This window comes from Ictidomys tridecemlineatus, chromosome 6 (genome assembly GCF_052094955.1).
Source record: "Ictidomys tridecemlineatus isolate mIctTri1 chromosome 6, mIctTri1.hap1, whole genome shotgun sequence".
Classification (NCBI taxonomy): domain Eukaryota; kingdom Metazoa; phylum Chordata; class Mammalia; order Rodentia; family Sciuridae; genus Ictidomys; species Ictidomys tridecemlineatus.
Genome location: NC_135482.1, coordinates 62,453,698 through 62,581,716, shown reverse-complemented (window position 1 = coordinate 62,581,716; position 128,019 = coordinate 62,453,698). Strand labels below are relative to the sequence as shown.

The following is a 128,019-nucleotide window of genomic DNA, read 5'->3' as shown; positions in this document are numbered from 1 at the left end:
TTGCTGTAAAGTTAAACTTCATCAAGGCTTAGTGCTGCAGAAAGGCATATGTGTCCAAAAAATGGACAGGGGGCCCAATGCTCCGGAGCCCCATACCACAAATATACGTAGCACTGGAGGAACCCAGCAACCCTATCAGGGTGGTGCCCAGGACACATTGTCCATCAGAGCCCTCATTAGACAAACCAGAGGGAGCGCAGGGTTGGACATCTGCGCCTCTGCCAGAGCAGTACTGACTCCAGAGATGGGAGTTCAAATCATTCCCACAGGGGTAAAAGGACCTCTTCCCCAAGGAACAGTAGGCTTATTATTGGGACGCAGCTCTTCTACTCTAAAAGGACTTATGATAAGTCCTTGGGTAATTAATTGATCCCGATTATGAAGGTGAAATAAAAATTATAGCCAGTTCTCCAAAGGGTATATCAGTAATTTCACCAGGAGATAGAATAGCATTGTTACTAATAATACCCAGCCTACATGATAAATTTTCCAGTGGAAAGAGGTTCCAAGGGATTAGGCTCCACAGGTGTAGATTGGGCTATGCTTTCTTTAAGTTTAGATTCTCGCCCCATGCTAAAACTAAATATTCAAGGACATGAATTTAATGGGCTACTGGGATACAGGTGCAGACCTTAGCATCATCTCTCGTCAAGAATGGCCAAAACATTGGCCATTACAACAAGCCACTCAAACGCTTTGAGGCCTAGGAGAGGCTACTAATTCCCATAGAAGTGCAATGGTATTAGATTGGAAGGATCCTGAAGGATGTGAGGGAACTATACAACCATATGTATTGGATCATCTTCCCGTAAATTTATGGGGACGAGATGTCCTAGATCAATTAGGATTAACATTAACAAATAACATCAATCAAAATGCACACACTATTATAGCTAGACAAGGTTTTAGGAAAGGAAAAAGATTAGAAAAACAAGAACAAGGTATAGCAACACCAATACAAATAGATCAAGGAACAGACAGACATGGGTTGGATTTTCAGAAAGGGCCACTGAGACAATAAAAATTACTTGGAAATCAGAAAGACCAGTATGGGTTCCTCAGTGGCCCCTGACTAAAGAAAAGATACAAGCAGCCCATGACCTGGTCAAACAACAATTAGCGGAAGGACATATATAACCTTCTGTATCTCCCCATAATACTCCCATTTTTGTCATCAAAAAGAAATCTGGTAAATGGAGATTATTGCAAGATTTAAGAGCCATTAATAATGAGATGGTTATTATGGGACCTGCTCAATCGGGGATTCCTCAATTGTCTGCTTTGCCAAAAACCTGATATGTTTTAGTTATAGATATTAAAGATTTTTTTTTCAATTCCAATTTATCCTGAGGATAGTCCACATTTTGCATTTACTATCCCTGCACTGAATCATGAAGGTCCTGATCAGAGATATGAATGGAAGTACTCCCTCAAGAGATGGCTAACAGCCCAACTATGTGTCAAATTTATGTTAACAAAGTAATCCAGTAATCCAGCTACTTAGAAATCAAAATCCTGAACTACAAATATTTCACTATATGGATGATGTATTATTAGCACACAAAGATAAAAACACATTGCTAGAATATTATGCCACACTTACAAACTTATTAAAAATTATAATCTAGAGATAGCAATAGATAAAGTACAATTAGGTTTTCCAATTAATTATTTAGGAGTTCTATTATCCTCAACCATGGTTCGTCCACCAAAATTCAAATACGAGTAGATCAACTCAAATCATTTAAAGACTTTCAAAAGTTATTAGGAGACATAAATTGGATAAGGCCTTATCTAGGTATACCAACAGGAGAGTTGGGACCTTTATTTGATATCCTAAAAGGTCCATCAGATCCAAATTCACCCCGAATGTTAATGCCTGAAGCAAGAAAGGCATTAAAAATCATTGAAACATATATGGAAAATATGCATTTGGATAGAATTGATATAAGTTTGCCTTTATTATTTATTGTACTACCAACAAAAAATATTCCTACAGGACTATTTTGGCAAGAAGGTCCATTATTATGGATACATTTATCTTATTCTCCTAACACTATACTTACTAGGTATCCTGAGGCTGTAGGACAATTAATACTCAAAGGAATAAAAGCAGCAAAGGGAGTGTTTGGAATTTCTCCCATAAAATTATTACTCCATATACTATGAATCAAATTGATGAGTTAGCTAATGAGTTAAATACTTGGGCAATAATCATGTGTAAATCTAATGTTTCATTTGATAACCACTTACCATCTAATCTTTATTGTCTTTTTGGTCATTGCATCCTGTAATTTTTCCAAAAATGTCAAGAAAAACATCTATCATGAATGCTACAAATATATTCACTGATGGGTCAAATAATGGTACAGCAGCAATAGTTACACCTGATCAAACTTTTACATTTTTAGTACCCAAACAATCAGCTCAAAAGGTAGAGCTTAATGCAGTATTACAAGCTTTTGTGATGTTTAAAGATTCTGTATTTAATTCATTTTCTGATAGTCAGTATATAGTTAATGCTGTAGTATCCCTTGAAGATGCTGGTAGGATTTCCCCTTCCTCTACTGTTTTCTCTTTGCTTTCCACTAGACAAAGTCTAATCTGGGACAGAAAATATCCATTTTTTTTTAAAGAGAGAGTGATAGGGGGACAGAGAGAGAGAGAGATAATTTTAATATTTATTTTTTAGTTATCGGCGGACACAATATCGTTGTTTGTATGTGGTGTTGAGTATTGAACCCGGGCCACATGCATGCCAGACGAGCGCACTACCGCCTGAGCCACATCCCCAGCCCAAAAAGATCCATTCTTTATAGGACATATCAGGGCACATACAGGATTGCCTAGAGCCCTTAGTTTGGGCAATGATTTAGCAGATAAAACTACACATGACATACATATTTTCTCTACACTAGAAGAAGCTATAAATTTTCATAAAAGGTTCCATGTCAATGCTAATACTTTACAAAAGCGTTTTAAAATAACTAAGGAACAAGCTAGACAAATAATAAAACAATGTCAAAATTGTGTGACCTTTTTACCACAAGTTAATCTTGGAGTCAATCCTAGAGGATTGATACCTAACCATATTTGGCAGATGGACATCACACACTTGCCAGAATTTGGAAAATTAAAATATTTGCATGTTACAGTTGATACTTCTTCTGTATTTTTGATGGGATCCCTTCATGCCGGAGAAAAAACTAAAGATGTTATAGCTCATTGCTTACAAAATTTTGCCACTGTGGGCATTCCAAAACAGTTAAAAACAGATAATGGTCCTGGTTATACTTCTACCTCTTTTAAACAATTTTGCTCAACATTTGGCATTACTCATATAACAGGAATCCCATACAATCCACAGGGACAAGGCATAGTTGAAAGACCTCATCAAACTATTAAAATGTACTTATTAAAGCAAAAAGAAGAATTGGGAAGGGGTATATGTTCCCCAAAGATAAACTTAAAATAACCCTTCTTACTCTAAATTTGGATTCATCAGGGCTTAGTGCTGCAGAAAGGCATATGTGTCCAAAAAATGTACATAAGCCCAAGGTACTTTGGAAGGATATTCTAACAGGACAATGGAAAGGTCCTGACCCAGTAATTGTCTGGAGTCGGGAGTCTGTTTGTGGGTTTCCACAGGGAGAACAGAAGCCAATTTGGATTCCAGAGAGATTAACTATGGTCCTGACCCAGTGATTGTCTGGAGTCGGGAGTCTGTTTATGTGTTTCCACAGGGAAACAGCAGCCGATTTGGATTCCAGAAAGATTAACTAAAGCGATTTCTACAGACCAAAGAGAAGATGATTTGGCTCAAATCCATAACAACTGATATCCAAAACTCCAGTTTGGCTATCCTTACATCTGGCTGAACCAGGATACTTTTTTCAATATCTATTTTATTATTGCCCTTTGCCATATTATGAAGTTCTATTTTGCTTTTTGAGCTCATACAGACCTAGGTTAATGTTTTGCTGATCAGTTCTATTTTTTTGACTATAGAGTTTTTAAATATTGCAATGGAGATTTCACCTGTTAAAAGTTATAAGGCCTTTACTATTATGTTATGTGTTGTATGTATTATATTATGTGTGCACACTTGTGTTTTGTGTTATATGTTTGAATGTACGTATGTCCATATATCATATTTGATGAGTGCTCATGAAAAAATGGATCCAAATATTTTTTTCACGTGATTTAAATGGTTTAATTTAAATTGGGTAAACAGCTGTTCAGGATTGTTTTAATATATGAACAAAAAAGGAGGTTAACAGATCTGATTGTTTACTTTCACCTTTCCTTTTCATTATATTTAATAATTCTCTTCAAGACAATGTAAATTGTTAAGAAAATTGTTTTCTTTTAGTGCCTTCTGGAATGTTACATAATTTTTTCTTTAGCCATTACTGCCAGAATTCCTATCTTCATCCCAGTGCTGGTGAAGACAAAGATAAAACCAATCTACAGCTTCTGCAATAGCCATCACTGAACTGCTTACAGAACTTGCCTGGACTATCTATCACTTGTATGCATTGTGAACTCACCTGTATGCATTGTGAACTATCTGATTGATGGTGCATTGACTTGTGGTAGTGTTGGGGTATTTTTGCTGATGATGTCATTGGTGGTATAATTTTTCCAAAAGGAGCCATCAATTGGCTTGGTGTATCTTTCTCACTTCTGCTTGTCATGATCATTCAGCTAAAATTTGGGGGCCAACAGAGGTGAGGCAAAAAACCTCACCCCCCCCCCCCCCCCGCTGGTACAAAGACCTATCCACAGGTGTGGCTGTATACTGGACCGGTAGTCAGTGACGGGTAAGATTTATTGCAATGGTACCAACATAAGACAGGAGGCTGACGCAACAAGGTCAGCTCATCTGATAATGGGTAAGGACCATATGTAGTATTGGACAACCTAAGGCAGGCACAGTCCCTAAGCCACATGCTTGTTGTTTAAACAGAGAGGGGGAGATGTTGAGAGCCACAGCCGAAGGGACCCAGCAAACTTCCAGCTGTCAGCAAACTTCCAGCTGATGATTGGCTCACAGCAGCCCCAGCAACTTCTAGCTGCCAACTGATTGGCTCCTCTGTGGTGATGCTCATTGGGCTGTTTACCTGCCCTTTCAGACCACGGACTGATGCTCATTGGGGGACTTTTTTGGCTCCGTCCACACGACCCAGCCGATGGGCTTCAAGAGCAGGAGGATTGTGGGAGGTGGTGAGGCTTGTGGTTGAGGGAGAGGCTTGTGGGAAGCCAGTGGTGGCAGTTGGGCTCTGAGGGTTTTTCCTGAGGAGCTGTTTTGTTTGGCGTGTGTGGTTCTAAAAATAAAGTTCCTTTCTTTTGACAAGTAGCTCCTGAATTCTGCCCAGCCAGACTTCGGCATCTACCTCCTCTCCGCACTGTACTCTTGGGAAGTCATTCATTACAGCCCACTCTTGGGAAGTGGGGAGGAAAAGTTCTATTCCTCCTCACAGAAGGAGGAATGCTTACATGAACTATTTGCAATTCCTCTGTATGAGAGCGGTATACCTTCTCTCATTGACCTATTCCATCATTTACTAATATCAACATAGGCTCACGAGCATTTGTTTATGTTGTACTTTGGATCACATTCCTATTGATTATTTAATGGCTTAAATTGTTCCAATTTAGCCATTGGGAACTCTGTCAGTTGTGTTTTTGTTTCTTTTTTATTTCCTTTCTTTCTAGCATGGCAAGCTCTCAGATTGTCTTGTTTATTTCCTGTCCTAGTCTTAAAATCAGTAATTTCTCCTAGGGATCCTTGCTCTAAGTAGTATTCCTTAGAGATCTTCAGAGAAACAGGACATAAACATATGGAGATTTACTTTAAGGAATTGGCTCACATGACTATAGAGGTGGGAAAATCCAAAATACAGAGCTAATGTGCCCATTTGCACCTGAAGGCCAGGCACTGCTACAGAGCCCAGAAGACCTAATGCCCCATTTCAAAGACCCATGAGCAGAAGCCTTCTCTCTTACTCAAAGGATAATCAGCCTTTTGTTCTACTCAGGCTTTCTACCATCAAATGAGGCCCACTTCCACTAGGGAGGGCAATCTGCTTTACTTGGTCTACTGATTCAAATGTTAATCTCATACAAATATATCCTCACAAAACACACAGATAAATATTTGACCCAATATCTGGGCACTCTGTTGCCCAATGAAGTTGACATAAAATTAACCATCACACTAACATCGGGTAATAGTATTAGAAGCCAAGATCTAACCACTAGATTTGTTCATTGGTATTGGGGCATCATTGCTTCTAGGCCCTGTTAGGTGACAGAGCAAGAAATATATGTATATGTGTGCACACACTATATACAGACTGTATACAGACTATATACAGAGTGATTCCCAGAATCTGCCATCCATTTACCCAATTGTTCTATTTCACAATATGTGTCGTGATGGTTAATTTTATGTGTCAACTTGAAAGGGCCACAGGTTGCCTGGATATTTGGTGAAACATTATTCTGGGTGTGTCTGTGAATATGTTTCTGTGTGAGATTAACATTTGAAATGGTAAAGCAACTTGCCCTCCCTCACTAGTGTGAGCAGGACTCATCAAATTAGTTGAAGGTCTGAATAGAATAAAATGCCTGAGTCAGAGGGCATTCCCCTTGCTGACTACCTCTGAGCTGGGACATTGTTTTGTCCAGCCTTTGAACTCAACCTAAAACATTGACCATCCACCTTGCTGACTGTAGATCTTGGGACCATTGACCTCCAAAATCACATCACTGAAATTTTTTTAAATAGTAAACCTGTCTCTGTCTCTCTCTTAGTTACATATGTAAATAGATAGACAGACAGATTTAATTTGTTTCTCTGGAAAACACTGACTAGGCCACTTGTACTGTATGTTCAGAATTCTCAGACCATATCCTCATGGGATCAATGTTACCAACTAGAGTACAATGCTTCTGTGGAGTTCCTTTTGCCCACAGGCTTACAGACATCACTCATTTCCAGAGTTCCTTAGGTCAGCCTTTTCTCTCCCATCCCTCTTCGGTGAGGTTATTTTGTGCATTCATAACGAAGTTAAACTCTTTTTGTCTCATTGGGCATTCTCTTGTGAAATGTCTCAACATTATAAACTTTTAAAAATTCTACACGTTTAGGTTGACTCTATGCTCTGCAATTCTATGGGTTTTGAGAGAAACATGGTATCATGATTTTACCACTACAGTATCCTGGGTTAGCATTCATCACTCTGAAACGCCCTACCCCCTGTTCACCTCACAAAGCTCTTTTGCCTGTCCATATAAACTTTCATTTGTTAGGACTTACAAAACAGCTTACTGAGATTTAAATTGAGATTGTGTTCAATTTATATAGCAAGTCAGAAAGAAACTGACAGCTTAATAATATCAAGTCTTCCAAACTGTAAGTATGGAATATCTCTTCATTTATTTATATATGTGATTTCTTTCATTGGTATTTCCTCAGTATTTCAGCTGCAGATTCTCCACATAGTTTGTCAGATTATGTCTAAGTACTTAACCTTTTGGTGATGTGAATAATATTTATTTTTCACTTCTTCGTTGTTGGTATATAAGCAAGTTATTTTATATAATAATTGCGTATCTTGACACTTTGCTATTTTTACTCACTAGCTCTAGGAAATTTTTGATATATTCTTTGGATTTTCTACATAGATTATAATACAAAATTTATATGTATTAGAAATAAATAAAATTATAATAAAATAATTTTAAAATTTGTTTCTTTTTCTCATAGCATTATTTTAGATGGATTTTTAGTATAATTCAAACAACTGAAGGGAGAGAAAATACTGTCTTATCAATTTTAGGGAATAAAGGTTCAGTTTCTCACCCTTAAGAATCCTATTAATTCAAGAGCTTTTTAGACATTTTTTACCAAGTTAAGTTACCCTCTACTTCTTGTTTGCTGAGAGATTTATTTATTTATTTATTTACTTTAATCTGAATGTGTGCTAGATTATGTCACATATACTTTTTCTGCTTTAACTGATATGATTATATGACTTCTCTTTTAGTACTTCCCAGTAACAAATTATACTGATTTCTTTTCGACGTTAAACTAGCCTTGAATATTTAGATTAAATCCTGCTTCATCCTGGTACATAATTCTTTATGTACTTTAAGGTTTTAATTTGGTTCCATTTTGGTGAGAATTTTATTTTATGTAACATGTATTGGTATGTACTGTTCTTTTCTTAAAATGTCTTTATATGGTTTTGGTGTCAGAATGTTGCTTTCCTGTGTAGAACGAGTCAAAAAAATTTTCTCTCTGTTTCTAATTTCTGGGAGAATTTGTAAAGAATTGATGTCATTTCCATTTTAAATGTTAATCAGTGAAAATATTGGACTTGGTGTTTTCATTTTAGAAGGTCACATTATTGATTTAATTTACTTAATAGGTATATGGATATCCTGATCATTTCTCCCTATAGAAATCTTTGCAGTAATTTTTAACTTTCAAGGATTTAGTGTATTAAATCAAAGTTATCACATCTACTGATATAGAGTCATTTATAATTTTTTTATTATATTTTAAATGTCCATGTACCTTAAGATTTTAACTTGGCTTAAAATATGCACGCACACACACACACATATACATATACACTCTCTTTTATTGTATCTTTTTTTGTACATAGCCATATCCTAGATAATTCTCCTTGTCATTTATTTTCCTTTCCACTATGCCTCATGGATACATAGTAGTATGTGTAGTCTTCACTTCAGAAAGTGAAGATGTGTCAATGTGAGAAGCTGCCCATGTTGCTGGGGGGACGATTAGAAAGGAACACAGAAGGATACTGATAGAGCAGGATCCAGAAATACATTCTATAAATTAATCAACCCAAAAAAATGTCTCTAGAGCTCTGAGATCCAGAATGTTAGGGAGACAATTACCACTTTGTGGTGGAAACAGGGACTGACACAGCCCTAGGAAAGCATAAGCTGACTGATCAACCCATTATATACTGAGTATTCCGTTACTTGGTCAGGTATGTCAAACCAAGCTAGTTCACTCCTGAGAAAGGAATGAGACCCTCTCTTCTAAGCACCAAGGATGTGGTTTCTTTAAGTCTCTGAAAAGCTTAGGGTGTGATAAGAAAGAAATTTCCATTTTTGTTCCACCTTTGCATTTCAAGAAAGAAACATCAGAGTTTGTGTATATTCTTCAAACTGTTAATTTGACCGGTTGTAATGTCTCCAGTTTTCTCCATTTGTGAAGATATTTGTGCTGTATATTTATGTACATTCACGTTTCTACATTTGCACTATTTCCTCAGGATACATAATTGTATCTCAGTACAATTTCATCTCAGAAGTATGCTCACTTTAATTACTCATGATAATTAAAGTGTTGTCAGACAAGTTTTTTGGTCAATTCTAAGTACAAATATCTATTCAAGAAATATCTATTTTCTTCTCAAATGACTTTAGCTATAATTGGCCAGAAGTGTTTCTCCAATTGAGCATTCAGACTAGACATCAGAATAGAAGGAGGAATGATCTCAGAGGCCAAGGCACTTCCTGATTTTGACAGTTACAACAGAGCACCCCTGAGCATGGTGGTGTATACCTGTAATCTAGCTACTCCAGGGGCTGAGCTGAAGGATTAAAATTCAACACCAGCCTGGGCAATTTAGTGAGACATTGTTCCAAAATAACATAAAAATTCCCAGGTGCAGTGGTGCACACCTGTAATCTCAGTAGCTTGGGAGGCTGAGGCAGGAGGATCTTAAGTTCAAAGCCATCCTCAGCATTTTGGTGAGGCCTTAAGCAAATTAGTAAGACACAGTCTCAATATGAAAAATGAAAAGGGCTGGGATGTGGCTCAGTGATAGAGCACTCCTGGGTTTTATTTAACACACAGTACCATTTTACATATATATATATATATGGGTTGGAGATGTAGCTCAGTGGTAGGGCACTCTGCAGATTTTCGCCCCTGTGAAGCTCCTGTAGGAACTAATGCCCTATGGATACTGAGAGACTACTGACAGAGCAGGCACCTCCCACTCTACTGTCAAAAATCTTGGTTTGTGCAGAAACCCTGAACCCCAGGGTGCCATGGTGCAGGATGTTTGTTGACCTCTTCTAAAGAGGGGAATGAAGGACTTAAGGACTGGGATTTTTCCCTTAAAGATGAGGACACATTTGTCAGTTGAAAGGCTAAAGAAATATTAGTGACATGCATTATTTTAAAAATCTGCTTTATTTAGCATTTAAAAGAGAGAAAACATCACAGTGATACAGATTCTGCACATCTCAGGACTCATCACAAGGCCTCCATGTATGTGAAGTGGGTGCTCAACATTTGTAAGATATTCTTGGGTCAAGGGAAATTAAAGGGAATCTGCATTATTGTTGCCAAGGACCTTGGCAGGAATTTCTGGAATGAGAGGGGCAGAGATAATTTTCTTATAATGTTCAGCTTCAGAGATAAACTAAGAAGGTAAGAACTAGATAACTAGGTAACAAAGTGAGGCACCAGATGTGACTGAACCATGATGTGAGATCAGAGGATGACATTCTGAGGGGAGCCACTGGATCTCTGAGGAGCAGGTAGACAGGAGGCAGGAGGGCAGGGGCCTGCCACAGCCCCAGCTAGAGAGCAGAGGTGGAGGCAGAGGAGGAAAAGATCCTGAGCAGAGGGCTCTGCACCAGAGGGCTGAGCAGGGTGGGGACAAGGGCCAGCATAGGACTTCAGTGCTTGTAGCTCCTGCTGGAGGTGGTGGAGGAGTATTTGATGGTGGAGCTGCTGCCACCAGAGGAGCTGAGGCCACCCCCGATGCCTCTGCCACTGCCAGAACTGAAGCCACCTCCAAGGCCATGACCACTGCTGTAGGAGTAGCTGCTGCCTCCGCCCAGTCCGAAGCCACTGCCGGCACCACCAGCGCTGCCATAGCCGCTGGACACGGTGGACTGCACCACAGCTGTAGGGAGGACAACAGGACACAGACACCGTGAGCTCACTCTGTCACCAGAGCCAGCTCACTAGGTCAACAACTGGGAGGCAGACAAGCCAAGTACTTACAGATGTTGACAGGACCAACGCCCTCGCCACTCAGCCTAGGAGGAGAGGAACACAGAGGATGAGCCCTCCACAGCCCATACCTGATCCCAGGAGAAGCCTCCACCCAAGGCTCATGGAGACCACCCACCCCTGTTCCAGAGAGTCTCCTAACAGCACCCATCACTGCTGGCCACAATCCCCTGCTCAGGGCCAGACCCCTCCCACAGGTGCTCAGAAGGGTGTGTCACCCACCTGCACTCCTCGCCTTCCAGCAGCTTCCTGTAGGTGGCGATCTCCACGTCCAGGGCCAGCTTGACATTCATGAGCTCCTGGTACTCCTTCAGCAGCCTGGCCATGTCCTGCTTGGCCTTCTGCAGGGCGTCCTCCAGCCCCTCCAGCTTGCTCTTGGCATCCTTGAGGGCCATCTCCCCACGCTGCTCCGCATCAGCAATGGCGGCCTGCAGGCTGGCGCACTGCAAGGGGAAGCAAGAAAATGGGCTTGGAGCCTGGGCCTTCCAGGAGGCTCGTCCCTGCTCTTCCTGCCCAGTGAAGAAGAGCCTGGGAGGCTAGACTGCATGGACAAGCAGCCCCGACCCTGTCTCTGCCCTGTACCTGCTTCTTGACATGGTCGATCTCCGATCTGAGCCTCTGGATCATGCGGTTGATCTCAGCAATCTCCTGCTTGGTGTTGCGCAGGTCATCCCCATGTCTGCCTGCTGTGACCTGCAGCTCCTCATACTGTCGTGCAGGGGGAGAGGGAGACAGAGAATGAGTGGGGTTTTACATGTGCACAATGCTGTCTCCCTTCAGAATCAGACAGGGAGTAATCTCCACCTATTGGCTTCTCCTCAATGAATTTTAGAAAAGTTGATGTTAAGTGGCTGGACATGGTGGAACCAAGCCACAGAACATTCTGGTGGGAACCAGAGACAGTTATCTCTCAGGGACTGACAATGTTGTGCTCTGTGTTTCTGAGAGCCATCAGTGAGAGTGAAGCTTAAGCAAAGATGACTTGGTCCTTTATGGAAGGTTCCTCATCCCTGGGGGTTCTGCTTCTTCTTTCTAGACACGGACATCATATCTGAGAGCTGTCCCAAGCATGTGCTGTACACTTTCTATGAGAGGACTTTAGCCTCCTTTCAGTAATTCCCCCATGAAGTCAGGAGGCTTCTCGAGCTCAGGGTGGGGCTGGGGCCTCCTTAGTGGCTGCCAAGTCACTGCTCACCTTGGTCTGGTACCAGGACTCAGCCTCAGCCCGGCTCCTCTGAGCGATCTCCTCATATTGGGCTTTGACTTCGGCGATGATGCTGTCCAGGTCCAGGTTGCGGTTGTTGTCCATGGACAGCACCACAGAAGTGTCTGAGATGTGGGTTTGCATCTGAGACAGTTCCTGCAGAACACAAGGTCCTAAGGTCATCTTGTCCTGGGATGCTTACCAAGGTGCCCAACTGGGACATAGGCCTCCCCACCCTGCAGAACCCATCTGAGTGAAGGAAAGGGAGTAGAGATACTCACTGCCTCATAGATGGCTCTGAGGAAGTTGATCTCATCTGTGAGACCATCGGCCTTGGCTTGCAATTCCACCTTATTCATGTAGGCTGCATCCACATCCTGGGGAAAGAGCAGACAGTTTGGAGTCAGCTGAGCCTTCCTGCCCAGCCCCCATTTTATCACCATGGCAATGGTCTTGTGAGATGGGAGGGGGATACAGTCATGTCTCTCCTTGAGCAAGAAACTAGAATCTTGATTAATCAGCTCACCTTCTTCAGGGTCACAAACTCATTCTCTGCTGCTGTGCGTTTGTTGATTTCATCTTCATATCTAGGAAAAGAGGGTTGACACACATCTGAGCTAGTGGGTGGTTGAAGCTGAAAAGCAGTCTGGGATCTAACACTTTCCATAGATGGAGAATATCCAACTGTATGCCACAGAGATCCTGAAGGTGCCTTTATTTTTCAGATCTTTGGCCTCCTTTGTTTATTGATACCCTACTTTTGTTTTATTTTATTTGCTACTAGCCTTGAATTTTGATATTTACCTCAATGAACATATAGTGCTCAGTTGTCATGCCCACATCTAGCCCTGGCCACTCATTAGTGTCTAGGTGTGAGCCTTGGGAACCTGAGCCCATTCCTCTTTAACCTACTTTTTCTTATTGTCCTCTACCAGGTCCTGCATGCTCCTCAGTTCTGAGTCCAGGCGGCCTCTCTCCCCAAGGATCCCATCCAGCTGCCTCCTGAGATTGTTGATGTACTGCTCAAACAAAGGCTCTAGGCTCTGCCTCACAGTCTTGGTGCCCTGCTCCTGGAGCAGGGTCCACTTGGTGTCCAGAACCTTGTTCTGCTGCTCCAGGAAGCGCACCTGGAGGGGAGCAGAGTGTGAAGAAAGAAAAGCTTGCATTTCTTGTTTCCATGTTCTCCTCACTCTTGTATGTCACCTGCGTCCCCTAAACTTTTCCATGTGCCCTTCCCTCCTGGGTCTCAGAAGTGAGGTTCAGATTGAAGTACCCAACCTCCTTCCTCTAGGGAAGATGGGCCCATCCTGCTGTGCCCAGGCAAAATTGGAAGAGCTGGCTGGAGCTGTGGGTGGCCTGGTGCCTAGGGCCATGAAGGCTCTCGGGCTGCCACCAGGTGAACACATCTGCCTTCCTGTGCCTCAGCCGTGTTAAGGTGGGGCAGAGAACTTGTTTCTCTCTCCAATAGTAATCATGGAGTCCTTCATGGATCACCTCTGAATGAGAATCAGGTTCTGCCTGCCAGTACAACAAAGAAAGGGGCCCTCAAATGCAGGACTCAGGAGCAAATTGGAACCCTTACAAAACATCAAGGTATTTGCACAAACCTTGAAATATCTTCCGTCTTCTTTGGGCATTTATTACTAGACTCATAGTGGATTTTTAGGTAGAAATCCTATCTCACCTTGTCGATGAAGGAGGCGAACTTGTTGTTGAGGGTCTTGATCTGCTCACGCTCCTCAGTCCTCACCCGCTGGATGGTGGGGTCGATTTCCAGGTTCAGAGGAGTCAGGAGATTCTGGTTGATGGTGACCTCTTGGATGCCTCCAGGTGGGCACACGGGAAAGCCTGAGCTCCCATAGCCACCACCAAAGCCAGCTGCACCACTGAGCCCAAAGCCACTACCAGCTCCACCTCCAAAACCAAGTCCACTGCTGAAGCCGAAGCTACCTCCAACTCTGCTGCCATATCCGCCGCCTATGGTGCAGCTGCCCCCTCCAATGGAGATCCTCTTGGAGACTCCTGTGCCATAGAGGCTCCTGCTGCCAAAGCCTGTGCCTCTGCATGATGCCCCCATGCCGCCACTGCCCCTGGTTCGAGACACGGACATGCTGCTGAAGCCAGAGCGGCAGAGCCCTGGGGCTCTGGCTGAGCTGGCACTGAAGCCTCTGCGGCTGCTGCTACTGCTCTGGATCCTCGTGGTGGACTTGCTGGTCATGGTGCCTGGAGATGAGAAGGCTGGCAAGGCGAGAGAGACCGAAGGGCAGAGCAGAGAGGAGCAGATGAAAGAGATGGGCTGAGGCAGAGCTTATATATGGTGTGAGTGGGCTGGGCTCAGGGCTGGAAGGTGAGCTTGCAGATTGGGAAGGGCTGGGCTTTACAAACAGTGAGATCACACCTGGATTATTAGAAAAGTTATGAAATAACCAGATTGCATTTTTGGCTTCCTTTAGTCAAGGAAAATGCTTCTGCCTACAGCTGTGACTTGATATCAGAACAATAAGACTATTCTCAATTCACTGTAGCTGGGAGTTAGTCATTTTCCTAGCAAAGGTTGTCCCATGTCTCAGAGCATCCTGAGTGTCCTCTCCCCAATCTTTCTTCTCTCCTAACTGAGAAATTAGGGATCCAAAGAAACCTACTGCATAAGGCTTAATAGAAAGATTACCTTTTCCCCCAATGATTACAAATGGTAATTATAAATTGTTTTTTCTTTATATAACGTATGAACCAAGTAGAGATTAGAAGAAACATAAATGTTGCCTCTATATGGGTCACATAGCTTTAACAATTTTTATGTCATGGACACCCTTATTTCTTCCATAATCTGCCGTATTCCAACTCCAGACTATTTGAAAACAAATCATAGACTGTATTATTTTTCAGTAAATAATTCAATGTCAGCATCAAAATGGTACACCCTTTGAACATAGTCATAAACCATATTTAGATCTTAAAAATGTATGCATTCCTTAAAGTCAACAAATGTCTATTGGATCTCCCAATATCCCTCTTAATATTATTAATTTTATATTTTTTTCCAAATCAAGACTCCCGATAAGTACCATGTATGTATTATTTGAGTGACATATATTTTAAATGTCTTTCAAATAATTAAAAATTTAAAATATCCCCTCATTTTCCCTTGATTTATTTGTTAAGATAACTAGGTGAATTGTCATATATAGTCTTTCAGTCTGTGGGTATTTCTGATTGCGTGTTCCTGGGGTTCATCTGACATGCTACTTTGTCCTTTCTATTTTCTACCAACTGATAGTAAACATTAGAAATGCATTAAGATTTCTCTCTATATATAAACATTCCTTGTGTACATATAGTAGATTGCCTATTTAAGTATCAGACATTGTTTTCTACACATTCATTCATATATTTACAAATTAAATTCATAATTCTTTTTTAAAAATTTTGTTAATTGTTTTGTAGTACATGTTGAAGGAATAAAATATATGTCCAAGGCCATCCTCAATCACCCAGTTCCTATATATGGAGGCAATTAATGTTATCACTTCCTTTTGTATCTTTCTCACAATTTTAGTTGGACGGTTTCTGTGCTGTTACAAGGGCATGTATGAGAAAGAGCCCACTAGAGAGGTAAGGGTTTATATGTGTAGAAAGCGCCAATGTAGAAAGGTATTTAAATAAAAAAATAAATGTTAACCTTATTTTTCTATTGCTTTCATCTTGGGAGTGTGGATCCTGTCATGGTTCTCTTCTGGCACGTTCTCCTCTTTGGATGAGGTGAATGCCTTCTAGAATTGCCATTTGCAAAAAAGTATTCTGAGATGAGGGACCAAGGCCATTTCTGTGGTAACAAGAATTCTCACACAGGTCTATGTGAATAATTCCTTTATTCTTTAACTCAACCAACCCTACAAAGATCACTGCTCATGGTTTGCCATTTCTCTGTTTTCTTTGCTTTGCCACCTAAATGCTACCCCGAGGTCTTTTCTCTGATGCCTTATTTAGCTGTGCCTTCCCAGTTTTAAGAAACTTCTTGATGAATGGGGTCCTGACTGTGGCTCGCACACCCAGTTCTCTTGGCTTCAAACAGGGATTCTTGGATTTCCACCTGAGGACATGCCCTCTATGTTGATGTAGGTGAGTTTCATGAGTCAACAGCGACTGGCTTGTAGCAAGACCTCAGTGTTAGGCTTTGTTTGGTTTTCCATTGTGGTTGCCATGTTGTCTGATTTTGATTTGTTTGTTTTGAGAGTGTCCTTCACTGGAGTTTTTTGTTTTTTGAAAGCCGCAGCTGTGGGCATCTTTTCTCTGAGCTTTCTGAACAATTTCATTTTGATTTTGGTTTCTGTGAGAACATTCTTTTATTTTTTGGTTTAGGGATTTTTAAATCTTTTATTTTGTTTTATGAGGGTGGAATCTGCCTTTATGTTTCTTGTCCTCTATGTTGTTTTTAGGTAATTTCTAAGAAGGGGGAAATGCCTCTCTTTCCCCCACTACGTGAAATTCAGAAATTACCCATTCATCTATTTGTATTTAAGTTACCACATTTAAAATATTAACCTAAAGTAATTAAATTTTTTTCCAATATAACTTCATGAAAACAATTTTATTTAATTAATTGTCATTGCTCTCATAGCTTTGATCTTCCTTAGAGTCATTTTTGAATCACCTGAAGGTTTCCTAATAGGACATCATTTTTTTTCCTGTCACTAGAAATTGCAAAACATATTTGTGTTATTCTTAATGCAACAAGCTATTTTATTGCTTACACAAACTTTGCATTATTGAAATCTGCAAGCAGATTCAATGAAAGTGATGAATATAGAAACCTACATTTACCAGTATTTTCTCATCATTGTTTCATGTATCTACTACTTTTTGGTTGAAATATCTTACAGAAAATCTAGAAATCAAGTGGCCTGTAAATGTCTGTTTGTATGTCTAAAAATAAATTTATAATTTAATTGCATGACATTATTGTGTTTTTCATAACTGACAGTGATCCCTTAATGAAATCTAATGCCACCTCATATTGTGACCTTCTGATTATCTCAAAGATGCATTATTATGGCTGCTTTTCTTGAAACAATGTCCTAACTAGGTTCTCCTATCACATTGGGCTGCATCTCTTAAGAACCTTGATCCGATAGCAGAACTTGTCCTTTTCTTTGATATGCTGTTGATCTGTGGAGAAAATTTTTAGTTTCTTTCTATAAAGTGTCCTTCTGCTGGATTTGGCTCATTATTTCTTACTGGTATCACTCAATTCTTCTAGCCTCAGTTTTTCCTAGGTACGACTGAGAATCATAGTAGAAACTTGATTAGATTAGTTCCATTGTCATAGGCAAGATTGTGTGGTAGCTGCTGAGGTGTTCTCCCTCTGTTGTGTCACTTTGCAAAGAACCTAATGTTGGTTGTCTAATTTTTAGTCATGTTAAGACTGATGAGGGGATTTCAGTGGTTTTAGCTTGCTCCTTCCATTACAAAATACACGAAGTTTTCAACTAAGATTTTATTTATTTATTTATTTTGGGAAAAAAGCACACTTAGAATTATTAGTTGAACTCAGATTAGATGATTCCAAACTCTTCAGCAAGGCCCAAAGCATCATCATCAGGAGCCAGTAGAACATATGCTTTCTTCTCTTCATCAGCCTGACCAGAGCACTGACCTTGAACACATCCGTGTTGTGGAGCTTCTTCACAGCCTGTTGGATCTGGTGCTTGTTGACCTTGACATCTGCAATGAGCATGAGAGTGTTGTCTTCCCTCTTCATGCTGACTCAGTGGTAGGGGACCTTGGTGATGGTGCAGAGGTCAAGCTTGTTTCTCTGGGCTGGCTCTTCCAAGGTGTTTTTTTCTCCTTCTGGAGTGACGGAGGTGGGTGATGTGGACACCTTTCTGTGCTCCTCTTGGCCTTCAAAATCTTTGGTTTGGATTTGGCTTTGGGAGGGGCAGGAGCTTCCTTCCTAGGATTCAGTGCCATCTTGGATAAAGGCTCATGTAAGATTTTAATGTTTATGATCAATTCTCAGATTTACTACTTCAATTCTCTGATTTCATGACTTCACTATTTCATTATAAATTTGTCTTTTTTTCTGATTTTTATCATGCCTTCATTAACTAGATGGGATTCATCTTCAAAGAAGGACTCTTCATTTACTTTTTTAGGTAACCTAATATTCAATTCTTACTGGAAGGTCAAAATAAATGCCTGATTCTTTCCCTTTATTTGCCACTCTTGAGAGTAAGGAATTTAGCAATTTCTAAATACAATCAAAAAAGTTTTCTGTTAGGCCATTTCCTTTTTTAGATATACATGACAGTAGAGTGTATTTTGACATATTGCATGTACATGGAGTGTAATTTATTCTAATTAGGATCCCATTCTTGTGGTTGGACATGATGTGGAGTTTCACTGGTGGTGGATTCATGTATGAACACAGGAAATTTATGTGGATTTCATTCTAGTTTCTTTCCTATTCTGATCCCTTCTCCCTTCCCTCCATTCCCCTTTGTTTAATCCACTGAACTTCCTTCCCCTATTGTGGTTAGCATCTGCTTGTCAGAGAGAACGTTCAGGCCATTTTTATTTGTTTATTTTGGGCATAATTATGGATTCACATTAAAAATATATATTTGGTGCGTTTCAGTCTATTGCCGTCATTAGTCCCTTCTGTGTTTAAATTGTCCTGCATGATGCCAATGGGAGTTTTCCAGATTGCCTCTCCTATCCTTTTTAAAAATATTTTTATTTGTTGTTGATGAAATTTTTTATTTTATTTATTTATTTGTATGTTGTGCTGAGAAATGAACCCAGGGCCTCATGCATTCTAGGCAAGCCCTCTACCACTGAGCCCAACCCCAGTCCCCTTCGTTATTCTTTTGACAGGATCCCATTCTGCTTTGATGGTTTCCTTGTTTTCTGGCATCAGATGGCTCGGGCTTACCTTGTACTCACCTTGCAGCAGACGTGGAATCAGTCATTTCTCCAATTAGATCTGATTCTTTTTATAGGGAGATAATATACATAAATTTAGTGGCTGGGGTGCTCATTATCATCACGTTGTCATTGCTGAAAATCCCTTTTCAATGGACAGAGCTAAGAAAAATGTAAAAATGTATAAATAGCAACAAATCAGAGCATTATACTGATATTTTCAACTCAAATAAGAGATTACAGGATGATTTTTATACCTGTATATACATTTTCTCACATTGGAAAGTTTGGATCTGATTGACATTAACACATCATTTATGTGCTTTATCTTGTAACATACCTACAGTATTCTCAAAATAACAATACCAAGGTTACTATTATAAATAAGTCTTCTCAACGTAGTTTATGATTCATTTGTGGAACTCTTTGTTCTAGAATATATCATAGTGTAGATGCAGATCTAAATTTTATATTTTGAACTCACTAGACATAAACTTTTTCCCTGTGTGTTTCATTTGTTTTTCATTTTTGAAGGTATCTTTCTTGCTCCTTTTAATATTTAAAAACAATGTGTAAAGCATTTACATAATCCAATTAAAATACAAACAAGTTACATTCACACAGAAGTCTTACTGCCATTCTTTTCTCTTTTCTCTACCCTGCTCCCTTCCTTCCCCACCATGGGTAATCCTTCTTCTTCTTCTTCTTCTTCTTCTTCTTCTTCTTCTTCTTCTTCTTCTTCTTCTTCTTCTTCTTCTTCTTCTTCTTCTTCTTCTTCTTCTTCTTCTTCTTCTTCTTCTTCTTCTTCTTCTTCTTCTTCTTCTTCTTCTTCTTCTTCTTCTTCTTCTTCTTCTTCTTCTTCTTCTCCTTCTTCTCCTTCTTCTCCTTCTTCTCCTTCTTCTCCTTCTTCTCCTTCTTCTCCTCCTTCTCCTCCTTCTCCTCCTTCTCCTCCTTCTCCTCCTTCTCCTCCTTCTCCTCCTTCTCCTCCTTCTCCTCCTTCTCCTCCTTCTCCTCCTTCTCCTCCTTCTCCTCCTTCTCCTCCTTCTCCTCCTTCTCCTCCTTCTCCTCCTTCTCCTCCTTCTCCTCCTTCTCCTCCTTCTCCTCCTTCTCCTCCTTCTCCTCCTTCTCCTCCTTCTCCTCCTTCTCCTCCTTCTCCTTCTTCTTCTTCCAGGGATTGAACCCAGGGATGCTAAAACACTAGGCCACATCCCAAGCCCAGGGCCTTGCTAAATTGCTGAGCTGGCTTTGAACTTGCGATTCTCCTGCCTCAGCTGTATGAACTGCTGAGATTACAGGCATGTGCCACTGCACATGGCTCTTCTTCAGTTTTGGTCTTTCCTGTGTCCCTTGTATTTTAATAACAGTTCTATATGTCTATATTCTTCCTTTTGACTTAAAATTAAAGCATCCTATATATGCTGTTCTGGAACTTGTTTATGTCTGTACATATCTGGAAGACCCTGCTTTTCTGAGTTCCCCTGGGAGAAGTAGATGATCAACTGACTTAGAAAGAGAGAGTGAAGGAAAACTTTCCTGAGCATCCAGATGTACTCTAGGATAGTTAGCAGTTTTCAAAACAGAAGCAAAAATAACATCCTTTCTGAAGTGACAGGGCCAGGGGGCTGATATCAGATGACAGTGACCTTAAAGAAAGAGCTTTTGAGGAGGGCAGGAGGCTGAAGACCATGAGACACTGGGGAAGATGTGGTGTCTACAGGAGCACACCTCAGGGAATCACAAGAGGGTGATTTTTCCTTCTTATCTCTGCTTTCTAACACTGCAAGAAGGAGCCTCATGGGCAGATAGAGCCAAGTTCCTGGATCATAGACTCTCAACCTCTTTCAGTGAAAGATGAGCTTGAACCTCCATCAGACTTCAGGGTGTGCTTGGTTTGGAGCAGTGCAGAGTGGGAAACGGGGAGCTCCTGCTTCCTGGTCACCAGGTGGGATCCCTCCTATGGCACTTGATGTCCTAGAAGCACACAGAAGGCTTTCTGATTAAGACTAATGCTTGCTATAAAACTATTGGAAGGTCAAAGGAACAAGTGAAGGCTGAGAGGTGTCCAAGGACTTGAGCAGAAATCTATTTCCAAAGAGAGTTTCAGAGATGAAGAGATGAGGATGCTGGGGGTCTGGCAAGTGATGGCACCATGGAGAAGGTGAAGGGACCGCTGAGCAGGAGCCGGGAGAAAGGGATACAGTTACTGCCAGAGACAACACCACAACCCCTTTTTCCTGCCATCCTTTGATCTACTGCCAGCTTTTCTTAAGGCCAATGACAACTAACAGTCAGCCAACAAGGAAGTCTGCAGGGCCGGCTCCTGGGGCATGGAGCAGCCTGTCTTAGCAATCTTTGGAGCATTCTCTGCTCTGAATGGGCTGCACCCTCCCCCACCTGGGACTGATTCCATGCCTGGGTGGCTGCAGTTCACTCTGGACCATTCACAGGTAATCGGCTGCATCACAGAAAACTCAGGTAGATGGACTTTAGACATGCCCTCTAACAAGCAGAAGTTCTTAGATTTGAGGGCCTTATTTGTAATTAAAAATATGTATTTGCTATCTTTTTCAGACCCATGACTGTGTACAAAAAACCAAAAATATTCGCTAGCATCCTTTGAAATCAAATTAAATATCTGACCAGTCTTTGTATTAAGGCATCCTTCCTTTCCTCAAAAGCCACCTATGCTGTTGTAACAATAATTAATTTGTTCTTATTCAGTCCCCAGAGGCTGGAGGATTGCAGTCCAAATGTTTCCTTCCCATTGGCCTTAAATTTATGTTTAAAAAAAAATTTTTTTTTACATAAGCTCTTACTATGTTGCCCAGACTGGCCTCAAATTCATGATTCTCCAGCCTCCGCCTCTTAGTAACTGGATTAGGTTTGTGCCACCACACCCGGCTTGATGGGCCATAAATCCAGAGACTGAAATTTAGAATGCTTTCTCTTTGGTAAAAGAGTAACCATGTTTCATCTCAGCCATTCCTAAAATTAAATCATTGTCAGGGAAATTATTTTTTCCTCTCTTTTTACAATTCTTTCTAGTGATGTTTCTAATAACTTTTGAATACATGCTCAATATTTTCACATTCAGAAAGTACACAAATTCTGAAAGTCTCAAAGACTTGGTGACCTGAGATAACTGCTATAATTATTTTATCATATATTCTTATATTCTATGATTTGTTTTCTTCTCTCTCTTTCCTTCCCTTCTTCCTTCCTCCACTAGTAATTTTGTACAAAATTAATGTTAGTTAAAAACACAGAAGGCATTTTAAGCCCACACCTTAGGAAGTTTTTTAATGAACTTTTTTATTGGGGATGGATTTAGATAGAAATATTGTGATGATGGTACAGAGAGGTCCTTTGTACACCACTAGCTTGCCCTATTATTGCTTCACATTTGTAAGGTACATTAGTTACAATGAAAGCCCCAACATAACATATTATTAACTAGTCCATACTTCATTCATATTTTTCTTAGTTTTTACCCAATGACCTTTTTCTGTTCCAGAATCAAGCTGTCACATATAACACATGTCATATGCCTCCTTTGCCTCTCTTGACTGAGAGTTTGTCAGGTTTTCCTTGTTTTGATGACCTTGAAAGTTTTGGAGAATGCTGACCAAGTATTTTGTAGACTCTTGATTGGGCTTTGTCTGGTGTTATTTTTGTGAATGGGGTTCTGGGGTTCCAGGGGAAGGATCACAGAGGTAGAGTTCCATTCTCATCACCCTACAACCAGGGTTCATGACTTGTCACTACTGATGTGAACCTCGATCACCCCGCTAATGTAGTTTGTCAGACTTCTTTAGTGTAAAGTTAACCTTCTACCTCCTCTCCGCACTGTATTCTTGGGAAGTCATTCATCACAGCCCACACTTGGGAAGTGGGGAGGAAGAGTTCTATTCTGCTTCACAGAAGGAGAATTGCTTACATGAACTATTTGCAATTCTTCTGTATGAGAGCTGTCTATCGTCTCTCATTGACCTATCCCATCATTTACTAATATCTACATAGGCTCACGAGCATTTGTTTATTTTGTACTTTGGATCACATTCCTATTGATTTATTTAATGACTTAAATTGTTCCAGTTTAGTCATTGGGAACTCTGTCAGTTGTGTTTCTGTTTCTTTTTTATTTCCTTTCTTTCTGGCATGGCAAGCTCTCAGATTGTCTTGTTTATTTCCTATCCTAGTCTTAAAATCAGTAATTTCTCCAAGGAACCCTTGCTCTGAGTAGTATTCCTTAGAGCTCTTCAGAGAAACAGGACATAAACTTACAGAGATTTACTTTAAAGAATTGGCTCACATGACTATAGAGGTGGGAAAATCCAAAATGCAGAGCTGATGTGCCCATTTGCACCTGAAGGCCAGGCACTGCTACAGAGCCCCAAAGACCTAATGCCCCATTTCAAAGACCCATGAGCAGAAGCCTTCTCTCTTACTCAGAGGATAATCAGCCTTTTGTTCTACTCAGGCTTTCTACCATCAAATGAGGCCCACTTTCACTAGGGAGGGCAATCTGCTTTACTTGGTCTACTGATTCACATGTTAATCTCATGCAAATATCCTCACAAAAACATACAGATAAATATTTGACCCAATATCTGGGCACTCTGTTGCCCAATGAAGTTGACATAAAATTAACCATCACACTAACATTGGGTAATAGTATGAGAAGCCAAGATCTAGGCACTAGATTTGTTCATTGGTATGGGGGCATCATTACTTCTAGGCCCTGTTAGGTGACAGAGCAAGAAATGTATGTATATGTGTGCACACACTATATACAGACTATATACAGAGTGATTCCAAGAATCTGCCATCCATTTACCCAATTGTTCTATTTCACAATATGTGTCGTGATGGTTAATTTTACATGACAACTTAAAAGGGCCACAGGTTGCCTGGATATTTGGTGAAACATTATTCTGGGTGTGTCTGTGAATATGTTTCTGTGTGAGATTAACATTTGAAATGGTAAAGCAACTTGCCCTCCCTCACTAGTGTGAGCAGGACTCATCAAATTAGTTGAAGGTCTGAATAGAATAAAAAGCCTGAGTCAGAGGGCATTCCCCTTGCTGACTACCTCTGAGCTGGGGCATTGTTTTGTCCAGCCTTTGAACTCAACCTAAAACATTGACCATCCACCTTGCTGACTGTAGATCTTGGGACCATTGACCTCCAAAAGCACATCACTCAAATTTTTTTTTTAAATAGAAAATCTGTCTCTGTCTCTCTCTTAGTTACATATGTGAATAGATAGACAGATTTAATTTGCTTCTCTGGAAAACACTGACTAGGCCACTTGTACTGTATGTTCAGAATTCTCAGACCATACCCACTTGAGATCAGTGTTACCAACTAGAGTACAATGCTTCTGTGGAGTTCCTTTGCCCATAGGCTTACAGAAGTCACTCATTTCCAGAGTTTCTTAGGTCAGCATTTTCTGTCCCATCCCTCTTTGGTGAGGTAATTTTGTGCATTCATAACGAAGTTAAACTCTTTTTGACACATTGTGCATTCTCTTGTGAAATGTCTTAACATTATAAACTTTTAAAAATTCTACACATTTATGTTGACTCTATGCTCTGAAATTCTATGGGTTCTGAGAGAAACATGGTATCATGATTTTACCACTACAGTATCCTGGGTTAGCATTCATCACTCTGAAATGCCCTGCGGCCTGTTCACCTCACAAAGCTCTTTTGCCCGTCCATATAAACTTTCATTTGTTAGGACTTACAAAACAGCTTACTGAGATTTAAATTGAGATTGTGTTCAATCTATATAGCAAGTCAGAAAGAAACTGACAGCTTAATAATATCAAGTCTTCCAAACTGTAAGTATGGAATATCTCTTCATTTATTTATATATGTGATTTCTTTCATTGGTATTTCCTCAGTATTTCAGCTGCAGATTCTCCACATAGTTTGTCAGTTTATGTCTAAGTACTTAACCTTTTTGTGATGTGAATAATATTTATTTTTCACTTCTTCGTTGTTGGTATATGAGCAAGTTATTTTATATAATAATTGTGTATCTTGACACTTTGCTATTTTTACTCACTAGCTCTAGGAAATTTTTGATATATTCTTTGGATTTTCTACATAGATTATTATACAAATGAGAATAAAATATTTTTATTTATTTCTAATACATATAAATTTTGTTGCTTTTTCTCATAGCATTGTTTTAGATGGCTTTTCAGTATAATTCAAATAACTGAATGGAGAGAAAATTCTGTCTTATCAATTTTAGGGAATAAAGGTTTAGTTTTTCACCCTTAAGAATCCTATTAATTCAAGAACTTTTTCAGACATTCTTTACCAAGTTAAGTTACCCTCTACTTCTTGTTTACTGAGAGATTTATTTATTTATTTATTTATTTTAATCTGAATGTGTGCTGGATTATGTCACATATACTTTTTCTGCTTTAACTGATATGATTATATGACTTCTCTTTTAGTACTTCCCAGTAGCAAATTGTACTGATTTCTTTTCGACGTTAAACTAGCCTTGAATATTTAGATTAAATCCTGCTTCATCCTGGTACATAATTCTTTATGTACTTTAAGGTTTTAATTTGGTTCCATTTTGGTGAGAATTTTATTTTATGTAACATGTATTGGTATGTACTGTTCTTTTCTTAAAATGTCTTTATATGGTTTTGGTGTCAGAATGTTGCTTTCCTGTGTAGAACGAGTCAAAAAAATTTTCTCTCTGTTTCTAATTTCTGGGAGAATTTGTAAAGAATTGATGTCATTTCCATTTTAAATGTTAATCAGTGAAAATATTGGACTTGGTGTTTTCATTTTAGAAGGTCACATTATTGATTTAATTTACTTAATAGGTATATGGATATCCTGATCATTTCTCCCTATAGAAATCTTTGCAGTAATTTTTAACTTTCAAGGATTTAGTGTATTAAATCAAAGTTATCACATCTACTGATATAGAGTCATTTATAATTTTTTTATTATATTTTAAATGTCCATGTACCTTAAGATTTTAACTTGGCTTAAAATATGCACGCACACACACACACATATACATATATACTCTCTTTTATTGTATCTTTTTTTGTACATAGTCATATCCTAGATAATTCTCCTTGTCATTTATTTTCCTTTCCACTATGCCTCATGGATACATAGTAGTATGTGTAGTCTGAGCAGAAAGTGAAGATGTGTCAATGTGAGAAGCTGCCCATGTTGCTGGGGGGACGATTAGAAAGGAACACAGAAGGATACTGATAGAGCAGGATCCAGAAATATATACTATAAATTAATCAACCCAAGAAAATGTCTTGAGAGCTCCGAGATCCAGAATGTTAGGGAGACAATTACCACTTTGTGGTGGAAACAGGGACTGACACAGCCCTAGGAAAGCACAAGCTGACTGATCAACCCATTATATACTGAGTATTCTGTTACTTGGTCAGGTATGTCAAATCAAGCTAGTTCACTCCTGAGAAAGGAATGAGACCCTCTCTTCTAAGCACCAAGGACATGGTTTCTTTAAGTCTCTGAAAAGCTTAGGGTGTGATAAGAAAGAAATTTCCATTTTTGTTCCACCTTTGCATTTCAAGAAAGAAACATCAGAGTTTGTGTCTATTCTTCAAACTATTAATTTGAATGGTTGTAATGTCTCCAGTTTCCTCCATTTGTGAAGATAGTTGTGCTGTATATTTATGTACATTCACTTTTCTACATTTGCACTATTTCCTCAGGATACATAATTGTATCTCAGTACAATTTCATCTCAGAAGTATGCTCACTTTAATTACTCATGATAATTACACTGTTGTCGGACAAGTTTTTTGGTCAATTCTAAGTACAAATATCTATTCAAGAAATATCTATTTTCTTCTCAAATGACTTTAGCTATAATTGGCCAGAAGTGTTTCTCCAATTGAGCATTCAGACTAGACACCAGAATAGAAGGAGGAATGATCTCAGAGGCCAAGGCACTTCCTGATTTGGACAGTAACAACAGAGCACCCCTGAGCATGGTGGTGTATACCTGTAATCTAGCTACTCCAGGGGCTGAGCTGAAGGATTAAAATTCAACACCAGCCTGGGCAATTTAGTGAGACATTGTTCCAAAATAACATAAAAATTCCCAGGTGCAGTGGTGCACACCTGTAATCTCAGTAGCTTGGGAGGCTGAGGCAGGAGGATCTTAAGTTCAAAGCCATCCTCAGCATTTTGGTGAGGCCTTAAGCAAATTAGTAAGACACAGTCTCAATATGAAAAATGAAAAGGGCTGGGATGTGGCTCAGTGATAGAGCACTCCTGGGTTTTATTTAACACACAGTACCATTTTACATATATATATATATATGGGTTGGAGATGTAGCTCAGTGGTAGGGCACTCTTGTGTTGCAAAACCACAAACAAAAGCAAAAAACAGAGCAGTTGAGTATGCTATATCTGTTCTACATCTCGGGATTTCACATCTGTAGTGTAAATCAACAATGCATGGAAAACATCTGTAAAAAATTGCATTTCTACTGAATATATAGAGATATTTTCTTGTCATGGTTTTCTTAAACACACTGCTGTCATCTTAAGTACTATAATATAGATATAATTCAAAGTATACAGGAGAGAGCAGGAAGAATATACACAAATACTATGTTGGTCATTTTAAAACACTTGAGCATCTGCAGATTTTCGCCCCTGTGAAGCTCCTGTAGGAACTAATGCCCTATGGATACTGAGAGACTACTGACAGAGCAGGCACCTCCCACTCTACTGTCAAAAATCTTGGTTTGTGCAGAAACCCTGAACCCCAGGGTGCCATGGTGCAGGATGTTTGTTGACCTCTTCTAAAGAGGCGAATGAAGGACTTAAGGACTGGGATTTTTCCCTTAAAGATGAGGACACATTTGTCAGTTGAAAGGCTAAAGAAATATTAGTGACATGCATTATTTTAAAAATCTGCTTTATTTAGCATTTAAAAGAGAGAAAACATCACAGTGATACAGATTCTGCACATCTCAGGACTCATCACAAGGCCTCCATGTATGTGAAGTGGGTGCTCAACATTTGTAAGATATTCTTGGGTCAAGGGAAATTAAAGGGAATCTGCATTATTGTTGCCAAGGACCTTGGCAAGAATTTCTGGAATGAGAAGGGCAGAGATAATTTTCTTATAATGTTCAGCTTCAGAGATAAACTAAGAAGGTAAGAGCTAGATAACTAGGTAACAAAGTGAGGCACCAGATGTGACTGAACCATGATGTGAGATCAGAGGATGACATTCTGAGGGGAGCCACTGGATCTCTGAGGAGCAGGTAGACAGAGGAGGCAGGAGGGCAGGGGCCTGCCACAGCCCCAGCTAGAGAGCAGAGGTGGAGGCAGAGGAGGAAAAGATCCTGAGCAGAGGGCTCTGCACCAGAGGGCTGAGCAGGGTGGGGACAAGGGCCAGCACAGGACTTCAGTGCTTGTAGCTCCTGCTGGAGGTGGTGGAGGAGTATTTGATGGTGGAGCTGCTGCCACCAGAGGAGCTGAGGCCACCCCCGATGCCTCTGCCACTGCCAGAACTGAAGCCACCTCCAAGGCCGTGACCACTGCTGTAGGAGTAGCTGCTGCCTCCGCCCAGTCCAAAGCCACTGCCGGCACCACCAGCGCTGCCATAGCCGCTGGACACGGTGGACTGCACCACAGCTGTAGGGAGGACAACAGGACACAGACACCGTGAGCTCACTCTGTCACTTGAGCCAGCTCACAAGGTCAACAACTGGGAGGCAGACAAGCCAAGTACTTACAGATGTTGACAGGTCCAACGCCCTCGCCACTCAGCCTAGGAGGAGAGGAACACAGAGGATGAGCCTTCCACAGCCCATACCTGATCCCAGGAGAAGCCTCCACCAGAGGCTCACAGAGACCGCCCACCCCTGATCCAGAGTCTTCTGACAGCACCCATCACTGCTGGCCACAATCCCCTGCTCAGGGCCAGACCCCTCCCACAGGTGCTCAGAGGGGTGTGTCACCCACCTGCACTCCTCGCCTTCCAGCAGCTTCCTGTAGGTGGCGATCTCCACGTCCAGGGCCAGCTTGACATTCATGAGCTCCTGGTACTCCTTCAGCAGCCTGGCCATGTCCTGCTTGGCCTTCTGCAGGGCGTCCTCCAGCCCTTCCAGCTTGCTCTTGGCATCCTTGAGGGCCATCTCCCCACGCTGCTCCGCATCAGCAATGGCGGCCTGCAGGCTGGCGCACTGCAAAGGGGAGCAAGGAAATTGGCTTGGAGTCTGGGCCTTCCAGGAGGCTCATCCCTGCTCTTCCTGCCCAGTGAAGAAGAGCCTGGGAGGCTGGACTGCATGGACAAGCAGCCCCGACCCTGTCTCTGCCCTGTACCTGCTTCTTGACATGGTCGATCTCCGATCTGAGCCTCTGGATCATGCGGTTGATCTCAGCAATCTCCTGCTTGGTGTTGCGCAGGTCATCCCCATGTCTGCCTGCTGTGACCTGCAGCTCCTCATACTGTCGTGCAGGGGGAGAGGGAGACAGAGAATGCGTGGGGTTTTACATGTGCACAATGTTGTCTTGCTTCAGAATAAGACAGGGAGTAATCTTCACCTATTGGCTTCTCCTCAATGAATTTTAGAAAAGTTGATGTTAAGTGGCTGGACATGGTGGAACCAAGCCACAGAACATTCTGGAGGGAACCAGAGACAGTTATCTCTCAGGGACTGACAATGTTGTGCTCTGTGTTTCTGAGAGCCATCAGTGAAAGTGAAGCTTAAGCAAAGATGACTTGGTCCTTATCTATGGGAGCTTGCTCCTGCCTGGGGGTGGTTCTTCTGCTTCCTAGACAGGGACATCATATCTGAGAGCTGTTCCAAGCATGTGCTGTACACTTTCTGTGAGAGGACTTTAGCCTTCTTTCAGTAATTCCCCCATGAAGTCAGGAGGCTTCTCGAGCTCAGGGTGGGGCTGGGGCCTCCTTAGTGGCTGCCAAGTCACTGCTCACCTTGGTCTGGTACCAGGACTCAGCCTCAGCCCGGCTCCTCTGAGCGATCTCCTCATATTGGGCTTTGACTTCGGCGATGATGCTGTCCAGGTCCAGGTTGCGGTTATTGTCCATGGACAGCACCACAGAAGTGTCTGAGATATGGGTTTGCATCTGAGACAGTTCCTGCAGAACACAAGGTCCTAAGGTCATCTTGATCTGGGATGCTTACCAAGGTGCCCAACTGGGACATAGGCCTCCCCACCCTGCAGAACCCATCTGAGTAAAGGAAAGGGGGTAGAGATACTCACTGCCTCATAGATGGCTCTGAGGAAGTTGATCTCATCTGTGAGACCATCTGCCTTGGCTTGCAATTCCACCTTATTCATGTAGGCAGCATCCACATCCTGGGGAAAGAGCAGACAGTTTGGAGTCAGCTGAGCCCTCCTGCCCAGCCCCCATTTTATCACCATGGCAATGGTCTTGTGAGATGGGAGGGGGATGCAGAGTCATGTCTCTCCTTGAGCAGAGAAACTAGAACCCTGATTAATCAGCTCACCTTCTTCAGGGTCACAAACTCATTCTCTGCTGCTGTGCGTTTGTTGATTTCATCTTCATATCTAGGAGAAGAGGGTTGACACACATCTGAGCTAGTGGGTGGTTGAAGCTGAAAGGAAGTCTGGGATCTAACACTTTCCATAGATAGAAAATATCTAAGTCTATCTTTCCTGCCACTGAAAGCCTGAAAGGTGACTAAATTTTTCAAATCATTGCCCTCCTATGTTTATTTATACCCCAGTATTGGTTTATTTGCTTCTAGCCTTGAATTTTGATATTCACCTCAATGGAAATATAGTGCTCGGTGGTCATGCCCACATCTAGCCCTGTCCACTCATTTGTGTCTAGGTATGAGCGTTGGGAACCTGAGCCCATTCCTCTTTAACCTACTTTTTCTTATTGTCCTCCACCAGGTCCTGCATGCTCCTCAGTTCTGAGTCCAGGCGGCCTCTCTCCCCAAGGATCCCATCCAGTTGCCTCCTGAGGTTGTTGATGTACTGCTCAAACAAAGGCTCTAGGCTCTGCCTCACAGTCTTGGTGCCCTGTTCCTGGAGCAGGGTCCACTTGGTGTCCAGAACCTTGTTCTGCTGCTCCAGGAAGCGCACCTGGAGGGGAGCAGAGTGTGAAGAAAGAAAAGCTTGCATTTTTGTTTCCATGTTCTCCTCACTCTTGTATGTCACCTGCTGTCCCCTTAACTTTTCCATGTGCCCTGCCCTCCTGGGTCTCAGAAGAGAGGTTCAGAGTGAAATACCCAACATCATTCTTCTAGGGTAGATGGGCCCATCCTGCAGGGCCCAGGCAAAACCTGGAAGAGCTGGCTGGAGCTGTGGGTGACCTTGTGCTTAGACCCATGAAGGCCCTCGGGCTGCCACCAGGTGAACACATCTGCCTTCCTGTGCCTCAGCCGTGTTACAGTGGGGCACAGAGCTTGTCTCTCTCTCCAATAGTAATCCTAGAGCCCTTTGTGGATCACCTTTGAATGAAAATCAGGCTCTGCCTGCCAGTCTAACTAAGAAAGGGGCCCCCAAATGCAGGACTCAGGAGCAAATAGGAACCCCGGCAAAACATCAAGGTATTTGCACAAAGCCTGAAAATTCTCCCCTTCTCTCCTCCTTCTTTGGCATTTATTTAAGATTCTCATCAGGTTTTTGGAAAGGGTCATGTCTTACCTTGTCGATGAAGGAGGCGAACTTGTTGTTGAGGGTCTTGATCTGCTCACGCTCCTCAGTCCTCACCCGCTGGATGGTGGGGTCGATTTCCAGGTTCAGAGGAGTCAGGAGATTCTGGTTGATGGTGACCTCTTGGATGCCTCCAGGTGGGCACACGGGAAAGCCTGAGCCCCCGTAGCCACCACCAAAGCCAGCAGCACCACCGAGCCCAAAGCCACTACCAGCTCCACCTCCAAAACCAAGTCCACTGCTGAAGCCGAAGCCGCCTCCAACTCCGCTGCCATATCCGCCGCCTATGGTGCAGCTGCCCCCTCCAATGGAGATCCTCTTGGAGACCCCTGTGCCATAGAGGCTCCTGCTGCCAAAGCCTGTGCCTCTGCATGATGCCCCCATGCCACCACTGCCCCTGGAGCGGGACACGGACATGCTGCTGAAGCCAGAGCGGCAGAGCCCTGGGGCTCTGGCTGAGCTGGCACTGAAGCCTCTGCGGCTGCTGCTGCTGCTCTGGATCCTCGTGGTGGACTTGCTGGTCATGGTGCCTGGAGACGAGAAGGCTGGCAAGGCGAGAGAGACTGAAGGGCAGAGCAGAGAGGAGCAGATGAAGGAGATGGGCTCAGGCAGAGCTTATATATGGTGTGAGTGGGCTGGGCTCAGGGCTGGAAGGTGAGCTTGCAGATTGGGAAGGGCTGGGCTTTACAAACAGTGAGATCACACCTGGATTATTAGAAAAGTTATGAAATAACCAGATTGCATTTTTGGCTTCCTTTAGTCAGGGAAAATACTTCTGCCTACAGCTGTGACTTGATCTCTGTACAATAAGGCAATTCTCAATTCACTGTGCCTAGGAGTTAGTCACCGTCTGAAACAAAAGTTCTGCATGTCATCCTTTTGTTTTAAAATGCTTTGCCTGCTGTCTTCTTCCCAGTCTGGTCCTTTCAACCTACAGAAATATTGAATATTAAATGTCATCGTATGCTAACTATAAGATCACCATTTTCTTTAAATTATTCCAAATGATAAACTTTTTTTCTTTTTATGAAAATTTAAGCACGTAGAAAATTTAAAAATGCACATTACTTGCCCTGTATACTCACCTTTAATAATTAAGATCTTTGGACCATAGCTCTTCTTCCATGCTTCCCTCCTGTTCACTTACCAACCCTAAATTATATGAAAGCAATTCCCAGAAATCATATTTCTTCAGTAGATAATGCAATATTATGTCTATATTTTAAAAACATACATTCAAGAATCATCCTTATCACTTGAAGAAATAAATTTATTCATTAAAAACTTCAATTTATATTATTTAATTTTCCAATATCCTTTTATTAGATTTAAAAAAAATTTGGCTGTCCATATCAGTCAAATAAACTTCATATTTTATTTGATAATATATTTTAACTAAAATGCCTTTTAAGTCCAAAAATTTCCTCCTCTCTCCTTTTCTCTTAATAACATATTTCTTAAGGGAATCACTGTCCTGTGTAGTCTTTCAATGTTTGTGATTTTATATTTGCACACTCATGGTGTTTCATGAACACTACTGTCTCCGTCACATTTTCTTAAACTGTTAGTTGAAGCTTAGGAAGGTTCTCTTATATGTTCAGACATTTCAGATGTGGATGTAGTAGAATGCCTACTTAAATATTAAATGTGGTTTTTACACATTTATTCATACATTTACAAATTGAATATATACTATGTTTGATGAACAGATTGCATCCTGGATCTTTTGCTAATCACCCAGTTTTAGTACCTGAAAGAAAGTATTGTTATTAGTTCCATGTGTGTCCTTTTAGTAACTTGGATATGATTTTGTGCCTTTCCTGAGGAATAGGTGGGATATATCTATTTGTGTGTGTGTGTGTGTGTGTGTTAGACTCTTCATTTTACATATATGTATACACATTTGCATATATTTTAAAACCTTGTATATATATCACATGTTCTCTTTTCTAATTATACTGTTGTATTTACTTTGTCTCCAATTTCTGTTTTCTCTTGATTTTCCTTTAACAATCAATGTTCCCTTTTGTGTAACTGTTTGCTTTTGTTTCTCTCTTTCTATAGGTCCATTATTGGCATTCTGCCATGTCTTTTCTCTTTGAATTGTTTTTGGTTTGCTCTTCAGTCACTACTATCATGACTTTAGTTTTTCTCTGAGCTTTGTAAGTTACTGTCTCGCCATATTGTCCACATTCTCTTATTTTGCAGTCAAGATCCTGTTATTGAATTTCTTGCTAATACTGTATTGTGCCTTTTTTTTCTGTTGAGTGTTACATGCCCTTTGCTTTTCTTATTGCTTTCATCATTTGATTGCACACATGGATCCTGCAGTGGTTCCTCTCTGAATAGTGCTCATCTTCGGATGAGATGATCACCTTCTGGACCTGCCATTTGCAGAAACTATTCTGGGGGAGGAGCCGAGGCCATTTCCAGGCTAAGAGCAATTCTCTTTATGACACATAGCTAAGTGAATAATTCTTTTATTCTTTAATTCAGACAACCCATCAAAGAGCATTGCACAGAGGCTCATGAATCATAGTCTCTGTGCTTTCTTTGCTTCATCATCAAAATGCTGCCAATAGGCAACAAAATGGTATCAGCTTGATTGAGCCATGAGATACCCAGATATTGGGTTAAACATTTTCTGGATATGTCTGAGAGGGGTTTCTGTATAAAATTAAAATCTGAATTGCTTAATTGAATAAAGTGTATTGTCAGTCCTAATGTGGGTGGACGTATTCAATGAGTTGAAAACCTAACGGTAATAAAAGACTGAGCAAGTGGATAGTCTTCTTGTATGATTGCCTTTGAATTGGGACATTGTTTTTACCTGCCTTCAGACACACACCAAAACATCAGCTTGTTTGATATCTTGAACTTGTCATGTTGTCAATGAAACTGCGCTATTAACTCTTCTGTTTCTTGGGTCTGGAACAAGGTCATTGGCTCTCTGTCAAACTTATCTTGTGACTGGTCATCCTCCAAAATTACATCAACCAATTCTTTATAATCTTTCTCTTTCTCTGAGGTGTGGGGGGTTCCTGCTGCCAAAGCCAGCACCTACGTACCTAGCCCTCAGGCTATCACTGCCCCTGAAGCAGACACGGACACATTACTGAAGCCAGCAATATACCCATATATACACACCCACGCATACACACAATATATATATATACACACACACACACATATATATACATATACATACATGCGTACACACACATACATACATTAACATATTTAGATAGATATCTATGTACACACACATATATCAATATATACATCAAAATATATACCTGATATGTAGATATCTATATATAGATTTTATATACATATATATGTGTGTGTGTGTGTATCACATACATGCAATGTATATGTATGCCCTCTATTTATTTCCTATAATGTTTTCATAATTCTTAGTTATACCCCCATAAGAAATAAACTTATCAACCAGAGTTCAGTTGCTATGTATAATTCTCTTTTCTTTTAGTCTCAGATAGTCCAGAGTTACTTAGGTCAGCCTTTTTATATCCCACCCCCAACTCCAGCAAGGTTAGTTCATATATTTGTGATATACTTAGATTCTCTTGTCACATTGTGCACTTCATCCTAGGCTATCTTGACCTTATTTTTTTAAAAACGTCAGGTCTTAAGTTTTACTCTGGAGTATAAAATTCTGTGTTTTTTTTCCAGTCAAAATCCTAGAAAGTGATCCTTTGATATGAACAAACCAATTGTGAAGTTCATATGAAAGGCAAAAATGCCAGAATAGCTAATTCAATATTGAAGAAGAGGAACAAAATCACAGGACTGCACTATTCAACTTCAAGACCTACTATGAAGCTAGAGTAATCAAGATATTTAACAAGAATAGACAAATAGGTCAAGGAACAAAATAGAGAACCCAGAACTGAACACACATATATTCACTCAACTGATCTTGGCAAAGAAGCAAAGTCAATACAATGGAGCAAAGACAGTCTTCAATAGATGGTGCTGGAACAAGTGGGCATCCACATACAAAAGAAAAAAAAATGAATCCAGATACAGACCTTATGTTCTGCACAAACAACTCTCAGTGAATAATAACCCCAGATATAAAATGCCAAACTACAAAATTCCTCGAAGATAACATAGAAACAACCTAGATGACATTTGGTATGGTGATCAGTTTTTAGATACAGTAACAAATTTATGAACCACAAAAGAAATAATTGATAATCCAGACTTCATTAAAATTAAAACTTGTCTGGGAAAGCCAGTATTAAGAGAATGAGAAATCAGTTCATAGACTAGGGGAAAATATTGGCGAAAGACATATATGATAAAGAATATACTCAAAATGTACCAAGAACCCTAATTTCAACAATAAGAAACAACATGATTATAAAATGGGCCAAAGTCCTTTAAAGATCCCTCACTAGAGTTAGGGATGTAGCTAGGCGCTTGCCTAGCATGTATAAGGACCTGGGTTTCATCCCCAGTACTGCAAAAAAAAAAAAAAACCCAACCAAACAAGCAAGCAAAACATCACTGCATTGAACAAAACATACATAAGACAAATACAGATAAGAAGGTACTTAATAGCACATGCCACCAGAGAGCTGCAAATTAAAACAACAATGAGGTGTCACCACACAACTGGGAGATTGGCTACAATCCAGAACACCAGCAATCGGAATGCTGGCAAGGCTATGGAACAGCAAGCTCTCATGCATTGCTGGGAAGGGGCAGGGGGCAGGGTAGGGGTGGGGAGGCAGATATGCAAAATCATATAGTCACTGAGGATGAGATTGGCAGTTTCCTACAAACCCAAACATACTCTTACCATACAATTCAGCAATCACATTCCCTGGTATTTACCCAAATGAGTTGAAAACATGCCAATGCAAAAACTTGCATATGACTGTTTATAGAAGCTTTATTCCTAATTGCCCAAACTTGGGAACAACCAAGATGCCCATCAGTTGTTGAACAGATGAACACAATGTGGTACCTCCAAACAATGGATGTTAATTAGCATTACGAAAAAATGAACATCAAGCCAAGAAAAGATTTCAAGGAACTTGGATACATATTATTGAGTGAAAGAAGCCAATTTGAAAGGGTACACATAATTCCAACTATGTTATATTCTATAAACCTAAGAAAGTAACAAGATCAGTGGTTTCCAGGGATTGGGGGGAGGAGTGTGTAAATGAGGTACAGCAGATTTTAGGATAATGAAACTATTCGGTATAATACTAAAATAGTAGATAATACATTTTTCAAAACCCAAAGAAAGTACAACACCAGGAGTGAATTCTAATGTGAACTAAGGACTTTGGATAATAATGACATGCCAGTGTAGTAGATGCATCCATTTTAACAAATGTACCATTCTCACAGTGGATGAAGTTATAAATTTGTGGCTATAAAATATATGGTCTAAATCTCTGTACCTTCTTAACAATTTTGCTGTGAAACAAAATTACTCAAAAAAGTGGAAGAAGCTGGAGGACATTATGCTAAGTGAAACAAGTCAGCCATAGAAGGAAAAATATTGTTGATCTACTTAAATGCAAAATATAAAAAGCTGAACTTAACAGAAGTAGAAAGTACAGAGATGGTTACCAGAGGCTGAGGTTACATGGACTAAGGGGATAAATTTTCTGTTAGACAAGAGGATCTATTGCACAGCAGGGTGATGATAGTCAATGCACTCATACAGTACACTTGAAAATAACTAGGATGGTGAATTTTGAATGTCTCATTGCGAAAAATGGTTAGCATGGTGATGAATAGGTTAATTAGTTTGATTTAATCAAACCACATTGTACAAATATCAAAACATCATATTGTATCCCATAAATGTAAACATTTATGGTTTGTCAATGAAAATAATAATATAAAAAATAAAAGAAGAGCGGGAGTCAGGGTAGCCCAGTGTTGGACAGGACACCATGGGAGACAGACCCCATGTGGTTTCTGGCTCATCTCCATCTCTCAAAGCTTTTGGACATGCACACAGCTGAAGGAGGTATCCCTGGCAGAGAACTTTGGAAAGCTCCCTCTGGTGAGACTGGGCAGGGGTGGCAGGGTGAGGGTGATGATAGCCTTGAGAAAGCAGCTGAGGAATGGAGGGATCTGGATTTCCAGAGACTTCAGAGATGATGCCTGGTCTGATAGGAACTGTGAATCAATGCTCCAACTTGGGGCTAATTTGCTGAATGAGGTAGTTCCATCCTTGGTCCCACATGAGAGACAGGTTAGGGCAAGTCTTTGTCAGACTCCATCTGCTTAAGCATGATAGGGTTTGGACTGCTGTCCCTTGTATGAGCATTGCAGACTCTCTCTTGTTGCTATCCAGGCATGTCCTGCCACCTGGACCAGCTCCTCTGAAGAAGCCTGAGCCAAGTGTGACTTGGGAAGCTTTTCAGCACTACCCCTGGGTTCAGCCTGCCACTTTCTTTCTCAACTACAGCAAACACCATCTCCACCATCTTAGCCTAAAGAACCAGCCTGAGGGGGCTGGGAGAAAAAAAATTGACACAGTGAGCAAGGAACAGCTTTTAGCCAGAAACCCCTGCTCTGAGAGCCCATCTTTCTTCATCTCTCCCATTGATGGCTTTGGGCTTGACCCTTCTGTCTCCCATGGGGGCAGAATTCTATGAGCCCAATTCACAGATCTTTCCCTCCGTTTTACATTGCTAATAATGGATGTTAATCTTGAATCTTTCAGCATCTCTTTCGTTGAATTAGAATGACTTTCTCATAGTTTATTTTAGAAAGATGTTCAATATACTAAAGCAAACTAGAAAAAAAATATAAAAAAGAAAATTCTAAAAGTTTTACAAAATCATAATTTCATGATTTCACTAATAGTGTGTCCTATGTTTCACCTATTTGCCTTGCAAAGATTTTTTTGCCTTGCTATATAAACTTTATTTAGTTTGTTGATACTTACAAAATAGCTTATTGGAATTTAAATTGGGACTGTGTTGATCACATCTTAAGTTAGAAAGAATTGACAGTTTAATAATGTTGAATTTTTTGATCCATGAACATAGGATATCTTTTCATTTATTTAGATCTTTGATTGCTTTCATCGGTACTTTCCTCAGAATCTGGTTTTCTAGTCATAGATTCTCTACATGTTTTGTTAGATTCAGGCCTAAACACTCTATCTTTGAGTGTTATTATGAATGGCATTGATTTTTAATTTGAAACTTCAGTTTTTCATTGCTAGTATGTAAAAAATTATTTCTTTTATAGAGTAATCTTCTATCTTATAACTTTGCTTATACTTGCTTATTACTTACAGGGAGATTTTTGATATATTCTTCATATTTTCTACATAATATTATAGGAGAATAAAGAGAGTTTAATTTCTTTATTTCTAATATGTATAATTTTATTGCTTTTTGTAACCTCGTTGTTTTAGTTAGAGTTGCAGTACAATGCAAATAACAGTGGAGAGAGGGGATATTCTCATCTTGTTCTCAGTCTTAGGGGAAAAGGAATGTAGGACAATATTATTTTTACTGAGTTGAGGATGTTGCCCTTCATTCCCCATTTTCTAGGACATTATTTTTGGATTTCTGAACATTATTGGGTATTGAATTATATCATACACCTTTTATGCATTGATTGCTATTCTCATCTGATTTTTCTTCTTTAGCTCTTGGATGTGGTAAATCACATTGAATGGTTTCTGTTGAACTAGCCTTGAATATCTAGAACAACTCCCAAGAGGACATGGTATATAATTCTTTGCATACTTGGTAGGAATAAATCTGGCACATTTCACTGAACATTTTATGTCAATATTCATAAGAGGACTGGTTTGCAGTGTTCCTTTCTTGAATTGCCATTATTTAGTTTGGGTGTTAGAATAATACTTGCCTGCAAAGAATGAATCAGAAAGTGTTCTCTCTGCTTCCATTTCCTGGAAGAGGCTGTAAAGATTTGGTTCCATTTCATTTTTTAAATGATAGTAGACTTAACCAATAAGAATATACCTCAGTGCTTTCTTTTCAGAAGCTTATTTATTAGTGATTTAACTTATTCAATAGGTCTGTGGATATTCTGATTATCCTTTTGAGAAATCTGGCTGGTTTAACCTTTTTGAATCAATTTTGACATAGAGTTGTTTGTAGTATTCCTTCATTGTGTTTTTAATGTCCATGCTCAATGATATTAAATTTTGTCACCTGAGCCAGCTCACAAGGTCAATAAATGAGGAGGTGGCAATGTGACAAGCTGCCTGTGTTGCTGCGAGGACAGTGAGAAGTGAACACAGCAGATAATGATACTGAAGGATCCAAAAACTACAATAAAAATCTATGCAAATTTCTACAGTAATATGAGAACCTGAGGATTAGGAAAATAATTGTCACTTATGGGGTCCACAGGGATTAATATAGCCTCAGGACAGTACAAGTCAACTGACCAACCTTGAATTTTATTTGGAGTTTCCTCTTAACCATTCACAGAAATTAAACCAGGACAATTCACTCCTGAGACAGGGATGGATCCATCTCTCTTATCAACATAGACTCTGCTTCTTTCAGTCTCCATGAGAAGCCAAGAATGTGAGAAGGAGGGAGTATTCTTTTGTTGCCATTATATGACAAGAAATTTGAATTTTGGCCTTAATCTTTGAGTGCTTCATTTGACTACCTCAAATTTCTCCATTTTCTCCAGTTGTGATGATGTTGTGATGCACATCATGTTATGTACAGCTTTCTGTGTTGGTACTATTTCTTCAAGATGTATCTGTACAAGTATAATTCTGGCTTAGAAGGATGCACACTTCAAGTACTCTTGAACCTTATGTCAGGCAAGTCTCTAGGTCATGAAAACAATTCTAATTAAAAATCAAATATCTTATTTTCTTGTCTAAAGACTTATAGACTAACTGACCAACCATATTTCTCCAACTGGACATATGGCATTGGGAGAGATGAAGACAGTAATGTCCTAGCATGGACAGTAAAAGTAGAGTTTACGGTGAAGGTAGACCAGATTCCTCCACTTGCTTGTGAAAAACATCAATGAAAATGATGTGGGATGGGACCTTGAACATTAAGATAGCAAAACTCTATTTGATGAATATCTATAAAGGAGGGGAGTGAGGTATGTGGGGAATGGTTATCTTTTAAATGATAAGAAATTTATCATATGAAAAAGTTAAGAACATATGGCCTAAAAGAAAGGCAACCTTGAACAACACATTATAGTATAAATCTGCTTTATTTAGCAATTAGAAACAAATAGGAAGAAAGCAAAGAGAAGATAAACCAATACAGAGATACAGATTCTGTACATCATAGGATTCTTCACTTGTGTTTCCACAGTTATTGCAACAGAGGTTCACAACCCGCTAAGATGGGGTGTTCTTGGGTCAATGGAAATTGAAGGGAATCTGCCTGTTTGTGAATTCTTGACTGTGCTTCAGGCAAGACTTTCTGGAATGAGAGGACAGAGACAAGGTTCTTGTAATGCTCAGCCTCAGGGAGAGCTATAAAGGCAAAACCTTGATAACTAGGTAACAAAGTGAGACACCAGATGTGACTGAACCATGATGTGAGATCAGAGGATGACATTCTGAGGGGAGGCACTGGATCTCTGAGGAGCAGGTAGATAGGAGGCAGGAGGGCAGGGGCCTGCCACAGCCCCAGCTAGAGAGCAGAGGTGGAGGCAGAGGAGGAAAAGATCCTGGGCAGAGGTGGAAAAGATCCTGAGCAGAGGGCTCTGCACCAGAGGGCTGAGCAGGGTGGGGACAAGGGCCAGCACAGACTTCAGTGCTTGTAGCTCCTGCTGGAGGTGGTGGAGGAGTATTTGATGGTGGAGCTGCTGCCACCAGAGGAGCTGAGGCCACCTCCAATGCCTCTGCCACTGCCAGAACTGAAGCCACCTCCAAGGCCATGACCACTGCTGTAGGAGTAGCTGCTGCCTCCGCCCAGTCCGAAGCCACTGCCGGCACCACCAGCGCTGCCATAGCCGCTGGACACGGTGGACTGCACCACAGCTATAGGGAGGACAACAGGACACAGACACCGTGAGCTCACTCTGTCCCCTGAGCCAGCTCACTAGGTCAACAACTGGGAGGCAGACAAGCCAAGTACTTACAGATGTTGACAGGTCCAACGCCCTCGCCACTCAGCCTAGGAGGAGAGGAACACAGAGGATGAGCCCTCCACAGCCCATACCTGATCCCAGGAGAAGCCTCCACCCAAGGCTCATGGAGACCACCCACCCCTGTTCCAGAGAGTCTCCAGACAGCACCCATCACTGCTGGCCACAATCCCCTGCTCAGGGCCAGACCCCTCCCACAGGTGCTCAGAAGGGTGTGTCACCCACCTGCACTCCTCGCCTTCCAGCAGCTTCCTGTAGGTGGCGATCTCCACGTCCAGGGCCAGCTTGACATTCATGAGCTCCTGGTACTCCTTCAGCAGCCTGGCCATGTCCTGCTTGGCCTTCTGCAGGGCGTCCTCCAGCCCTTCCAGCTTGCTCTTGGCATCCTTGAGGGCCATCTCCCCACGCTGCTCCGCATCAGCAATGGCGGCCTGCAGGCTGGCGCACTGCAAGGGGAAGCAAGAAAATGGGCTTGGAGCCTGGGCCTTCCAGGAGGCTCATCTCTGCTCTTCCTGCCCAGTGAAGAAGAGCCCAGGAGGCTGGACTGCATGGACAAGCAGCCCCGACCCTGTCTCTGCCCTGTACCTGCTTCTTGACGTGGTCGATCTCCGATCTGAGCCTCTGGATCATGCGGTTGATCTCAGCAATCTCCTGCTTGGTGTTGCGCAGGTCATCCCCATGTCTGCCTGCTGTGACCTGCAGCTCCTCATACTGTCATGCAGCGGGGAGAGGGAGACAGAGAATGTGAGGGGTTTTACATGTGCACCATGGTGTCTTGCTTCGGAATAAGACAGGGAGTAATCTATTGGCTTCTCCTCAATGAATTTTAGAAAAGTTGATGTTAAGTGGCTGGACATGGTGGAACCAAGCCGCAGAACATTCTGGTGGGAACCAGAGACAATTATCTCTCAGAGACTAATGTTGTGCTCTGTGTCTCTGAGAGCCATCAGTGAGAGTGAAGCTTAAGCAAAGATGACTTGGTCCTTATCTATGGGAGCTTGCTCCTGCCTGGGGGTGGTTCTTCTGCTTCCTAGACAGGGACATCATATCTGAGAGAGTTTGTTCTAATCATGTGCTGTACACTTTCTGTGAGAGGACTTTAGCCTCCTTTCAGTAATTCTCCCATGAAGTCAGGAGGCTTCTCGAGCTCAGGGTGGGGCTAGGGCCTCCTTAGCAGCTGCCAAGTCACTGCTCACCTTGGTCTGGTACCAGGACTCAGCCTCAGCCCGGCTCCTCTGAGCGATCTCCTCATATTGGGCTTTGACTTCAGCGATGATGCTGTCCAGGTCCAGGTTGCGGTTGTTGTCCATGGACAGCACCACAGAAGTGTCTGAGATGTGGGTTTGCATCTGAGACAGTTCCTGCAGAACACAAAGTCCTAAGGTCATCTTGGTCTGGGCTGCTCACCAAGGTGCCCAATGGGGACATAGGACTCCCCACCCTGCAGAACCCATCTGAGTGAAGGAAAGGGGGTAGAGATACTCACTGCATCATACAGGACTCTGAGGAAGTTGATCTCATCTGTAAGACTATCAGCCTTGGCTTGCAGTTCCACCTTATTCATGTAGGCAGCATCCACATCCTGGGGAAAGAGCAGACAGTTTGGAGTCAGCTGAGCCCTCCTGCCCAGCCCCCATTTTATCACCATGGCAATGGTCTTGTGAGATGGGAAGGGGATGCAGAGTCATGTCTCTCCTTGAGCAGAGAAACTAGAACCCTGATTAATCAGCTCACCTTCTTCAGGGTCACAAACTCATTCTCTGCTGCTGTGCGTTTGTTGATTTCATCTTCATATCTAGGAGAAGAGGGTTGACACACATGTAAGCTAGTGGGTGGTTGAAGCTGAAAGGCAGCCTGGTATATCTAAATCTATCTTTCTTGCCACCGAGAGTCTGAGAGATGATTTTTGTAGTAATAACTAAAATTTCACTTAATATCCTTCAACCTCCTATTGACCTGTTTATCTTACATATTTACTTTTTAGCAATAATGATTTTTTATTTCTATGACTATGGTTGCTGCATAATGGTGCCCACCTCTAGAACTGGTCACCCAATTGTTTGGAGAAAACCAGCCCATCTTCTTGTTTGACTTACTTGTTCTTGTAGTCTTCTACCAGATCCTGCATGCTCCTGAGTTCTGAGTCCAAGCGACCTCTCTCTCCAAGGATGGAGTCCAGCTGCCTCCTGAGATTGCTGATGTACTGCTCAAACAAAGGCTCCAGGTTCTGTCGCACTGTCTTGGTGCCCTGTTCTTGGAGCAGGGTCCATTTGGTGTCCAGGACCTTGTTCTGTTGTTCCAGGAACCGCACCTGGAGAGGGACAAGATGATCATTTGTGAGGCAAAGGCAGAAAGAAATAAGTGTCTCTGTTAGCAGTTCTCCCTGTGGGTCTTGGTTCTCCATTTTGTAGAGCTGCTTCTGAGCATGGACAGAGGCTCAGTTTTGTTCCCACACCAAAACGTTTTTCTTTTGCAGCACAGAAATCCACCAGGGAAATTCCCCCTTGGACCATTGAGAGGTTCTCATCTTCTAAGTTATGGAGCCAATCAGTGACTTTCCATTTTTCTTTTCCTCTTTCCAAGCACAATCACAAATGCAGTTTTAAAATAATAGTTTCTGATATTTCCTGCTAGGTTTTAATAATGTATTGGATCTCAGTTATAAATGATATAAATGTTCACTAATGATTAGATTCCTGTCTAGGTTCTAATTTATTGTATGTCTTCTCAAATTTATCCATTTAATGGTTGTTCTTTGTTGAATAAATTAGCATTTCTACATATTGTTTAAGTGGTTCTATTGTTTTCCTAATCTAGCCAGAAATTTCTTTTCTTGTTTTCTTTTCTCTCTCTCTCTCTCTTGATTAATATTTTCCCTCTTACACAGACCCCAGAGTGGAATCCCCAGCCCAAACACCACTGGCATCATCTTGTCCAGAGGGGGACTGGATTCTTCCCAAATCCCATTGCCTCATCTGTACTTCTGGGTATCAACAGTTGAGGGGTCCCCATGTCAGGAATGAGGGCTATGGAAGAGACCCAGCAGTTCTTCTATGCCCTTGACTCTATGAGGCCAATCCCCATCCCTGTGGAGAGGTAGTATGAGGTCCTTTTCCCTCTTTCCTAGTTTTTTTCCACCCCGTAGGAAGTCTATCCTGTTCATAACTGGGGATTCTGAGGTGCCTTGCAGATGGCACTGTTTCCTGGCTCACCTTGTCGATGAAGGAGGCGAACTTGTTGTTGAGGGTCTTGATCTGCTCACGCTCCTCGGTCCTCACCCGCTGGATGGTGGGGTCGATTTCCAGGTTCAGAGGAGTCAGGAGATTCTGGTTGATGGTGACCTCTTGGATGCCTCCAGGGGGGCACACAGGGAAGCCAGCGCCCCCATAGCCACCACCAAGGCCAGCAGCACCACCAAGCCCAAAGCCACTACCAGCTCCACCTCCAAAACCAAATCCACTGTTGAACCCGAAGCCGCCTCCAACTCCGCTGCCATATCCGCCGCCCATGGCGCAGCTGCCCCCTCCAATGGAGATCCTCTTGGAGACCCCTGTGCCATAGAGGCTCCTGCTGCCAAAGCCTGTGCCTCTGCATGATGCCCCCATGCCGCCACTGCCCCTGGAGCGGGACACGGACATGCTGCTGAAGCCAGAGCGGCAGAGCCCTGGGGCTCTGGCTGAGCTGGCACTGAAGCCTCTGCGGCTGCTGCTGCTGCTCTGGATCCTCGTGGTGGACTTGCTGGTCATGGTGTCTGGAGACGAGAAGGCTGGCAAGGCGAGAGAGACTGAAGGGCAGAGCAGAGAGGAGCAGATGAAGGAGATGGGCTGAGGCAGAGCTTATATATGGTGTGAGTGGGCCGGGCTCAGGGCTGGAAGGTGAGCTTGCAGATTGGGAAGGGCTGGGCTTTACAAACAGTGAGATCACCCCCAAGTTCTAGAAAGGTATGAAACATGAAGGTTGCCTTTTGGCTTCCTGTAGTCATGGAGAAATTCTCTTGCCTTCCAGACTTGACTTGCTCCTAACACAATAAGCCTGGATGCAAATTCACTGAAGTCATGACTTAGTCATGTTCAGGAACAAAGGAAACAAGAAGCTGATCTGTGATAATTGTCCCTTCCTTCTGCTTATTCAGACACTCCCTGTGTGCCCCCTTACACACAGGTTTCCATCTCCACCCGCACCTCCCTTCTCCTCTGGGTGGAACTCTCCCTAAGGGTTTCCAGCTATTTTCCCATGGGCCTGAGCAAGAAATGGCCTGCCATGTTTGCCCACCATGTTCGATTCAGTTCTTCGGTAGCTCCTGGCTATATGATCTGGTGATCTGAGCATGGGAATGGGGTACATAACCTTCCTCTGTAAGGCCAGAGGGATGGAGGAGTTGAAGTTTTTACTGTTTAGAACCATGTTTGCTCTGTGCCCCCTGTGTGATAAGCTGCCCACTTGGCACTCTCCTGAGAGGACAGGTGTAGATCTCTCCTAACCTCTGCTAGGAACTTCTATCCATGCCTGTGCCTCCTGCCCTAGGATCTTCCATCCATGCTTGTGCCTCCTGCCCTATGGGTTTGCTTGCCCACTGAGCTGTCTTTCCAGCTGAAATTCATAGACATTTCCTCTCTGCAGTTTTTTGGAATGTTTAGTTAGAGCTTAAGTTTTAAAAAAAAATCCAAAATGATTTGGACAAGAATCATGAAAGAATTCACGGAGGTTTTATTTCCACTAATTTTGACATTTCAGAAGAATCCAGAATCGAACATCTTAGCAGGGTGTGTACAGAAAGTTGAGGGGCATAGAGAAGCAATGAATCATTAAAATGTGTCCTTACAAGTATGATGATTTCATCAGTAAATTCCAGATTTATATTTCTAATCTCAGTGCTTGAAATCTCAAATCTCTAAACCCTTTCTCAGAGAGCAGACAAGCCTTCAAATGAGAGTAGCACTTGGTTCACAGGAACTGAGTTTCATGTTTTCCAGTCCATGCATTAAGCACCATGAATGAGAATTGAGAACAACCCTAGGTGTATGGTGCTCTGAGAACATTTGTCTAACTGAGCAACTGTGGGAGGAAAGACCAACTCCCACCCTGAGATGAGCTCCCTGAAAGTTCCAGTTACTATTTTAAATTCAGTCCCTTCTCTCCCACAAGTTGAGGGGCACAGCATCCAGGATGGCAGGGAGTTCCTGTCTAAAGCAGGTGCTAAGTCAGCGTCTGGCAGGAAAGAGATACCTTCTCAAGACAACGGAAGCAGCTGCCCTCCTCCACCCTGATTGCACAATGTCTCTTGAAGAATGTGCTTCCACCCAGTTCTGGGAAAGAGATGCTATTCCTCATGGTCCAGGACACTGATGCACTCTACTGTTCCTGGTTAGGGGCTTTAGGCACGGCATGGGTGTTGCCAGGCTAGGTAGGAAATGTGGTCAGGTCGGGTGGGAACACTCTACTTTTGTCCACCATCCCGTGTCTATGTCCATGTCTGATGCCTATGGCCACTTTACACCACAGTGGCAGAGCTGAGCAGCTTACAACAAAGCTTGTGACTTGCAAAACCTAGAGTATTCACTATTTGTTCCTTTAAAGAAAACTTTTGCTAGCCCCTGGTTAAGAACTTGGATCCTAGGATCAGACTTGGCTCCTTATGCAAATCACTGAGCCCTTTTTCTGCTTATTTTTACACCTGTAAATGAGTGTGTGTGTGAAAAGAGTACCTGCCTCATGGTGTTGTGAGGCTAAAATGAGGTAATTTGTGTGAAGGTTTAGCACAATGTCTGGCATGTGAGTTCTCCACGAGGATGAGCTAACATCATTATCATGAAAGTAGGAAGAAGTTCAGTGTGTAGGAATCCAAGAGAAGCTTCAAGAATCAGAGCACAGCAGGGTGCAGTGGCACACACCTGTAATTCCAGCTACTTCAGAGGCTGAGGAAGGAGGATTGCAAGTTGGAGGCCAAACTGGGCAACTTAGAGAGACATCACCTCAGATAAAAAAAAAAAAAAATAAAAAGAACTGGGGATGTCATTTGGTGATAATGAATGTCTGGGTTTATTCCCCAGTATGGGGGGTGGGGAGGGACAGAATTCAGATACAGCATATATGTGTGTGAATGGGAGTGGTGGTTTGAGAACAGTAATGGAGCCAATGGTACAAGATAGTACCACATTAGTAAGGACCTAGGAAGCCATGGGGAGGGATCTGCCATTGTTCCTCAAAGCCACATAGAACTATAGCAGGCAGGAGAATGACAGGATCAGAAGAATGATTTGCAGCTTGCAGGTGCTCACAGCAGCAGAACCGAGCAGGAGCAGAGCCCGCCCCCACCCTGACTCCCACCCTCCAGCAGATATGGCAGGTAGTCTAAGTACTTGGAAGGAAACAACAAAGTCAGGGAGATTCTGAGTCTTTGGCAGGAGCCCAGCAGGCTGATATCCCTCCTCTGAAGTCAGACTGCCCCACTCATCCTCTACTGGGTCTCAGGCTGTTCTCTGGGTTGTGCATACAGGGATAGGCTGCTGTCAACCAGCACAGGTAACCCCAACAGTCCCTCTTTCAGTCCTGATTTCATATCTTTTTGAGGATTGGGGAGCATTCATCCCTAAACAAAGTAGATTATTTAGATGCAGCTGAAACCTCCCATGTACTCCTTTGCCTGTCAGAAGATGGTTTAACTTTAACATCTAACCCAAGCCCAGGCTTGCCTGGTGCACTAGACAGCACCAACAATGTAAAATGTCATGTTCGGTTTCCTAACACAGGTGTCTCTCCTACTGGTAGATTTATGAGACTTTTCTAAAATAAAATCCTTGTCCCCACTTGCCAGGGAGTGCTCTGGAAACCAGTTCCAGTGACCCCAGGAGACAGTAAGGTCAGCTGGGAGGGCTCAGGAGCCATGAATAGGGCTGGTAAGATGGTAGAGGAGAAGAGGGACCCTCAGCCCAGCAGATCTATTTCTGATTCCACTTCCTCCTAGCCCTACTACACTTAAAGTCTAAATATGTCCTTGGCTCATTTGTCCTTGATTTTCTATTTTTCTTTGTCTGGGTATGGGAGGTGACCAGTGTTCCTTAGCCCACTTTCAGCCTGCTGTCCTGGGCTGGGCTGGGTTTCTTTCTCCCTCTAGAGTCCAGCCCTCCCCCTTCTGCCTTCTGCTTTAGCACCAGGGGAGGGCTGTGGTCCTAGGCAGTTAGGACCCCTGGATGTTTAGAGAATTGCCTTCTTGGATGACCTCTCCCTGGGAGATCTGTTTTCCCAGAGCAGCCGCATGGGAAAAGCCCAATCTTCATAATAAGATGAGAACAAAGGGTGATAGTCCAGGCAACTCTGTGAGAGACACTGAAGCAAGCAGCTGAGTACCCGAGAGGGCAGTTGGCCTCCTCCCCAGAAGGCTGCCAAAGCTACCTGCTCTCTTCCAGGAGAGCCTTCCTGCCGTCTGTTTCCTCGGAATTGCCATGGAAGGTAGAAGGCCTTGTTCTTGCCCAGGGGTTCACCTGCATGGCTCACATTGTTCCCAGCATGAGGAGGGGAAGGAAGGAGGGAGGTCCTGAAGCTTGAGCCCATGGAAAGTCGCCTCAAGAGGATTTGCCTTGTCTTTCTGCCTCCCTGGGTGGAGCTGCCTGATGGGAATGAGGGAGAGGCCATTGTCATCATCCTTTAAGACTAAGCACCTAATCCTCAAGCCACAGCACTGGATGATGCCTTTCAGAGGGAATCCCACAGACCCTGTCCAGTCCCTGGGTCACATGGGGCCACATGCACACAGGTGTGATAACAGACAGCTGCTCCCGGGGTGGAGTAGAAAGCACAGCCTCCTAATAGAGTGGTTCAGAAAGTGCTGAAACTTACAACACTGTATTACTTAGTAAGTAGGTTGTTTATGGACAGGTAACCTATGCTATATTGTGCAGCTTCCCTTATAGCTCTCAAGTTTCACACACACACAGTCCACCCATTTTTTTTCCCCAGGGAACACTGGGACGGGTGACATATCTGGACATGATGCTGGGTGTCTGGCTCTACAGCTGCAGGAAGTGTCCGACATCTTTGTTTTCCAGTGGGACAGGGTGCTGCCTTAGGTCCATTGTGAAGTCCACAGGCCACCGAGAGGACGTTTCACACAGTGCTTCATAAGAAGCATTTATGATCTCCTGCCTCCGGACTTGTAGTCCCAAATTCCAAGATGTCCCTTGGTGTGACTTTTTCTGGGATATGTCAAGAGCCCCTTTCCCCACAGACTTGAGGGGACCAAGAGAAGCATCAGGACTGCCATTTTAACCACCAAAAGCAGTATGTGACAATGGATCTGGGAGGAATTGGAGAGGATCATTAGCCTACAGGATGGATGCCTGTTCTATGCCTTAGACATTGGATAGGCAGGTGCAGTTGGATGTTTAAGATGTTGGTAAAAGCAGAATTAGGCTAAGGGCTGAGGACATATTTGGAAGGAGAGGACAGCCCTTGGCTTACCTGATTGATGCAGGAACACTACTCATTGGAAGAAGAGCAACAAATCTCATGAAGGAGGCATCTTGATGATCTGAGGTAGGAGATAATGCTGGAGTGACAAGAGTGCTTTAGAGAGGATGGGAAGGTGGCAAGGGATGAGCTCAATGACAGAACCAGGTCAGCGTGTACCTGGGAGGACTAGGGTACACTAATGTTGCCAGAAAGGCCTCAGGGGCATCTGATAATACCCTTCTCCTTTCCCCTGCCCTTCCCTCAGCCACTTTACGGAAATAGCTTGGATTTTTCCAGATAGGCATAGAACATACATGGCTGGGAAATTCTGGACCCTGGGCAGAAATAGTTGATTTTTCTCTCTGATGCTTTCCTCAGAGTCATACCGCCTTTCTCTTATTCCCGTCCACTTTGAGCTTCTCGTTTCCACTTCCTTAGCACTATAGGGCCCACCTCACTGTATTGTGTGACTTATTTTTTAAATGTAGTAAGGGAAAAATATACCAATGATTCCCCAGTGAGATACACAAGACACCTGGCTTAGACAATCAAAGCGACTGGGTGAGATGCAGTCTTTGGGAACCATGTCTTACCATATCTAGGTTTGGGTTAAACTCCCTTTATTTCAGTAAAGGAGAAATATCTGGTTAATAAGGATGATTTGGAGTAATTGCTAACCCCCAAAATCAAGTCAAAATCACTTGACTCTTATAGTACAAAAATCCTAGACAGCAAACAAGCCTCTAACTATCTGTTTTGAGATTTCTTGGCATTTAATGGCTGCATCCATCTTTAATCCCTTATGATCTCACCTGAAGCCTCGGGTTGGGTTTAGTAACAGATCTTTGATAACTCTGGCAAGTCTGTGGAACTAATGTTGCCAGCAAGGCCTCAGGGGCATCTGATAATACCCTTCCCCTTTCCTCTGCCCTTCCCTCAGCCACTTTAGGAAAATAGTCTAGATTTTTCCAGATAGACATAGAACAACATGGCTGAGAAAGTCTGGACCCTGGGCAGAAATGGTTGATTTGCTAAGCACTGCTTTCTTTCTGTATCCACAACAGAAAGGAAAATAAAGTAATCTATCACATATTTAAAATGGAATTTTGTTTTTTGAGGTACAATTTGCATATAGAGAAATGCACAGATATTAAGTATAAAGTTCAGTCTATTTTGACAAATCCACGCACCTCTCTAACTCACATATTATCAAAATACAGAATATTCCCATTACTCCAGAAAATTCCTTTGTACCCCTCCCCATGAATTCTGCTTGGCCCAGCAAATAGTGTTTTGATTTTTGCACCTAAGGATCATACAGTATATATCTTATTTATATTATATAATATATATATATATTATATATATTCTGACATTTTCATTCAACAAAATGTTCTTGACATCTGTTAGGATTTGAGGGTATTAGCAGCTCATTCTCCTTTATATCTGAGTGGTGTGTCATTAGATGAATATGCCATAATTTATAATCTGTTTGTCTATTCCTCCTGATAAGTTCCTAAAAGTTTTCCAATTTCCTGTTACCTTGAATAAAAGAGATCAATATACTTATGAGCATTTATGTGGACATATATTTTCATTTAATTAAGTTATTTATTGTAAATGCTTAAAATGGAATTGATGCATAAAAGACAAATATATAATAGTTTTTGAAAGTAGTTGTACCATTTTTAAAAAGACACTTTCTTTTTTTTAAAGCAAGTTTAGGTTCATAGCAAAATTCTACAGAAAGTACAGCAATTTCTCATATATCCTCTGCCCCACATGCATAGCCTCTCCACTCTCAACATCCTCTAACAGAGAGGTGCCTAGTTACAACTGATGAATCTATTACACTGTCATGTCATTGTTATCCAAAGTCCGTAGTTGTCATTAGGCCTCACTCCTGTTGTTGTATATTCAATAGGTCTTGAAAAATATATAATGATGTGTATCTACCATTTATATCATACAGAATAGTTTCACTGACCTATATCTCCTTTATGCTGTGCCTATTCATCTCTTCCTTCCCTTAACAGTTGGCAACCACTGATCTTGTTACTGTCTCTAATGGTTTTGCCTTTTTCAGCATACAATATGGTTAGAATCATACAGTGTGCAGCCTTTCAGATTGGCTTCTTTCACTCAATAATATGTATCTGAGTTTTCTCCAGGTCTTTTCTTGGCCGATGCTCATTTTTTTCTTAATGCTAACTAACGTCCATTGTCTGAATGTACCACAATGTGTTCATCCATTCACCACTGAAGGGCATCTTGGTTGCTCTCAAGTTTGGGCAATTAGGAATAAAGGTGCTATAAATAGTCATATGCAAGTTTTTCTGCTGGCATATGTTTTCAGCCCGTTTGGATAAATGCTAGGAAGTGTGATTGCTGGATTGTATGGTAAGAGTATGTCTGGTTTTGTAGGAAACCGCCAAACTCTTCCACAGTGGCTGTATGATTTTATATCCCCACAGCAATGCATGAGAGCCTGCTGTTCCATAGCTTGCCAATGTTCTGGATTTGGGCCATTCTGCCAGTTGTATGGTGACACCTCATTGTTGTTTTAATTTGCAGTTCTCTGATGATGTGTGATATTGAGCATCTTTTATATGTGTATTTGTCATATAGAAACCTTCCTCAATGAGGTATCTTTTAAGGACTTTGGCCCACTTTGTAATTGGGTTAATTTCTTTCTTATTGTTGGATTTTAAGAGTTCTTTGTACATTTTCAGTAACAGTCTATATCTTTTATCACGTCTTTTACTAATATTTTCTTTCACTCTGTGGCTTGACTCTGATTCTCTTAACGTTTTCTTTCACAGAGTAAAAGTTTCTATTTTAATGATGTCCCATCTACCAATTATTTCTTTCATGGTTCATACTTTGATATTGTATTTAAAAAGTCATTTCCATACCCCAAATCATGTAGATTTTCTCCTACATTTCGGGGTTAGTCAGTTTTGCATTGCTGTGTTAAGTACCTGAGTAAAACAACTCTAAAGAGGAAATATTTATTTTGGCTCACAGTTTCAGAGGTTCAAGTCCATGGCTGGCTGTCTCCATTGCTCTGGACCTGGGGTGAGGAAGAACATCACAGTGGAAAGATATGGCGGATAAAGTTACTCAGCTCACGGAAGATGGAAAGCGGGGTGTGAGGAGGAAAAAAGGCCCAAAGAGATATAATGGGCATGTCTCCAGTGACCCATTTCCAGCTAGGTCCTACCTCTCAGTAGTCCATTTGGCCATCAAAGGATTAATTCACTGTTTTAGACAGCCTTTTTACTGCTGTGATCAAAAGACTTAAAAAGAACAATTTTAAGGAGGAAAAATTTATTCCAGGGCTCACAGTTTCAGAGGTCTCAGTCCATAAATGGCTGGCTGCATTCCTCTGGGCCTGAGGTGAGGCAGGACACCATGGCTTGTGTGTCACAGGAAAGCAGCTGGGAACATGGCACCAGGAAGCAGAGAGAAAGCTGTGCTCAACAAGGTCAAAATAAACCTCAAAGGCACACCCAAAGGGACCCAACTCCTCCAGCCGCACCCTACCTGCCTATAGTCACCATCCAGTTAATCCCTATCAGGGGGTTAATTCACTGATTAGGTTAAAACTCTCATAACCCAATCATCTCACTTCTAAATCTTCTTGCATTGACTCACATATGAGGTTTTGGAAACACCTCACATCTAAACCATGACATCCACTAATGAGAACAGGACCCTCACAATCCAATCATTTCCGAAATGTCCCACCTCTAGACACCTGAGACATTGGGAGACATCCCAGATCCAAACCATAAATTCTTCCTTCTAGGGCTACCATAATTTTACATTTTACATTAAGTGCTATGATCAACTTTGAGTTAATTTTTGTGGAAGGTATAATGTCTGTGTCTAGATTAATTTCTTGGCAGGTGGATATCTGTTGTTCCAGCACCATCTGGTGCAAATTCTCTTTGCTCTATTGTATTGCCTTTGCCTCTTTATGAAGAACCAGATCACTATTTTTCTGCGGGGCTAGTTTTGGGTTCTATATTATGTTTCATTGACCTGTTGGTCAATTCTCTCTCCATGCCATACTCTCTTGACTACTTTAGCTTCATAGTAGATCTTAAAGCTGAGTTTTGTAAGAGCTCTGACTTTTTTCTTCTTTAATATTGTGCTGGACTATTCTAAGTCTTTGCTTCTTCTTATCTTCTTCTTAACTTGAGAATCTCTGTGTCAATATATGCAAAATAATTTTCTGGGAATTTGGGATTGCATTAATTATAGATTAAGTTAGGAAGAAACCGACATCTTGGTAATATTATGTTTTCTCTCCATGAACATGGAATTTCTCTCTACTTTTTTAGTTATTCTTTGACTTCTTTCACTTTTCCCTCATAAAGATCTGTGCACATTAGGTTAGATTCATACAAAATATTTCATTTTTTGCAGTGCTTTAATGTAAATAGATGTTATAAATTTTATTTCAATTATTCATTGAGAATATAAAGGAAAATGATTGACTTTTGTATGCTATCCTGCAATCTTGTTATAATCACTTATTGGCTTCAGGAATTTATTTTTTAATATTTACAGTCTTCTACACAGATAATCATGCTACGCAAACAAGTTTTTTTTTTCCTGATTTTTATAACTTTTTTTTTTCCTTATCTTATTGCACTTACCAGGAGGACTTTTAGCTGATGTTGAAAAGGAGTTGTGAAGCTGGGCACAGTGGTGTACGCCTGTAATCCCAGCAATCTGGGAGTCTGAGGAAGGAAGATCACAAGTTGAAGGCCAGCCTTAGCAACCTAGTGAGACCTTGTCTCAAAACAAAAAATAAAAAAGGGCTGGGGATGTGGCTCAGTGGTAGAGTACTTCTGGGTTAAGCCCCAGCTTGATGAAAGAAAGAAAGACAGAGAAAGAAGTGTTGCGACAAGGGACATTCTTGCCTTATTCTCAATCTTAGTGTGAAAGCTAGTTTATCACCATTAAGTATGATGTCAAATGTAGGTTTTCTGTAGATGTTCTTTTTATCAAATTGAGGAAGTTCTCCAATATTCCTAGCTTTTTGAGAATTTTTTTTATGAATATTGTTGAATTTTGCCAAATGTTTTTGCACACCTATTTATAATCTTCTTTAACCTGTTACTGTGAAGAATTGCATTAATTGATTTTCAAATACCAAACCAGGCTTACATTCCTGGAGTAAATTTCAATTGGTCGTGATGTATATAATTTTTTTAGGCATTGTTGGTTTTACATCTATATTGATGAGAGATAATGGTCCATAGTTTCCTGTTCTTACAATTTCTTTGGTTTGAGGATTAGAATGATGCTGCTTTGTAGAATGAGATAGGAAGTGCAGATTATAGAGAATTGGTGTAATTTCTTCCTTAAATGTTTGGTACAATTCATCAGTAAACCTATCTGGGCGTGGCACTTTCTGTTTTGGAACATTTATCATTACTGATTGCATTTCTTTAATAGATTATTGAAATTGTCTGCTTCTTCATGTGTGCCTTTTAACAGATTGTGTCTTTAAAGAAATTGGTCTCTTTCGGGGGTGCTGGGGTTGTGGCTCAGTGGTAGAACACTCACCTAGCATGTGTGAGGCACTGGGTCTGAGCCTAAGCACCATATAAAGATAAATAAATAAAGATATTGTCTATCTACAACTAAAATTTTTTTTTTTAAAAAAGAAATTGGTCTCTTTCTTCTTGGTTATCAAATTTATGAGCAAAGCTAATCATAGTGTTTCTTTAATAACATTTTAATAGGATCTATAGTGTCTTTTCTCTTTTTTCTTAGACTTGAAAGACTTTATCAATTGTATTAATATTTGTGAAAAAAACAGCTTTTCAGTACTTTGTTTTCTCTCTATCAATTTCCTGTTTTAATTTAATTTAATTCAGCTTTAATTTTTATTATGTCTTTTTTTATGCTTACTCTGAATTTGATTTGTTCTTCTTTTTCTAGTTTTCTAATGGTAAAACTTAGGTTATTGATTTTAGATCTTTCTTCTTGTCAATTTATGTGTCCAGTGCTATAAATTTCCCTCTATTGCTTCTGGTCTATTTTGATAAGTTGTTTTTTATTTTCATTTATTCCAAAAAAAATTTTCTTAATTTCTCTTGAGATTTCTTTTTAGACTCCCATGTTATGTAGAGGTGTGTTGCTTGATTTTTAAAAGTCAGTGTATTTTTGGCTATCTTTCTGTTACAAATTTATAGCGTAATTCCGTTGTGGACTAAGAGTAGACTTTGTGTGATTTCTATTCTTTTACATCTGTTAAGGTGTGTTTTATGGTCCTGAATGTGGCTTATTTTGGCAAAAATTCTATATGAACTTGTGAAGGATGTGTATCTTGCTCTTGATGGATGCAATACTCTAAAGATTTAATCATACACAGTTGATTGACTGCTTTTCTAATAGAAAATCAATATTATGCAACTTTAGCCAACTGTTAGTTTGACAAAGGCACTGAAACTTGGAAGAAAGGACAGACTCTTCATAAATGGTACTGAGAAACCTGGTACCTACTGTGTTGTTCAGCTTTTTGTTGCTGTGACAAATACCTGAGAGAAACAACTCTAAAGAGGAAAGATTTATTTTGTCTCACTGTTTTAGTCTGTGGTCAGCAGGCCCCATTGTTTGGGAGAATATCATGATGAAAAGGCATGGAAGGGGAAGGCTGCTCCACTCCTGACACCCAGGAGACAGACAGAGAAAGCAGCAGGAGTGGCAGAGGAAGACAGGGACTAAACATACCCTTCCAGGGCACACCCCTAATAATCTAACAAGGTGACTATAGTTTATAATGACCTATTACATATTTTATGAAGAACTAGGAGAGAGAAACTTGAAGGATCCAAACATAAAGAAATGATAAGGAGATGAAAATGCTTGTTAACTGATTTGATCAGTACACATTATAAATCTATATCAAAATATCATAATATTTACCCCATAAATATGTAAATTATTATGTTGTTTAAAATGAAAAGGAAGAAAATAAAAATGAATATTTTCTAATAGAAAAAATGGAAAATAGAGGATACTGAAGTCTCCAGCTATAATGGAAATTTCATCTTTTCTCTTTGCCATTCTGATGGCTTTTGCTTCATATTATACTTTTAAACAAACTTTTAGATCAAGTAAAAAGAAACTTTAACTTTGCTTTACTTATTTCTTCTGTAATGTGCTTCCTTTCTATACGTAGATTCTAGTTTCTGACCTATATCATTTCCTACTCTGTGAAGAACATTTTTTAACACTTCTCACACGGCAGGACCACTGGCAACAAATACCCTTGATGTTTGCTTTTCTTAAAAAAAGCCTTTATTTCTCCTTCACTTTTTGAAGAATAAATTAGAAGATCTGGAGTTCTAGATTGGTGGTTTATCCCTCAACACTAAATATTTGACTCCACTCTCTTCTTGTTTGCATGATTTCTATGAAGAAGGTGGATGTAGTTCTTAGGTTTACTTCTCTATAGAGAATCTGTTTTCTCCGGCTGGTTTCTGTCAGGATTTTTTTCTTTATTTTTTTTTATTTTCTGAAGTTTGAAATATGTGTGGGCATCATTGTTTCATGAACCTGTGTGTGTTTACATTTCTCCTGCTTAATGTTCTCTGGGTTTCCTTGATCTGTTATTTAATGTCTGACATTCATTTTAGGAAAATCTCAGTCATTACTCCCTCCAGTACCTCTCATGTCCCTTTCCCTATGTCTTTTTCTTTTAGTATTTTCATTACACACGTATTGAACCCTTTGTTGTTGTATATTCTTGCAGCCACAGTTTCTGCATATTCTGTTCTATGTTTTTGAGTCTTTTTTTCTTTTCTGTTTTGTGAGTTTCTGTTGTCGTATCCTCAAGCTCAAATTCTTCTCTCAACTATGTCCAGTCTTGTAATTAGCCCATTAATCAGATTCAATATTTCTGATAACAGTGGTCCCTAGTGTTTGTTTAGTATTCTTTTTTGTTTTGCTTACCCCAGGTAAATTGGTCTCTAATAGACCTTGGCAGGTTAGGCTGTGGCTAAATAGTTCATACACAGGGCAGACTGTGGAAAACAGAAGGCTCTGGTTACTTCAAAGTGATTCATTTTCCACTCCCCCTGCTGGAAGCATAAGGGGATTTTCCTTTGATCTTCATTGTGAGGACACAGTAGACACCCTGGAAGTCAATAAAAGTAAGGGTGCTCCCCTAAGACTGTGATACCCTGGAATTTTAACTATAAAACTTAGCCACACTGAGTCACCAGCAATTTGACACATACAGTGTAGGTTTTCCTGCCAGATCTGAGTTCCTATGGTGAGTTCTGCTCTGGTAAGCTGGGATTCTCTAAAATTACCTGTCTTTCTCTCCAATCTGGTAGGGTAGTGGTTTGCCCCCAAACCTCAGTTCTTTGACAGATGAAGAAGAGTTGTTGCTTGTCCCTGATCCAGTTTTGAACACGTTTTCATGGGTGTTTGCCGCTGAACAAAGGTCTTGCTGCTTAGCACATCACTAGGCAAAAGCTTTAGGGCTGGGGTGACTTAGAGGATTGGCGACCGCCCCTCCAACTATCATCCCCAAACTTTACCAGCACTGGGGTTTTTCTTTTCTTACTCTGGCTGACATCTGGCTATGTATCTACTCATGGGCCTGTACTTTGAACTGCTGTGTGACAGTTGGCCTCTTGGGGCTGTGTTGCTGCCTGCTGTGAGCTTGCGCTCTGAGTGTGTTGCTACTAAGTTCTACTAAGGTTGCATTTACCAAGTTCTACTAAGCCTCTGTTAGATTGTGACGGACCCAAGTTAGAATTCTCAGTAACTAGCATTTAGGGACAGGAGTATGGGATTGGAGTTCTTTTGAGAGTGGCCTCAAGTCCCGTGTCTCAGCCCAGACCTGTCTGTGTGTCTCATATTGAATTGTGTTTCTCAATCCCAGTACAAACTAGGATTGATGCTAAGCTCAGGAGAATGACTCTTAGCCTATGACTATTTGTTGTATGTCTTAAGCAGGTGCTGGCCCTCATTTTATGGAATGTGCAGGGAAAAGATTGATAACCTGTGCAATATTTGGATATGGCCCCATCAAGTGGTTGTCCATGCAGAGGAAGATAAGTTACTGTACAGCATGCTGGGGCCATACTCCTAGAACTGGGGGGTCCTATAAAACACCTCGGCTGCTGCTACTGTTTCCTAAACCTCTGTTACCAGAAAAGAGCCTCATCCTCTGGGCTACAGGGGAAAACACACATGGTATCTTTGTGGCACAACCAAGGAGTTAGCTATTTCCAGGAGGGAGACTCCTTGCCCTAATGATACTGATTAGAAGGTCTCTGGACAAAGACATTTATAAATATGAGCATGAGAATTTCTTTCTCACAAAAATGTAGGAGGGAAGGAAGGAAGGAAGGAAAGAAAAGAGAAAGAGGAAAGAAGAAGGAAAATGGAAATAAGGAGGAAAAATTGAAACCGAAATCCATAATTTGATGCAATTGGAAATCAATCCAAATTATTCTTTTTAAAAATTTTTTAAAAATATTTTATTTTATTTATTTGTATGCGGTGCTGAGGTTGAGCACAGGGCCTCACACATGCTAGTAAGTGCTCTACCACTGAGCCACAACCCCAGCCCCCAAATTATTCTTTAAGTAAAATTTTTAATAGTTTATACATCAAAAAGTTTAAAAGTTGTGCAGATTAACCTAGGGCCATTTCTATGTAGGTTCTGAATTTACATTTACATCTGCTGAAATAAACATTGACAAACCTTAGTCCTTACTGGAGCTCAAATTACACTTATACCTGGGGATCCCACTAAGCTTAAACAAGGTGCCCCATGAGGAAGTTTACAAGTATACAATAGAGAACAGAGGCACCTTAACTTAGTTATCAGAATTATTGACTCCTACATTTTGGTGAGAGAGAAATTCTCATGCTCATTCTCCATGACCATACCATCTCCTAAGAAACCCCATATTGAACACGGACAGTCTGGGTCCATGAGTAATAAATTAAAGTTTAACTAAGTCCTTGGCACCTACAAAGTGGCTTAACAAAATTGGACTTGGTAGATCTTCCCCCAGTTAAAATAGTTAATATGCCAAATGTAAATTAAAATGAGGCCTTCAAGGAGTGCATCCCATTGTACAGGATATACTTAGAGAAAGGATGATTACACCCACTGATTCTTCATTCAATAATATAATGTGGCCTATTTTTAAACTTGAAAATAATGAATTGTGCCTCACGGTGGATTACCACAACCTTAATGCAATGGTCACATCTATGATTCCATATACAACATTATTGAAATCATTGTATATAATCAGCACCTGCTTGTGAATTTGGCTGGTAATATTCTACTCAGTGTCCATTAATAGTTATCACCTCTGAAGGGACACACTATGACTTTTTCAAATATCTGAAGCACCTCAATAGCCTGGTCATTGCATAGAGTCTTTGCAGGCAAGATGTTGCGTGCACCTGACTTTGTCTAGGATCATGGATATGATTGACACGGAGGAAGACTCCTCCAAAGGAGTTCATTTTATACAAATACTAAGGACATATAAACACTCCTAAAGAAGCTTCCCTAATGATGGTGTGCCATTTTCCCACACAGTATAAGATCCTGCCACCTTGGTGAAATACCTGAAATTACATTGACATGTAACAGCTATTGACCGTCTCAACACCTACAATATTAAAGGAGACACAATATCTTTTAGGGCTTTTTGAGTTCTGAAGGCAACATTTTTTTTCATTTACCAATGTTACTTAAGTGCCCTTATTTGCATATTGGCAAAAAGCTCTAAAATCTGTCAAAGATGCAATGAATCTTAGACATTCTCATTGGTGCCCTGCACTGATTCCTCCACTGCAGAGGCTTTACCAACCTCCCCTAATGCCTCATGGAGTCTCTGGACCACCTGTGATGGTTACTGTCCCTCCAAGGTATCCTGTCCTCCCTGTGAACCATTAAATGACCATCACATCTTCACAGATTGACCCTCAGGGGTCTCTAGGCTGATGGAAGACCTGGAAAAAACAATTCTGCACCATAGCTTATATTAGAAAAGCATTTTATTGAACACACTCTGGAGGTATTCAGAACCAGGTTAAAATTGGGGTGGGCACTGGGGTGGGGATTCTGTTTTGCTGGCTTAGATGGTGGAAAACTTTAGATTTTTATGTCCCAAGGACCATGTTACAGGGAACTAAACACTGATTTGAAGCAAAATATAGAATTGTGACATGAGAGACCAGAGACTGGGAATTGGGTCCACAAAGAATGTGGTTCTGCAGTAGACTGGGCCTAGACTACTCTCCAGAAAAAGAGAAAACTTGGCTTGGGCAACTGCTTAGCAGAGGCGGCTCCATCGCTGGGGCTGCCCTTGGGAGGCGGTGACCTGCAGTGGGCTCTTCTTAGCTCTTGAAGCTCCTCCGGGAGGAGGAGGTGGTGGAGACAAATTTGACGCTGGAGCCGCTGCTCCCGCCACTGCCAAAGCCCATTCCCATCCCTCGGCCGCTGCTGGCACTGAAGCCAGAGCCCCCCACACTGAGCCCACCGCCCAGACCAACACCCCCACTGCTGCTGGAGTAGTAGCCACCGCCACCTCCACCAAGACCACCGCCCAGGCCTCCACCAAGGCCTCCTCCAAAGCCACTGCCTCCTCCAAAGCCGCTGCCACCGCCGTAGCCAGAAGAGACACTGTTTGTGACGACAGCTGCAGGGAAAGGAGAAATGAGTGAGACTACTGATCTTCAGATTGATTCTACAGGGCCAGCCTGTTTGATCCTGCCAGTTAATGGAGCACTACCTCTGGTCGCTCTTACAGAATCACACAAGAGGCCCAGAAGAACTGTCATTTAGCTAACATCCCCCACAGAAAGCAGGTGGACATAAGATGAAAGCATGGCGCTAGGTACTCCAGAGGTAGGTACAGGGTCCAAAATGTATATGCCACATGACCTCCCTTTTAAGAGAAAAGACACAAGCTACTTTGCTTCATGTCCTAATCTATGTTCTGTCCCCTGCATCACTTGCTTTTCACTAGGTGTGTTAATAACCAAATATTGGGGAAGGGGATGTCTGGTATCTAGAAACAGCAGATTCTGAGTTAGCACCAGGTATCCTATATTATCATCATTGTGAATGTCTGCTCAAAGTTACTTACAGATATTGACTGGTCCAACGCCTTCTCCGCTCAGTCTAAAAGAAAATAAATTGGAATGAATTAAAAATTCCCCAAAGATAGCATTAGTCTATGTGGCTACATCCCATAGTTGTGATTAGAGGTCATTCCAGAGCTAGGGTCTGCATCCCCAAAAGACCACGAAGTTAGAGGAAGAGGGAGCCCTCTGAAGGGACTTTCCAATGAACAGGGTTTAACCAGACAACAGATTGTCAAAAGAAGATTATAATTCATATTGTCCTCCACCCATTTTACCAAAAGCATGAGTAAGAGGTTGTGGGAAATAAGAGTACGCACACAGCAGTTTTTGCCTTGGAGGAGCTTACGTTCTGTGATAGAACTCGGCCTGGACAGAAAGTAGGCAATGGACAGTGTCCGAGATTCAAGAAACTAGAGTAGTTTGAGAATCCAAAGGCAGGCAAGCTTAGCTCAGCTGGAATAATTAGAAAAGGCTTCTGGCAAGAGGAAGTACTTAAAGAATCAGAAAGACTAGAATGAAGGTGGGTGTGGCTCGGGCACTGAGGTCTCCAAAGCCATGAAAGAAAGCAGGCAGAGGACAATACTCAGGTCACTTTTCTGAAATTACTTAATTGGAGGGAGGCAGCACTCAGTGATATTGGTAGTGGGGAATAAGCCAGAAAAGTGAGTTGAGACCTACAATATGCTCATGTGTCAGTTGAAATGGGTGGGTGGTGTGGTCACTTGTGTGTGTGTGTGTGTTTTACACCCTGTAGTGGAGAAGCTCCACTTCATCAAATGGGAGGCCATCCTGGGCCCACAGTCAGCCCACCTGCACTCCTCGCCCTCCAGCAGCTTGCGGTAGGTGGCGATCTCCACGTCCAGGGCCAGCTTGGTGTTCATGAGTTCCTGGTACTCCCTCAGCAGCCTGGCCATGTCCTGCTTGGCCTTCTGCAGGGCCTCCTCCAGCTCTGCCAGCTTGTTCCTGGCATCCTTGAGGGCCAGCTCTCCACGCTGCTCCGCATCGGCAATGGCGTTCTGCAGGTTGGCGCACTGCAAGGGGGAAGGAAGAGTGGGGACACTTGTGTAACTGAGCTGGGCCCGGGGTGTCTCTTTTTGACATTCTAGGTCAAGCAAATCAATCTGGAGCTCCAGAGAGAACTGGTGCATCTATCCTGGTCATGAGGAGTTATAGAACATTGCTGTGCGTGTGTGTGTGTGGGGTGGGTGGGTGTGGGTGTTTAGCAAGAGGAACACAAAATATGTCTCTCATTCAAAGCCTCTTCCTTGCCCTCTTTCACCTCATCCTACCTGCTTCTTGACATTGTCGATCTCAGCTCTCAGCCTCTGGATCATCCGGTTCATCTCAGAGATCTCATGCTTGGTGTTGCGCAGGTCGTCCCCATGCCGGCCAGCTGTCTGCTGCAGTTCTTCATACTGAGGCCACCAAGAAAAAAAGAAAGATCCTGTTACATGAGGGTGGAAAGCACTTTCTCCAAGTTCACAGAAAGGAACTACCAAGAGGTGGCATGGGTCAGGCTGATTCAAGTGAAATTGGTCTCAGATAATTTCTTCTCTACTGTTTTTGCTCTCCTAGAAACACTGGTATGACATTCTCTTTCAGGTTCTTGAGTTTGTATGGAAAATGTAACCATAACTATTCCCATAACTCAACCAATTGGCCTCAGCAAACCTCAGGAGCCACCTCCTTAGCATGGTCGTGGCCTAGAGTCTGAGACACAGCTCCATCCCCTCACTCCGGAGACATTTGCTAGAGCACCCACCTTGGTCTGGTACCAGGACTCAGCTTCAGTTCGGCTGCGGTTGGCAATGTCCTCATACTGGGCCTTGACCTCAGCGATGATGCTGTCCAGGTCCAGGCTGCGGTTGTTGTCCATAGAGAGGACCACAGATGTGTCAGAGATGTGTGTCTGCATCTGGGACAGCTCCTGCAGGGAGACTTGAAGTCAGTCATCTGATTTTGCATTTTCTTAATGTCAGTTCCATTCAAATCTTCTATTTATTGGGGGGCAAAAACTTGAGGAAAAAAATAATAACCACCCATATAAAAAAATTTAAGTAAGTTTCTCACCGCATCAAAGAACATTTTCATGAAATTTATCTCATCCATCAGGGCATCAACCTTGGCCTCTAGCTCCACCTTGTTCATGTAGGCAGCATCCACATCCTGGGAAAATGGGAGTGTTTGGCATCACAAAACGTCCACCTGACTTAAATGACTCCACCCCAGGAGAGTGCCTGCCCCAAACTACAGGTTCCCTTCACCACACACACCTTCTTCAGCATCACAAACTCATTCTCAGCGGTGGTACGCTTGTTGATTTCATCTTCATACCTGGTGGTGAAAGGGACAGGAAGAATTTGTCAGATAATGAGGGACACTGGAGGGGTCTTTATTGTACAATGTGAGCCTACTTTCACATTGGAAAGGACTTCTTGTATCTCATAGGCAGAGAGGGAGTGGATGGAGTAGTGTGAGCCCTGGGCAAGGTCCTTACCTATTAGGATGCTGCCATTTCTGTAACTGTCTACCAGGTACTTAGTCTGTTATCACTATAATTCAGTTGCTTCTAGACTATTCCTGTGGAAAAACCATGCTGTTTCCCTTCAACATCATATCTAGTCAGCTTTTCTAGTGATTTTGTCAGCATTCAGAGCCTTTAAAAACATAAACAAAACCATGAAGTAGCTGGTTCATATGACTAAGGAAATTGTTTGAGCCTCCAAATTGGGATACATGATCAGTTCTTGCTTTGAAGGGAAGCCACCAAAAGTCCATGCCGTATATTTTGGGAGGACTATGGAGGAAAGCCCAGGGACCAAGGATGATAGGCTGGCACATTTCACCAGGTGGTATCAAGGCTGCTGTGCCCTTGGCTCTGACTGTTGGCTAAGTGCCTGACTTAGCCTGGGGTTGGAACTTTCTAAATATGGACTGGGATTCTAGGATTTTCTTTTTAAGTACTGTAGCTATCTACAGAAGGTATATGCGTCTAGTAAGGCATAAGCAGAAGGCTGGTTACAAACTGATCTGGCACAAAGAAGATATCAATGCCCTTGTCTCCACCCACCCCTGACTCACTTGTTCTTGAAATCCTCAACCAGGTCCTGCATGTTCCTCAGTTCTGAGTCCAGGCGGCCTCTCTCCCCAAGGATCCCATCCAGCTGCCTCCTGAGGTTGTTGATGTACTGCTCAAACAAAGGCTCTAGGCTCTGCCTCACAGTCTTGGTGCCCTGCTCCTGGAGCAGGGTCCACTTGGTGTCGAGGACCTTGTTCTGCTGCTCCAGGAAGCGCACCTGGAGGGGAGCAGAGTGTGAAGAAAGAAAAGCTTGCATTTTTGTTTCCATGTTCTCCTCACTCTTGTATGTCACCTGCGTCCCCTTAACTTTTCCATGTGCCCTGCCCTCCTGGGTCTCAGAAGGGAGGTTCAGAGTGAAGTACCCAACCTCCTTCCTCTAGGGAAGATGGGCCCATCCTGCAGGGCCCAGGAAAAACCTGGAAGAGCTGGCTGGAGCTGTGGGTGGCCTCCTGCTGAGAGCCTTGAAGGCACTCGGGCTGCCACCAGGTGAACACATCTGCCTTCCTGTGCCTCAGCCGTGTTACAGTGGGGCACAGAGCTTGTCTCTCTCTGCAGTAGTAATCATGGAGCCCTTTGTGGAACACCTTTGAATGAGAATTAGGCTCTGCCTGCCAGTCTAACTAAGAAAGGGGCCCCAAAATGCAGGACTCAGGAGCAAATGGGAACCTCTGCAAAATATCAAGGTATTTGCACAAAGCCTGAAAATTCTTCCCTCTCTCCTCCTTCTTTGGCATTTATTCAAGACTCTCAGCAGGTTTTTGGAAAGGGTCATGTCTTACCTTGTCGATGAAGGAGGCGAACTTGTTGTTGAGGGTCTTGATCTGCTCACGCTCCTCAGTCCTCACCCGCTGAATGGTGGGGTCGATTTGCAGGTTCAGAGGAGTCAGGAGATTCTGGTTGATGGTGACCTCTTGGATGCCTCCAGGGGGGCACACAGGGAAGCCAGCGCCCCCGTAGCCACCACCACCAAAGCCAGCTGCACCACCGAGCCCAAAGCCACCACCACCAGCTCCACCGCCAAAACCAAATCCACTGCCAGCTCCACCTCTGAAGCCAAAGCCGCCTCCAGCACCACCAAATTGGTTCCTGAAGCTTCCACCGCTAGTGCTGAAGGAAATCCTCTTGGAGCCCCCCAGATTGTAGAGGCTCCGGCTGCCAAAGCCACCTGCTCCATAAACACCCCCAAGGCTGACCCTGCCACCACCGCCACCCCCGGACCGGGACACGGAGGTAAAACTGGTGCGAGAGACAGACGGGGTGATAGCAGAAGCAGCACTGAAGGAGCGGCTGCCCCCACTCCGGAAGGACACACTCGACTGGCGAGACATGATGGCTTGTTCCTGGTGGAGCAAGAGTACAGGGCACTAGTGGGGCAGGAGGTGCTGGAGAGAACAGAGCACAGCAGGACGCAGTGGGTGGCTCTGTTCCCCAGGAACTGCAATGCCCCTTTTTATCCCCTCAGAACTGGGCTGGGCGGGAGAGCTGTCGGGCTGTGAATGATTAAGTGGGCTGGGCGTGCCCGGGGGGCAGCTGTGAGCTCACCCCTCACACCTGCACTATGGTGCGGGGCGCAAATGCTTTCTTCCTGGCAGGCTCTGCTCAGTTAGAAATAACCTTGCCTTGCAGCACTGATCTCTTGGCAGCAAGTCGGCCATGCTGCCAGATAGTCTCTCTTCACCATGGGGCCTGGGGGCTGTGGACAGCCCAAGAAGGATTCCAGAAAGTAAGGGGTCATTTGGCCATGGCCACTGTCCTAGGGCAGACTGAGGACACTGTTCACCATCTCAGCATAGTGCATGCTGACCTTCCAGCTTCAGGGACACTGTCCATCAGTGGAGGAGGTGGGGGACAAAGCGAGTCCCCCACCTGCCAGTGATATGCTCTTCTAACACTTTGCTAGGTGGGAAGTTGCTACAGGGACTTGAGCTCTTGGAAAGGCGATTCTTTTGAGGCCTTATAGCTTGTGTATGTGCCAGAGGGAGAAAGAGAGTCCAGTCCTTTTCTGCATAAGTTCTTTCTTGTGGGAGGTCCAGTTATCTCAGAGCCCATTGGACAGATTTATCTGCAAGGTTCAAGCCAGAAAAGTGCTCCCAAGTCCCAGACTCCAGAAATAGAGAATGTGGGAATCCTCAACCTGGCTATAGACCACCTTGCCCTCTTTGTGGCCAGGTCTCTCCCTCCACAGCTGCTCCTAACTCAGCATTTTGTGTCTGTCCTTTCCCTTGCTCTTTGTCCCCGTTAAGACCCTGAAGGGACATTGCAAACCCAGAGATTCCACCCAGTCCTTAAAAAAGCCTTAAAATTCTGCTGGAAATCACGCCTCTTCACGGGGAACTGCTCTGTCGGTTCCCCAGCAGCACCCCCAGCCCCCCAGGTGTGTTCCAGCAAGCTCTCAGTTATTCCAGGAGGGAAGAAATGAGTCATTGAATCTGTTGATACAGGCTGAAGGCTGCCACAAACACATACCTGCAGGAGCTTCTAATCTCATCAGAAACATGTCGAGGATCTGCCGACCTGTTATAACGGCGAACCGCTCTGTTCCAAGCAGCGGGAATCGCTGTGCTTTTTTTGTAAGCTCTAGCCCAAAGTTTTCTTTGGGGCCAAAAGAATAGAAAATGGAATTCTAAGTCGTGGATTGTCCTACCAGAGAGCCTAATCAGAGCAGGTGTGGGGACCAGGCAGCTGGCATAATAACCCAATAGTTGCTTTAGGGAGAGCTCCCTAAGATCACCTCTGCACAGTTTACTTGATCAGTTTGGGTGCCAGGTGGAAGAAGGGGATTGTGGTCAGATTCTAGCAAGTGTCTGTCCCAAGCCACACCCTCTCTTTTTGGCTACAAACTTGAGTGGGCGTCACATCTCTACCTCCCCTCAAGTAGGGACCTTCTGTCAGGACAGTGCTTAAATTGTGAAGAGTTTGGGCCCCCTTGGCTGCAGCCAGAAGTAGGGGTACCGGGGCAACAGGTTCAAAGCCAGAGGGGACATGTTCCCAAGAGCAAAGGTATCGGGACCCGCCCAGGCTCAGAAATATCTGGACGGGGACTGTGGTTGAATACAAGGAAGCCAAGGCTGTGGGAAAGCAATTCTACCGTGCTAGATGGTGATTGCTCACCAGAGAGAAAGCAGCTGACAGATGAGTCTCTGCAGACAGACAGACACTGGCCAGAGCTGGTCTCTCAGGACTTAGACAATGAGGTTTGCATGCCTCTTTCCCTGGAACATTTCCGAGACTCTCAGAAATGAATGTTACTGAATTCACCAATTTCATACATTGTGGCCTTGCCGAGAGCAGGCGTGAGTGTCCCGAGACTAATCTGGGGCCTCAGCCCTGATACAATAGGTCCCAGCTTGAAGCAAGTGTCTGGGGGCTCCTAGCGGGAGTCCCGCCCCTTCATTGGAAGATCACTATCAGGGCATGTCTGCTACATACACATACACACACACAGACAGACAGGTCCTGGGTACAGTCCCCACTGCCCTTGGGGAAGCCCCACCCTTCCTGAGACAGTGGGACATTCTCTTCTCCCCATTCATCCTCCTCCCAGCTGGGTTGTAAAGAAAGAGGACTTGGTAGGTAGGACAGGAATGCATTCTGGCCAGTTTGAGAATGGCTACAATGTGCCAAGCTCAGATCCAGATGACAGAGACCATTGGTGTGTGGGTGGCAAGTAACTGTAGCAGGGAGTGTTGGGGAGAAGCAGCACTCTGTCCCTTTGACTTGGTGGGAACCTCCAGGCAGGGCAGCTCTCCCACCCTGCCAGACCTGGGCAGGTGTAGGTAATGGAGAAGCCCCCGTGGGGAGTTGGGCACCCAGCCCTTGCAGAGGGGAGCCCCACCCAGCCTCCAACCTCTGTGACAGGAAAGGAGGGATTATATTGAGTCTCCAAGCTCCTTAGCTGGGCACCCCAGAGGGAGTTACCAAGACTTGGTCAGGCATGCTACTGGGCTTCTCCCGGCATTGTTCCCACTGTCAGCAAAATGAGGGCAGGACTGACAGATCTCTCTAATAGCTGCCTGGCTGGTGTCCCCAGAGAAAGAGGCAATAAGATGGCTCCTTGGCATTCCTCATGGAGAAGCGTGGGAAACATAGACTCTGGACAACACTTCCCAGGCAGCAGGAAATATAGGCCACAGGCAAGGAGGAAAAGTAAAATCTTCAACACCAGCTCAGGACTCTCCTTGGAGCCCACACCCCAGTCTGTATATCTTTGGTGGAAGATAGAAGATAGAAAACAATACCCAAAATCATGGTTTTGCAGATGTCCTCCAGGCCTGCCCAAACAGTACAGTCCCAAGGTTAGGGACTTGGCATCATACACACACACTCAGCCCAGTCTTGATCCATAAAACTTTTCTGAATTGTATGGACAGACATCTCTATCCACTCCTCCCTTCAAGGTCCCCAGTGCTTAGCTGAGTCCCAGAGTCCTGCTCACCTGCTTCTGTCTCTGGGTCCAGTCTACAGGGCCAGTCTTTTGTCCCCTGCAGACTGAGCACCTTCTGATGACAGAGGCCATGACTCCGTTTTTTGAATTTCCCTCCATCCTTCTCCTATCCCCGACCTGACAGCATCCCGCATCTAAGCCCCCTGAGGGCTCTCATGTGTAGCCCCTGCCTCAATGTCCCTTCCAGGAGGAAAGAAAGCAGTAATATCCTTATCTCTGCAGTTCTTCCACCCTATGCATGTTCCACACAAAAACTGAGGAACAATAGTTGAGTTGTGAGTCACCTATTCATTGGGCTATGGTTGGCAACCCCATCTGGGAGCCTGGAGCCAGATTTGCAGGATGGGGAAGGGCAGATAAAGCGGTGTGCCAGCCCCAGACAACTCTCCACAAAGCCCTACCCTCGGGGAGGAATTGAGGGAAGAATTTTCCTATCTCCACCCAAAGCTACAGGAGTCCTGCCCTTACCCCAACTCGGGCCCAGCTTCAATTTCAGCTGAGTTCTCAGGACTGCGGGGAGCTGGGGAACAGGCCCCTCTGGGGATCTGGGAATTTAGATGTACCACCCCTCCCTCATTCAGCCAAGGTAGCCAGAGGGTGCTGGGAACCACACCTAGCCTCTCTAGGACTCTCAGGCTCCAAGTCTGAAAACAGGCCTGGGTAGAAACACAGATTCCAGAAGTAAAGCAACCACTCGGTCTTGGCTCAGGTGGGCTTTGGAGGCAGTTCCCAGCTGCCATTATGGAGTTAGAGTAGAAAGCAGGGATTGAGTTTTCTCACACAGGTGGTTCACGTAAATGTGGGTCACAGCACAGATACAAAAGCTTGTGATCCCGCTCTGGGCTCTGTCTTAGTCCTAAGCCAATCCTCGAAATGTTCTGGAATGCCAGGGCACCCTAGACACACTGCCTGGACTCTCACTACACAGTTTCCCTGTGACCCACAGTTAGAAGGAAAGGCTGCGTGGGCTGGGATTTTAACCTGGAGCTGGCTGAGGCTGAGCTGGGATTGTGGGGTGAACACACAGGGGGCTGTGGGGCACAGCCTTGGCCTCCTCCCTCAGAGCTAGCAGGCGACGGTGCTTGTGGAGCCAGAGCTGCAGAGCAGAGCTCCCAGCTTCCCTTCAACAGGCCCCTGCAGGTCTGCGGAATGTTCTTCTCTCATTTGAAGGGTGTTTTGCCAATGCATACCAAGTTCTTGAAAATCCCCCTTGGTTGATTGAAACTATGGGCTGGAAATCAACAAATACTTTAATTAGTCAGAGGGACTAAGAAAAGGATATACCTGTACAGCAAAAACCTCTGGGCTTTGCTTTCCATACAGGGTGGTTTTCAGTTTTAGACAAACACATAGGAATTACAATGTGTCAGGAACTGCCCTAACATCATTGATACATCTGTAATTGTGAACTTGCAAAGAAGAGCTTTACCATTTTCTTAGGGTTTGCTCTGGTCCTCACAGGTGGGTCCAACTGCACCTGGGAGTCTGGGATTGCAGCCTTCCTCCTCAGTGGAGGCAAGGCCACACTTCCTTTGGACCAGGCTGTGTCCCCATGGGGTCAGAAGCGTGGAAGGAGGCCTGTCCTCATTCTTTACCTGCCCCATGTTCCTTCCTTTCCCAGAAGCTGCAGCTCAGGATGGGAAGGCAGAGGTAGAAGTGGAGCTGCCTTCTCTGGGGGCTTCTGCTTGGCTGACCACTTCCTCATTCTGAGATGCAGGCAGAGAGGACAGACTCTCAATTCCATGGCTTTCCCTTCCATTTTGGATGAGCTCCATTGACATGTGGTTGAGTAAGTACAGACAGTGATAATCGAAGGGTGAAGAAAGGTCAGCAGATGACAGCACTGAGGGTGAAAATGGTAGCTTTCCCAGGGGGATGCCAGGAAACACCGGAGAGTGTGGGCAGCCCTCAGGTCAGATGGACGTCTTGTCAGCCGTGGTCCTGCCCTCTGCAGTCACTCAGCTCTGGTTTGCACATTTCACAAGTTTGACCACTGACTGAACTTGCTCACTGTCCACACAATGTCCAAGGAGCTGAGGAAAGAGATCATGCACAAAGCCTCATAACAATCATTGGATCTTGTATGCTTTGAGCAATGTGGGGTGTGCAGTGAGCACTTCTGGACTTTGGTTGTTTTTCTCTGTTGTCCCCCATTTTCTTCCTACATGCCAGGTGAGGACAGGGCCAAGTCCCCTCCCTGGATCTCCTTGCTAGGCTCAGGATGGTAACCCACACTGTCCTATGATGGCTAATCTTCATTATCAAGTCGATTAGGACATTTCTGGGTGTGTCTGTGAGAAGATTGGCTTGTGCGTCAGCCAACTGAGTGGAGAAGACCCACCCTGAACGTGAATAGCACTGTCCAATAGACTGGGGGCTGGGTGGAATGAAAAAGCAGAAGCGGGTAGCTGGGACTCTGCACATGCTTGATCTTTCTTGAATAGAGGCTCTTTTTGCTTCTGGCACTGCCCATGATATCAGACTCCAGATTTGTCAACCTCTAAAGATAAACAGGACTGTGTCTTCAGTCCCTCTTGTTCTGACACCTCCAGCTTCTTGGGCTGAGCCGCTACTGGCTGGGCCAAGCTTTAGCCTTGCTTTCCAGCATGAAGGCTGCCAGTGTGAACTGTATTGGGGGACAGGGCGGGGGTGAGGGTGGGGTACCAGGCATTGAACCCAGGGCACTCAATCACTGAGCCACATCTCCAGCCCTTTTTATTATTTTAATTTTGAGACAAGGTCTCACTCAGTTGCTTAGGACCTCACTAAGTTGCTGAGGCTGGCTTTGAACTTGCAATCCTCCTGCCTCACTCACTCTCAGCCTCTCTGTTGCTGGGATAATAGGTGTGTGCCACCATGTCTAGCTCCAGTGCAGAACTCCTTGTGTCTGATCATGGAAGCCAAGCCAGTAACTTCTCTTTTATATGTATTCTAATGATCTGTTCCCCCGGAAAACCCTGACTAACACCGCTCGTGACATGGCTGGCTGTGCAAAGGCTAGGTTAGAGCATCCTGCCTGACTTGGTTTCAGAAAAAAAATCTCAGTCCCCCAGTGATCCATCTGTGGAGGAGGAGGCTGAGTCCAGAGAGGTGAAGACGTGGCCCCAAAGCTCTCAGCGAGTTGGGATTAGACAGGTCTAGTCCCCGGCCTGCCCTGCACACTGTTTACTGTCCTATGGTGCCATGCCTGGCCTCAGCAAAGGCCCATTTCTCTTCTACTCTGAGGCTGCAGTCTCTTGTCCCCTTCAGAGAACAATCTCCTGAGGGCTTTAAGGATGGAGGGGGCAGACTGACAGTGATTTTACTACTCTCTGCCCCTTCCCTGTACAGAGCTCTGACGAGTTCTGGCACCTGGGTTTCCAGGGAAGAGAGGGCTCTGAGCCAAAGCAGCATGAAATTACTTGCCACACCAGGACCCCAGGTGCCACCCGCCTGTGGGCAGTGCTGACCACAGAGGAAGGAAAGATGGGAATGCTTTCTGTCCTGCCTCCCTCCCCAGCCCTTGCTCCACTGTCTGATGTAAGGATACAAACAACACAACTCCACCTGCCCCATTCAGAACCCACCGTGCCCTGTGCCAGCTCCCCACAGAATCCCTGTCCTCTGAGACTGTCTTCCAAGGCTCCCATCTTTTGCTCAGTCCATTCACAAGCCCCTGAGTTCCCAGAGCCTTTGAGGCTTAACCCTTCTCTCCAGCCAGAAGGACCCATTCACATGCCCAGGGCCCATCCACCCACACCTACTGAGGGGTGGTCATGCTGAGTGCTGGTGGAGCCCTCCCTCTCCCTCTCCCCCTCAGAGCCTCCCCAACCCCAGAACATGAGGCAAACACCTGGATGCCTCCCAGGGAGTCTCTTCTAAATGGGTTAAATGTGGGTGATGACTGCTAGACAGGGTGCTTGCTCTGAAGCTCTGAACTTTCCATAATCCCCAAACTGCTCAAATCATGGGAAGGCCAAGGTCCCAGTCATGCTTTGTGTCATGGTGGAAGCTAAGAACCAGAGCCACATTTAGATAGCACTGACTCTGGGCCAGCTGTGGTTCTGATGTATTAACTCATTTAAATCTCTCAGCCTCACCAGGTAGGTCTATTATTATCCCCATTTTACAGGTGAGAAAGCTAATGTCCAAGTAATGGAGGACGGATGAGGCTGGACATCTGAGGAATTTTCAAGAGGCCAGTTTATTTAAGCTATAGCGGTTCAGAGAGGCGAATGCCTAAACATCTTGGATGATTGCATGATAGTGGGAGGAAACATACTCTTTGTCCCATAGTCTTAGGCCAGACAGGGGTTTTACAAGTTTTTACCAAGAAAATAGAGGTAAAATCTTTTTGCACAACAACCTTGATGGCAAGGTTGTCTGCAAACCTGGCATTTACAAGAAAGAGGAAGCTTCAAACCACAGTGCTCTCTGCAGAAGTCCCCCTGATATTGTGTTGACATTTTTTTGTTAAAAAAAAAATAATCTTTCTGACAAAAAGAGAAGCTTAATTATGGCAAGGGTCTTTTGGAAAGGGGCACCTGGTCTGCTTAAAGAGAGTAAGTAGCTGCTTAGTGACAGAGCTTTGGTGTGAACCCAGCAAGCGTGGCTCCAAAAGCCCTTGTCCTCACCATGGAGGACACACAGGTTGTTGGTGCATGACTGTAGAGAGGGCTGTTTCTGTGGAGGTTCTGGGCTCTGGCCAGCCTGTGAGGGCAGCAAACTCAGAGGGCCATAGCTGCCACTCAGCAGCCAGTGTGAGCCAGCTTCTTCCAGCAGCCCTGAGGAGAGGGACTGCTGACTGAGAGTAGAGATAAGGGGAGACTTTTGGGAATCCCCCTCCCCTCTGCAACTGCCGGAACCCAGGGGGAGGCAGCAAGGCAGGGACAGGCCTTCAGGGGATTGGAGTCCTCCCGTAAAACCCCCTGGGTGTGAAGCTGGGGGTCACTTACTGCTCTGGCTCCAAACCTGGGGCCCAGGTCCAGATGCCTCCTAGAACATTTTCTTCCAGATAGCCAAGAAGTGACCCCAAAACCTCAGAAATGGTCCAACCTTTAGCCATCCCTTCCATTTCTCAACTCTCCAAACCCTACAACCACTTACGGCCAAGACACCCTCATAGGTCCTCCAGAATTTCCCTCAGAATGAGCAAAGGTATGAGATGGGATAACCCAGCACCTGGGTGTGAGTTGACATTTTTGGTCTTTGGAATTGAACACACCTCCCAGGGCCTCACAGAGACTCGCCAGCTCCTTGCATGAGGCTGCCTCACTTAGAAAAGAAGCTAACCCCGTTTCATTCACATTTGCACACAAGACCTGAGTTCCTTCAGCCCTTTGAAGTGAATGGCTATGGACAGATTTGACACACTTTGCCTTACTTACTACTCCACATTACCCATAGGAGACAAGTGCCACTGCATTATTATCTCTTGCGAAGCTCAGAAGGGAATAGGCCTTATCTAAGACCACACATATAGTAAGTGCCATGACTGGAATTGGAACCAAGGTATAGCTTCTTCCAGAGCCTGCTCTCAACCAGCACCTGGTGGGGGTGTCAAGGGGACCTGGAAGAGCCCAATAACCCTATAATCTCCATCTGCAGCCCTTATACCAAAGCTGCCTCAAATGGCACCTCCCCTAAACAAAAATAGCACATCCTATGCAAACCAGCTTTGAGACACACCTGTGGGCCCACTGCCTCCTTCTAACCAGATCATCTCCTCAAAGCCCAAGCCCTACCATGAGGACCCCCAAACCACTGTGTCCCCTGCAAGATGAAAGACTCCCTAGATCTATGAGGCCCACTACGCTCTACTTGCCTGTCTGCCTTCCCAGGCAGCAGCCCTGCCAAAGAATGAACAAAAGCTCCTTTCACAATGACCTTCCCACCCTACCTGCCCTGCTTCCCTGCTTAGCTGCCCGCCTCAGAGTCCCAACTGGTTTCAAAGTCTGCCTGAGGTCTTGTTCCACTCATCAGCCTCCTCATCCTCCAGGCCCTCCCAGAAGGGATAGCCTCAGTGTCCAGAGCTGGACAGGCACTCAGCAGCCAGACGACATGACTTGTCCAGTCTTCTTGGGCAATCTCCAGCCGCCAGCTGACCTGGGCATCCCCGAGGGCTGGGCCCCCTCATTCTGGCGTCAACCATGGCCTGCTACAGGTTGGCACACTTCCCTCAGCAGAGAACAATAACACTTTATGGTCTGAAAGGCCTCAGACATAACATGGCTCCATTGTTTGGAGTCTGAAAAATGATCTCACGCTAACCCTGAGAACCAAGGTTATCCCCAGTCCCTTGGCAAAGTGGAGGCCTCCTTTGCTCAAGAACGTACAGTAGCTCCCACTGAGCCCAACTCCTCTTTCCTCTGGGCCCCCTTCCTTCCTATCCTTCCTTCCACCAATGATAGGAAGAATCGTGGCCCTCAAAGATGTCTGCATCCTTGTTCCTGCAACCTGTGGATATGTTAGGTCATATGGAAAAGAGGAATTAAAGCTGCAGGTGGAATCAAGGTTGTTGATTAGCTGAACTTTAAATAGGGAGATTATCCTGGAGTACCTGGGTGGGCCCAGTATAATCCCAAGGGGCCTTAAATATTCGAGAGGGAAGCAAGAAAGGAGGCTGGAGTGTTGCCCTGTGGGAGGAACTTGACCTGCTGACTTTGAGGAAGAGAGGAAAGGCACATGGACCGAGGTCTCTGGGCAGCTTCTGGAAACTGGAAAAGGCCAGGAGGCAGATTCTCCCCTGGAGCCTCCAGGACCTCAGCCCTGCCAATGCCTGACTTTAACCCAGAGAACCCTGTCCCAGACTCTGACCTCCAGATCTGTGACATAATAAAATTGTGTGGTTTTATCACTGACCCTGGGGTCATTTGTTCCAGAAGCAATGGGGAACCATCTCTAGATCCTTATGTCTCTCCAGATTCTGCTTCAGCAGAGAGAGAGAGAGAGAGAGAGAGAGAGAGAGAGAGAGAGAGAGAGAGAGAGAGAGAGCGCGCGCGCCTGGTCTTTACCCTCCACACTCAAGTCACTTTCTTCCAGCTTCAAGGTCACTTCTTCTGCCCATCCCTGAATTCTTCTCCTCATGGCTCACTCCTGCCCCTGAATGCTACCCTCCTGCCAAGTTCTACTGCTGATTCCCGGGTGTCACAGGCCCCACTTTGTTCCACCAGGCCCTGGCCTAGGTCTAGGGAACAACAAGGAGCAGGCTACCCTTGCCATCTACGAGGCTCCTCAGCTGGATGTGTGTCTGCTGCCCTGGGGTCTCTATGCATTTGGTGCTTTCTCTGCTGGTCTCAGACTGAGAACCCCAAGTCTCCAGTCTGGTACCGACCTTCTCTCCACACCCCTCCAAGTTCCCTTATCTCAGGGGTCAGCAGCAGCTGTGCCCGAGCTGATGTACAGGCTCAGTTCTCCTTCTGTGTGAGGGAGAGGAACAGGGGCTGGAGGGGGACCCACCCTCTGCAACCTCTGATGGGAGTGAACCATCCACCTGGGGTCTTGCCACTAGTGGTGGGTCCAGCCTCCTTGGTGAAAAGTGTCCCACTTTGCCAGTGTCCTCACTTTCCTTGAGGAAACTGGTCTCTTAGCAGCTTAGTAACCTCGTTTTGTGACCAAGTGACTGTCGATGACAGACTTTGTCCCCTCTATGTTCTCCTTCCATCATCTGCCACCACAGTTTCTCACCCTGGTGAGGCCAGGAAGGCAGGAGGTCTATTTGCAGGGACAAGTCTCTCCTGGAATATGACACCTGTCTGGCATCTCCCTGAGGATGTTGACCTGGTGGAGAGATGTAGGTGTTCCCAAGTGGAACTGCCCCTTGTGGGAGACAGTGGAAACCAACTCTGCCCCTCCTTACCCAAACAGCCCCAGAGGGAATGGGCTGTATCCACCTTCTTGTTGGCAGAGCATAGCCCGCTGCCCCCTCCCATGTTAGAATGTGCACAGACTCCTCCTTGAGGAGAAAAGGGTCTTGCCTGATAAATTGGTGACTGTCAGCTGAGAGCACAAGATCACGAGCTGGAAATAGCTCATGAATCCCACCCTCCACTTGACTCTATACCCTCAGGAGGGTTCCCACACCTGCATCCTCTCCACAGGCCCAGGGGGATGAACGTGGCCGATCTTGACTCTGCCACTGCAGAGGATAGTCCCTGAGTGGAGTGATATCTTGAGTTTGCTCCCTGAGGACATCATCCAGCATGGATGTTCTAATACCCAAATAGTAGGCTCAGATCAAATTGGGGCCCAGCTCATGAATCAGCTGGGCAAGGCCTCTGAAGACCTGCAGCACCATGAATTCTCTGCCTCAGTCAGACACCTGGGGTTGTGTTCAGCCTTGGGTTGGGCTGCAGGCTGGTCACATAACTGGTCTTCTCAGGTCCAGCCTGCAGTTGTTTTCTATGCATAGGAATCCTGAGCTGTCCTAGGCACCATCTGCATCCAAAACTAACTCTCCTGAGGGCTAAGAGAAGGACACCTCCTGCAAGGTTTCCTGGAGTCTGCACTCCGTGCTCTCATTCATCCTGGTCCCAGACGCAGAACTTGCCCTTTGATCGGCTTCGTAAGTTTCTCCCATCAGGGGCAAAGCTGCCCTTCAGAGACAATAGCCAGCCAGCTACCTGGCCCCAGACCTCAGCATGGGGGTGAGAACAGTGGTTCTATCTCCTTCCCCTCCTCTTGCCATACTACCTGGGAGCAGGGGAGTTGGGAACCTGGCCCTAGTCTCTCTAGACACCAGCCGAGTGCTTCGTTATGAGCCAAAATCAGCCTCCTCCAACATCCACTTCTACATCATGGTTCTGCTCTGTGGGGCTATGCAAAAAGCAATCGGTCCTTCTTCCCCTTTGACACATATTTCAATGTTTGGGGACATTTCTTAGCCATCACCCTCAATTCCAAGGACAGTGATTCTGAGGGTTAATAACATGGTCAGACTCCCAGCTACCTGCACTGCAGTGTCTGCCCCCCACCGCTCTCTCACAGCCCTCTGGAGCAGTGTGCCACCCTCCTAGCCAATACCCCTGGCCTGGGCCTGTTGGCCTCTCCAGAGGGTGCCCCTTTGGCCTCCTCTAATATTTATATCATTCTTTAAATATTTCCAAAGCTACGTCATTTGAGTGCCACAATTAGTATTTGGCCCATATTTACAGACCACTTGTACTATTACTATCTTTTGTCGTTTCTCTTTAAATTAGCTATGTGTCTATCTAGTATAATTGTTTTGGAAGAAAACTTTGTTAAATACTGGATTACACCTTTCTTAAGGTAGATCAAAATAACTCTATGTGAAATAGGCTGTGACTCAGCCTGAGAAGATGTCATGTGCCCGCAGTGCTGTGTGTCCCCCTCCCGGAAACACTGCTTTACCATGTCTCCACTCACATCTTCCCCTCCCCAAGCCTTTGCCCCTGTCTCCTGCCCAGCAGGCTCCGGTTTCCTCTTTGGGGAGTCCCGAGGAAGAGGATCCTCTGTTTCCTGGGTCCTGTGTTCACTGTCCAGCCTTACGCTAAGATCGCAGCCTTCTCTCATCAAGCGAGGGTCCTCCTCTCCAGCACTCAGGAGAAGGGTGGCCTGTGGGGGAAGGGTCAGTGTCCAGGCTCCTTTATAGCCAGGAATATCCAGCTGCAAACTGGGATGGATGGTAGGTACCTCTGGCCCACGGTCAGGGAGGTGGCGTGTGTGCTTCTGTAATTATATGACCGAGTGTGTGAAAACCACAAATGAGCACCTAGAAAGTCGAATTACAGTCCTTAGAAGGTGAGAGAGTGAATGCAGCTAAGGCAGCCTCTGAGCAGGCAGTCAAAACAACCAGGCGGTAGAGGTGGGGGGTGGCCCAGGGGTGTGTCGGGAAGAGGATGGTGGCTGAGGAGCACCTACCCCACCTGCCATAGGGAGCCCCTACTAGGGCTCTAGAAAGCACACTCAGCGGCGAGACCCAGGAGAAACTCCTGGAAAGCACCTCACCTCAGGGCACGCACCTCTCCTAGTTACTGAGCCCCACTTGGCCTCAGTGGAGCCCCAGTCCCTGCCCAGTACAGGGTGCTGAGTCTAGATCACCACCCTGCCCATCCCAGGCCCTTGTCATTGATCCCATACAGAGTCCCCAACTCCTCTGGGTGTCCTAAGGGCTCTCACTGCTCCAAGACTTGATTCTGTGACATTAGGTACCAGATGTGAGACCTAAGAGACAGAGAGGAAACTGTACTCTCTGCCCTCTTTACCACCAGGGTGGCAAAATGTAGGCTCCTGGCTGGAGATGCTAAGCATGTCTCATGGTCCCTCTGGCCCTTTATTTATGTAAGATGGGGATGCTAATAGGGTTCTTGAAGAGGATTTAATCAGGAAATATCTCTAATGGGCCTCGTCATGGTCTGACACAGAAGAAGCCACTGATACGCAATAATTATTCTCATTTGCCCTACTTTCAGTTTCTCCCATTCCCATCTCCCTGATGGGTTCTGACCCTCTCCTTTCCTATGTCACCCTTCTGTCCTTTGACACTTAGAGCTTGGCCTAGGTGCCAAGTTCTTCTCTGGATGTTCTCTGTGAGTGTGGGTGCTATATCCACAGGGCCCTACCCCAGATCCTCCCAGATAGCCTCTGCCCATGGAGTGAGCTATCTTCAGGGTCACAGTTCACCTAGAGCTACACCCACTTTTTTTTTAGAGCCCCTCAGTGAACTACAACCCCAGAATTCCCTCCCAGAGACCCCAGCCCAAGTCTAGGTCTGCATAGGCCTTGTTGGGTGTGTGGGAGACCTTGCATTTTTGGTTTATATCCCCCATGGGGTTTCTCCTGGCTGAAGTTAAGTCTCTCGAGAAGAGCATCATGGAATCCTTTACCCTTCCCACTCCTCTCCAAAGGGCACCAAGCCAAAGGGCGTCAAAGTCAAAACTTTTCTCGACCAATCTCTGCAGGACACAGTGTCCACTCGCCTATTCCTGAGTCCCCCTGCCAATCAGCACCCGCCTCGTCGCCAAAGCAACCCTTCTGAAGCCGAAGCTTGCAGGCTCAAGCTGCTGCTCTCTTCCTCTCCTTTTCTGTTCTCTCTCCTTTTCTTCGGGCAGCCCCCCAATAAAATCTCTTGGTTGAATTTCCCTCGCAGGTGAGTCACTCGCCTTTCAGGCCTCATCCAGGTCTAATTCCATCTTAAGACCGGGAGCCATCTCGAATCACAAAGTCATGAAAAGTTAATTTCTATTTTGCTATAAATTACTGGGATTTCTAAACTTGTTTGGAATTCCTTGAACTCACCCGTGCCTGGCTTTCCCTGACCAGATGACAACCCTCTCTAAAACCTTAGTGGCGTCTCATAAATTCTGATGTTGGGATCTGAATTCACTCCCTACCTGGAAATATCATGCCAGGTAGATCATTAACCTGCTATCTGCCTTTGTATTGTGCTTGTCAAAATCCTGTTAGCTGTAAGTTCTCAAGACATCCCCTTTTGCAAGTTTTTGAGCTCTAAATCCTTGTTCCTGGAAAGCTGGGGGAGAGGGGGCTGGTTTCTAGCCCGTGTTAGGAGAGACAGCCACTGATGAGCTCTCTTTGTGTACACAAATACAAGCTTACTTTAATTTGATTTAAAGTTGGAGTCGGTGGGTGGTCTTTTCTTTAGTCAGGGTTCAATACCTCCACAGAGCAGATGGCCTCCCTGGTGAGCACAGCTCTAGGCTGTGTGCAGGCTCTGCTTACAGCTTAGATGTCTTAACCTGAGGACAAAGCCAGGGGCCGGCTTCCAGCCGAGAGCTGGGATCTCCATCTGTCCCACTATGATCAGCCCTGGGAATGTGGGGAGCCCAAGAATAAGTACTCCATTAATGCCTGGACTGCCAGGTGGGTCTGTGGAGACCCAGAGCCTGGACCCAGGAGGGACAGAAGCACCCCTGCCTGGAGACCTTTGGGAAGTGGAGCTTTGTCTCAGGTTACTGACGGGTGGGAGCAGCCTGGGGCTGCCTGGGGCTCTCCTTGCTGGGTTCTGCTTGGTGCTTCCGGCCCCGTGGCTTGAGGACTGAGATACAGAGAAGAAGTCACTGGGCTGTCTCCCAAGGACACGTGAGGCAAAGCTGGGCCCAACTAGACCCTTTCTCAGAGGTGAATGGGAGCTAATTGTTCTTCAGTTTTTGTTGGTTTTGTTCTTAGGATCTTCATGATATCCGCCTCCTATTCCATGAGTTTCCTCCGGATGTCCTTTTAGAGTCCTGGGCCCAAGCATCTTCATATAAGGTAAAAGACGTTAGGCTCTTCTTCATCAATGATTAGCCTAGGTCCAAATATTAGAAATAGTTGCTGTCTGGTATAACCACATGAATGTGGGAATTTGGACATAAAGGCACAAATGACCCATATCCTTATCCATATAGAGTCACATAGAACCACCCAGCTATCTCTGTGGCCTTGGGAAGGCTATTTTAACCTTTCTGAGCCAAGATTTTCCCACCTGAGCTCCTGGCTTAGTATATCTCTAAATCTTTCCCACCCTTAAAACTGGTACATGTCCTCTTTACCTTCCTCTTTCTGAAGTCACACCAGAATCTCTTCTTCCCCCCAACTCTGCATGTTGTGGATCCTTTGATTTTGCCTTCACCTTTTCTGATACTTGGAATTACCTTCTCCCACTGCTTTATCCCTTTAGAAGGCCATTCTTTAAAGTCCAGTTCAAATGTCACTTCATCTAGGAAGCCACCACCCTCACTCGCCATACTGGAAGGTCCACCTTGGCTGTAAGGGAGACTGAAGCTTCACCAAACCCAACCCTCTCCTATAACAGATAAGGAAAATAGGCAGTGTTTTAGGGACAGAGCCAGATCTGGAACCCAAAGGCCTTTTGATGTTGCCACCTTTGGGGTCTGCAGTCCTCAGGTCACCATTAGAACTTGCACATATTATTGCTGCTGTGGGCATCTATCTACACCTCCCTTAGACCAAATTGAGGGCCAGAATCACACTGTGTTCATTTTCTCTCTCTCTTTTCTTCATCAATGCAGACCTTGTGTCAGATGGGACTGCAATAAATGTCTGTTAAGTTTATCAAAGATATATTCCATTTGATCCCTGCCCCAAACCCAGATGTCCCGTTTGAAGACCTGCCCATGTCTTTACCTCTGACCAGCGTTGTGATGGAACAAGGTTAACGGGCTTGTAAGAGCCCATTGTTAAATTACCAAGAATATTATGAGCTTGTTATTAGCCATAATTAAAATTAATTATACAACTACATGAAAAACAAAGAGAAGATATGCTTAAAACTCATCACTTTCTAATCTGACTACACTTTATTATCATCCACATTCCTGAGATAATTTACATCCATTGAATCTATTCAGTACAAATACTATACAATAGAAATAATGTACAGTAGAAATGCTGCTCATCTCTTCCTATCTCTGTGATCAGTGACATCATGTTGGTAGCTTGAAATCATCATTGTGAAAATATTTACACCAAGGGAATTGGCAAATACTACGAATCAGAGCTTCGTATTTATGTTTGTTGATTATCGAGAGCTGCCCTTGTCCATGTAGCAAGCAGAGCACTTGAAATGTGACTCATCCAAACTTAGATATGTAATAAATGTATATATATGCTGAATTTTGAAAACTTAATATGGAAAAAAGAATGTAAAGTACATCATTACATTTTTATATTGATTATAGCTGAAATGATATTCTGTATGTATTGGGTCAAGTATTATCTATTGTTAGAATTAACTTCACCTGTTTCCTTAATGTGGGTATTAGAAGAAAATAATATCTACAGCTTGCATTGCATTTCTATTGGACAGCTCTGTCTAGATTTATTTCAGACATGGTGGAAGGTTAATAATGTAGATTAAATTTAAGTGTGTTTTGTCTGCTGCCATTACATTGTGATAGTCAAAAGGAGTTTTTGACAAAGTTGTCTTCCAATACACAAAAATGATTATCCCACTCAGCAAAGAAGTTATTCACATAATTGAGGAATCACCTTCATTGTTGTACTTTCATCTTAATTGTTAAAATGAAAACATGAGCCAACCCCCATATGGGAGCTGTACTCATTTGTCAGTTGCAACCACAGGCTGGCTGGGGATATAGGTTTGGCAGAAAAACAATTGAAAGTATTTCATGAGAATCACATGACTTTATAGAGTTTGCAATAGGGTGTATTAAATATTTTGTTTTCTGTAAATTTTTGTACATACATATGATTTTGTATATATGTACATATATATACACATACAGGTGCTCCTCTATTTATAATGGGGTTACATCCCATAAACTCACTATAAGTTTAAAATATTTTAAATAAAAAATGCATTTAATACACCTACCCTATCAAACGTCATAACTTGGCAGTGAAGTGCACCAAAGAGTATCAGCTCCTGGTCATGTGGCTGACTGGGAGCTGCAGCTCACTGTCACTATCCTGCATCACAAGAGGATCTATGTTAGTCACCTTTCTATTGCTGTGACAAAATATCTAAGATAATCAACTTATAAGGAAGAAAGGTTTATTATGGCTCACAGTTTGGGAGATTTCAGGCCATGGTTGGTTGGTTCCTTGGGGGGCCTATGACAAGGTGGGAATGTGTGATAGAGGAAGACTGTTCACCTCAGGGCAGCAGGAAAGCAAGAGAAAGAGAGGAAGGTGCAGAAGTTTCAGTATCCCCTTCAAGGATGTCTCCCCAAGGTAATTATTCCTCCCAGTAACCTAACTTCCTCCAAGTGGTTCCCACCTCCTAAAGGTTCCACCACCCCCCAGTAGCACCACAGGCTGATGACCAGGCCTAAAACACATGCCTCTTTGGGGAATAGACAAGACCTAAACTACAGCAGTATTGCTATATTCACAGGCCTGTCACTAGGCTGTGAAAGGAATAAAATTTAAAATTCAAATTATAGTTTCTACTGAGTGCACATTTCTTTCACACCACAATAGAGCCAAGTCAGGGACTACCTGTATATGGTTGGCAGTTTTCCTGGGAGCTGATTGTCGAGCTCACCAGCACACTTGAGTTACCAGCACCACACTGTCCCCAGCCCTCCTGCTACCCCTCAGCTCACTCCCCAGGTGCTGCTGTTTGTGGCACTGGCAGACCATGCTTCACTCTCCCAGTCTGCAGGACTTCAAGATGTGGAGCCAAGGCCCCTCCCCCTCCCCCTCCCCTCCCCCTCCTGCCTTTGTTCCACTCAGGACACCTTTTACTAATCTCCCTCACCTGCCCTGGCTCCTGTCCAGCTTCTAGTCACCCACCCTGGAAAGTCAGTTATGGTGCCACAGAGATTTTTTTCCTTGGGCTTGGCTCTTAGCCCTGTTCGCCTGCCTGCTCTTGCCACTGGGTCGTGACTGCTGCCTCACCTGCCCCAAGATGTCAGTTGGTGACTTCGTCCCCAGCCTGTCTGGCAGCCATTCTTAGCTCCATCAAAGATAGGCTTGAAGCAAGACAGAGGGGCATCCAAGCCACAGAGAGGGAACAAGGAGCCTGGGGGTGGGGTTCAGAGCACTGGGGACCTGGCTTTGGGGGTTTCTTGTTCTCACTGTCACTGCAAGCCCCTCATTCAACCTATAGCAGTTCTGTCTAGACTTGGCACAGGAAAACACTTCCCCACCGGGCTGTGCCCACCAGAGACCTTGCGGATGAAATACACATGCTGACCAAGACTACAACTAGCAATCTTGTTAAAGCAAATCACAAACTAGCAGCTGTCCACATCAGGAGCATGGAAAGGTTTTAGGGAGTAATCCAGGGGGTGGGTTCAGAGAGACGCAGAGGGGGAGTTGCGCTGTGATGGGAAGAGATGGAGAGGGAGACAATGGGCTGTGGAATCTGGGAAGGCAGTTTCTGAAACATGGGGCAAAATATATTAGTTTGGGGCACAAAATGAAGAGGAGATGAGCAAGCATCCTGGTTGCTGGGAAATGTACTTAGGACCAGGGTCCCCAGCGAACCCTAAAAATTACCGATAGTTCCCTGGATAGCGGTCATTGTATATAATAATATTATTATTATATTATAACAATACATTATTCTAATATTATAATTATAATACAATTATAGTTATTAATATTTATATATTAATTAATTGTATAATTTTGCATTCATTATCATTATTATAATTATAGCTAGCATTTATCAAGCTCTGACTCCGTGACCGACATTCTTTGTCGTGACCACAGCAATGCCAGGAAGTGGTAATTATTCTTCTCACTGTTGTCACTATCCTCACTTTTACAGAGGAGGAAGAAGACACAGAAAGGTGGATGGATTGCTGAGAGTGGCAGCCCTGGGGGGTCAGGGGCCAGAGACCAAGCCCTCGCTACCCCCAACGCTGCCTCTGCAGAGTCAACCCGTCCACAGCCCCCACTGGTCTTGTCAATGCTGGCATTGGTCAGCTCATGTCTTTCTGTATTTTCCCCTCCACTGTTCCTTTTGGTGATTTTCTGAACTTCATGAGTTGACAGTGTGGTCTTATTCCACTGCTTAGGCAGGGACACTGGGATGTAAAGATTCAACACAATAGAAGCTGAGACAGGGCCAGTCATGAATGTGTTGCCACTCATCTGGAGAAGTTGAGGGGACACAGGGTAATTCAAGTGGTTTTCAAGAGGGTAACTTGACCCTCCAAAGGACTGAACTCACTCAGAGAGCGTGTATGTTTTTCCTACTGCCAAACTGTCCCTTCCTTTTATGAAATGATGAAGGGAGTCCGTGGAAATTGCTGCATTTTTAGTGTCCCATTTTGGAGAAAAAAAGACTTGGCTTCCTCACCATCAGGTTTGAAACCTACTTGATGGTGGGCTCAGGGTCTGTCCCTCGCGGCCCAGTGCCCCCCTGGGGCTTGCTCAGCACGCTACCTGCATACCTGGATGGGCTGGGGCAGGTCCTCAGGTGCATCCATGCTGCCTGAAGACTATGAAAGATGCTCAAAGGAAGTGGGCCAGCTGCCTCCCACTGAAGTGGGAAGATGCCCTCCTACCTATGACTATGGATTAAGGGGCCCAGACCCGAGGAGATGTGGGGCTGGGCTGGACATTCCAGGGGAATGCAAAGGGGACATCCTATTCAGAACATGTGATGTGCTGGGCACTGTGACGCATGCCTGTAACCCCAGAGGCTCGGGAGGCTGAGGCAATTTAGCGAGGCCATAAAGCAACTCAGTGAAACCCTGTTTCTAAATAAAATATAAAAAAGGGACGGGGATGTAGCTCCGTGGTTAAGCGCCCCTGGGTTCATTCTGCAGTACCAAAAAAGAAAAAAGAAAAGATATGGTGTCTCCACCAACTTCTTTTCCAAACCTTCCTGAGCCCCCATGGGCCCCTCTCCCTAGTTCCCCTTCTTGCTTGGGGGGAAAATGGAACAAGAATCTTCCCACCACCCACCCTGTCTCATCCACCCTGGGACTGTGGATGCTATGATTCATCCACCTTCTATTTGTTTGGGGAATTTTCCATGACAACACAGAGGTCCCTCTCTCCTGATTTGGCCAGTTTCCAAGACCATCAAAGGTCTATTCAAAGTCAGGATGGAGGGAGGGCAACTGGTTCCCAGAGGAAGCTTGTCTCCCAGTTCTCATGAATGCAAAGAGCCCTGGGGTCATCTCTGCTCCTGAAATGTCTGTTCTGTGGCCCCCTCCTTCAGTCCTGGGTCCTCCCCTCTTCTACTAATACTGGCAATGAACCATAATCATATTCAAGTCTAGAATGGAGAGAACCAAAAATTAGCTCAGAAAGTAAACTGGGCTTGGAGAAGTCTTGTGTCCTTGAGCTACTGTTGTGAGGTCACACTGAATGAGGGGCCCTAGAGAACTGGGCTGCTGCAGTCAGGCTACAGGACCTGAGACTCTAGGCTTCTGGGAAGGCTCAGGAATGAAGGGTATGAGGCAGCCTTCGGCTGAGCAGTGTGGTGAATGAATGATAGGGTGCAAGGTCCTTAGAGCTGGAGGGTGGAGGTCAGACACAAGGCAGAACTTTCCTAAGGCCCAGATGTAAATTGTCTTCAAGGAGATGCCTTCTGTCAAGGCATTGCAAAGCGGCCACACTTCAGCCTCCTCATTAGGTATAAAAAAAGAACAGCACCCGGAAGAGGTCATATGCTGGAGTCGCCTCCTTCCTGCTCCTCTGGCTCCTTCTCACTGGTCTTGGGTCTCATTTTGGCACTTCTCCTCTCAGAGCTCAGTTAAAATGCTCTGGCCAGCTTCAGCCCTTCTCTTTCCAAGAGCCTCCCACCAGCCCCACTTCGCAGCCCACCGCCATCCCCTCCTCCCAGCCTCCTTTGCGTCTCCCCTCCTGTTGGCTCCTGCTCAGGCCAGCGCTGCCTCCTCAGCCCTGACCACTTGGACCAGGGCTTCAAGGGGAGCAAAAGTGTAGCTGGGAGCCAGGCACTGCCCTGACATCCCCCATCACTGACAGGATGTGCCTCTATGCCCAGAAGTGGCAACTGGCCACAGCCTCTGCAGGCATCCTGCAGTAGGAGACCTGGGGAAAAGTGTGCCCAGCCCAGTGCCCAGGACCTGGAGACAGAATATGCTAGAAGTTCTAACAGAAAATGGGCAAGGAGCCCACAGGGTGTCAGGGGAGGGTGAAATGGGAGCAGCTGGGTGGGCAGGAGCGGTCCTTTCCCATCCTGGAAGGCAAGTGGTAACGTGGAGAGGGTGTGGGTTTTGGAGAGACAGACCTCACTGATCCTGGCTCCACTTGTCCTGGGAATAGAACACCCACCTCAGAGAGATGACGCAGGTGCAGTGGCCAGCCCCGGGAGGGCTCCACAGCATCGACTCCAGCCCACTGGCTGGCACTCAGGGCCTGGGGTGCAGGGGGCGGCTGTGGGGACACGGCCTTACAGGTGCAGAAAGGAGGCGAGCAGCGTCCTTGAGAGAGACCTTCAGTGCCTCCTTTGTGGGACCTCTTTTGTTCTCTTCACCCTCCGCAGGTGACCTGAGGGGACCCACCTACATGTCTATGAGCACATGACGCAGGCGCCCCAGTTGCCCCAGCTTGGCTGCTGTGTCTTTCTGGGCCAGCTGTGGACTACCTGCCAGGGAGCTGTCCCTAGGGTTGGCTCTTCTCAGTATCCACAATGACAGCCTGGAGTCAGAGTGCCGGAGGGAGGGGAAGGAGGCCGGCCACCAGGCTGTGCTGGGTGTCATGGTGTGCCAGGCAGGAAACACAAAGGATGCAGCTCAGTCTCTGGCCACTGGTACTAGGAGAGCTGACTAAATAGACCAGACAAGTGAGATGGACAGAAAAGAATTCTCTGGAAGCAAAGGGTGCGGTGTCAAGCATCACAGCCCTTCGCTATCTACTTGAGGAAGAGACTGTGCAGTGAACAAGCCAGAACCACTTTCCTCTTCTCTTCTCCTGTAGTCATGGCAACCTCAGTCCCCTCTCGGATGCTTCTAACCCTGCCCTTGCCCGTCAGCCCCATTCCAGGCTTCCTTTTTCACAACCCTTTCCTGCCCAATGGAGCCATCTGGCTGCTTCTAGCGTGTCTTGGACCAGTCTCTACCTCCAGCCCAAGAAACGCCCCAGCATCTCCATCACACCTAGTGGTTGACCTACTGACATTTCAGGTCCTCTCTGTTGCCAGAGATTGGGTGGAAGGTTCCAGGCTCATCCCAGGTATGGGAGCCTGTTTAAGTGACCCAGAGCCTGGCTCTGGCTCTTTGGGGTGGGATAGAGCTCTATGCCTGCAGCACCCTGGGGCTCCCATTCTGGATTAGCTTCTGTGAGTGCCTCACATACTTCTTCCATTTGCACCAGTTTTTTTCTCCATCTGTACCCTCCCAGAGTGGCTCTTCTTTCCTGTAGAACCAGAAACTTCCTGAAGGCAAGGACTATAATTCAACTTTCTCTTTCTCCTGTGCTCATTCGATAGAGCACAGCTTAGCAGGGAGGTGAGGAAGGCAGCACAGTGGGACAGACGTGGAGGCAGGACTTGAAGCCTGCCCATGACCTCTTACACCGCTGGGATCAGCTCCCTTCCCTGCCCCTCACTCTTCACCCTTCCATTCCTCACCACCAAGCGCTGAGCACATGGCCATGCCTTTGACTCAGAAGTCGAGAGTTTTCTCAGTGCCCCACCCCATATCCCTTTCAGAGTTCATCCTACCCTCAAAAATCCCTTGTTCCCATCACTAGTCTCTTGCTACATTTGATAGCGTTCAACCTCCCTCTCTCCACCAATTCTGTTCAGTAGCCATGTTCTATATCCCATCACCCTTTACCTCCTACCCCTTCTTTCTCCTTCCCTTCATCTTCAGCCAACCTCATGCCATCCTATCCTCTGCCTTCTTGCTCAACTCCTACTTCAACCAACTCTCTCATGAGCTTTGGACAAAGGTTTTCTACCCATACCCATTGCTAAATCCAAAGCACTCTCTGCATTGTTAAGACAATGCCCGTACTCACCATTTAGTTGTTAAATAACCTGGACCCTGTGCAGTTTGGCACATAGGCATTCAGGGCCCAAACCAATCAGTTTGAATGTACCCCCTTCTTAGGACTGACCTATCACTCCCGCCCAACCTGTTCCCGCCAATGAATGTACTAATCATGTTTGGGAATTGTTGTTTGATTTTCCCGCAGTGTATGGTGATTTGTTAAAGGAGACTGTGATGTATGTAAAGGCCCTGCCCTCCCTAAAAAAGTGTACTTAAGCACTGCTCAACCCCTGCTTGGGGCTCTTGGCTGCTCTCCCTTCTTGAGTGAGCCTGGATCCCCAGCGCGCTGGATTGGATCCTCAATAAACCCCTTTTGCTGTTGCATGAGCCGGTCTCTTGGTGGTCTCTTCCTCTGACATTCACCCTTACAAACCTTTTTTCCTTTGTGGGTTCCCCAGTCCCCCTGCTGTTCTCTAGCCATTGCTCTGACCTCTCTAACTCAGTCTGCTTTGCTGGATGCTCTTTCTTCACTTGCCTGGGCCCTCGGGCTCTGCCTAGGCAACTGAATCACTTCACCTTGAGCATGCTTTATCGACAAATGTTGATGTCTCCCAAATCCAAACCCAGAACTCACTTATTTTTTTAAAACAATAAAAGTACTTGATTAAATCCCTAGAAGTCGAAATCATACCATGACAGCCTTGATATGAGTCAACCAGGGAGTGGAGTCAAGCCGTGTAGAGGATAGGGATGGGCGACATGACAGAGATCAGAGCCAGGCTGGGCTGGTCACGGGACCCAGCCTCAGGGGTCATTGTGATAGGACACAGCTCCTGGCAACTCAAGCCAGCACTTGGCAAGCTCTGCAGCAGAGCACCTGGTGTCACCGAAGGCCTCCCACACTCTCCATGAAGCAGTTGATTTTCTTTTAACTCAACCACATACTGAACACTTTTGTCTGACTGTGTAACAGCACTTGGACTCAGAATATCCCCCCAAATCATGGCCCTTCCACAGAAGCTGAACCTCCTCCTTGATTCCCCTTTACTATGAATGGTGTTGGTGTTCACCGGCCACCTAAGCTGGATGCTTCAGTGTCTTTCTCGATTCCTACCCCTTCACCACCCACGCACACTGACATCTGTGCCCTTGTGTAGCTTCCACACATCGGGTAAGGCTGACTTGCATAACCAATGAGATATTGTAGAAATGACAGTGTGACTTCCAAAGGCCAGGTCATGAGAGTCATTGTGGCTCCCCTCCGCTTGTTCTCTCTTGGGTCATTCACTCTGGACACTCCAAGAGCCCTATGGAGAGGCCCATATGTGAGGAGCCATCTTGAAAGAGGCCCCTCCAGCCTCTCAGGCCTTGGCATGAATGCAGCCCTGGTTAATGATGGACAGCAACAGCATAAGGACTCTGAGACAGAACCACCCAGAAGGGCTGCTTCTGGATTCTTGGCCCAGAGAAACTCTGGTGTGGATAACGTAGACTGTTGTGCAGCACAGATAACCAGCGGTGTCTTCTACCCCTGTGGCTTCCCCCATAGCTCTTCTGTCCTCCTTTCCCCTGGTCCTGTCCCTCACAGTGGCAGTGTAGAATATGCCTCCTGGTGGTCTCAATCACTCTGTGGCTCCAGCCAGGCTTCTCACCTCTGATCTCAGCCCCTCCAACTCACCCTTGAGGAAGCGTGAGATTTCTGAAAGATAGCTCTACTCCTGTTGAAAAGGATTCCCCCCCCATCTCCATTTTATAAATCAAGTTCAAACTTCTCACTGTGGAGCAGGTGTCTGTGAACCTGCCCCATCTCTCTTCCCAGGTTCATTTCTACTGAAGGTCACTGTCAGTCATTCTGAGTCACTGCCAACTGCAGCTTCAGGTCACCTAGCCTTTGTTCCTGCTCTTTCCTCTGCCTGCTCACCTCTCCCTGAGTCCCAGACTCATGAAAAATATTCAACTGCCCCAATGGGGTGGTCCAATGAAGCTTAAAGGAAAAGAAGACCCAAATCTGAAAACCCTGCTTCAGATGCAAATGGCCTTCATTTCCTCTACCCAGGGTTTGTCTCTCTTGGTGAAATCCCCTGCTGGGTCTTTGTAACTAATTTGGGGCAGAAATAGTTAAGTTATTGGAGTATTCCATGTTCTCAAGTTGGAAGGGAGCTTGGACATTATCATCATCGTGTCCTTTGCTACTCAAAGTGAGGTCCCTGGACCAGCAGCATCAACACCACCAGGGAGCCTGTGAGGCCCCACCAGACCTGCTGAGCCAGAAAGGGCTTTGTCACAAAGAAGATTCATATGCAAGGTGACCATTAGGAAGCATTGATCTTGTCCAAACCTCCACCCACCTCTTGAGCCCCTAAATATCTGTTGAGAAAAATTGATTCTGTTCTGAAACACTCCAGCATGGGCAGTGGCCTGTCTCCCAAAGCAGCCCATGCCACCTTGAGCATTGTCTATCAGGTCCCCCGTTGCAAAGTTCCCCCATGTTACCCATGTCTCCAGCTTTTCCACTTCCCATCTCTGACTACTTCCCTATCATGCCTCTCAACACCTACAACCAGTACCCTCACAATCCACCCAGACCCAAATCCCATAGGAAGCCATTCAGAAGGTCAAGTGAGATCCCATTACTGTGAGTTTTTCTTAATCTCTGTGTGGTGTCTTTTAGGTCTGGATTTTAGCACTCGCAGCATTTTCTTTTTCTTTTCTCTTTTTTTTTTTTTTTTTTTTTTGCACAGGGGATTGAAATCAGGGGAGTCACTTAACCACCAAGCCACATCCCCAGCCCTTTTCTTTCTTTCTTTTTTAAAATTTGTTTTAATTAGTTATACATGACAGTAGAATGCATTTTGACACATTGTACGCCAATGGAGCACAATTTCTCATTCCCAGCCCTTTTTTATATTTTATTAGAGACAGGGTCTTACTGAGTTGCTTAAGGCCTTGCTGAGTTGCTGAGGTTGAGTTTGAAATTATGATCCTCCTGCCTCAGCCTCCCTAGTCGCTGGGATTATAGGCGTGCACCACCATGCCCGGCACTTAGAGCTTTTTGACCTAGAGCTGTTGTAAGATAAAGGGAGCCCAACCAGAGAGTGCTACAGAGTGACCTTGGTCTTGTAGCTCTTGTAGGCCTTGGCCTCCTTCCCCTGGGCCATGTTCTCCCACTGGCATGTGGCTTTCGATGAAGCAACCACCTCGGAGAGTTAGTTGTTGTTCATGGACAGGAGGCTGGACATGTCTGAGGCCCAGGCCTGCAGTGTAGCACCTCCTGCAAGACAATGGGACACTCAGTCCTAACTGAGACTCTCCTGACTCCCTGCCTTAGAATGGCACTTTATACTCCAAGGCCTTTGCCTTGATGGTCCTCATACTAGCTGGGTTGGCTGGGCTGGCAGGAATTGTTGTGAAAGAGGCCTAAACACAAGGCACAATGGCTTTAGGGTCAGAGAGTGGGCCAGGTTCCTTCACGTGCTCTTTCTGAGGTTCAGTTGTGGCACCTCTGAGTGGCAACAGAGCATAAGATTGCCCAGTTCCTGCACATGGTCCTGGAGGTAGAGGAGATGGATGCAGCAAGCATTAGAAGAAAACCAGGCCATGCCTGACTCAGAGAGCACCCTAAGTCCCATGTCCTCCAGGGAGAGACCAGGACTGGCTCCACTGCAAGTCCAGGTCCCAAGGCCAACCCTGGTGGGCTTCTGGGAAGATGGTCCTATGACTCCTCTAGAGCTGCTACTCCCCCCACCTCCCTGGGTTGCCCCCCTCACCTGCACTCCCCTCTCCACCCCACTGAACGCCCTTTGTGTTGGATAGCACCCAGCTCCCGAGAGGTTACCAGCCTCTACTCCTGAAGCTCCCAAGATCCCTGTGCCTCCCATCCAACCTGGGGACCTGATCCCCTCTCCCCTGAAGGAGCCCGGTGTGGTCCTAACAAGGGTGTGTTGGAAAAAGCACAGGGTGACTTTAGACAAAGGCCTTGAGTGTCTCTTTGTCACAGTTGCTATCCTGGTGAAATAAACAGAGCAGTTCCTGCTGTGCATGACAGAGGCCACCGCACCTTGGAACCTCAGGGGAGTGCCAAGTCGTCTTCCTCATTTACCCTGTGGTTGGTCTTCTGGAAGCTGCCAGGTGGGAGGGGCAGGCAGGTGGGAGCACTGCCTAGGACAAGCTCCTGTCCAGACTTGTGAGGGGGGCCGAGCCTGCTGCTCTCTTTCCTCCTCCTGTCAAAGGCAGGCAATAGGCAGGGTACCTCAGGAGTCCCTCCAGCTGGGGTATTTGTTGATAGTCAGGGACTCTGACCCTCAATCTTTTAGGTGTAAAATGGCAGTAGCAAGTCCGTCTGTCCCAGTGCCATTCTCAGATAATGGTGTGCCAGTGCTTTGTAAGCTGCAAAGTGACAGGTAGGCACCCACCAGAGGACAAATTCACACTGTCACTTCCTCTACCAGTGACCATGCCAGGCACTCCTCATCTGGCACTCTGTTCTTTCCCTCTGGATGCAGACACAACCAAAGGATCCTTAAGGTCACAGAACCACTGCTCTTGGCAGCCACACTCAAGTGGCCATGGAGATTTGCTAGATGTAACACAGTGGCCTCCCTGCCTTTGAGTCCCTGTCACTGTTCCTTTGCTGCAGTGCCCTGATTTATTCCCCAGATTGTCCACCAAATCCTGCCTGGTCTGTTAGCCAGCTGAGTACTCTCATTGGGGAACCTGCCACAGGCTCCATGGGGGCTCCTCACTGCCCCTTGCAGGAAGCTCCACTCAGTCTCTCTGGCTCTGGAAAACAGACTCAGATCCCAGGATCACTCTCTCCACCCAGAGAAACCATGTGAGCTCTGGGATGGTAGGAGAATTCTTCACTCCCTGCCCAACTCTGGATGATAAACCAGACACATTCAGAGAAGCCTCTACCTCTAAATTTGAGAATCTAGCTATTTCTTAAAGCCTTTATTGATTGGAAAATTTTTCCTGCTATCCCATTGCATTCCTTTCTATTGTAAAGGGAACAGGGGAGCAGAAGCAGTGAGGCATATATGAGGTCTCCACTGGGAAATGGCAAGGTCTGTGCCCACTGCTGGAAACACACATGCACATGCACACACATGTGCAAACACACGTGCACACACTCCTCACGCATCTTGCCAACTGAGGAAGCAAACTTATCACTGAGTCATTTCTTCTCACCCTCCCCCACCTCCACTTGCTAGCACTGGATTCCAGCTTGAGGCCAGCAGGGGGCTTTGGCTGATGGCTGCCTACTGGTGGTGGGGATTTCGAGCCAGGCTCTGTGGACTTGCTCCAAGCCACAGTCACTACCTTGGATGTCCTAGCCACCAGCCCAGCCCATTTGGCCCTTCCTCTGAACCTCCACCTCCATGGACATTCGGCTTCCTCTTGCTGGTCTCTGTAACTGAAACCCTAACCCTGCCCCAAACAGCCCCATTAGCATGGCTGCTCCACAAATGGCTTCATGCCCACTGGCTGTAGAGACTCTGGCTTCCCATCACCCACAGACTCCTTCCCCTCCTCTCCCTCCACCTCTCTCTAACCAGAGACAGAGCAGACCTGGGGAATCTGTCAGTCCATCCTTCTTGCCCTCCTCCTCACAAGCAGGACTGGCCATCTTGTCAGTGGGTCAACAGGAGTGTGTCTGGGAAGGTGCCAGCTGCACAGTCACTAAAACTTGTAGCCTATCCTGACCCTTTCAACAGAAAGCCACCAACCAGGCTGCATACACAGCCTTTCTGTACCTTGTCCTCCTTCTCTCCCAGCCCTCCTCTCAGATTGTATTCCACACTCCATTGCCTGCTGCCTCAACCAAGCTCCCTCCCCTCTGTCACACACATGCTCAGTTTGTTCTGCTGCTGCTCTGCAGAGAAAATCAAACTATAAATACAGGCTGTGTAGGCAACACGGCAGCGCACTTATGTACCTGTGCTGCATGTATATGTGCGTGTGTGCATGTGTGCGCATGCTCACGTGAGCATCTGAATTGTGGCATGTGTGTGCACTTTGAACACTCAGAGACCAAGCCTTCAGATTGTGCTGTTTATTGAGATGCAACAGGAAGGGTCTTAAAGAACACAGAAGGGAACCGTGTCTCCTCTTCTCTGTTTGTGAGTACAGTGAAGAAGGAGACCCGGAGTTGTGCTTGGTCCCATTCAGAATGAAACATGGGACTGAGCGGGGAGGTGGGGACCTGGGCCACTCTTGGTCAGTTGTTCTCAGTCCTCTTTCTCTTGAACACAGAGCCACATCCTAGTGGAGGCAGGAGCTAAGACATAAGCCCAGCATGTGAGGGTGTTTCCATCTGAGGCCCAGGGTGGTGTTGAGACAGAGGCTGGCAGAGGAGGAGAGGCTGGAGCAGCTGGGGGATGGTGAGTCCGGGGGTGTGCTGGAAGGAATTGCACTGGGCTTGGCCGTCCAGACCTGTCCAGGCTCAGCAGGCTCAGGCAGAAGAAGTGAAGCAATTAGCCAAGGCCAGAAGCAGGGGTCAGGAGCAGGACCAGCAGGGTGGAGGAGGGGTTGATGGGGGTGGAGCATAGCGTGGAAGCCAGAGCTGGGGTCCTGGGTGATGGAGGGCACAGCTTGCTCTCTTTACCGACTGCCTTTCTTGGAGGGGGAGCTCAGGTTAGAGCCCTTCCCCAGGGTATCCTTGTAATCGTTGGCACTGCTCCGGCTCCTGCTCTCCCCGCCGCGGACACTGCACACTCCGGAGATGCAGCTGGTGCTGTTGGCCACATAGCCGCCGCTGACTGTGCTGGGACGGAAGCCGTAGCCTCCACTGCCACTGGTGCTGCTGATGATGGCTGCAGAGGGAGAGCCAGGCTCAGCACCCACTCAGGCAGGGCTGGGGTCTCCTCTCCCCTGAACACACAGGATTCTTAGGGGCCTAGCTCACAGCTGGAAGAATATTCCAAAGGCACCTGACCCCACTTCCTGTCCTTAGCTTTCTCAGCTTATAACCAATCTAGCTAAGTTTTGCCCTATTAATGCTCAGAGGCCCGTCACCTGTGTGCCCACCTGTCCTGAACACCCACTCACTGCCCCTCCTATTAACCTCTTTGCTAATCTTCCACCCTCTAAACTCTCTCCCCTGCTAGGGAGAGACAGAAGATCTCCTGTGTTCTGGTGTGACTCGAAGCCCTGCTGAGAAAACCAGAGATCCAGTACTATCAGCTTGATCTCCAAGATCCCCGTTCTCTAATATCCCAGCCCAGGTCTACTTATAATTTGCAAACTCAGCTTCCCAAGCCTCACACAGACCCATGCATCATAGAACAGTACCCCCAACCCCGTCTTTGGCAATAGCCATCTCTTGCTGCCATCCCCTGGGAACAGAGAATCAACATGACAAAGATGAAAGAGACCTGGGTAGGCAGTCAGGACACCTGATCTCTGGCCATGGGTCTACCCTCTGGCTTTGGGGACTCAGCAAGCCTTTCTCTCTCTGGTTCTTAAATGGCTTATCTGCATACATGAGGGGTGACTAAGGTCCTTCCCTGCCTGCACAGTCACAATTTAAAGTCAAGCACACAAGTACTTACAGATGCTGACAGGGGAAGGATATTCTCCTGACATCCTGTTAGGGAGAGAAGTGAAATAAGAGCATGTCATCCATTCCAGTCTTCAGAGCTGCTGTCCCCCCTGGACTGATGCAGGTTTCTGAGCCCAATGGATACCTGTAGAAACTCCAGTGCTTCTTTGACACAAGCAGAACCTGAGAAGCTTTGGGGGTCATCCCTGAATCTTTGGAGTATCCAGGCAATGACCTCAGTCAAATAATAGTTTGCAAGAGGTGCCAGTGTCCAGCCCATACACAGAGCTTCCCTTTTCCCTAACTCACTGGGGAAGCTGGAGTGGCAGGCCAAGCACACCTCCAGCAAGCTCAAGTGCACCTGGACAGGCGAGGAGGATGGAACAAGAAGAGCTAATAGAGGAATGGGCTTAAGGGGCAGCAGGATATTCCCAGATAGACCCAGGGAAGTTGCAAGGATTGAATGAGCTAATCCACGTAGCACTGCCAGGGATGAAATAAGTATGGTATGAGTGGATACAATATGGATGGTATTATTAATTACTATTGTTATTTCTATCACCCACCACTCCATCACTTCCTGACAACTCAACTTTTCTGGATAAAGATCTTTTCGGTTTTTCTCCTTTGGTTCTTCCCAAACCCTCAGGGGCCTCCTGCTGGAGCATGTCCACCCACCTGCACTCCTCACTCTCCAGCAGCTTGCGGTAGGTGGCGATTTCCATGTCCAGGGCCAACTTCAGGCTCATGAGCTCCTGGTATTCACGCATCATCCGGGCCAGCTCCTCCTTGGCCTGGTGCAGGGCTCCCTCCAGCTCATCCAGCTTGGCCCGGGCGTCCTTAAGGGCATTGTCCCCTCGCTGCTCAGCATCCGCAATGGCTGTTTCCAGGTTAGAAGCCTAAACAAAGAATTAGAGAAGTTAGGAAACTGGAAGGAGTCATCATCTCCATTCAAATCCTTCCCATTGTTTAAGATCTCAGGACAGAGATGCCCACCTCCACATCCCTGCTCTAGTTGGAGAAGGGTTGGAAGTCCTTCCTGAGATCTAGCTCCATGCCCTGAACTCAGATGTTTGTGGTGATGGAAAACCATGCATCCTGCCCACCTGGGATGGCAGCCATCTAAGCACCACTCAATTCAAAGACATTTAGAGCCATACTGTTTCCAGGACACAGAAGGAGTAAGAGGATTGACTTTCTGCTTTTGAGTTCTTCAAGGTCCCAGAGGAGAGTGGAAAGAGCATGGAATAGGAGGTCCAGTCTCCTGGTCAGGAGATCCTCATTGGAAGCACAGCTCTACCACTCACCAGCTGTGCAACCCACTCAATCTCTCTGGGCTTCAGTTTCCCCGTCTGTAACATCAGGGGTGGTAACTAATGCCCCTCAGAGTCTTCATGAGAATTAAGTGTGAAAAAATGATAGATGCTGCTACTATTTTATTACATGTGTGCATCTTTGTCTTTATCTGCTAATGCTGAAGCTCCTCCCATATTTCTGGGAGCCACCTGGGCAAATCCTCAGTGGGTGTTCCCTGAGACTATTTCTCCTTCTCGGTCATTAAAACAACAAATGTTTATTAAGTTGCTATTATGTGCAGGCATGGTGCTGGAATCTGGGGAGGGACAAAGCAGCCAGCTCCCTGCCCACTTTCAGTGTAGTGGGGGTGGGAGGACAGGTGTCAGAAAACTCCAGAAGGTATGAACCCGAGAGCATGTGGCTGTTGGAGGAGGTCCCAGCCCAGCCTGGGGGAAAGGAGGCTTCCGGGATGACAGAGCTTCAAAGCACAGGTGCTTGGAGTAAGAGAAGTGCCCCAGAGACCCTCCAAGTGTTGGAGGCAGCAACCTCCTTGGCCTCCTCTCTTTGTGTGGCAGAGATTGGGAGGCCACGGTTCTCAATCAATTCACTTCTTACCCAGTCAGCTCCCCTGCCCTTGACCATGGGCCAGTGTCCCTTACCTGCTTCTTCGCATTATCAATCTCTGAGCGGAGTCTCTGGATGAACCGATTGAGCTCTGTGATTTCATTCTTGGTGTTTTTGAGGTCATCTCCGTGTCGACCAGCTGCCAGCTGCAGCTCCTGGAACTAGGGCCCCAAAGCACAGAGTTGCAGATGAATATGGGGAGCTTTTCCAGGTTGTGGATAACATGGGACCAGGGCACAATGGACTCTCACCTGGACACTGCCTCTGTTCTGGGCACCATTAGGCCCCACCCCCATGCCTGCTGGTGTTGCCCACCCAGCCCAGCCTCAGCCCCGCTCACCTTGGTCTGGTACAGGGCCTCAGCCTCAGCCTTGCTCTTCAGGGCGATCTCCTCATACTGGGCACGGACCTCGTCGATGATGCTGTCCAGGTCCAGGTTGCGGTTGTTGTCCATGGAGAGGATGACAGACATGTCACTGATGTGGGACTGGATCTGAGCCATCTCCTGCAGCGGAAAGAGCAGTCTCTCAGCAACAAGCTCACCCAGGCAAGGTGAGTGAGTTGCCAGTGGTGCCAACTTGGAACCTGAACCCATGTCTGTGGGCAAAGTCAGTTCCCTAGGGGTCCAAACAGATTCCCACCACCAGGGAGGGAGGCCAGACTCCTCCCTCCCCATGCAGAGGATGGAGGCTGAGGAGCTTCCCAGAGTTGAAGTGGGAGATGGGTGACTATCTGGAGGTCTCCTGAGAGCTGGGCCTCTGCCACCCCAGCCCCCAGAGCAGAGTTGTACCCACTGGCTGCCCTCAGAAAGAAGTAAAGTGGAGAGACAGACTTACAGCCTCAAAGAGACACTTGGAGAACTTGATGTCCTGCTCCATGGAGTCCACCTTGGCCTGGAGCTCTACCTTGTTGGCATAAGCTGCATCCACATCCTACAAAATGCCCGGTCATCTCCAGTCACCATGGAGCAGCTGGGAAGGAAATGGCCTCCCCAACCCAGGGGCCCCCTTAGGGACATAGACGCCCTCCCCTCCTGGTGGCTTAGGGAGAAGGGGATAGAGGAGCCACGCCTCAGCACCCTACCCCAGGAGAACCCGCTCCACTGCAGGAATATAGGAAGGAAGCCCTAGCCAGGCCACTGTCTGAGGCACGCCTGTGGCCTCTGGGCCATGTGCCATGCAGCAGGGGAACTCCTTTGGTGTCAGGTCGTGTCATGGCGGCCCTCCCTGGTCCGCACTGCTCTTCCTGGATAGTTTTTCATCACAGTCCCCTGCCTTCCCCTCACTATCTCTGCATCAGTTCATTCTGGGGCAGGTGGCAGAGCACGCTGCCAGCTCAGCATCCCTGGGCCAGGTCAGCCCCCAGATGCCGGCCACCTTCCCCTACCTTCTTGAGCAGCACAAACTCATTTTCTGCAGCCGTCCGCCTGTTGATCTCCTCCTCGTACCTGCAAGAGGCCACAGCTCATTGGCTCATGCATTTCACAGAGAGCCCCTTGTTGTGCCCAGAGAAGACCCTGAGTGAGGAGCAGAGTGCCCATTGGAGGGCGTAGGACTGGGAGGCCACAGAGGACTGGGCAGTGGGGACAGCTGGGCACAGAAGGCTTCCTGGAGGAGGTGCATGCAATCGAGTTTAGAAGAAGAGGATCTTTGAAGATCCAGCTTAGGAAATGAGGAAGAAGCTTGTGGAGCAAAAGCCCTGTGGGAAATCTAAGAGGAAGCACCAAGCAAGCTGCTCCCCAAAATAAGGGCAAAGCATTACAAATGATGAAGGGCTCCTGGGAAGAGCTCTAGGGTTGCTCCTCAGAGCAGGCTGGGACCCCGCTCCTACTGATGAGGATCTAGGAGCTTGGAGAGAATGTTAACGGTTGACCCAAAGTTTCCCTGACCACTGCCCAACTAACTGGACATTTGCCCTAAGTGCCAGGTCAGAGGCTGGGGGGCAGGGAGCATGTTTTTGGAGAGGGATTCTATTTGGTATGACCACAGGCCTCACCCCACTTTCAAAAACTTTAAGTTGGGGTGACCACCAAGGTCCCTTAGAGGGACAGGGGCCGGTGTCCAGGAAATGACAAAGGGTCCTTCCTCACTCACCTCTTCTTGTAGTCCTCCACCACATCTCGCACATTCCTCAGCTCCGAGTCCAGCCTCACCCTGTCCCCAGACAGGGTCTCCAGCTGCTTCCGCATGTTGCTGATGTGGCCCTCGAGGATGGGCTCCAGGTTGTTCTTGCAGTTGTTCAGGTCCAGCTGCTGCAGCAGCTCCCACTTGGTCTCCAGCACCTGGTTCTGCTGCTCCAGGAACCGCACCTGGAACCCAAAGCCAGTTACTGGGGAGGCCCATCAAAAAGAGTCACACCTGTCACTCAAGGGCTTGGTGCAAAGCACCCTGCCTGCATATTCTCCTTCACCCCTCACTATAGCCACATGAGGTGGGCGAATCACAGCTCTGCTCAATGGAGAGGAAACTGAGGCATGGAGAAGTCTCACCTCTTTCCATAGCCACACAGCTTAATTTCTGATAGAGTCCAGAATTGAACCCAGACACTATACTCTATCCATCCAATCGCCCAGAGCCCACCATGACCAAACCAGTGCAGGGCATGGGTGTGCCTGGCAACAGCAGGACAGAGCAGGACAGGTGAATCTTTCTGAAAGGCTGAGCTTTCTGTAGAAGGGAGTCTCTTTTTCATTTCATCACATGTCAAGTCTCAATGAGGCTTCGGCCAAAAATATTCAAAGTTCCTCAGTCAGGCCCAAACTCCATCTTTCCTTCTAGCTTCTATCTTTCCCTTTGTCCACCTTCCCTAAAGCAAGCATAGCAAGTGGGACAAGATGGACAAATGGAGCTGGGCCCCCACGGGGAGTTTGATCTACATACATTCCTCTTGTATGATTTTGGGGACCCTGCTTTCAAAAGGATATTTATCTTGATCTGTTTGTTTACTGTCTAAATAAGGTTGTATTCCCCCAAATCACAACACAGGACATGGGAACACTGCCTGGGATTCAGCATTGAGATAGGACTATCCACCAGTTTGTCTCTAGAAGGTCTTCTAGCATTTGCTTTGGTTTAACCAATCCTGAATTCTTCGTGTATTTCCCCAAGACTGAACCACAGAGCAAACCCACATAAGTAGGACCCCAGAGTTCACATGCACACCATATACCCATCTGGATTGCTGAGAGGATTTGCCCATCTTCTCTGGAAGCCTGAGGTGAAGGGATTGATCTCCTCTTGGGACTAAAATTACTCTGGAACTGTCCAGGCTTTGTGCCTCCTTCCCCGTGGGAACAGACCAGCTTTGGGAGCAAGACTATCTTCCTGTCCATCTTTCTTTCAATATCTCCAGAAATTCCCCCTCCATAGGATTCAACTAGCCCAGCCAAGTGTCAGGCCATCAGACCTCAATCATCAGAACACCTTGATCTTCTAGATAAAGCTTGGAGGACTGAGAAGCTGCAGAGCCAGCCCTGGCACCTGAGGCTGAGCAGAGGGCAGGAGGGACCCTGCCAGGCTGGAAGGCAGGAGCAAGGTCAGCTCTAATGGCCACATGGCCCAGACTTGGACTTGGGCTGCCCTGTCCTTGGTGCTTGACTGTCATGGAGCTGCCAGAGCCCTCTAGTCTCCTCCCCTGGATCTGGAAGTGGGAGGCTGAGGGTCGGGCCTTGCCTTTCCCATCCTCCAAATGGCCCTGGGCATGGCGTAACCTCTCTGCCTTTGTTGACTCATAAAAAGCCAGCAGTCTTTCTGCACTGGAGGATCCCTTGAGGTCCTTCCAGATCTAGTATTCCTCTCCTGCTCCCCAGCACCCCTCCCTTAGCTTCTAGACATTAAAAAGATAGCAGTGATAACCGCCATTTGGGGAGTATTTCGTATGTATCAGGCCTCGTGCCAAGATCCTCACATGCATTTTCTTTTCTAAACCCTACACAACCCCAAGAGGGAGGCCATTATCTCCACTTTAGAGATGAGGAGACGGAAGCTCAGACAGGACATGCAACTTTCCAAAGCCACACAGCTGGTCACCAACGGGGCTGGGGCGAGGCCAGGCCTGACTCCAGAGACGATGGAAACCTCTTCCCCATGGTCCTGTTCTGCCTCTCAAGAGGGTCCTCAACTGAAATAAATGCCCATGACAGAGACATCCGTGAATGCAGAGGACCTGGAATGACCACACACCAATGCCTCTGGTCCACTGATCATGTGATCAAGGACAAGGTCGACATGGCACAGGAGAGGACAGGCAGGTCCTCTACAATTGGCCTTTCCTGACCACAGCCTGAATGACCCTAGGCATAGCACAGGCAGCAAGCTGGCCCTCAAGAGTAAGAACCTTCGGATCTCCTGCCAGTGCCCCCATCAGCCTCTGCCACTAGAAATTGCCTCTGCCTCTGCTTTCTCTCTTAGAGGACAACACCGAGAATCTTAAGGGACTCTAACACGGGGACTCCAAAGTCACCCTGAGGCTGGAATATACCTGCCTTGTGCACAATAAGTGGCTCTTCTTATCTAACCTCAATCCTTCTGCTGTAACCAAATTTCATGTTCAAGAAGGGAAGAGCAGAACCATTCACCGATTCCCCAGGTCCCAGCAGACCCACCTTGTCGATGAAGGAGGCGAACTTGTTGTTCAGCGCCTTGATCTGCTCCCGCTCCTGGGCACGCACTTTCTGGATCTCGGGGTCTAGCTCCACGTTGAGGGGGGCCAGGAGGCTCTCACTGACGGTGACCTGGTGGATGCCTCCGGGTGGGCACACAGTTGGGCACATAGGCCCCAGGGCCACACTGCCAAAGATGCTGCCAGCAAAGCCACTGGCCCGACCTCTGCCAAATCCAAAGCCTCCATTCTTCCCACTGCCACTGGCCACGTTGAGGGAAATGCTCCGGGTGCCTCCCAGGCTGTAGAGGCTCCGACTGCCAAAGCCCCCGCTGAGCCCTTTGCCCCCTGCCCTGTAGGAGGACGAGCTGCCCCCAGAAAGCACTGCCGAGCAGCCACTGAAACCCCCCTTGGAGGCAGCTCCAGACTTGCAGGTGAACTGGCGGCTCATGTTGCTGGTAGAGATGGAGCGAGGACGCAGGAGGGAGGAAGGCAGAATCCCGCTAAGGCGTTGCTGGCTGTGCTGAGGACCGGCAGGTGCCTTTATATATGCTTGGCACTGGGCTTGTGGATGGGCAGTCAGGGCTTAATTCCTGGGTTTGGCCTGCCTGGGAGCAAGAAGTCATTTTCTCTATGCTGAGCTAGAGATCAGGCCCTCCCCACCTCTGAAACAACACGAAACCTTCAAATTGCTGGGCTTGCAAGCCTTGCTCATGTAATTTGGGTCTTATCTAATTAACCTGCTGTTATAGGGTAATTTGCCCTAGGCCTCAGCCTCTCCAGGGGGGCGTCACCTGTACTTCACCATCTCTGTTCTGATTAATCTTCTCTGGATGGTTGGCTTCCTCCTGAGGGCTCAGGGAACAGAGAAGGGATGCACTTCCTTGAACAGAGCTGGCCACCTTGTGTCTGGGGGCTCCAACCATAGCTGTGTCCGGAAAGGGGAAGATCACTCAGGCATTCTCCCTCCCCAGCATCCCGGAGACATAACGCACAGAGAACAGCAACTGACTCAGCTGGGGATGGGGTGGAGAGACCCTGTCCTTGCCACGGGACATGCGCAGCCCAGGTCAGAGCCAGCCGTGGGCACATGGCAGCCAGGAGCTTCTATACCAGATGTTCACACTTCTCCAACACCCGTAATATGGGCAGGTTGGGGGTTAGGGCAGGGGCAAGCCCTTCATGGACTGAACAATGAGGAAGAGGAGAGGAGGATGGAGCTGGGCAGAGACTCTGCTAGAAGGCAGACAGAGAAGTCAGCAGCCAGCCCGTGGCCTGGGGATTCAAGGAAAGATTCCGGAATGATCCATTCCACTGTTTCTGTCTCTCTTACAAAGCTGTATCTGCTAATGAGGCTTGGAGCTACCTGTGCAGGTATCACCTGTCCTCAGCTGCTGTCAACATGAGCTCAAACACATGCTGCATGAACTGAGAAGGAAGCCCCATGGGGCCCTCCCCACGAGTCCAAGCTTCAGAGAAGGCCCCAGCAAGGGTGACCCAGTGAGCGTGATGCCAACCTGCCAGGCAGTCCTATGGTGCCTGCCTCTAGGCTATGCCTGCTGCCCCTCCATCCTGGGTTACTGGCTCCTGTGATGGGCCCTAGTCCCCTCATGATCACCACAGTGGGCTCTGCCCCTGGAGATTGCCCTGGCTCTAAGATCCCTGCCTGGACCCCATGGTGGTGTGACACTCTTGGCTGGCCGGGACACAGTAGGGAGGAGGACCCAGAGACAGATTGGGTTGGGTCTCTCTCTCCCTTTTTGGGGTAGGCCTGGAATCCATTTCCTTTCCCTCCTCTGCCTCTCTTCCTCATCCCCCCCCCCCGCCCGCCATCTTGCCTCTATCGTTCCTACTGAATCCATCAGCAAGTCTCTCTCCCTCCCTTCTCTCTTTCCACCATCTCTCTCCATCCCTCTTTATTCGCTCCTTTCCGTCTTCCATATCCTTCCTTCCCTCTCACCCCATTTCCTGCTCTCCTCCCAGGTCTTCCGGGACTAGCATAGCCCAGGACTGAGCTCTGCTCACCTCCTCAGCCCTTAGCCTGTGCTTGGATGTGTGGAAGGACGGTGACTCTGTGCTCAGCTCCCGTGATGTACCTCTAAGGCCACATCCCATGCCCATCTTACTTTTCCTTTGTAAGGATGGAGGAAGCTTCTCCAGACCAGAGCCCACCAAGTCTACTCCTTCCCCCTCCCCCTCCCTCCCTTTCTCCCTTTGGCACACCTTCCCTTAGGACCCATGGTGTGCCCAGAATTGTGCCCAATTCTGGCAGCACAGAAGTTTGTGGGATAATGCCTTAGGCCTCCTGGGCCACGATCCTGGCACGGTGGTCCTCTGTGCATAATTTTGCTGGCTGTATGTTTCTGTGCCATGCATGGCAGCATCCCAGGCAGCCACCAATGCCCTGCAGCTGCTGCCCCTGCCCCATCGCACAGCCCCCTTCCTTGCTGCTCCCTGCCTGGCTAAGGACTCCTCACCTACTGGGCTCACCTTTGCCAACCTGCTCCTATCCAGCCCAGACCCCTTCTCTCACCATCTCTTCTGACCCAAATTCCTGGGCTCCTCTGAAATCCTGCTTAAAACCCTGAACTCTGCCCCATCCCCTCTCCTCTGCCCCGACTCCTCTGTCCATTGATACCTGCCTGACAGAAACTATGTTTGCTGGTGTCTGGGTGAGATCCTACGTACCCAGTGGTGCCTCCCTCTCTGCTTCCCCTCAGAGTCCAGTCCCAGCCTCTGACCATCTCACTGTGAAACTCTTTGTTGGGGAAGCAGCCAAACAGAGATGGTTCACCTACATGGGAGCCCGGGCTCCAGGCACCTGAATTCCATGCCATCACTCAGCAGAGGGGCTTGGCTTGGCCTCTCTGAGCCTCAGCTTCCCCAACTATCAATGGAGCAATGAATTCCAATATGGTGGTTGTAACAGTGACCCATGTTAATCCACACCAAGTGCTCCCCGTGTATCTGGTGCCTACTTAATGTCCAATAACTTTTATCAATGACCAAAAATAGGAAATAAGGCAGCACTAGCCTGGCCTCTCCTCCCTCCTTCCTCTCCCAGGGGGCATCTAGATCAGCACATTCCCACACAGTGGCATCAGATGTTGAGGACAGGGAAGGGGTGGTGTCCCCACAGGCCCCAGGCTCTCCACTCAGACCATTCCTGACACTGGATGATGCACCATAAGAAACCATAACAAGAGCCACTGTCTAGTAAGTGCTTGCCAAGCACAAAGCTCAATAGGAAGTTCCCCATAGACACACCTCACGTCCATTAGTATTGATCCATTTATCAAATTCTTACCGAGCACCTATCAAGTACAAAAGAGGGCAATCCAAAATCTCCTGCCCCCAAAGAACTTAGTCTCTGTGACCCTTCCAATGCAGATGTCCCTGGGAGAAGCAGCTCATCTGACTATTAACAAGTCATTAACACCCTAGTGTGAATTAGTTATCAGCACTGGCCATTAGGGAAGAACCACCCCGTGTTGTTGATGAGGAAGATGATAGAGGAAGGAGCAGGAGAGTACGGGCCACCCACAGGAAGGGTGGACCCGGCCTAGGGCTCCTGGGATGCTTGTGTTTTGCTGGAGGGAAAAGGGAGGGAGGCAAGAAAACCAGGATAGGCCCCATTTCACCAAGGTGACAAAGGTCCTGCCTCAGCCCCTGTTTTAATTTAGAGCTAGAAATATTGGGGACAGGAGGTGACAGAGTCCCTGCTTTGGGAGGCCTCCTGACCCGGTGGAGACAACACGTGAGCTACCATGTCGCAGCTTCCTGTCCCTCCTGCCCTTCACAGATGGCTATGTGAGAATGGAATTCTGAGCAATTTCTGACCCAGTATGGACACGTTTGAGGCCCAGTTTTACTCTGTAAATAGGTCAGAGGTGGAGTGTCAATTAGAGAATCAAAGCCAAGATCTGTAATTTTGTGTCTGTACCTGTGGTGATGGCCACTCGGACACATTTGTTTATGATCCTCTGGTTCTGATTGGCATGTCTGCTCTACCTGCTCCATGTTCCCGGATCCCATAAGCCTCCAGGAGAGGCCCTTAGAGAAAGAAGGGCAAAAGGGCAAGAGAACCCAGTACCACGCAAGAGGGCAACTGCTCGGGAAAGATGAAAGCACAGAGAAGAGGCAAGACTTGGGGACAATAAACCCACCAGGACTGCCTGGAGGAGGAGGTTCGGATTCCAGCCTTTCAAGGGACGAGGCTTGGATGGATGGGAAGTGAGAAATAGGAAAGCAGCCCAGGCCGTCAGGAGACAGGTCATTTATGAGGAAAAATCCCACCAGACTGGAGCAATCATGAGTGAAGGGTGACCTTGAGTGACCCCAAATCCCAACTGTTCATGTGACAGGGTGAGTGACGGGGAGCCACTGAGGGCTATGGAGCCGGTGGAAACCTAAGCAGTCCATGTTCGAGGAAGCAGAATCTCACTGGCATGTGGGTAGGACTGGTGGGTGGGCAGAGGCTGGAGGCACTGGGAGAGAAGCAGCTGGTTCTCTGAGCAAAATATTCGTCTCCAAAACTAGAGAATGAGCTGAGCTATTTGAATGACACAGCCCAGGTCCCACCAGCCCTCCTCAGCACATGGGCCCAGGACAAGGCATGTTGTCTACAATTCCTCCCGAAGTCCACTACCCCCACACCCCCACATTCTCCTGAAGTTTCAGGTAGAAGCACCCATAGCCCAAGCTAGCTGGGGGGACTGCAGTTCCTGGGGGACTTGGCCACCGTCAGAGCCACTCATCTGGGGCAGGACAGCTGCTCGGCAGCAGGTTTGCTCCTGACAAGGCCAAAGGTGAGCTCATCCACAGAAGCTGGGGTGTAAGGACAGGGGAGCGTCCCGCCGGGCACTCAGCTCCATGCCCATTCTGCTGCATCTGGCTGCCTTGGGGGCAGCCCTTGCTTCTGCCTTGTTTAGCTCGGTGGCCAGTCATTTGTGCTTGGCCAGGCATCTCCTTCCTCCCCACCCTGACCTCTGTTGAAGGGTATAGACTTGGGACCCAAGGATCAGATTTTGGTCCCGCCTCAGTCACTCAGGAACCATGTGACCATGGCAGGTCTGCTACCTTCCCAAGCCTCTGTTTCCACATCTCTAAGAAGGGGGCACCAACCCCTGCTCCACCTACTTCCCGAGGAGGAGGAGGGAGGTGCTTTATAAATAACCATAATGACACTGCGGCTGCTGGTAGCAGCTACCACTGGGCAGTGTTCACTCTGCCCTTCACGTAGACTAATTCATTTAATCCTCACAACAGCCCTAGGAGGTGGGTACCATTATTATCCCCACTTTACAGATGAAGATACTGAGGCCCAAGGAAGTTAAGCAATGTCCTCAAGGTTGCACAGCTAGTGCTTGACCCAGGGTTCAGACCCAGGCAGTCTGGCTGCAGGCTGTTTCTTGGCCACCAACTGTCCTAGCTCTCCTGACTTCCTGGTGCATAAACATAGAGTGCCGGTGCCTGCCACAGTCCAGGTGCACACGTCCACCTGTCCTTCCACAGCCTCTGAATTCTGTTCTCTAATGTCCCTCTGGCACCTGACCATAGTGGAAAAAACTGAGCTTTTTACTCTCTATTCTAAATGGGCTCCCACCCCTAGTGCCCGTGCCCCCCACTCCTGATTGTCCCAGGAGTGGACAACACTTGCTGTGGAATGCAGTGACTCCAGCTAGGGGCCGAGTGAGGGAGTTATTCATTCATTCATTCACTGTCCCTGACGCCATGAAAGCAGGAGAGCTTGTGACTAGTTGGGTTGAAAGCATATTCCTTCTCTAAGGCAGGAGGATGGACAAGGTGACTTCTCAAGGTCACAAAAGATCATTTTCTTTTTTTTTTATATTTGTGCTTTTTAGATATACATGACAGTAGAATGTATTTTGACATATTATACCTACATGGAGTATAACTTATTCTAATTAGGATCCCAGTCTTGTGGTTGGGCGTGATGTGGAGTTACACTGGTCGTGTATTCATATTTGAACACAGGAAAGCTGCGTCCGATTCATTCTACTGTCTCCTGTTCCTATTCACCCTCCCTTCCCTTCATTCCCCTTTGTCTAATCTGATGAACTTCTATTCTTCCCTCTCCCCACTTATTGTGTGTTAGCATAGGCATATCAGAGAGAACATTCAGGCTTTCTTTGTTGTTGTTTGTTTGTTTTTTTTGTTTTGGGGGTTTGAGGTTTTTTGTTGTTGTTATTGTTTTTTTGGCTTATTTCACTTAGCATGATAGTCTCCAGTTTCACTCATTTATCAGCAAATACCATAATTTTATTCTTCTTTATGGCTGAATAATATTCCACTGTGTGTGTGTATACACATTTTCTTTAACAAAAGATACTTTTCAATGAGACTTTCTCCACCAACAAATTCAGATACTCAGTTAAAGCCTCCTGCTACCCTAAGTTTGAAACATGGAGAATATTTGTAAGATCAGAAAACAGGAAGACCATGGCTGAGGGGGAGGCACTGGGAGAAGCTGCAAGAAGGATAGATGAGGTTCCAGAGGACCATGCACAGCGCTGTGACTAGGCATCTCTGTGTTCATTCAACATTTGCTGAGCTGCATTCTGTGCCAGTACCTGCCGCAGACAGGGACAGAGGAAGGCACAGGCTGCCTTCAAGGATTTCTCCATGATTAGAGGTCTGCCATTGCTGAGACTTGTAGCTTTTGTTCAATCCCAGGCGGAGAGAAGGTTCCAGCAGCATTTGGGTTTTGTGCCCACTTTAGCTAGAAAGTAAGATAGAGCGGGGTTGGGATCTTCAGCAAGATAGAGATTCAAAATCCTGGTCCAAGTAATGCAGAGGCCAGGGCCTTGGGAGTTGAAGGGAAGGGATATTGCCATTCCTTGGGCTTCAGTTGCTTCAACTCAACAACATACATCAACAGCGATGATGGACACACAGGGCTATGAATGGCTCTCCACGACCAAAGCCTGAGACACAGCAGTTAGTTAAACAGCCCTTCATTTGCTGGCAGAGTTGTGGCTGCACTTATCTGGACCACACAGAGATGTCCAGAGGATGGGCAGCTCTTGGCCATTAGAAGTCCAGCTCCTCAGAGGCCCCCAAGACTTCCAGACTTGTCCTGGGACAGTCAAATAAAGGGTAGGTTGTCTCTGTCCCTTTCTGGCTCTGGATGGCTCTTCCTATCCTTATACCAGGTTTTCATGTGCCTTATAGGAAAGGCTGGGGGCACAGTCCAGGGACATGGCTTCTCTGGCCTCTTCTCTGCTATCCTTCCAAATTTTATTTTTATTTTTTATTTAGATGAGATTTACATAAAATGAACCATTTTAAATTGAATATTTCAGTGCCATTTGGTATATTCACAACATTGTCCCAGTACCTCTGTCTAGTTCCAGAACATTTCCATTACCCCCAAAGGAAATTCTACACCCATTGGTAATCCACCCCCACCCACCCCTTTGCCTACCTCTGCAACCGCCAACCTACAATCTGTCTGACTTTGTCTCAGCTGGACATTTCATATGAATGGATCATACAATATGTGATTTTTTTGCCTGACTTCTTTCAATTAGCATAATAGTTTTGAGTTTTATCAATGTAGAATGTATCAATATGGCATTATTTTATGGCTAAGTAATATTCCATTGTATATATATATACTGTATCACAATTTTCCTGCCATTCACTCATTGACAGACATTTGGGCTGTTTCCATCTTTGGCAATGAGGAGTAGTGTTTCTCTGAACCTGTGTGCATTTATTGTTTGAACATCCAATTTTAATTCTTTTGGATATATCTCTAGGAGTGGCCCTGCTGGGTCATGTGGCAATTCTGAGGACCTGCTAAACTACTTCCCACAGAGGCTGATCATTTGATATCCCAACCAGCAACATAAAGGGGTTCCAACTTCTCCACATCCTCACCAATATTTGTTTATTTTTTATTTTTTGATTATCATTATAGCTAACCGAGTGGGTGTAAATTGATACCTTGCTGTGGGTTTCAGTTCCACCTCCTTATTGACTAATCACCTTGAACATCTTTTCCTGTGCTCATGGCCATTTGTACGTCTTGTTCGTATAAGCGTCTATTGAAGTTCTTCCCCCATTCTTTAACTGGCTTGTTTCCTCTTGTTGAATTCTAAGATTTCCTTATATTTTCTGGAGAGACCTTTATTAGATAAATAAGTTGAGATTTTTTTCCCATTCTGTAGGTTGTCTTTTCACTTTCTGGACACTGTCCTTTAATGAACGAGGTGTTTAACTTTCACGAAGTCCAATGTATCCATTTTGTCTTTTGTGACGAAACTTTTGGTATCACATCTAATAATTCATTGTCAAATCCAAAGTCATGAAGATTTACTCCTCTATTTTTTTCTAAGAGCTTTATGGTTTTAGCTCTTATATTTAAATTATTAATCCATTGTGACTCATTTTTGTATGTGATGTGAAGTAAGGGTACAATGTGGGGTTTTTTTGGCACATGGATACCCAATTGTCCCAAGACCATTTATTAAAGAATCTTTGTCCCTTTGAATAGTCTTTGCATCCTTGTCAAAATAGCCATATGTGTTTTTAATTGAAGTTATCATTCACCTCTGGTCCTGCCTCATGATTTCTCCTCCTGACATTCAGGGAAATATCCAAGCTGAGTCCTTAAGCAGGAACACAGTCACTCTATGTACCTCTCAGGACTTTAATTAAGCCCAGAGGGTGAAGAGTGTCCATTTCGCAGGTAGTTTAGGTGGCCCAGGAGGCAGCCCCTCTGTCCTCCTCAACACCAAGGGAGCAGGCAGGGCATCTCATCTACTTAGGCCTGGCCCTTCCCCTGTGCACTGGATGTAGCCCTCCAGCCTCACAGCCACACCAGGGCAGGTGCATCCAGCAGTCTGAGGCACACCTGCCTTGAGACCTTAGAAGAGATGACCTGATCGAGGAAATGACTTTACCAATGGCTTGTGTATTCCTCTAAAAGCTATTTCAGGTTGTGAGTCCCATTCACAACCCCTGCTACTACAGCCCCTCTTACTGGGTCACTCACTGGGAATTTGGTCTTTTGGAAAGTCCGAGTGATTAGTCCTGTAAAGACCCTAGGGGTATCTGGTCCTGAGACCCTCACCCTGGGGTGCAGGACTCAAGGAGGCCAGGATGGGCCCTGGGAGTCTATGAACCTCTGAACATGCAGACACCATTCACTACACTCTGAGCTTTCATTAGTCTCAAAGGGGCCCCTGACCCACAAGGTTAAGAACCCCTGAGGTGACCAGCTAGTGGCAGAGCTGGATGGAACTCCCATAGTCCCTAGGGCACTAGTCTAGTACCCACAGTGATAACAGCAGTGACATCAAAGAGAGGCACTTGGGCAGAAAGCCCACCAGATTCCTGTGCTCTGTGCCCTCAGGGATTCTTAAATACGCCAAGGCCCAAGGAGGTGAATGGAGGCCTCTTCTTGGGCCCAGAAAATCCGCGCCTCTCACGCCCTGCACTGTCATCCAGAGGCCTGTAAGAGCAAAAGCTCTGAGCATTCTTGTAGCACAGACTGATGAGAAAGCTGACTAGGAAGCTCAATTCTGCCAGCCAAAGCTGAGAGACTTGGAAACACACCCAGCCCCACCACTGATTTCAGACAATCTGAGACTTCCCAGCCCTCGGCCAATAAGCATATGAAACCCACGACCAGGCCTGCAGTGATGGCATGCCTGAAGAGCTCCTCCGGGAGTCTAGGGCCATCTTTCCGATGAACCGATGGATCTCTCCTCTTCCAGGAAACTTCCTTGCTTAGCCTCCCCTTTTGGACACCCCTTAGCACTGTGGCACTAAGCCACCTTCCCCTGGTTTGTACTGTGCACCTGTTTCTCCCAGCAGCCTGAGGTCACCTACTGAGCAGCTCGGAACCTGGGCAGGTGGAACCATCATCAGAGAGGGTGGGACATTTGGAGAGACTGACGAGCTGACGGGAGTGCACCTCTGACATCACTCAAGGGCAGTTTATTGAATAGACAGCAGAAATTCAGAGTCCTTAATTCAAACACAGTGGGACTAGGTGATGCCGTTCTTAGCAATATTTATGTCACACACCACGACTGCTGGCTGGGTGGTACCACCTAGAGACAAGATCAAGTCCACTCACTAGTCTCATGGCAATAGAAACTGAGAGTCAGAAGCCACCATAGGACCCAGGCCCAGAGGAAGAACCAAAGATGGATCACATCCTGACAAAAGGCAGTGTGGTTTTGCAGCCCTGATCAGAACCATGAACTTGACTCTCCCTCTGTTAAAGAGGCAGTGACATCCTATGGAAAGAGCATGAACCCCTGAGTCAGCCAGGCCTGAGCCGGCAAGTAGGTGGGTAACTGGGACACATTCTGCAGCCCTCAGAGCATCATGCCCCTGTCTGCCCCAAGGATTGACTGTGCTTTCCTCAAGGATGGGCTGACTAGAGGCAGCGCATGGAGGTTGCCTGGTGCACAGTAAGTGCTGTTGTGGACGTAACCATGGATTAAAAGGGCTGTGAGTGGCTCAGGGACACAGGGGTGGAAAATCCCCAAGTCTCCTTCGCTTGGCTTTGTGAATAGGGGTGCACCTTGAGGTCTGAGAATGTATACATTTTCTACTAAATAATAGTCATGCCATAAAGACCTTTCCAGAAGGGCAGGGACTGGAAGGCTGTCTTACTTCGCTCAGGGTTCACCCCACCATGCTGGCAGGGGTAGCAAAACCTCTTGGACAATGGAGAACTTGACCTAAGCACAGAAGAAAATCTATCTTCCTCCCTCCCCCCGCCCCTCCCTGCATGACCATTCCTTCCTTGGGCTGATCATGGCTTGGGCTTCCAAAGCCTCCTGCCAGCTGAAGGCAGTGGGGAAAGTGACAAAGTCCCCAGCTCTGCACAGGACCTACTGACACACAAGGGTGACCATTGATAAGCACTTGAAAGTAAGATGAGGTGTGATGTGGGTAGCTGAGTGAACTATAGACAGTCCTAGAATTCGGAGACAGAGGATTCAGGCATGACAGGCATCTTTGGCTCTGGCCAAGGCATCCTTTCTTCCAGGTGCTGAGGTGAGCAGGGCAGTGGGCTTATCGGGTGGTCTTCCTGGCTGGGGTGCTGGCTGGGGCACTCTTGCCCTGGGACTCCTTGAGGTCTCCCGCTCGTGCCCCTGGGGTCTTGGTCTGGCTGCTTCTTGTGCTGCTGGCACCACCGGCCCCAAGGTCAGCACTCACCGAGCTAGGTTGGTGACCATAGTAACCGTAATGGCTGCTACTGATGACAGCTGAGGAGGAAGGGCCAAGAGCAGGGGAGGGGTGAGCAGGTGTCAGTTAACCAAGGATGACCCCCTTCAGTAACTGCTGTCTCCTCTGAGGACTCCCTGTTCAATCCCACGACAGTGGTCTTCAGTCAAGACACACAACAATGACTGAGAGCCTTGTCACCTGCTAGATGTAAAGGGAGGACACACAGGATAGACAAGGACCCTGCTCTCCTGGACATCCCTATTCCCACCCTTTCCTCTAGATGACAGTGCCACAGCGAGGAGCCAGCAGGGAGGGGTAGACATGATTTCAGTCACTGCTGTCAGGGGACAAGAGGGAACAGGCCTCCTCTGAAGCCAGAGAAACTTCACAAGGCAGCAACAGAAACTTCCAGATGAAGTGATACAGCAAGCAAAGGTGGCATCACCTCTGGGTCTCAGGGTCCCTGGCTTTCCCAGCCCAACCCCTTCTCCCAAGGATACTCACAGATGCTAACAGAGGATGGATTCTCCCCAGACATCCTGCAAGACAGAAAAATAAAGGATAAAACCTCAGGGTCTAGATTCAGCTATGCCTTAATGGGCTCTTGTTCTTCTGTGTATTCATTTTAATCCATCCTTATAACAACTAAGGTGGAGATTAGAACCTCTATCTTACAGATGAGAAAATGGAGACAGGGCAGGACTTACCAGGATCAGACAGCTGGCATGTGGCACAGCCAGTCACTGCCCCCAGGCCTGTCTGACCCCAGGGGCTCTGTTCAGGCACCACAACCACCTACCTGCACACTTGACCCACATCTGACACCCCGGCAGGACCCTGTAGCTGAGTCCACCTGCCATCCCCCCCTCACAATTGCGATGTCACCAGCACTATCGTTTCTCATCTTCTAGCTCCCAGCAGCCCCTCAGCCAGTTGGAGAGTCCACAGCCCCTCCCTGCTCGGGACCAGAGTGCTGTCCTGTGCCCCTTACCTGCACTCCTCGCCCTCCAGCAGCTTGCGGTAGGTGGCGATCTCAATGTCCAGGGACAGCTTCAGGCTCATGAGCTCCTGGTATTCACGCATCATCCGGGCCAGCTCCTCCTTGGCCTGGTGCAGGGCTCCCTCCAGCTCATCCAGCTTGGCCCGGGCATCCTTAAGGGCATTGTCCCCTCGCTGCTCAGCATCCGCAATGGATGTCTCCAGGTTAGAGCACTGAGGGGCAGAGGAAGAGGAGATCAGCATAAAACAACGCTGAGACCACACGGGTTAAGGAGCCCAACTCCCTCTTTACAGATGAGGCCCAAGGTGACAGCTAGGAAGAGCCAGAGCCAACACCAGAACATGGGGCTCCTCTTTTGTGTGTGTTTTGTGGGGGGAATACTGAGAATTGAGCCCAAGGCACTTTACCACTGAGCCGCATCCCCAGCCCTTTTTATTTATTATTTTGAGACAGGGTCCCACGAAGTTGTCCAGGCTCGCCTTGAACTTGCCAAGTCTGCCTCGGAGCCTACAATCTTCTTGCCTCAGCTCCTGAGTCACTGGGATTATAGGTGCGTGCCACTGCTCCCAGTTTCCTCTACTTTTTACTGTGGATGAATGTTTAAAGGAGTTGTCCTGGGAAGCCACAGGAGCAGGTGCATTTCAGGAGGACAGGAAGAAAACTCAGTGCTTGAAAAAGCTGTTTAATTCCAGAGATTGAAGCCTACCAATGCTATAGGTTCAAGGACAACAGATGAGGAGAATCATGCCTAAGTCTCCAAGCAGCTCACCCCTAATGATAGGCAGCATGCCCAGGGGCCCCACTGTGGCTGGACCCCTCCTTCCTGTTAGCTGCAAGAGTGTGTCTGGATTCCTCCGGCACTCTGTAGGGAGGGTCTGCCTAACTGCTCCTGCATGTGACCTGAATGGGGGAGGTCACTTTCCCTTAGAACAGCAGACCCTAACTTACAGCCAAAACCTCAAAAGCTGGTCTCTGCCAAGCACCCGGGGCCACTGTAATGCCAGGTACTAGCAGGGAAGGAGGAGCAGTCCTCATGGAGTCTGTGAACCAGCCAGTTGTGGGCCTTAAAGCTGTCCCTGAGCCCCCTACATTGCATGCATGTTGTGGGGCACAGGGAGGATAATGGTCTCTAGCCTGTTGGCTAACTGTCACTTGCCAGCTGACCTGGCCTCTTCTGGAGGGCCCATTTAGCCTCTTTCTGCCTCTAAAGTCATCAGCCTATGAAATAGCATTTAGGATTTGCTACTCTCACATAAGACAGGGTCCCTTGGGGAAAATGGAAATGGTCCCATGGACAGGGAAGAGAATCCAGGAGGGCTTCATGTGTTGCCATGAGCCTCCTTCACCAGGACCATGCCCCGCCCTGAGGGCAGAAACTTAACATGGCCACAGAGGGCCCTACACATGTCACATACTCCCCATCCATGTTCCATGCCCATTGGAAGCAGGAGGCACAGGGGAAACTCCTAGAGGGGCATACCTGAGCATTCGTGGGCAGGTGTGTTAGACACAGAAATTCTGAGCAAGGGGACACGTGGACCTGAATCCTGACCCCAATACTAATTAGCTGGGGCCCATGGCAAGTCAATTCCTCCAGTCCCTCTTGACTCATCTGTAAACTGGGGGAGTGGGAGAATAGGCTCAAATCCTCCCAATCCTGATGACAGCGACACAAGGCAGGGTGGGGGAGAGGAACCGTAATGTCCCAGGGGCTCCTAAGCCCAGGAGAGGGAACTTGCTTCTTCTTAAAGGTTGACCCCAGTATCTCCATCACAGAAAGGAAACTCAGTCTCAGTGGTCTTTGCAGGGTAGTAGCTGCCCACCTGCTTCTTCACGTTGGTAATGTCACAGCGGATCCTCTGGATGAGTCGGTTTAGCTCTGACATCTCGTTCCTGGTGTGTTTGAGGTCATCTCCATGCCTGCCAGCTGCCAGCTGCAGCTCCTGGATCTAGTGTTCCAGAGGTGGGAGGGGAGTGATGAGACAGGCAGAGAGGGGTCCTGGGCAAACACCCCCTCTACCAGGCTGAGCCAGGATGACTCTACAGCAGGTGCTAAAGAAGCTGGCACCTGGGCATCCTTACAGCTCTGACCCAGAAGTCCACCCTGTTCTCTAAGCAGAACCTATCTGCAATCCCTGCCCCTGTATTGTCACCAGGCCTGCAGTCCTTCCTGGGCTAGGTAAGGAGAAGATGCAGTTCACATTTATTAAGCACTTCCCAGCATAAGAAGAGCCCTGGCCCTTGCTTTCTCTCATTTATCACATAGTCCTACAAGCATTTTCTTAAAGGCCAGCTTCTGTCGAAGGTACCCAGCAGTGAGTAGGACAGGTAAGGTCCCCATCCTCCTAAGTCTTGCATTCTCCTGTGGCATTTTCTTGGTCAGGGGGGCAGAGAGGAGGGAAGCCCAGGGTTCCATGTACCCTTGAGGGGGTCACAGTGCAGGATGGGTGGAATTAGTGGCTTCACTCTTCCCTGTTCCCAGTCCTCTGGGAAACAGGGAATGGCATGGCCATGGACAGGACAAGAGACAGGATAAGACATGCAGATGGCCGACACCCCCATCCTTGCTGTGAATTGTGCTATATTTAGATCTGGAATGTCCCCAAAGGCCCAAGAGGCTTTGTCGTCAGCTTGGTGCTACTGAGGTATGGAAGAGTTAGAAGGTGGGGCCTAGTGGAAGGAAGTTAGGTCTTTGGGGGTGTGCCTTTTGGCAGGATATGGAGACCCTAGTCCCTCCTCTCTGTGCTTGCTTCCATGAGCAGCCTCCTTGCCGTATCTACCCCCACCCCACCCCCACCCAGTGTACTGTGTCACCACAGGCCCAAAGCAATAGGGCCAAGTAACCATAAACTAAAACTTCTAAAATCATGAGCCCAAATAAACTTTTCCTCTTTTTGTAAGTTGATTTTCTCAGGCATTTTGTCACAGAGAAGGAAAGCTGACTAGCAGAGTTGGAATCTAATGGTTGTGTGAAAAGGAGCAAGAGAGCAGGGGCCCTGGAGGAGATTCCAGTAAGGATTTTCCCATAAGACAGCCCCAAAGAGTCTTACCCAGCACATAATTTCATTATTTGGAACACTCCTAGAATTTCACTTGCTCTTGAACATCTTCCCACACCCATCAGAAAAGAGCTCAGGGCCTCCCCTGCTGTCACTCCCCACCCAACCTCAGCTTGCCTATAGCTACTCTGTGTTTGTGACTCTCCTTCTGCTCTATGGCAGATGCCCCCAACCCTGAAAATGCATTTGTTTTACAATAAGAACACCTCGATCTCTCCTCTCTTGAGGACTGCTTGTCCCTCTCTAGTGAGTACACCCATTCATACCAGTTTCCTGATTTATCTTTGATAATACTGTCTGCTGAGACTTTTCAGCATTGAACCACTGGTTATAACCCTTCTTCATTGAATCTACAGTGTCCTGGGAAGGCCACCTCTCACATTCACAGGTGGAGATCACTTGCTCTTGAACATCTTGAACATCTCCCGACCCACCCAGTGCCCACCTTGGTCTGGTACAGAGCCTCGGCCTCAGCCTTGCTCTTCAGGGCGATGTCCTCATAGTGGGCGCGGACCTCAGCAATGATGCTGTCCAGGTCCAGGTCCCTGTTGTTGTCCATGGACAGGATGACAGAGGTCTCACTAGCATGAGTCTGGATCTGGGCGATTTCCTAGAATGAGAGATGAGGATAGAGTCAAGGCCCCAGCTTCCTTCCTGTGTCCCATGAGTCTTCTAGGCCTGTGTTCCCTGGAAGAATGGGTCACTGGGTTCCACAGGGACAAAGTGGGGTAGTGTCTGCTGAAGATGTCTGCAGAGCCAAGGAAAACAGCTCGCAGCAGCAGGCAGCAGGAGGAAGGATGAATTCCCTACAGTTCCACACAACCTAAGAAGCTGTGCATTAGTAGGACCTCACAGGGTCATTTCTCCTGCCTGTGGGCAAGACCACTACCATGGCCCAGATCAACGGCCTCCTATGTGCACAGCCTCCTAGGTGCACTCCAGGGACAGGACGCTGTGCTTTCATGGTCAACTAGTGCAGGAATTAGTACCTTGCCACTGAAACATCCCTCCCTATTGTGACCCCCTTCTCTCCTGGAAGAGTCAGGGGAAGCCCTCAGCTGCAAGGAGACAGAGCAGAGCTGGGGAGGGGCATCCTCACCGCATCATACAGACACTTCAGGAACTTGATGTCTTTGTCCAGAGAGTCCACTTTGGCCTGAAGCTCCACTTTGACCGTGTAGGCTGCGTCTGCATCCTGCCGAGGGACAGCCACAGCCACGGATCAATACAACCCTAACCCCACCAGCTGCTCTTCCCCTGACCCTGTCCCAAAGCCTCATGACTTTATTGATATTGTTATTATTATTATTATTATTAGCCCACAGGGAAGCACGTTGATGTACAGAGTCACTCAGCATCAGTTTCTTCTCAGACTCTCTGTATCTTTGGGAACTGGCAAAGCCGGTGGGGACTGCACTTCCTTTGCTGCTTATGGAGAACACTAAGTCCAGAGAGGTGCTGAGTGCCCTCAGGTCACACAGAAGGGCACGCTGAACCAGGGCTTCCTGTTCCTATCCCAGAATTCTCTCCCTTCTGTCCCTATCTTGTCTCCTGTGTGTGTCCTTCCTCTCTAACTTGCTGGAGGCCAGAACTAGGACCCTAATCATGTTCAGACACCAGCCCCCTCTCCAGGTGGCCTGGGCTGAAGCCCTGAGCGGAGTTGCTTAAGATAGGGGCAGAAGAGACCACAGGCTCCTCTCTCCTCACCTTCTTGAGCACCACAAACTCATTCTCCGCTGCAGTGCGCCGGTTAATCTCCACCTCATACCTGCGGGCAGGGAGAGAAGATGGCAGAAGCCTCAGCCCTCTCAGCCAAGTAGTCTCTGCTTCCTGCTGGCCAGGTAAGTGCCCAGGCTGCAGAGTCCCCTGGGATGAGCACTGAGGCTAGTGGTAGGTGTAAGAATCCCCTAGGTTATCTGACTTCTGTGCTTCTGCTGCACCCTAGGAAAATACCCAGGTGCCCATGGGGCTTTCCAAACTATTGGGTCAATAAGCATAGGACCCTCTATCCACCAGCTAGGGCCTTCTCACCAAACAGGGTGGGGCTTTCCGCCATAACCAGAGAAGGGACAAGCTCCTGATCCTGGAGCTGACTCCCTCACCTCCAAAAAAGTGGTTCAGAGATTAGGTACATGACCCCTGACCTTTGGCAGGGCCTGCTCACCTCTTCTTGTAGTCCTCCACCACGTCCCGCATGTTCCGCAGCTCCGAGTCCAGCCTCACCCTGTCCCCAGACAGGGTCTCCAGCTGCTTCCGCAGGCTGCTGATATGGCCCTCATAAATGGGCTCCAGGTTCTTCCTACAGTTGTTCAGGTCCAGCTGCTGCAGCAGCTCCCACTTGGTCTCCAGCACCTGGTTCTGCTGCTCTAGGAACCGCACCTGGAACCCAAATCAATGACCACCTGGAACCACACGGATGCTCTCAGGCTCCCTGAGAACCATTGACTCTCCAGGTTAAGGGGATTTTTGTAAAGTCATTTGTCTCCAGTTCTGACTCACTGACCTTGGCATCTGCTGCAAAAACAACCCTTTACAGGTCCTCGCTCCCTCACCTCTGGATTACCAGTCCCTGAAAACTCAAAGGCGCCACAGCTTTCTTCTGTTGCCTACCCTGGTCCCAAGAGATTTTCTTTCATATCTCAGCTAAGTGTTTCTTCCTGTGCTCTGAGTTTCGCCTTCTGAACAGCGTTTGATTCTCTTAGCCCTTCATGCTCTTCGGAGAGCTGGGGACCTACCCAGCTGTCCCCAGGAACCCACCACTGCTTTCTCAAGGTAGGGCTACCCTCTGCCCAGTTTCCCACTCTTCTCTGTATAATCCCCAAAGAAGTCAGCTCATTCATTCATTCCTTTGTTCTACCTGCCTTGCAAATCTGTCGAATCTGTTCTCTGTCCCTTATGATGAGGGAGCCCCTCCTGTGGCCCAGCTGCACCCTTCCATCCATGTTGCCCAGCCCTTTCCCAGGCATTAAGGAAATTTCTCCTACCTCACTGAACCACCTTCTCCTCCTCCTTTAGACCCACCTTGTCAATGAAGGAAGCAAACTTGTCGTTCAGAGCCTTGATCTGTTCCCGCTCCTGGGCGCGCACTTTCTGAATTTCAGGGTCCAGCTCCACGTTGAGGGGGGCTAGGAGGTTCTTGTTGACAGTGACCTGGTGGATGCCCCCAGGCAGGCACACAGAGGCACACGAGGGCCCCAAGGCCACACTGCCAAACATACTTCCAGCAAAGCCGCTGGCCCGGCCCCCTCCATACCCAGAGCCATGCCCAAAGCTGTACCCTCCAGCCCGGACACCACTGCCAGCTACGTTGAAAGAAATATGCCGATTCCCTCCGAGACTGTAGAGGCTCCGGCTGCCAAAGCCAGCCCCAGCCCCTTGGCCAACGGTGCGGTAAGAGGCCAAGTTGCCCACTGTCTTCCTTGGCACCACTGCAGAATGCACGCTGAAGTTGCCCTTGTCACCACCGGACTTGAAGTAGTTCAGTTGCCGACTCATGGTGGGGAAGAGGAAGCCGACAGAGTGGGAGAAACGCAGTTGCCAGGGGCTAGACAGCACGAGGCTGGGGCAGCCAGAGCGCTGCCTCCTTTTATCCCTGCCAGGCCCCCGGAACAGGGCGGCTCTGTGCCATCTCCCCTGCCCCTGCCGAAGGGCCGGGGGCCATGGGCAATTTGCAGAACAAAGATCTCCAAGCCCTTTGCAGCAACAAAGCCCTTCTGATAGCAAGTGGAACATGCTGCCCTTGCACACTGGAGTGGTCTAATTTGGAGTTTATCTGTGCTCCCTAATTAGGGGCCTAGAGAGTTATCCCCTCCCGAGATCTCCCAGTTCTGTTTTGCCAGCTTGCTTATCTATCATCAAGGAGCAGGAGGAAAGCATGGCTTTATCCAGAGAGGGTTCATCTGGACACTCCAGGTTTGTTCCCAAAGGAAACCATCTTCCTGGTATCCATTCTTGCTGAGGAGCTGAGGTGCTTAAGTCAGAGAAAGGAGACTTGAAAAGGAGACTCTTCTTGGAAAGGTATCCTTAAAGATCTGGAAAGAAGCTCCGCAGAGCCACTCTCAGGGTCATGCTAAGGATCACAGCTGTCTGGCGATGGAATGGACTTTAGAAAGAGGGTAGAAAGGAGCAGGTAGCAGCTGCCGCAGCCCCTGCAGAGATGTTGTCAGGGGATTTCTGTATTAAGCAGGGACAGTTTGGCTTGTAGTGACCTCAAAGTTGCTTTTTCAACAATGAGAAGCTTTTCAGACAGCCAGCATTTCCTCCAGTGGAATTTTCTTTCCTGGATAAGCTTATCAGTCCTATCCTGGAAAGCCAGGCAGGGGCTGGACATCAGCTCATCTCTCCCTGTGTAGAACGGGGAGCCCTGAGTTCCACTGTAGTGATCAGGGTGGGCTGCTCTGCCAATGTCCTGATCACTGCCAGGAGCCACTCAATTTAAAACAGGAAATATCAGCTCTTTATAGCTCAGGTAGTCCTGATGGAGTGGTATGTTTAAAAATTATTTCAAACCTAGGTATGTAGTAGCTGCCCTACTGCAGGACACTGACCGCTGCCTATAACTCTATCAGGGGCCTTGACTGTTGGCATCAGGCAGAAGATAGCAGACAGCTGCTCCCACTGTTGGGGTGCAAATGGGGAAGGATGAGCAAGGCAGGGAGATATGGAGGCTGGAACTTGCCTCAGTGGACTTCCCCTTCAGTCCCTGAAGCAGCAGTGGATCTGCCTCTCAGCATTCCTGGCAGGGCCTGACCCTGGGACCAGGGAGGGCACAATTGAAATGGTGGCTTGGGGTTTCCTAAGCCTGATTGAGGGTCCACAGTTGAATGTGTGCTTCCTGCTGGGCAGATGCTAGCTTCGCCTCCTTTCTGGTGTGAGAATGTCAACAAATCATGTAAATTCCTTGGGGTGGGGGTGTAGTGACTGACATATGGTCCCAGTCCCTAAGGAGCCTGCAGGCCAATGAGGGGGATCTGCACCAAGAACTTAAACCAGAGCCAAACCTCCAGAGTAACAGAAGGGCACTCTGAACTATGGAACTGAGGCTGCAGAGGAGGAGTGGCTACTTTTGATGGGGTTTTAGGAGCCTCCTGAAAGCTGGGCTTAGTATCCCCCAAGGTGCTCATCACAGGGGCTGCCTTAAAGGAGCAGGGGTTACAGAATGAATTCCAGCGATAGTAGCAGTGGGGGCAGCCGTAAGATGATCTCAGTAATAATGTTAACAGAGGAGCGAAGGCCTACGGTTCACTTCATTTCCACGCCAGGATTCTGCCAGGCGATATGTGGATCTATAATTCAGCCCTCACATTGCTACATTTATTTACAGTTGAGGAAACTGGCATTTAGTGCCATTAAGGAGCTTGCCCAAGGTCACTCAGCCATTCAATCAGAGCTGAGACTGGAGTTCATGTGTACCTGGTGTCAAAGCCCATGTTCCTAACCACATGCTATGTGACAGAGGCAAAGAGGCAGAGGCTTCCTGGTGCCAGCAGCAGGCGTGGCAGTGTGGGCTGAGTCCTTTTTGATAATATTTTCCTTTTCTTGAATTTTGATACCTGGGATTGAATCCAGGGATGCTTAACCACCGAGCCACATGCCCAGCCCTTTTAAAAAATATTTTATTTAGAGACAGGGTCTCAAAATTGAGTTGCTTAGGGCCTTGCTTAGTTGCCAAGGCTGGCTTTTGAATTCATAATCCTCCTGCCTCAATCTCCTGAGCCGCTGGGGTTTCAGGCATGTGCCACTGCACCCAGCTCTTATGTTTTTGAGTCAAGTGTGATGTGAGGGGAAAGGGAGGCTGCCACAGAACCAGGGGCCTGTGTCAGGTGGTTGCTTAAGATTAGACATCACTCCAGAGTCCTGAGACAAATTTAGCCAAAATAGGGATGGGCAGAAGGAAGGAAAAAAGTTTCTCCTTCCTGAAGGGCCGTCATATTCTAGAAGCCCCAGTAGCTGTCCCTTCACCCCAGGATCCCCAAGGGAAAGAAACCTGGTTCTGATTATGGCAGTGTCCTGGGCTCACTTTTGCACCCCATCTGCCTGGCTGAGTGTGAGCCCCAATGTGCAGAAAGCTGGGCCTCTTACTAGGGACCCCTACAATAGAGCTTTTACAGAGTAGGAAAGTCTGGATCCTCAAATTGGGAAAGACTTAGGATAAACCCAAGGCAGATTTCCAGGTGCCCATGAAAATGCCAGAGCATAAACTAAACCCACCCATGCTCAGAAACCATGGGCTGGAGGTACTTACTGAGTGCCCCCTCCCCTCCGTAGGCCAAGCCCTGTGCTAGGGAGTGTCAGCAAGGACGTAAGGATGGGGATGGAGATGACACTGATGGTGGTGATGACAGAGAAGGACTAGGCAGAGGTGGAGGGGATTTCCCCACAGCAGTGGTGTGATCATGGCCACACAGAAATACCCTCTCTAACAGGTGCCCAGGGGGCACAACTGCAGGGGAACTGCGTTTGGCCCAGGCAGGAAGATCTCCACAGTTCCAGCCCTCTCCATGCTGGCTACCCTTTCATCACTCACCACACGCCACACCTCGCTCTTGGAGTTCATTGGACTAATTTGTGTCCATGGCCTGAAGAAATTGATTCATTCAATAGGTAGGAAACCAATCACCTACTACGTGTTCAGTTCTATGCTAGACATGGAGAGGGATGTCTAAGATACTGTCTTTCTCCTCTAGGAAGTTAACCAAACTGAAGAGACAAAATATAAGCACATTAAAATTGTTCCATTGTAATTGTTATCGTTTTCATTCTGCATAGCTGTGTTGGATTATAGACAAAAACGAGTAACTCTGATGAGCTATTACTGAAATTCTGATTTTTAAAAAAAATCTCCTAAAATGTGCTTTTTGATTATCCTAAGTCATCACTAGCCTAAACAAACAAACAAAACCAGAACAAGACAGATGTGTGTCTGTTTGGAGTGAGGGGTGGGAGGTAGGCCAACCTGGGCAGGTAGGTGGAGCATCCCTGAAGCAGTGGGAGCCCAGGTGGGCTGTGGGTGGTCCCCTTCTCCTGCAGAGAGTGTGGAATCAGGTGAGGGTCCCCAGGGGAAGCAACGGCACAGAGCCTGTGCTTTAGGTTAAAGAATAGAGCAGTGTGGGAAAAGGTCTCCAGGGAGCCTGAGGAAGCTGTGTGCACTGTGCCATAATCCCCTTTTTTTGGTTTAGAAAAGTCCCAGAGGGCAAGAATCACATTCCACAAAACACATCGTACCAGAGGTAAATAGAGATCAGCCTCAGATGGGACATTGTGACAATGCAAAATGGACATAAGTCAGGAAGGCTTGGTGTGAAGATGGATAAGGAAGGTCATTTTTCTCTGGCCGCTTGGCCTTCTGACTGCCCCTGACACAGGACAACCGTTGAAGGACCAGAATCTGTAAGCAAAAGGTCATTCATAAACAAGAGAAGCAGCTGGAAGGATTCTTGAGCTAACTTTGGGGCAACACAATCCAGGGATGAACCACAGGACCTTAGCGATGACCTAGAATTCTCTGCTTTCCCTTAGAAAAGGAGCTCAGTGCAGAAATCGGACCCACTGCCTGTCCAAGACCAGCCAGCAGGTGTGAGAGGAGGTTCCCTCCTCACCCAGAGTTAGCTAGCTCACACAACCCTGTCCATCTGCCTTCCTCCCTGTTCTCTCTGTGTCCCTCCCCAAACTCTCCATCTTCCTGACCTGAACCGTGCAGGCTCCTGGGGTATTCAGCCCCATGGCAGAGAGGAAATGCACCAAGGAGCGGGTACAACTGCCGCCATCTGATCCAGGGCATTGGAGAGAAAGGGCAGGGAAGGGATGCGTGCGAGGAGGCACCCTATCCTCATTTAAAAATAAAAATATTTCTTTTTTGGTACTGGAAATTGCACCCAGGGGTACTTTACCACTGAACTAAATCCCCAGTTCTTTGTTGTTGTTTGTTTGTTTGTTTGTTTGTTTAATTTTGAGACAGAGGCTTGCGAAGTCACTGAGGGGATCCATCTGCCTCAGTTTCCCAAGCCACTGGGATTACAGGACTGTGTCACCATGCCAGGCTCAGCATTGATTTAAATTTACTTCCACTCTCACCTATTAGATGCCTACTCTGTTATGGATACTGTGCTGAATGACATCCCAGACAGGCAGTCACCAAGGTCAAAATTCCCACATGAACATCTATTTATGACAAATGAAGCAGATCACAGTCAGGGA

The 128,019-nt window shown here is 46.3% G+C and overlaps 6 protein-coding genes across 6 annotated transcripts; all 6 read right to left on the bottom strand.

The window, feature by feature from the left end:
* Positions 1–10,230: 10,230 nt before the first annotated feature.
* Positions 10,231–14,508, bottom strand: LOC144364832 (keratin, type II cytoskeletal 6C-like). Its single transcript, XM_078014641.1, has 9 exons — positions 13,969–14,508; positions 13,197–13,411; positions 12,811–12,871; positions 12,566–12,661; positions 12,276–12,440; positions 11,663–11,788; positions 11,303–11,523; positions 11,072–11,106; positions 10,231–10,970 (listed from the first exon to the last, which is right to left on the bottom strand). Exons 1-9 carry the CDS (start codon positions 14,500–14,502, stop codon positions 10,741–10,743), a joined length of 1,683 nt encoding a protein of 560 aa, XP_077870767.1. The 5' UTR covers positions 14,503–14,508; the 3' UTR covers positions 10,231–10,740.
* Positions 14,509–28,140: 13,632 nt separating this feature from the next.
* Positions 28,141–32,516, bottom strand: LOC120892245 (keratin, type II cytoskeletal 6C). The gene is made up of 9 exons (XM_078014640.1): positions 31,895–32,516; positions 31,116–31,330; positions 30,727–30,787; positions 30,479–30,574; positions 30,189–30,353; positions 29,573–29,698; positions 29,213–29,433; positions 28,984–29,018; positions 28,141–28,882 (listed from the first exon to the last, which is right to left on the bottom strand). Exons 1-9 carry the CDS (start codon positions 32,426–32,428, stop codon positions 28,653–28,655), a joined length of 1,683 nt encoding a protein of 560 aa, XP_077870766.1. The 5' UTR covers positions 32,429–32,516; the 3' UTR covers positions 28,141–28,652.
* Positions 32,517–41,227: 8,711 nt separating this feature from the next.
* Krt6a (keratin 6A) lies at positions 41,228–45,809 on the bottom strand. Its single transcript, XM_005324991.4, has 9 exons — positions 45,235–45,809; positions 44,119–44,333; positions 43,757–43,817; positions 43,509–43,604; positions 43,219–43,383; positions 42,608–42,733; positions 42,248–42,468; positions 42,017–42,051; positions 41,228–41,915 (listed from the first exon to the last, which is right to left on the bottom strand). The coding sequence occupies exons 1-9, from the start codon at positions 45,766–45,768 to the stop codon at positions 41,686–41,688; spliced, it is 1,683 nt and encodes a 560-aa protein (XP_005325048.2). The 5' UTR covers positions 45,769–45,809; the 3' UTR covers positions 41,228–41,685.
* A 15,704-nt stretch (positions 45,810–61,513) lies between these two features.
* Krt5 (keratin 5) lies at positions 61,514–67,143 on the bottom strand. The gene is made up of 9 exons (XM_005324992.4): positions 66,482–67,143; positions 65,705–65,919; positions 64,897–64,957; positions 64,694–64,789; positions 64,386–64,550; positions 63,913–64,038; positions 63,434–63,654; positions 62,626–62,660; positions 61,514–62,175 (listed from the first exon to the last, which is right to left on the bottom strand). The coding sequence occupies exons 1-9, from the start codon at positions 67,028–67,030 to the stop codon at positions 61,874–61,876; spliced, it is 1,770 nt and encodes a 589-aa protein (XP_005325049.1). The 5' UTR covers positions 67,031–67,143; the 3' UTR covers positions 61,514–61,873.
* Positions 67,144–96,542: 29,399 nt separating this feature from the next.
* Positions 96,543–104,998, bottom strand: Krt71 (keratin 71). Its single transcript, XM_005324996.3, has 9 exons — positions 104,552–104,998; positions 102,042–102,256; positions 101,335–101,395; positions 100,785–100,880; positions 100,289–100,453; positions 99,984–100,109; positions 98,707–98,927; positions 98,039–98,073; positions 96,543–97,300 (listed from the first exon to the last, which is right to left on the bottom strand). Exons 1-9 carry the CDS (start codon positions 104,996–104,998, stop codon positions 97,089–97,091), a joined length of 1,578 nt encoding a protein of 525 aa, XP_005325053.2. The 3' UTR covers positions 96,543–97,088.
* A 9,503-nt stretch (positions 104,999–114,501) lies between these two features.
* On the bottom strand, positions 114,502–123,472 carry Krt74 (keratin 74). The gene is made up of 9 exons (XM_078014639.1): positions 122,845–123,472; positions 121,988–122,202; positions 121,531–121,591; positions 120,923–121,018; positions 120,269–120,433; positions 118,588–118,713; positions 116,756–116,976; positions 116,269–116,303; positions 114,502–115,802 (listed from the first exon to the last, which is right to left on the bottom strand). Exons 1-9 carry the CDS (start codon positions 123,316–123,318, stop codon positions 115,609–115,611), a joined length of 1,587 nt encoding a protein of 528 aa, XP_077870765.1. The 5' UTR covers positions 123,319–123,472; the 3' UTR covers positions 114,502–115,608.
* Positions 123,473–128,019: the final 4,547 nt, after the last annotated feature.

Excerpts from the sequence above, each read along its gene's own strand:
- LOC144364832 (XM_078014641.1), bottom strand. The coding sequence starts at position 14,502 with ATGACCAGCAAGTCCACCACGAGGATCCAGAGCAGTAGCAGCAGCCGC. Across the intron at positions 11,107-11,302 it reads CTGGAAGGCGAGGAGTGCAG|GCTGAGTGGCGAGGGCGTTG; the intron begins GTGGGTGACACA and ends CTCTCCTCCTAG. Across the intron at positions 10,971-11,071 it reads CGTTGGTCCTGTCAACATCT|CTGTGGTGCAGTCCACCGTG; the intron begins GTAAGTACTTGG and ends TCCTCCCTACAG.
- LOC120892245 (XM_078014640.1), bottom strand. The coding sequence starts at position 32,428 with ATGACCAGCAAGTCCACCACGAGGATCCAGAGCAGCAGCAGCAGCCGC. Across the intron at positions 31,331-31,894 it reads TCGCCTCCTTCATCGACAAG|GTGCGCTTCCTGGAGCAGCA; the intron begins GTAAGACATGAC and ends GCTCCCCTCCAG. Across the intron at positions 28,883-28,983 it reads CGTTGGACCTGTCAACATCT|CTGTGGTGCAGTCCACCGTG; the intron begins GTAAGTACTTGG and ends TCCTCCCTACAG.
- Krt74 (XM_078014639.1), bottom strand. The coding sequence starts at position 123,318 with ATGAGTCGGCAACTGAACTACTTCAAGTCCGGTGGTGACAAGGGCAAC. Across the intron at positions 122,203-122,844 it reads TTGCTTCCTTCATTGACAAG|GTGCGGTTCCTAGAGCAGCA; the intron begins GTGGGTCTAAAG and ends TTTGGGTTCCAG. Across the intron at positions 116,304-116,755 it reads CTGGAGGGCGAGGAGTGCAG|GATGTCTGGGGAGAATCCAT; the intron begins GTAAGGGGCACA and ends TCTGTCTTGCAG.
- Krt71 (XM_005324996.3), bottom strand. The coding sequence starts at position 104,998 with ATGAGCCGCCAGTTCACCTGCAAGTCTGGAGCTGCCTCCAAGGGGGGT. Across the intron at positions 100,454-100,784 it reads CCAAGTGTCTCTTTGAGGCT|GAGATGGCTCAGATCCAGTC; the intron begins GTAAGTCTGTCT and ends TTTCCGCTGCAG. Across the intron at positions 98,074-98,706 it reads CTGGAGAGTGAGGAGTGCAG|GATGTCAGGAGAATATCCTT; the intron begins GTGGGTGGACAT and ends TCTCCCTAACAG.
- Krt6a (XM_005324991.4), bottom strand. The coding sequence starts at position 45,768 with ATGACCAGCAAGTCCACCACGAGGATCCAGAGCAGCAGCAGCAGCCGC. Across the intron at positions 42,469-42,607 it reads TCGACCACGTCAAGAAGCAG|TGCGCCAGCCTGCAGGCCGC; the intron begins GTACAGGGCAGA and ends TTCCCCTTGCAG. Across the intron at positions 41,916-42,016 it reads CGTTGGACCTGTCAACATCT|CTGTGGTGCAGTCCACCGTG; the intron begins GTAAGTACTTGG and ends TCCTCCCTATAG.
- Krt5 (XM_005324992.4), bottom strand. The coding sequence starts at position 67,030 with ATGTCTCGCCAGTCGAGTGTGTCCTTCCGGAGTGGGGGCAGCCGCTCC. Across the intron at positions 64,039-64,385 it reads AGTCCTGGTACCAGACCAAG|TATGAAGAACTGCAGCAGAC; the intron begins GTGGGTGCTCTA and ends TGGTGGCCTCAG. Across the intron at positions 63,655-63,912 it reads TCGACAATGTCAAGAAGCAG|TGCGCCAACCTGCAGAACGC; the intron begins GTAGGATGAGGT and ends TCCCCCTTGCAG.